General features: G+C 43.8%; 1 protein-coding gene across 8 annotated transcripts; it reads left to right on the top strand.

Moving 5' to 3' along the window:
- The first annotated feature begins 25,806 nt into the window (after positions 1–25,806).
- On the top strand, positions 25,807–143,829 carry PDE5A (phosphodiesterase 5A). Of its 8 annotated transcripts, XM_053256800.1 has the most exons (22): positions 25,807–25,947; positions 31,068–31,122; positions 62,231–62,819; positions 65,965–66,054; positions 90,877–90,948; positions 94,356–94,445; positions 97,786–97,923; positions 98,545–98,612; positions 103,104–103,206; positions 104,388–104,472; positions 110,992–111,167; positions 113,388–113,447; positions 119,791–119,937; positions 121,315–121,440; positions 123,286–123,380; positions 131,864–131,951; positions 134,645–134,745; positions 134,886–134,963; positions 136,576–136,639; positions 137,784–137,858; positions 138,878–138,961; positions 140,691–143,829. In XM_053256800.1, exons 3-22 carry the CDS (start codon positions 62,235–62,237, stop codon positions 140,826–140,828), a joined length of 2,463 nt encoding a protein of 820 aa, XP_053112775.1. In that variant the 5' UTR covers positions 25,807–25,947; positions 31,068–31,122; positions 62,231–62,234; the 3' UTR covers positions 140,829–143,829. The 8 variants fall into 8 exon arrangements, with proteins under 8 accessions (XP_053112775.1, XP_053112770.1, XP_053112769.1 ...); XM_053256794.1 differs by lacking the exons at positions 25,807–25,947; positions 31,068–31,122 and adding an exon at positions 39,279–39,529 and having other exon boundaries at positions 113,388–113,438; XM_053256793.1 differs by lacking the exons at positions 25,807–25,947; positions 31,068–31,122 and adding an exon at positions 39,279–39,529.
- The last annotated feature ends 350 nt before the right edge of the window (positions 143,830–144,179 follow it).

Genomic DNA, 144,179 nt, shown 5'->3' with positions numbered 1-144,179 from the left:
TATTATGACATAGACTTTAAAGAAGAAAGTTAACTTTACATGCTCCATGTCCATCCTGCCATTGTTTTGTTAACATCTGGGGAGTTGCGTAAGGTCATGGGTGCATCGTGCTGGATATACCTCCATCAGCTTTGCAAGGAGCACCCTGGCTGACTTCTAGACTAACACTGCACTAGTGCAACAAACAAAGATGCACATGGGAGAAGGTGACGTAGCGGTGTGGATGCTCAAAGTTGCTCAGCTACTTGCATTTTCGGTCTGCTTGTGCAACAAGGATAGTGGATAGCTTTGCGTCATTCCCTGCAACATATATGGACTGAGAAAAGGTTGTCGGAGCAGGAGGTGCACCACAGGTTCTGCAAGCACACCCCGTTGAACAGGGGCACCACTAATCTGGAATGCAAGCTGCCGAGTTAGCAGAACTAGCTAGCGCAATATTCTTGCACTAGTGCAGTGTTACTCAGGATGTCAGCCATTGAAATTAATGGCTCTTGAGTAAGTAATGACTACCCTGTTTTGTTTATGACTAACTAGTCGGAATGCTGCCCAGTATTCTTAAACCACAACCCTATGCATCTCCCACCACTGAAATCAGCGACCCTCGAGTGCATACAACTGAATGAAGAACTGCAGTCGTATTTGGAACTTCAAACACAGGAGTAATCCTTTGCTTTCTAAAATGCTTGTATCCATTAGGTCAGGCCTATATCATAATTATGCCCTTATTCCAGTATATCCTACCAGCATGCAGCACATGAAAGCCAACTATGCAAGGAAAGTATTTTGAGGGGAAATGACAAAACAGAGCACTTAATAAATCACTTCTTCCTGTGGTTTTGTCTGTGCATTCCACATACTAAATCTGTCTGAGACTCTAGCAGGGAAACATTTAAAATGAAAGAATAATCCTCCTCTTATCAGCTGCTAGTAGAAAGAAATGTATGCAATTCTTTACATGGTAGCCAGGGTTCTAGGTTTTAGTTACTGAAATGCATGAACAAAGCAATCACTTAATAACTTAAGTCATGACAGACTGAGTAAATAAGTGGGCAGTGTCCTTTTGCTGCATTTGCCAGATGGCCATGTTCCTGATCCTGGTAGATAGGTTGGAGTTTTTTTCTGTGGTTTTTAAAAAAGCAACTATTTATATAGCTCCCAACGAAAAGGACATTGATAATTCGATATGAATGTCAGGAGTGCTTTTTATCAGCTTTGGCTGATATGTCCACTACGCCCATTTCTGGGGGTAAATGACCCTTAAAACAATAATGCATATGCTGGTGGCTTCCAGGCTTGACTACTGTAATGCACTCTACATGGGGCTAAAGAGTACTGCCTAGAGATGGTGGTATATAAATATGATAAATATGATCAGGTGGTATATAAATATGAGCAAATAAATATGTACAGGAAGGGAATCAGGGTGCCATCCTGATTTCTTATCCACAGCTTTGGCTTTGCCCTCCCAAATGGATACTTAGCTCCCCTGAGGGTACTTCTTAAAAAGAAATAAATAAAAATACTTAGGTTAGTCAAGAAAGAGCAGTGTAGGTCAAAAGCAAGGAAAATGGAAAACAAAGGGAAAGACACAGGGGCGTAGCAAGGTTGGAGTGGGCCCAGAGACGAGATTTTAAAATGGGGCCCCCCCACTCAAAGTCCAGGGCCTCTGCACACCCAGGCCCCCAAGGATTTAAGTCTGATATTCCAAAATAAGTATGCTGCCTGGAAATACATTTCACTGAATACACACATGCACACTTCACAATATATAATGATATACATTGAGTACTATACATTTGTTTTACTTTTAATGCCTAGAACACACTAGAAAGATGAATGATTAAAATGGACCCCTTGCTGCAGATTAGCAAAGGAGACTTTCAACCATGCAGGGTGAGCCTATGTTTGTTTTCTCAGAATTCTGAACAAATTCAGTAAAGTTTGATTCCAGGAGGTTTTTCACAGGAGGCTTTTAAAACCCTTTAAGACACATCTCCTCTGGAATGGAGGTGCTGCATTCACATGTTGGCCAGATTTACCCTGAAGTCCCTGCGAGTTATTGGAGAGCAGTTCACACACAAGAAAAATAAAATAAAATAAAAGCACAACACATGCTTCACAGTTCTCACTCAGACCTTCTGGGTTGCAAAACAACTTGAACATAAGTGCATTTATAAATGAATGAATGAATGAATAAAATAAATATAATACTGTTTCTTCCAGAAGTTTTTGTAATTTTCTGCCATGAAACAAGCCACTTATAGGACTTTTTAGATAGTTTTTTTTAAGCCAGCAAATTTTCCAAGCTGTTTTAAAATAAACTAGCTGACCCGTGCGGCCGCTGCCACCCTGCGGGGGCCGAGTGCGCCCGCCGCCGCCTCGCCTCTGCGGCCGGGTCCGGCCAGTCCCGCCGCCTCGCTTCCGTGGCCGGGCCCGGCCAGGCCAGGCTACCTCTCTCTCTCCTCCCGCCCCCCGTCTCCGGCGGGGCAGAGTGCGGCGGCCGCCTCCAGCGGGCCTGGCCAGCCCCAGATTGCCGCCGCCGATGCCACGGCCGGCCCCAGAGTGCCGCCATCAGGCCCGCCGCCTTGCCTCCGTGGCCGGGCCCAGCCCGGCCAGTCCCACCGCCTTGCCTCCGCGGCCCGGCCAGTCCCGCCGCCTCGCTTCCGCAGCCGGGCCCGGCCCCGCCGCCTCGCTGGGCCCCGCCGCCTTGCCCCGCCTCGCTGGGCCCCGCCACCATGGCCTGGCCCACCGCCATCACTCTGGGCCCGCCGCCTCGCCCCGCCTCACGGCCGGGGCCGCCGCCGCCACCTTGCTGGGCTCCGCCGCCGCGGCCCTGGGCCCGCCGCCTTGCCTCCGCAGCCGCCCAGCAAGCGAATTCTCCTGGGTGTGCTGCCAACCAATCGGGCGCCCCCTGCAGCCCAGCCAATCAGCTGGGCTGCCGGGACGCATTTCTCCTGGGCACACCCAGGAGAATTATATAGATAGATATTCAGAGACTTCTCAGTCCCTCCCCCGCCATATCAAAGCCCTATGGCAAGCAGATGCCTATATATCTGGGGGGGGTGGTGGTGGTGGTGGAGATAACCACAAAAAGGAGTTCACACTCTACCTGGCAAATGCTGGGTTGGGCAGGGCAGCAAGGGGTCTGCTGCAGAGACCAGTGGTGGCCACTCTGGCTGCCTCCTCCTTCCTGGCTGGCTTGGGCCCTACTGGAGTTCAGGCTTCACAGAGGCCTACACGGAGGCCTCCGTGGAAGCCCCGCCCACCCGCCGATCAGCTGAGAGGCGGGAGAAAAGGAGCTCTTTGCAGCTTGTCTGCTGCCTGGATTGCCGGCCAGGAGAACAAGCTGGAGAGACGGCAAACAGGGCAAGTGGCTGAGGGGCCTTGGGGCTGGGCGGAGGGCAATGGGGAGTCACATGAGGTGCCTCTGGGGGGTCCCTCCAGGCAGTGGGGCCCCCAGACAACTGTCTCCCCTTGCCCGATCGTTGTTACGCGCCTGGAAAGACATGAAAGGAATGTTTTTATGAATATTTAAAGTAATCATATAAATTTTAAGCATAGAAGTCTGGACAGTTTATTATTGGTGCTCCCCAATAATGACCCCCCCAATATAGATAGATAGATAGATAGATAGAGAGCGCATTGAGACTATTGGATGACTGTCTTTTATGTAATTTACTGCTTGCCAATGCCAATAATCAGGGATGGTTGGTTGACTCCTGCAGGGGCATAGGAAGCTTGCCATTGGCTGGGCAACAAAGTCCAGCCAGCGGCCCCCACGCCATTGGAAACTGATACCCACGAGGCAGAGGAAGGAGCTCTCAGCCTGGCTGGAACAAAGAATCTGGAGCAGTGTTCCCTCTAACAGTGATTCCCAGATGTTGTGGACTACAACTCCCAGAATCCCCAGCTGCAATGGCTTTTGCTTGGGGATTCTGGGACTGTAGTCAACTGCATCTGGGAATCCCTGATCTAGAGTGAGACTGAGCGGCCCCGTTTTCGATACTGGCCACACTCCCTGCATCTGACATTGACACATGGGGCATAGCCACTGCCCAGGAGAGGGGCTGCTTGGCCCCTCTCTTGATGCTCCCCAGTCAGCACTTCGTTCTGGCACTGACTGACTGGAACAAGGCAGTGAAAGAAGCCCCCAGCCAGCACCAGAACAAAGCACTGGCTGGGTAGAAAAGGGGCACACCTCACACTCCCAGTGGTGAGCTCATTGCTCGCCAGCTGGGAGCAGGAGGAGGTGCCTTGGCAGCCCCCCTGAGCCTTGAGTCATAGGGACACTCATCCTTCCCCCTTACTCCATGGTTCCTACATCCCTGATCCCCTGAAGCATGGGAGATAATGATTGGAAATGTATCCCCTCTGGCTTTGGAAAGTTACACCCTTTGGTGCGTGGGGAGGGACAGAGAACGGATGGGTCGGTAAGGACAATACATTCACATGATTATAAAGGAGACACGTTTGCAATGTATTCTAAGGATATCCTGATGCCCTCCTAGCACATCCCATTATTGTGTGAGTGGGCCCTGTTCATCCAGATGGCCGCTATACACACGCTCCAATTTGGAATGCAGATCCCTGAAAAATACCTGCCTGGAGTAAAGTTCTTGGCTGGATCAAAATATGATATTATTCTGGCACATATTAAAATATCATATTATTCTGTGTGAAAGAGGTCTGTAACTATTGTGGCAGGTTCATCTCCAACTAGCCACAATAACAGTCTCTGCAGGGCCACAGTCACACACTCTCTTCAGAGTCTCACCCCGCAACCCCCAGTCAGACTGTGTGTGGTCCAACATCAAACAATTTTTACTAACAAGGGATGTAGTCAGAATCATACTGTACTTTGATCTAGAGAACTTTTGTGAATGCCAGTCCCATTCAGGAGCAGACATGCCTACATTTTCACCCACTTTCCATTAGTCCCTCTTTTCACTCTTCAGCTTGCATGGATCAATGGATGGTCAAGCTGCAGGATTAGGACCACTGGCCAGATACATATAATTCAGCTATGTTTCTAGAAATTCAACTTCTGAAACAGCTGCTCATCATGATGCTAAAACCAAAGTAGGGGCACAAGTTAACTTTATTCTCTTGCATGCCACTCCTAAAGTTCTTTCTCAATAAGAAATAAAGAGCCGGGTCTCACAATCAGTGAGACCCGGTTTTGGAGGGTGCGCGGGGAGAGCGGTCTAAGCCTTCTCTCCCCGCACACAAGCAGGGAGGGAGCCCTGGACAGCCGGATCAGCCGCCCACATGATTGCCGGCTCTGTGATAGAGCTGGTGGGGGCTGGGGAGCTCGGGGGCTGCGTGGCCCCCGGAAGCTCCAGTATGCCTTGCGCGAGTGCACAGGGCATACTGGGGAGACCCCCGGAGCCAGGAGGTGGCTTTTCACCTCCCCTCCGGGGGTCTACTCGTGAGTAGCCGCGGCACAGAGCCACGCCACGGCTACTCACGATCTGTAAAACCAGGTTTGCAGAGTACTTGCTCTGCAAACTTGGTTTTAGGGCTGGGATATTTAGGCAGGTTACCCACCAAGGATCCACCAGGCTCACAGCTGAGCCCGGTGGATCACACGATGGGGCAAAATTGGGCGAGCCTCCAATTAGCGTCCGCTAGCCCAATTTCACCCCATCATGTGAATACTCTCAATGGCTGCTACCTACAAATGCTGACACATGTATCTAGAACAGTGGTTCCCAACCAGGGTTCCTCCAGACGTTGCTGAACTAGAACGCCCAGCATCTCCAGCTACAATTTATTGTGGCTGGGGATGCTGGGAGCTGTAGTTCAGCAACATCTGGAGGAACCCTGGTTGGGAACCACTGATCTAGACAATCATCAAGTCATAAGGACTGGTGGAAAGACCTCCTGAATAACCTAGAACAGGAGTAGATAACCTTGGCTCTCAGAGTGTTTTTGAACTACAACTTCCATCATTCCAAGCCACAGTTTATGCAGATAAATGCTGTGCTGCAGATAAATACATTTTCTTCTAAGCACATAAACTCTTCTGAACATCAACTGGCAATGAGTGAAGGGAGAGTGTGTGGTCATTTTGTAGTGCAGGTGGAATGCTTGCAAACTACAAGCCTGGCTCACTACCCTGTGCATATCGTATGGCAAAGGTAAATGGCACATTGGTCACAACACCAGGATGGGGCCATGAAAACAACCCAAAATGAGTTTCCCATCAAATCACTTCATGAAATGCCTCAGATTCCAGCAAAGGAAGAGGGTGCTGACAACACACTTAGTCATGATTTAGGCCCATCTGCTACTCCTCCTGCCACAACTAACTATAGTACAGCAGGCTTACATGCTCCAGAGAGAAACCATCAACATTACTTTCAAACAACTAGCTGTCATGTTCCAAGTTATCTGAAGGACTGTATCAATTAAGCAGAAGCTGTCCATGTGGATTGTGAACTAATAACCCATTTCCCTCTATTTCATATGTACAAAATTTTTGTATGTTGTAGTATTATACTAAGCCACCTAATGATGCATCAGGGGAATGACTTGATTAGCAAGCCAGAGGTTGCCAGTTCAAATCCCTGCTGGTATGTTTCCCATGGGAAACTATGGGAAACACTGATATCAGGCAGCAGTGATATAGGAAGATGCTGAAAGGCATCATCTCATACTGCGCGGGAGATGGTAGTGGTAAACCTCTCCTACCAAAGACAACCACAGGGCTTTGTGGTCGCCCAGAGTTGACACCCACTCGATGGCACACTTTACTTTAGTATTATACTATACAGTGGTCCCTCGACTTACGTAATTAATCCATTCCGAACGCACGTTCGGAGGTCGAAATTTTCGTAAGTCGAAGAGCGCACCACGGAAGTCTGGAAACATTCGTAAGTCGAGGAAACCGCATCTAAAAATTCGTAGGTCGAGTAAGCTGAATCTAAACCGGCAACTACTTCTGGTCTTTTTTGTCGCTTGTAACTCGAAAACATCGGATGTCGAGTAGTTCGTAGGTCGAGGGATTACTGTATGTCGTATAGTAGCATATGTATGTGTATATATATATCAGAAGTTCCACTCAGTTCCCTGTGTGTCTTTTCTGAAATCCAGACTTCTACAGGCATGCTGATGCACCCACATGGAAATGCACTCATACATCTGCTTGAGAAGCCTTCTGCAGTTATATCTATGAACAGGACCAGGCCTTTTGTTGAAGCGAATGGAAAAACCATGTGCACTGGAATTCCTGTGCGCATCAGGGTCTTCCACAGCTGCTACTTACATCAATAAAAACAAACACATAGAGTCAAAGAACATGACCAACATCCCATCTAGTTTGTCTTTGAGAGAAATCAATCATCACTAAATTTCAGCTTCCGACTAATGCAACAAAAATTCTCTTATATATCAGTTGAATCCTCATGGCTCTGAGGAACATAGAAAATTGTCTTATACCAACTGAGACCACTGAGCCTCTCCCCTAGGGGAATATCATACAGTGCTCACATGTAGTCACCCATCCAAATGTCAACCAAAGTCGACCTTGCTTAGAAAAGGGGACAATTCATGTCCATAAGACCACCATAAGACCAAAAGGCCACATCACCTCTCCAAGACCAGATGTCATCTTGCTATGCCAAATTTTTCTGCTAGTGCAAATTATTGGAGATATGGTGGAAGTAAGGCTCCCCTTATTCACGTGTTTCAGTGACCTATAAGGTCCTGGGAAAGATATAAGATGTGCTAAGCAAATGAATTTTACCAGAATCTTCCTGTTCCTTGGAATTCACAAACTTAATAATTTGGCTCTGTTCCATTCAAAGTTGACTAGCATTTGGCAAGTCTGGTTGTGGTGTGATGCACTTATTGCCAAATGTCTAGTATGACAAGTTTGAAAAGCCAAGGAACTTCTGAAAATTCAAATCATAGTGGCATAATGGCGAATTTTGCTTCAAAGGAATGAACTACTTCCACAAAAAGGCAAGATCTACAAACGTTTGAAAAGAAATCTGCAACCCATTTTTTGGACACTCTGAAAAAACACTTGGCTGCTGGTATGCCTTCTAAGGATGTCTAATCGATTCACCCACAAATTGATTCAGGTCGAATCAGGGGTGATTTGATTATTCTACCCTAGATCAAATCACCCAGCGGGGGGTGGGCCGGGGGAGGCCAGATTCAGTCACCCCTGATTCAACTTGATTGATTTGGGCAATCCAGGTGCCATTTTGAGGCCTATTTTGCTGGGAAAATGGAACTTCTTTCTGGGGAGAGCTGGTCTACTAATTGGGATCAGTGAGTACACCAGATCTCCGAGGTGGGCTGATGCACTAAGTCCGGAGCAGAAGGTTGGTCTACCCACCAATCTCAATTAGTAGACCAGCTGTCTCCAGAAAACCAGAAGAACTGGTCTACCAATTGGGATTGGTGGGTAGACCAACCCTCCTTTCAAAGAGCTGGTCTACCCGCTGATCCCAATTGGTAGAGCAGCTCTCCCCCAGAAAGATGTGCCATTTTGAGGCCTGTTTTTCCAACAAAATGGGCCTCAGAATGGCGCCTGATTTGCCCAAATTGATTTGAATCGAATTGGTGTGATTCATTGAGGTGGCTGGCCAAGCCAGCTGCTTTTGACAAATCAATTAGGGGACTGCAATTTGATTAGACCTCAAATCAAATCACAGATATTAATTCATGCACACCCCTAATGCCTTCCATTTCTGATTCCCCTTTTCCTGTGTGTACGTGTGTTATGTTTGTATGCAGGCATCCTTTCTTCTCAAAATACGTACATGATTCCAACTGTGCTATTGTTAGAAGAAGAAAGAAGGATTTGGCTAAAGATGAATGATCTAGACCTATATGTTGGCACTGAAATGGACTGTATATTTGCTGGAAATTGGAAGGCTATGCTGATATTGAGACACTAGGTGGAGCTGTAATTGAAACATCATTTTTGTTTATTTGATGGGGTTTTTTTTCAAAAACAAAGACTCAAAATAATTTATAAGGCTAAAAGCTTTTGTAGAAACCTACTCTTTAGTCAATCAAGTCTGTATCCTTTTTAACATGTGAACAATTAGAAATAGTGTAGCATCATTCTACTATTTCTTGCTTCTGTTTCACTTAATAATTTGGTATTAATTGACACTGGCTGCACACACACACTCACAACGATTGTGTTTAAAGATTTAACCAGGAAAGCTGAGCCCTGCAGAGCAGATTGTGAGCACCCAGAATTTCCAGACAATCCTGGTCAAACGGCTGTGGTGAACCCACACTTAACAAGGCTAGATAACCAGGATCAGATCATGGTTATCTATCCTGGCTAAATGGGGTTTAACCACAGCCACTTGATCAAGATTTCCTGGAAATTCTGGGTTCTCACTATCAGCTCTGTAGGGCTCAGCTATCCTGGTTAACTCTTACCACAACAGCTGTAAGTGTGTGAACACAGTGAGGCTATTCACACGATGGAGGAAAACCGAGCCCAGCCCAGTTTTCCTCCATCGTGAGAACCACCGGGCTCATGGGCGAGCCCGGTGTTTCAACAGCAGCTAGCTCATCAAAGTAGGCCTCCCCTTAAATGAGGTTAGTAGAATGAGTGCCCCGCTAACCTCAGGTTTTTTATCATGAGTCGCCGTGGCGCAGCTCTGCGGTGTGGCAACTCGTGAGGCGACCCCCAACTGGGGGGGTTCCAACAAGCCTCCAGACCTCAGGGGGGTCCCCCCAGAATGCCCTACGCACTTGCACGGGGCATGCTTGGACTTCCAGGGGCCAAGCAGCCCCCGATCCCCGCCACCCAAACCAGTTCCATATCATGTGAGTGGCCGATCTGGCTGCCCAGGGCGGGCTAGCCACTTGTGAGCAGGCTTGATCCGCTCTCCTCACCAAACCCCTCCCAGCTCCACACACCAATCATGTGCAGAGCCTCCCTGTTTATAAAGTAACAGGCCTAAACCTGGAAGATATTTGAGTGCTGTTTTTTATTAAGTCACTAGCAGGCACTAAGTAATGTTCAGGAGCAAGGTGCCTCCTGAACAAAGTTTCTTTTGACTCTTTTTGGCCTTTTAGAGGACAAATTCTCCTTCATAATGTAACATAAACCACATCTTTTTAATGCAATATGTCTATGTAATCATAATGCTGGATACTCTGCCATGAAAAACACAGCATGCAAGACATTTTCATGGCTTTACACAGTTTGTATAGCTTTTGCACAGCCTGCTAACTAGCCAGTTCTCTGTTTTTGATTGCAAAATAGTCCATATATTCTTCTTTTGGCATGAATAACAATCTGTTTTATGTCATAATTTAACTTGTATAAACCACGCTGTTTTTTCCAGCATATTTGTGTTACTTTAAAATAAATCTAGCACACTGTGCATATTGCATTTCTTCAGACAAGGTATCTGGCTCCCTCACTGTTTACTTTAAATAATCTAATGTTTTCTATAAAAAAGAGAGCGGGATCTCTTCACTTTTCTTTAAAAACGTCATCATTCCCCCACAAAAGGAGGATTCTAGAAACCAGTGGATCTTAAAACGACTTACCAGTGTCAACATCTTTGTGTTCCATTGCACAAAAGAACTTTCTTTGATTTGAGATGGAGTGTTCCATGTTAGGAACGCTAGCACTTGATCATAGTTATTTATTTATTTAGTGCATTTTTATACCACCCTAACCCAAGGTCTCAATATGGCTTTGAAATACAAAGTGAGTACTGAGGCAATGTTCTAACACCACATTTTGGGACTCATGGGGTTATTCTTCCCCTGTTCTGAGCAGCAGGGCCCTGAGGAGAGCTTTGCCCATCCACAGCTTATGCCCTGAAGTAGCTCACTATTTAGGGCCACAAGGTTGTGACCTGAATTACCTGACAAACTAACAAAGATGGAGCTATTTGCAATGCAGGGAGGGGAAGAAGGTGTGGGGGGGGGGAAATACAGGCCTCTTGAGTTCAACGAGCTGTTTTTGAAAAGCCCTTTCTTCCAGAATTTCAGCCAGACAGTTCCAAATGACCTCACAATCCAGCTCCAACCCTGCAGCTTCTATATTTTATTTCCACAAAGCCCCTTTACAAGCTGTGTGGTTAGCTAGTCTGACAGGTCTGGGGAGCAAATGGCCCAAGGAAGTCAGTTGTTTAATTAACTTCAATTGCTCCCATTAATCAGTGGTGCTTACCCTGAGCAATCAAAAGCTTCATAAGTAAGATGGTGGTTTCCTGCAATGCATGGTAAAACTAGCTTAGCCAGAACTATTTACTCAGTCAGCGGCAGGCAGCAAAGCGATGCACGACTGGGAATCACACCTGCCATATCTGCAGGGCAGTTGCATGGTCACGGGGGCTTAGTTAGTTCCCGCCCTTGCCAAAATAGCCACTAGGAGGCAGCAGTGGAGGCATGGGGCACTTCAATCAGCACTGTACAAGCACAGTTGTTTGTAACTAATGAGGGTAGGTATTCTCTTCTGCCTTTGTCCATCCTGTACCAGGTGGTTTTGACTGCTGAACCCCTTCATTTGCTGACTGAGCAGAGGGGCCTTTTAAAAGTGGTGTTTCTCTTTATTTGGCAGGGGGAGAGCAACTGGCCCTATCCTTCCCCAGCACAGCATCCCTCCAGTGGCTGTTGCTGGTATCTATCTTATGTTGTTGTTTTTTTAATTGTGAGCTCTTTGGGGACAGGGAGCAATTTTATTTATTTCATTTACTTATATATCTGTAAACCACTTTGGGAACCTGTGTGGAAAAGTGGTATATAAATATTTGTTATCCTCTATAATAATTCCCTAGAGTGTGCGCCCGTGCTGCCCGTGTCTTTTCCGGCAGTTCTGAGCATGCGCGGAGTGCATGCTCAGAACTGCCGAAAAAGATACGGCTGCCCAGACACGGGCAGCCATGTTGGCTAAGATTAAGGGCCAAATCGGCCCATGTATCTGCCCCCGCGGCCCCGCCCACCCGCCCTCCCAGCTGTTTTTTGATCCAACCCCCCCCCAAATTAAGGGCCAAATCAGCCCAGGCACTTGCCCCCGCGGCTTCCGCCGCCAACCACCTGCCCTCCCAGCTGCCGAGACCTCCTTACCCATAGCCCCGGACCACGTCCTTCGCTTGATCGCATTATCTATTTAGAGAAGGAGAGAAGAGCTCGCATGCAGAGCTCCTCTCTCTTTAAAGCCTCTTCCCTAACTGGCACTATGGACCCAAAGGACGCAATAGGCGTCCTTTGCGCCCAAAGCGCCAGTTCGGGAAGAGACTTTAAAGAGAGAGGAGCTCTGCATGCGAGCTCCTCTCTCCTTCTGTAAATTGAAAATGCGATCAAACGAAGGACATGGACCAGGGCTGTGGAGGTCTCGGCAGCTGGGAGGGCGGGTGATCGGTCGGCGGCGGAAGCCGCAGGGGCAAGTGCCTGGGCTGATTTGGCCCTTAAACGTGGGGGGGGGGGGCTGGATCACAAAGCAGCTGGGAGGGCGGGCGGCCGGTCAGCGGAGGGAGGGGAAATGGCGGGGGGGCCAGGAGCGCCGTTACTAGCGCCCATTATTCAACGGGCCGAAATTCACTTGTATATAATATATCATCCACCACTAGATTTACCCCAATGTGACAACAGGCAGATCCATGGTAGAGTTTGGACTTTTTCGGAGCGGTGTTAGTGCCAGAATTTGTTACTTTGCATAGCTTTAAAAAAAGACACTCTAATAAATAAATAGAAATATTTCTACTTTATAGTGAAATTTATACGGCTCTGAGGCCAGGGTTTATATTTTTATGGTAACATGTTCTAGTTTTAACAGTAAATGTCAGAACTGAGCAGACTTTTGTCTCCAGCTATAAAACAAAAGAATTTTTGCTTTGTTTTTAATTTTGTAGGTACAGTGCAAACTGGCCTTAGGACCTACAATCATTCCACAAGATGGGATGAATGAACTCAGGGATGCATTTTCATTGAGGTCTTGCAGAGGACAATGGTCCAGGCTATTAACTTTGGACAATGGTCCATGCTATTAGCCATATAAGATAAGATCCTTCTCCTCCGACTTTAGTCCTATTCATATGTCATGTTCAGCACTTGTACAATGAGAGTGCAGTGTACACAAGTACAGATCTGTAGGCAGATAGTTACTCACATGTTATGTTGAATGCAGGTTCAGCAGTAGGCATCCTATCGGTACCAAGCATTTGAGGGGGCCTGTACACAGGTTCACTTTGAAAATAAACACAAGTACAGTCATTCATACAAAACATGTATGAGTGTGCTGATGTCTGTACTCTCGGACAACATAGGGCTTTTCAAACCAGTTATATAGAGAGATATATAATATATTATATGATATATTATTTCTTGTTTACACAGTCAGACAGGTGTTATTGACTGGTTTGTTTTATCCAGACATCGAGTCCTTCCCAAGGACCCGGGATGGCTGAATTTTATTATCAATATTGTTGTTGTTGTTATAGATATCGTCGCAGAATATAGGCTGTTCCCAGTAAAGTTGCTTTTTGTAATTGGCTGATGGTGATTTCTGTGGCCCCTATGGTGTTGAGGTGCTCTTCAAGGTGTTTTGGAATTGCACCTAGGGCGCCAATTACTACTGGGATTATTTTGGTCTTCTTTTGCCACAGCCTTTCAATTTCAATTTGTAGATCTTTGTATTTTGTGATTTTTTCTATTTCTTTTTCTTCTGTTCTGCTATACATTGCTATGTCGATTATTTTGACTTGATTTTCTTTCTTCTCGACTACAGTTATATCTGGTGTATTGTGTGGCCAGATGTTTGTCTGTTTGTAGTCGAAAGTCCCATAATATTTTTGCATCTTCATTTTCGACCACTTTTTCAATTTTATGGACCCACCAATTTTTGGCTACAGGTAGCTTGTATTTTTTGCAGATGTTCCAGTGTATCATCCCTGCTACCTTGTCATGCCTTTGTTTATCAGCAGTTTGTGTGATCTTTTTACAACAGCTGATTAGGTGGTCCACTGTTTCATCTGCTTCTTTATAAAGGCGGCACTTGCTGTTTGTTGTTGACTTTTCTACTTTTGCTCTTATTGCATTTGTTCTTAGTGCCTGTTCTTGTGCAGCCAATATTAAACCCTCTGTTTCTTTCTTCAAGTTGCCATTCTTAAGCCATTGTCAGGTCTTGGTGATGTCACATTTCCCACTTATATTGTGCAAATATTGTCCATGCAGTGGCTTATTTTTCCATTTTTCTGCTCGGTTCTTGACTTGTAGGCCTGCTTTGTTTCACTGGTGTTTAATAGTTTCTCGTTATTGACCATCTTAAGTGCATCTTCTTCACTGTCCTTGATATATTCTTCAAGGCCGCTTTTCTCCTCCTCTACTGTTTGATGAACTTGCAGCATTCCTCTTCCACCTGCACTGCGAGGGAGGTAGAGCCTATCTACATCACTGGGGGGGGGGGGGCAGAGCATGATTGATGGTCATTATTTTCCTGGTCTTACGATCTAACTTCTCTAGCTCTGCCTGGGTCCAGTCTATTATTCCTGCACTGTATCTGATAATAGGTATAGCTCAGGTGTTCATGGCTTGTATGGTGTTCCTGCCATTGAGTTTGGACTTTATGATTTTTCTAACTCTCCTGATGTATTCACTTCCAATTTTTCTTTTATCTTCACTGTGTGCGATGTTATCAGCCAAGTATTTGTAATGTTCTTTCTCTTCCAGGTTCTTGACGTTGCTTCCATTGGGCAGTTCCATTCCTTCTATTTTTCTTATTTTTCCTCTGTTCATTATTAATGCAGCACACTTGTCTAGTCCAAACTCCATTGCTATATCGCTACTGAATATACGGACAGTGTTCAGTAGTGATTCGATTTCTGATTGGGAATTTCCATGCACCTTCAGATCGTCCATGCAGAGCAGATGGTTTATTTTACTTGATGTTTTAGATGTTTGGTATCCGAGGCCTGTTTTGTTTAGTATTTGTGAAAGTGGAGTCATAGCGATTACAAACAACAGAGGGGATAGTGAGTCCCCTTGGAAAATACCTCTTCTAATGCCAACCTGTCCAAGTGTTTCGCCATTGATTGTTAACTATGTACTCTACATGCTTTTTAAATAAATATCTGAATGTTTTTGCTGACACCAGAAGTTTCTAAACATTTTAGTATCCATGTATGAGGCAATGCATCAAAGGCCTACTTGTAGTCAATCCATGCAACACTTAGATTTGTTTTTCTTCTCTTGCAATTTTCTAAAATCATTTTGTCAATCAGCAGCTGGTCTTTTGTGCCTCTGGTGTTCGGGCAATTTCCTTTCTGTTCAACTGGAAGCTGTTTATTAGCTAATAAGTGTTGCATGACTTCATCTGCTATTATTCCAGTTAATAATTTGAACATGGTTGGCAGGCAGGTTATTGTTCTATAATTACTTGGAGCTGCACCTTTTGCTGGGTCTTTCATGATGAGGTGAGATTTGCCAGTTGTTAGCCATTGTTCAATATCACCTCCTTGCAAAATGTGATTGAACTGTTTTAATAGTTGTTTATGAAGGCTTGTTAGGTGTTTAAGCTAAAAGCCATGAAGTTCATCGTCGCCTGGCGCAGTCCAACTTTAAATTTTCTTTGCTCTTTCACTTATTAATTCTGGTGTTATTATTAGATCTTGCATTTGTTGGTTACATTTTTGACCTCTTTAATCCAGCCTGCTTTTTTATTATAATCTATTGGATTGTCCCATAATTTCCCCCAGAATTGCACTGTTTCTTCTTTATTTGGTGTTTCTAGGTTACTTGCAGTTTCTCCTTCTATGCTTTGGTAGAAACGTCTCTGGTTCGACTGGAATTGTAGCATCTGCCTGTGTTGTGTAATTCTGGCTTCATACCTGCTAATCTTCTTTGACACTGCTGTTATTTGCTGCTTTATTATTACCAGGACTTCTCTAATTTTCCTTGAATCTAGGTGGTATTTTTGGATCAGATACTGTTTGGTGTTTTCACTCTTCAGCTTCTTGTCTTTCATTTCTTCCAGTTTACTAGCATCTGATCTAAGCCTGGTGATTTTATTTTCTAACCTAATTTTCCATTTAGGTGGAAGGTCCACTGATCTTATATCCAAGCTCTTTTACAGGTCCACTGATCTTATATCCGAGCTCTTGTGTTGTTATTGTTGCTGCACTGTACATTAGTTGGTTTGTTTCTTGCAAATTATTGGTTGTTATTTCTGCAAGTGCAGCATTGACATCTTTAATGCCTGAGCAAGTTGTTTTTTTGGCAACTGTTTTTAGAGCTGGAAGTCAAACCCTTGTGGTTGTTTGGTTCATGTGCTCAGTTATTTTTTGCTTTAGTTCTTGTTGCTCTTCTGTTAAACAGCATTTGGGTTTTTGAGGTGAAGGCAAAGGGGAGGTTGCCTGGTCTTGGTTTTGAAACAGTTCAGCAACAGTGGCATCCTCTATTTCCTCCACCTCCTCCACCTGCGCCTGAGCAACTTCTTCAGTTGGTGGTAATTCTTCTTCCATATCTTGAGCCTGTGTTGCTCTCTGCAGTTCTTCCAGCTCAACTTCTATGAATACTTTCTATGAATACTTTATTTCTTATTATGAATCTTCTCTGGTCTGCTAGCCTTTGTTCTGTTATTTCTGTATCTGGATGCTTGTCTTTCCAAATTTGTTACATTCTTTTAAAATAACCTCTTCTAGTTGGACTAGACTTGTAATAGCAGATCATTATTTCCTGGCTGGCGTTTTTCTTATATTTTTTCTGGTTAAGTGACGTTTCATTCAGTAACCCTGCAGTCTCCAGCCCTGGTTGCTCAACTGAAGATCCTGAGTCCTGTAGCCCACTTGCCACCAGATGTCCAGGGACTAGCACCTGGCGTGGTCCTTGTTGACCCGGGCGATGACCAATCCGATATAGATTTATTAAAGTTACGTCTCACCATATTGTTAGTGGGAGATTATACTATATTATATTATATTATATTATATTATTATTAACGCAGGCTTTTTATTAGATTTATAGTTTAAAATTTAAATAATGTTAATACTGGGTTTTAAATATTTTTAATCTTTTAAATGATTTTAATTGTTAATTGATTTAATGTTTTAAATGATTTCAATTGTAAACCGCCCAGAGACGCAAGTTTTGGGCAGTATAGAAATATTTTAAATAAATAAATAAAATACATATATAAGCCTTATTCTGACATTATGTTGTGCACTTAGGTAGTACAGACTTTGTACATTTCAGACTTCCTATCAGTAGTACCATGCATTTTGTGGGGGCTGCATGGTACATACCCCCCCAAATGCATGGTACAGATAGGAAGTTTAGCTGAATCTGTATTCAACATAACATGTGAACATAGCATCTGTACTGTGTACATTTGTTAGCAGAATTTCAAGCCTTGACCCAATGCCATTTTGAGAGACTATATATTTCTTTATAAACATCAGTATTATGCTTACAGCCACCTAATGGCACAGTGACTTGTCTAGCAAGCCAGATGTTGCCAGTTCGAATCCCTGCGGATATGTTTCCCAGACTATAGGAAACAACTATATCAGGTAGCAGCGATATAGGAAGGTGCTGAAAAGCATCATCTCATACTGTGCAGAAGATGGCAATGGTAAACCCCTCCTGTATTCTATCAAAGACAACCACAGGGCTCTGTGGTCGCCAGGAGTCGACTCCAACTCGATGCCACACTTTATTTTACCTTTATCATGCTTATAGAGAGAGATTTGATAAGCTTGAAAATGTGATGATAATATGCTGTCAGTGCTCAGACAGGGAATGGCAAGTTTTAGATTCATTACTCATCGAAGCGTATACTTTCAGAGCAACAACTGCAGTGGAAACATTCTAGTGGGGGGAAATGTATCACTGGATGTTCAAGAGATGGCCCATTGCTCAGTGTCAGAACTGCAGGACACATCATTTGCGTGCAAAAGGTCCTAGTTTCAATTCTTGGCATCTCCGGTAAAGGAATCTCAGGAAATAGGGTCTGGAGAAGAGCTCTGCTTATGACCTTGGAGAACTATCAACAGAGTAGGCTAGACAGATCAGTGGTCTTACTCAGTCCAAGAAAGCCTCATATGTTCTACACTGCCCCATCATATATCCTAAGACTAAGGCTGCAGTGTTTAGTAAATCAGTTAGATTAATGACTTTATACAGGGCAGTAATTCAGCAGTAGAACACACATGCTTTGTATGCAGAAGGTGCCAGGTTCAGCCCCTAATATCTGCACCCAAAAGGATATCAGGCTTAGAAAGACTCATGATGGATCCTATATAACCAGCTTGCACAAGATATAAAATAGTTTGTCCACAAGCATTGGTTATAGAGAACTGATTTGGAAGATTTAGGTTAACTTGATTTATATTTAGAAAAGTATAAAAGTGTATAGTTACTTGAGTGTGTGGCAACTACAAGAAGTGCTTGGCCAAAAGTGGCAAAAGGGAAAAAAAGTTGTAGCATGGAATCTTCTGCATTCAGCTAAGCAACAGATATACCTGTTCTGAAAGAGCTGGAAATGATATGATCCTTATGGACTCATAACTGGAGCATCTGCAGGTGCATGGGAGGTGCCAGCCAACTAAGAGGGATCTGCAGATACATCAGTGTTCAAAAAACCTAAGTAAGCAGTTTACTAAGTTTGTAAAGTAAACAAACCAAAGGAGGTTAAAAAACAACAACCCTCAAACTGCCCCATGTAAGTTCATGGGCTCAGAGTCCAGTTAACAGACAAGCAGATGAGTGAGCTAATGGAACTCTGGGCAAGGAGGGGGTTAGGAGAGCTTGAACAAAAAGAGCAGACAATTTCTCAGCTTGAAGAATATTCCCACAAGACGGTCACAATGCCTTCTGCTTCTGAGGGGGGAAAGGTGCCTAAAACTTCACCATGCTCAGGTACAGGCTCAGGTAACACATGCACTGCAACATTCTGTTGTAGTCCATACTTCTTTGTCATTAAAAGGATTTCTGTGACAGTTGCAGAACGTATGAACAACTTTGTGTGAACAACATTGTGTGGACAACTTTGTCAAGTTGTGTGAAGTCAAGTTGAAACAAGTTGTGTGATGTCAGGTTGTGTGACGTCAAGTTGAAACAAGTTGTGTGACATCAAGTTGAATCGGGGACATCAAGTTGTGTGAACAACTTTGAGCTGGGGGAACTTCAAGATACCAGGTGGTAGTTGTGGTAATAATGAGTAAAAAGTACTCATGTGAAAGAGCTATTTTTATTGCTGCTGTGATTCTGCAAGAACTTCATACACTGATCTTTAACTCTCGAGTGGTGATTGAAGTGTTGCTGGAACAAGTTATGAAGGGGAGTCTCTGCCACTTCTGATATTAATGGGCATCGAGGGCTTTGGAAATAATTCCCTTGCTGGAGCTGACTGGAAATGCATTACTCTGATCTGCGCATGTGGGCCAAGCATCTGTCATCCAGTGAGTCGCAAAGACCATATGCTTTTGTGCCATCCTACACCTACTCATAGCAAGTGAAACGAAAGCGTTCTCAAATGTTCCTTACCTAGAAAAGGCAATGTGCATTTCTATTTTTATTTTTATATATACCAAGCAGCTGTGGTTTGGGGATCTTAATCATCCTTTTAAACAAAAATGACTTTCCTCACAGGCACTGTCTTCTGATAACGGTAGAGAGTTTTCAGCTAACACACTCAAACTGTCTAGAAATATAAAGGATTACAGGCATACTCTTCAGTACAGGATTATTGTGCAGACTCATATAGCTTTTGATAAGAATCATAGTTTCCATTTCAAAGCATCATGTTCTAGCTGTCACAGTGGTAGGGAAAAATAAGTCCCCAGGATAAGTAGGCAATTTCTGCTTTGGCTCCAAAAAGGAAGGTGTGATCTGCATAGGTTTTCCAGAGATATGATGTATCCTGTTCACTTCTCGTTTTCCTGATGACTAGGCCTCTGCCTTAAAACCTATGATAATTCTCTACTCCAAATTAGTTATTTGCTTATCCCAAATCCTCTGCAAAAGAATACTATTCTAGACTGTTTTCAGTTTAGATCTTCTAATCTGGAATAGCAATGGGATGGCACAGAATTGGGGCTTTCTGGCTGTAGGCTTTGCCCATATTGGCTGAATGAGCTTTAGTTTCCAGCACCCTCCCTTTGGGAAACATCTGAAGCTACAATAAGAGGATCCTTTATAGCACTTCTTAAAAAGAGTAGGAGAGATCAAAGAAAGAGCAGAATTGGTAAGGTAAGCTGAAACATCTGACACCCAGGCACAACGGACATTAGTCAGAGGCAATGAAAGTAAGCAAGCAAGTGTATCTGAAAGACACACACCCAGCAGAGAAATCATTAGCTTTATTTTTTTTAAAGACCAACTGTGTTTTGATTAAAATTTCAAATGGATTGATTGCTTTCAAATCAATAAGCTAATAAATAAGAGATTTAGCCCTTAACACAGTGATCTTCACTGTTTTTGAGCTGGGAGCCACTTTGGCAAAAACTCTTCAATGTGAAAATCATTTCTCATTGTGCTAACCTCTGCATAGCACTGTGCTTTTCTCAGTGCTGGGTGGGTGGGGAGACAAAGCCCTCTCTTAAGAGAGACAAAGCCCTCTCTTAAGAGCTCTTAAGCACTGGGGAGAACTATACTTGCCAGCACTCTGTGGAGACCTTCCAAGATGAAGCAAGGGATCAAGAGGGCTCCGTTTCCCTTAAAGAAACCCTAGTAGTGCTAGGCAAAGCACAACACTGCACGGTGGCAATGTTCATCTCCATGTGGTGCCTGGGGAACTGTGCAGAGAGTATTCAGCTTTGGCCAAATCTTCAGAGGCTCAATAAATAAAAAGTGCAGGGAGCTGCACTTAGGATTGAGGTGGGGAAGTCGTGTAGTACTGGATGGGCAGGTCTTGTGGTTGCAAGCATGGCTTGTCCCCTTAGCTAAGCAGGGTCTGCCCTGGTTGCATCTGAATGGGAGACTTGATGTGTGAGCACTGCAAGATATTCCCCTCAGGGGATGGAGCCACTCTGGGAAGAGCAGAAGGTTCAAAGTTCCCTCCCTGGAAGCATCTCCAAGCGAGGGCTGAGAGAGATTCCTGCCTGCAACCTTGGAGAAGCCGCTGCCAGTCTGTGTAGACAACACTGAGCTAGATAGGCCTATGGTCTGACTCAGTATATGGCAGATTCCTATGCTCCTATGTACGTGGTCCTGGTACTTTTTCCTCTCCAGGGCAGAGTCTCAGTAGGGACGCAAAGCCCTTGGCTTTCTATGGTGAAATAATGTGCTGCTCTTGCTATTACAATTGTTTATTACAATTTTTCCTTTCTTAAGAACATAGGAAGCTGCCTTACGTGTGAACCCACCCAATGCATTACAGAAATCCCAAGATGCTTGTTGTGGAATCTGTTAAACTTCTACTACGCATTACCCACAAAACAATAGAGCCAGCATGGTGTAGTGGTTAGAGTGCTGGACTAGGACCGGGGAGACCTGAGTTCAAACCCGTTTCAGCCATGATACTAGCTGGGTGACTCTGGGCCAGTCACTTCTCTCACAGCCAAGCCTACTTCACAGGGTTGTTGTGAAAGAGAAACTTAAGTATGTAGTACATTGCTCGGGGCTCCTTGGAGGAAGAGCAGGATATAAATGTAATAATAATAATAATAATAATAATAATGATGTTCTTCACTGTAAGGCCCCAGAAAACAGTGGTGGCCACCCCATCAGTAATGTAGTCGCAAATTCGGAAGTGTGGGCGCTCTCCATGACAGTGTGGGCGCTCTCCAAATGGCCATGGGATGCATTGAATTTCCATGCATTCCTATGGCCATCTAGAAGAACAAGAGCATTTCAGTGGGCATTCCCTGTCATTCATTCTATTGCAACATTCCCTAGAGTCTACATCAGGGCTGCTCAGCTTTTGCCCCCCCGCCCCCGCAGATGTTAGCCTACAACTCCCATAATCCCTGGCTATTGGCCACTGTGGCTGGAGATTATGGGAGCTGTAGTCCAAAAACAGCTAGGGAGCCTAAGTTGAGCACACCTGGTTTGCATGATCTTTGACTTCTTGTAACAGAACCCCACCCCATTATTGCATCTAACTAAGTGGGCTGTGTGACCTTTGGGATGGGCATGGCTGTCAGGCTGTGTGTGGCTATGTGGGCTATGGAGAGGGCCTGCACTTCTGCATTTGTGACTACATCACTGTTGGGGTGGCCACCACTGTTTCCTGGGGCCTCACAGTGAAGAACATTGTCTTAGCAACAGCTTAAATAGTCTGGGCACAATGTCAGAATATGTATATGGCACCCTCTGTGTTCCAAGTTTGCTGAGAAAAATTCTGGGTAGAAATTGAAAATGGCAGAAATTGAGAAACGGATTGAAATAATAAACAAACAAAATAAGGATTATAAACCACAAGCCTTAGTAGATAAATGGAACATGTCTATTAATTACTGGAATATATACAATAAACAACTGCAGCTAGAATGACATATTTTCATAATTATCCGTTATCCCCCACTTCCTTGAATTTTGTTTTAAACACACACCCAGGCGGATATCCTTTTCCATATGGTTACCCCATGATGAGAGAACAACCTCCTTGCCTATGTGGAAAATAATGCTTGTTCTGTGTGCCTTTTACTTTTTTGCTTCTTAACAATCCAGCTGTTCTGCTGGCTTTACAAGTGTTTTGATTTTGCTTACCTGATCACAAGGGAGTTCAGAACAGCCTCTGCAGGCTCCTGTGGAGGAGATAGAGCCCCAGAGAGACCCAGGTATCTTGTAAAAAAAAAAAAAGCTTATTAAAAAATCTACAGGTTGAGACTGAACGGGAGGCCTGAAGCAACAAGCAAAGGCAGTGAGTGTAATTCCCAAGGCAAAATCAATGCCTAGAGTCCAATAAGCAGAGAGCACAGCAGTCGGTTTCTGCCAAACCTCTCCTTCTGGCATCACCACAGCCAGTTCAAAGCTATCCCCAGGCTTAAACCAGCAGCTTCTCTGTATGACTTCTATGAACATAGTTTTCATTCCATGTGGCTGGCTAGACCAATAGACTCAAAGGCCTTCCTGCTTCAGAGAAGTGATCATAAGAACAGCCCGGCTGGATCAGGTCCATGGCCTATCTAATCCAGCTTCCTGTTTCACACAGTGGCCCACCAGATGCCTCTGGGAAGCCCACATGCATGAGGTGTTGCTCCCCTGCAACTGGTATTCAGGGGCATCTTGCCTCTGAGGCTGGAGGTGGCCTATAGGTGGCATATCACCTCAATTGTTCCCATTCATTATCTCATCAATCAATGGGTTCTATTCAGAACAGTTAGAAATCCTGAGGGGGAAATGGAGCGCCCACAATATTCATTTGCCCTGGTCCAATGGTTCTTTGGAATGTAAGGAGCACAGCCATTAGTAAGGGCTTCCTATTTACATCACTTGAATGGAAGAAGAAGCTCTATGTGTGCCCAAAGTAATTGCCCACACAAGTGGATTTCACTAAGCCCACTTGGGCTGGACCTTTATTGTATTTATCCCTCAGAGTACACAAGGAACTCTGCATCAGGAGTGTGGTGTTTGTCCACATTTTCAGCAATTTTCTGTACAACTTTTAAAATTCAGTTGGCATTTTCTTTTCACTTCAATAAATTCATTTCCACCATTCTTTTTCCCTCCCTCCCTCCCTTCCAGGCATGACCTATGTCTTGCTTTCCCCCCACCCAGAAAACCCTTTAAAGCAGGCTTCCCCAACCTGCGGCCCTCCAGATGTTGCTGAACTACAATTCCCATCATCCCAGCCACAATAAGTTGTAACTGGGGGTGATGGGAATTATAGTTCGGCAACATCTGGAGGGCCACAGGTTGGGGAAGCCTGCTTTAAAGCCATCTCAACATTACCAAATGACAATTACCACTGGGCAGTTTACCACTAGTTTGTTGTTGTTGTTGTTAGGCACATAGGAAGCTGCCATATACTGAGTCAGACCACTGGTCCATCTAGCTCAGTACTGTCTACCTAGACTGGCAGTGGCTTCTCCAAGGTTGCAGGCAGGAATCTCAATCAACCCTATCTTAGAGATGCCAGGTGTGGGGGACTTGGAACCTTCTGCTCTTCCCAGAGCGGCTCCATCCCCTAAGGGGAAGTGCTTACAGTGCTTACACATCAAGTCTCCCTTTCATGTACAACCAGGGCAGATCCTGCTTAGTTAAGGAGACAAGTCGCGCTTGCTACCACAAGACCAGCTCTCCTCTCCAAGTATATGTTGTTCATACACTCTGTATTTCTAATACCTGCTGAGAACAAGGTACTGTGCAAATCTAGAGTCACAAATGTAATTTTCTACTAATTCAGAATTGTCTGTTTATTTAATTGCAAGCCAGAAGAGGAACAATTCATGCTGCTCCTTCTGTCACTTGATTAAACAGTTAGCAGAGCACATATTTCTGGAGTAGTAAATGGTTTTCTGGATATCTCTGGAAAATCCCTTCTGGATGCCCCTGAAACTGCCCAGACTACCATCTCAGCATATACAATATACTCTGCAGAAAGTGAAACAAAACAATTTGGATAATCCTATATAAATGTAGCACTCAGGAGACAGTTTAAGGGAAAACTTGCAGGAGAGTATAAATCTGAAAGCAAATTCCAAAGCTGATAAGGGAGGAAGGAGGAACAGTAGAAAATAAATATACACAATCCCCACTGAGATCTTGGACAAAACTAATATTTCTGGACAGATATGAGAGACTGTTTCCCCCCTAGAATTCTGGAATCCAAAGATGATTTGTGGCTAACATATAGCAAGGGATTTAATACTAATCTTGTTACAGTGTATTTAAAAGGCCTCCCTGACTTAGCTATTGCATCTGTCAGTCTATCTACCTGGCCTTTTGTCTTCCTCAAAATCTGTATGCACCCACCAACCCACTCCCAGCTGGAAAGCATGACAAATTAGTGCATAAATTCATGAAAGCATACATATATTCATGAAAGCATGCATACATTCAAGCAGCCAATCTCAGCACATGGACCTCCCACAGTGCTGTGATGTTCAGTTGCTGGACTAAACTACAGCAATAGTATTCAAAAAAGCGAAGCTGGCTAGTCCTACAAACTTGCTATCCTGTAAACATTCTCCCCCTGCCCGCATTCTTGCTCTTGTGGCTGGGGCCTGAATCCCAATTGCCATGCTTCCCAAGAATACTGGCCAGCATCCTGACAAAGCATACACCTACACACTGGAAAGAAATGTTGCTGCTGCAAATAATTTCCTGAACTCTGCAGCGCCTATCATGCAGGGTAGGGAGATCTCGCTGAGATCTCGCTGATCTCTCCTCCCTGGAAAAGTGTTGCACCACCAGAAAGTATGTCCCTGAGGGCTGCACAATTCGCTGGAGAAGTGTCTGCTGGCTCCGTTGCACAAATCATATGTGTAAGGGATGCAGGGGTGGTCCTGCTGCTTGCGCAAAGCTACTGTTTATGCACACACTTCAGAAGTCAGGATGTCAGCCAGTGGAAAGAGATGAAGGTCCATAGTCTTGGTTAAAGCCATGGCTATTCTGTCTATCTATCTAATTCTCTAAGGCATACCCGTGGCTAATCTCGTGCATGGCAGCTCTCGCAAGTGTTTGTGAGCAGAAGCACCGTGGTGATTGGGCAGTGGAGGTTCCATATGCAGATAGGAAGGAGAAGCCTGTGAGAGCAGAAGCACCATGGTAATTGGGCAGTGGGGATTCCATATGCAGATAGTGGGGAGGAGCCTGTGAGAGCAGAAGCACCGTGGTGATTGGGCAGTGGGGATTCCATATGCAGATAGGGAGGAGGAGCATGTGATGGTTAAGGTCAGTTGGAATGCAACTGTTACTGGTTGCCGCGGTCGAACGATGTTCTTGATTGTAGAGGAGAGGAATATATATATATACACACACACGGATAGCAGGCAGGGGTCTACAAAAAGACGGGTTGTGAGGGAGGAAAGAGCCCCTTCAGGAGAAGGAGACTGCCGTTGTGTGAAATAGGTGAGGAAACAAGATGAACAAGATCTGTTAATTCAGGAAGGGAGAGAGAGAGAAAGAAAAAAAGAAGGGAGGGGAAGAAAGACAGAGGTGAGAAGCAAGTGAAGGAGAGAGAGAAAAGAAGGGAAGGGGAGAGAGAAAGAAGGAAGGGTGAGGGGTGGGCCCAAGCCTGTCAGCAGCCTGAGGGGAATAAGTGGCCATGGTGGCACCTATTGGCAGCAAGGAAGGCCCAGTCAACTACTGCTGCTGTTTGGGGCTACTGAGGCCATTGGCAGAGGCTGAGGGAGGAAGCCGGCAAGGGATGGGCCTGCCAGTGGCCTGATGGGCCTGTCAGTGGCCACCACCATGGTGGTGGCGGCAGCGAGGAAGGGCCCAGTCAACCGCTGCTGCTGCTCCTGTGAGGAGGAGCAGGAGCAAAGCTTGGGCAAGGGTCGGGAGCTCTCTGGGGATAGGGGACTACAGCTTCGCCCATAGGTGCCAGCAACACTGCAGCCGCAACCAAGAGGGGTGAGGAGGATGGCATAAAAGGATGGAGGATTGACCAAGAGAGGTGAGGGGGATGGAAGCAACCGGATGGAGGAGGAGCAGGAGTGCAGCTCAGGTGAGAGTGGAGAGATCTCTGAGGTGAGGGGGGCTGTGGCAGGGGGTGAGGTGAGCTATCTAGTACTAGTGCGCAGATGCTTTGTGTGGGTTCAAGCTAGTTTCTTATACAATTCGAAGATGATTGATTCTAAACCTATGAAATTTAGTACAGAGGATTGCTGGCAGCTGGCCACTGGGTCAAGTGTCTAAATCAGTGTCATCACAGGACACTATCCTGTAAAAGGCTGGGGTCTACAGGAATGTACTGGCTAAGCTCAGCCAGAACCTAGGCCAAGTCACAGGACGTTAAGACCAGGTCAGTTCTGTGTGGGGGTGGTGACTACAAAGTGAGGCTTAAAGGTAAAGTATGCCATCAAGTCGATGTCAACTCCTGGTGACCACAGGTTGTCTTTTGGTAGAATACAGGAGGGGTTTACCATTGCCTCCTCCCACACAGTATGAGATGATGCCTTTCAGCATCTTCCTATATTGCAAAGGCAAATGAAGAACAGAGAGCATGTAAGGTTGCACCTAGCACCGTGACTTAGTCTAATAAGAATTATAGCATGGAGCCCACTTAGCTGGGACTACGTCCCGCTGAAGTTGGTGATATTTACTTCCACAAATGTTAAGAATGCCCCCCTAGGTTGTTTTGAGATTCTTAAGGCACCCTTTGTCATATAACAAGTTTTGTGCCTTTGTCACAAAGTGCACCCTTTTTTGGTTAAGCCGCTGCACTGAAATAACAAGCTTTACGCTTGTTGCTAAGGCACTTTTCACAGTAATCACAGCAGCAGTGATTACTGCTCCACACCCTGCAAGTGACTCTTGAGGCTGCCCCATACCCCACAAGTCACTCAGGGAAGGGAACACTGACTCCATAAAGATGATTTTTAAAAGAATAAGATATGAATAAAAGATCATTCAGAAGCCGGTAATATGAGTTCACATTCTCCTGGATTGTAGTGCAGGGGAATCCCCTAAAGGCAATTTGCTGTGTTTTAAGAAAAAGTCAAGCTTATTATATGTGACATTTGAGTCTTCAACAAAAGCCCTAGTCCTAGTAGGCAGCATCTTCAGAAACTTGTTTTTCTTACTCAGTTTACTAACTTACCAAAACTTATAGCAGTGCTGAAAACACTTAAAGAAATCCCCCCTCTGCTTTGATCTGAAAATTCCCCGCTCTGAATGAAAGAAGTGAAGCAACCTGTCTTAAAGTCTTGGGTCCCTTTCTGCTGAGAAACACCACAAGCTACCACTTATTCATAGGTACAGCAACAACAACAACAACAAAGGATATTTATATAATGCTTTTCAACAAAAGTTCCCAAAGTGTTTTACAAAGAGAAATAAAAATAAACCAGCTGGGATGGGCACAAAGCATCTGTGCCTCCGCAGGCCTGGCTGGCCCACTTCTCCCCAACCCCACTTCTCCCCCCCCCCACTTCTCCCCTGGCCTGCTTCTCCCCCCCCCGCCCACCCATGGTTTCTGGTGGATGCATTGGCAGGCCAGCCTGCTTCTTCTCCCCACCCCCACCCAGCGCTTTTTGGTTGGCAAGCCGGCCGGAAAGCTGGCCCACCACCTCCTCCCGCCCGCCCAATTCCCAGTGGCCGACCCACCCGCCACCGCCTGCTGCTCCCGTTGGCCAGCCTGGCCTGCCGCCTGCTCCTCCTGGCTGGCCCACCAGCGGCCAGCATTCCTATTGTCTCTGTCGCTAATCGGCAGCTGCTTGTGAACTCTCGTGAGAGCTTCCACACATGGGATTCACGCAGGGTACGCCTAGGAGAAATAAATATATAGATAGATAAAGATGGGTCCCTTTCCCCAAAGGGCTCACAATCTAAATCCACTGGAGGAATGCTGGGCTGGGCTGGATATAGGGCCAGTTGCTCTCCCCTGCTCAATAAAGAGAATCACCACTTTTAAAAGGTGCCTCTTTGCTCAGTTAGCAGGCAGCAAAGCATAGCAAACAGCACCATCCCAGCTTTGATTTCTATTGGCTTTTGGACAAGTTCTACTTCTTTGACCACCCTTCTTTGTCTTTCCAGACTAGACCCTAGAACGGGGTCAGGGCATCTCTCGGAAGTATGCTTCCACATTTCCTGTGTCGTGACACTGCAGTCCCTACAAGCAGGCTGCCGTTCTCATTTCCAGTGCCTTGTTGCGAATTTAATCGCTGCGATATAGAGCAAGGATGTCGTACATCCAGAATGAAAAAGTTGATGTTTTTTCAGGTTGTTAGTTGCTGCAAGACTGCTCCCCCTGCTGTTTACGTTCCGAATGCGACTTGCCAAATGGAGGCATTTTGCTGCTGTTCCAGCAGCTAGTCTGGAAAGTGCCCTGCAGGGGCTAAAAGTGATATGGAATAATGATGAAAAGGAATATATTTCAAGCATACTCAGACTTCCTTCATTGTTAAAAGAACCCTCTTTAGAGCTACCATCATGGTTCTTGAGGGTACAAAGCACACCACCCAGGACAGACTAGAGAGGATTTGGTGGCCCCCAGGGGGTGTGGAGGCCCTGGACTTCAGCCCCAAAGTCCAGGGGTAAAAGCACCTCTGGGTGCTGTACCCAGGTACAGTGCCCATGGAAACATGCCAGCCCTGCCCCCTTTGCCAATCTGCTTGTAAACCGTCCCCCACTCTCCACAACATAGCATTTGTCTGCAGAGTCATCTTGAGCCTCTCTTCAGTCTTAGGCTCCTAATATTCAGGAAACCCATGGGAGCTGTTTGTGATTGCAAGGTCTCTGCAGGGAGGGGGAATACTGCTCTCCAACCAGCGCCTGCCAGCATCCTCAGTAATCCAGAATAAAGATCAAATCCAGTTTACTGCCGCCAGTACTTGAATCCTTTTCACTCAGCATGTTGGAGAGGCTCAATACGATCAAGAAACCCTCAGCCAACTGAAGGCTGGAGTCCACAACCAGCCAGCCAGCTGTGCCCAAAGGCTCCGCAAAGAATGGATGGTTAATATATTTGAACTACAAACACGGCTGCTAAGCAACATCTCCTCGGCTTTGTTCTTCTATGGACTCTGCCCCTTTGAGCTTTGTTTCATTTGCAAGAGTTCTGCTGCCCGTCATAAATAATGTTATTCTTATTGATCACTTCCTGTTTTGTTAGGCCGACGCTGGTTTAGGGAATGCGTGTCGTGCACTGGAAATTTCTCCGGCACAAGTTGCATACCTGCCAACATGTCCCTATTTCCCCATTCAGGTGAATTGAAAAATAGGGATATGTTGGCAGGTATGAAGTCACGTTGAAATAAAGGAGTTCTGAATAACAGCGCTAATACCTTTTCATTCATTAGACTTGTTCTAATTAGTTGGGCCCCAATTTCATCGTATACTCTTAGACCTCAAACAGGAGTTCTCAAACCTGGAGTACCTACAACATGTTGGACTATAACTCTCACCATCTCCAGCCACTATGGCATTCGGCCAGTGTGAGAATTTGAGGACCCCTGCCTTAAGACAAGGCCAAGCCCCTTCTTCTTCTGATCATTTACATCTGCACTCACAGCAGCATGCAATACCTAATTTATCCGAATACAAGATGACTCTGGGTTTAAGTTGAGCCCTTTAAGACATAGAGGTTAAATACAGGTTATACCCTTATTTACCAAAAAGGAAGAGGACTCACGCTAGGGCTGCTCAACTTCAGCCCTCCTGCAGATGTTAGCCTACAACTCCCATAATCCCTGGCTATTGGCCACTGTGTCTGAGGATTATGGGAGCTGTAGTCCCAAAACAGCTGGTGAGCCAAAGTTGAGCAGACCTGTTATAGACCCACAGTGAGCTTACAGTGGTCTCCACATCTCACTTATAATGCACTTTGCAAAACTGAATTATTTCATTGGCCTGAATTTCTCTTCTAGTCAAATCTTTTCATTAACTATGTTTGTGTAAAATACAGCATAGTCCCAAGAAATACAGCATAGTCCAGATTCAACACTAATAGGTATTTGTTACTAATCTTTGTAAAACAAAGTTAAAAAAGAATTGTTTATCATTATCTGAACTTACTTCCAGCTTGGAAATTGTTAACATTTCTGGCTCAGAAGTGTCCTTTCAAAATCAGATGCATGTCTGACTAATATCTAGTGATTAATTTCTGAAAAGAGAGGTAAAAGAGAAATGCACTCTACATGTGATCAGAGACACACCTGTATCTACTATCACCCAAATGTTCCATTGCTGAGCTCTGGCTTTGAGAACAGGTTCTGGAGCTCAGCTGGGGCTTGAGTTAAACTGGCTCTTATTATTTGAGTAACTCTCATTCTCTCTGTGTAAAATGTATTAAACAATTTGTACCAAGATACCGTTCCTCTTCTGGTCCGGCTGAAACTGTGGCTATGCCAGCAGGTGGTGGAATCCTCCGGAATAATGTTTGTTTACACAGATATGAATTTATTTATTTTATATCTATGTGAAGTGCTTTAAGAATTTTTTTTGAAGAGAGGTATATAAATATTCTTTGTATTGTATTGTATATTGTTGAAATTGGGCTGATATTCATTTTTGTGCCCCTTCCCCAGAAAAACCATCCTACTGAACAAAACCAAATCTGAGACATAATGGCCGCCCAGAGATGTAAGTTTGGGTGGGGTATAAATTTGATAAATAAACAAACAAACTCAGGGGAAGTTTGGATAATACCACCCACTTAGCCCACACGCCACACAATTAGTAGCGCATTTTCTACTCCCCCTGACCCTGCACACTGTCCCATTTCACATATTCGCATGGGGAATAGAACGTCTGAACCACTCCTAATCATGTGGTCTGAATACTACTTTAAAGTATTTAAAGCACATAATTGGGGCAATTCAGACACTCCATCTCCCTCTGAGTGTGACACATATACCTTTGCTTTTAATAGCATGGTGGGCTAGCCAGTGGATGGTACAACTCAGATGAGCCCACAATCCTTTATAGTACATAAATAGAGCATCACCCGTCACCATTATTCCTAGATCATAGTCACATATTTAGCCAGGGTGCTTTTCAGATTACACTCTGTTCAGCAGTAAAATGTTTCAGCTTGGCAGGATCATTTTGAATACGTAAATAGTGTGCACAACTCTCCTACAATGGGAAAATACAGCTTTTTTAATTTTAATGTTGTAGGACTACAACGCAAGGATAAAATCCAAAAGAAGGCACCGGTAATGTTAACGGCACCTTGCCGACACTGCCAGGACTGTGATATTGAAACACAGGCAGTACGGAAGCACACTTAGTGGACCATAGTGACACTGTTGTAGTATGTAATCTGGAAAGCACCCAGTCAGTGTTCTCTCTGATTTTCCCCCCCATCTGTATACGGAATGAGTTTTGTTATAAATGGCAGTATCAAGGCAGTGTGTGCACACGTGCATTCAGAATGGGGCTTTCTTGATTCAACCTGTGCGGGATCCAAAATTAAATGAGTGGACATCAAAAAACTTATGTGTGCGTGCTAATGCACATGCCTTAGAGGGAACACTGCACCCAGGGCTGGCTCCAGGAGGTTTTTCACACAGGGCTTTTAGTTTGCATCTTCTCCGGAATAGAGGTCTATCAGCTACATTTACTCCCAAGTCCCTGTGAGCTATTGGGGAGCATTTAACCCACGATTCGAATTTTTCATTGTGTGTTAGACTGTAGCCCGATTTATATCTGTGGTTAAAAATCCACTATTTGAAGCATTTTTGAGCGGGGGAGGGGACAACTGCGAACCCGCACTAAAGCCTTGCAGGAAACTCACGGTAAAGCCTGCTGTGTGAAAAAGCTCCAGACCTTGAATGTTGCTCCAGAGGGCAGGACTAGGAAGCACATTTTGGCTAAATACAGATCTGCAGTCAGGTTAGGGGCCCAAGAGGGTCTCCCCCCCCACCCCATTTTCTCTATTCCCCCCTCCAGAGAATGCTTGTGCATATTTCAGAAGCAAATAAACATTTAAATAACTGGATGTTGCTTGTGCTTGGCACGGATGGGGACCAGATAAGTTGGCCGGGCCCCCTATATTTTGGCACATACACCCCACAAAAAACCTTTAGGCTGGTTATAGGCCTGGCTAGACATTAGGAAGAATTTCCTAGCTGTAAGAGCTGTTAGTAGAAGGTTCTGGCTTGTGCAATGCTGGAGGTTTCCAAATAGAGGCTAGACAGCCACCTGACAGTTGTAGGGATGTGCACGGAACCACGGAGGCGTGGTCCGGAACTGGGGGGCATGTAGCTTTAAGGGGGTGGTAGTACTTACACCCCCCCGCCGCTCTTCCCCCTCTGGCGGTGGTGCGTTTAAAAATCTTCTTGGGGCGGCAGAGTTTCTCCTTGCCGCCCCTGCCCCCGTCTTTGTCCTTTACAGCTTTCAACGAAGAAGAGCTAGCGGCGCGCATGCACCCTGCGCGGCGTGCGCACTCGTTTCCGCCACTGGCATGCATGTGCTGTTCAGCACACGCGCCAGCGGCGAAAACAAGCGCACGTGCCACGCAGGGCACATGCGCCGCTAGCTCTTCTTCGTTGAAAGCTGTGAAGGACAACGACGGGGGCAGGGGCGGCAGGGAGGAACTCTGCCGCCCCAAGAAGATTTTTAAACGCACCACCGCCAGAGGGGGAAGAGCAGTGGGGGGGGGAGTACTACCACCCCCCCTTAAAGCTACATGCCCATGCCCTTCCGAACCTCCGGACTTCCGAACCGGTCCGGAGGTCTTTAATACAGTGCCCAAACTGAACCATGCACACTCCTAGACAGTTGTGGCAGTTTCCCTGTATGGCACATGGGGCTGGAGAGAAGACCTCCAGGGGCCGTTCCAACATTCTGTGCCTCTGTAATGGTCCTTGAACAAGAAGCCCTTACTGAGCCCCTCTCTGAGTTAGCCTGCCTCCCGCTGCCACTGTCACTTCTGCCCATTCGATTACCCAATCTGCCCAGAGAGAAAGGGCAAGGTAAATGGAGGCTGCGGCTGCTGCTCCTCCTTCTCTAGCTTGTGACTGATTTGTACATGTGGAGAAGGTCGGTAAAGAGGCAGTGACAGCAAAGTGCAGCAGAAGCAGGAACATAGGAAACTGCCTTCTACTGAGTCAGACCATGGGTCCACCTAGCTCAGTATTGCCTTCACAGACTGGCAGCACCTTCTCCAAGGTTGCAGGCAGGAGTCTCTCTCAGTCCTATCTTGGAGATGCCAGGGAGGGAACTTGGAACCTTCTGCATGCAAGCGTGCAGATGCTCATCCCAGAGTGGCTCCATTCCTTAAAAGGGAATATCTTACAGTGCTCACACATGTAGTTTCCCATTCAAATGCAACCAGGGCATGCCTTGCTTAGCAAAGGAGACAATTCATGCTTGCTACCACAAAACCAGCTCTCCTCCCAGGACTGCTGACATTCCAGATGCTGGCATCAGGCCCTTGCTGGGGTTTAGGCCTTGGCAGGTGCCCAACAGTGCCAACTTTTTATGCCAGCCGTCTCGCCTTCAGCCTCTCCTTTATTCTGGAAATAACGACTCTGCATAATTGTATTTGCAACACGTAATTTTGGGCTGAGTTTAGCTCTGCAACATTTCTTCCTGCTCTTGCTCTCTCTGGCTGCAGCTTCTCAGCCTGGCCAGAAGCGAGAGGAGCAGAATGTGGAGCCACTGCAGTTCAGAGGAAACCACTCATCACTCTGTGGCTGCTGAATACAGCCATTCAGACTTCCTTGGCTAAGTCAACAAAGTAAGGTCTTTAGAAGTGTGGTGTGATGATACCTGAAGGGGAATATGAACGGATTCCCCCAAAACTGCTAAGTCACTCTGACACTGAACAAAGGAGATGACTTGCAACGATCGTGGTGGACAGCAACTTTCAATCCTTTCCCTTAAAATATCTGTGCAACCACTAACCACACAGTGAGTCCTCCCATGTTAGAAGCAGCAGCTCTCTGCTACATGTTGCCTGCATTTGTTCCAAATACCAGCTCTTTGATTTCAAAACTGCCCTCAATTAATGCTCTATCTAGATATTCATTTTCTCGGTCACAGAGACAACCTTCTTTTTCTCTTCTTCACATCCATTCAATGCACTAAGACTCACCTTAGTTCTCTAGCTAGCCTATCTACATAAATGTATGAAACTGACTTACTACTACTACAACAAATATGTATATACTACTCTTCAACCCAAGTTCACAGAGTGGTTTACAAAGAAAAATAAACAATACATAAATAAGATGGGCCCCTGTCCCCAAAGGGCTCACAATCTAAAAAGAAACATCAGGCAGATACCAGCAACAGCCACTGGAGGGATGCTGTGCGGGGAATGGATAGGGATCTGACTTATACAGAGTCAGATCCCTGGTTCATATACATCAGTGTTGTCTACAGCGGGGCTTCTCAAACTCAGAGGTTCCCGGACTACAAAGATCAAAAGCCACTGTGGCTAGGGATGATGGGTGTTGCAGTCCAACAACATTTGGTTGTTCAAGTTTGAGAACCTCTGGTCTATACTGACTAGCAGCTGTTCTCTGGAATTCCAGACAGGGGACTTTCCCAGGAACTGAACTTGGGACTTCCTGCATGCAAAGAATGTGCTCTACCACGGAATGATGCCCTCTCCTTAAAGACAGAACCTCTCATTTTTCTCCTGCAGGACAGAGGTTCTGGAGACTTGAATGCTTGGACCCCAAGAGCATAGTCAGAGTCCTTCAGCTGTAGACCTTTGTCCAAACTAGTCTTTGCAAGATTGTCTGCAGAGTATATGAACATAAAACATTTTTAAGCTTACAGACTAACATCCTGAGGTTTCCTCCTACCTTGCTTCCACACAATCACTTCTACCCAGGTTTTCCTCTTACCTTGCTTCCATGCAACCGAAAATTGGGAGCAGACACAGCTCCAAAACCTGGGTAGAACAAATTTGTGATTGTGTGAATGACCTCCCTGAATAACAAAGCGTTGATGCAGCGGGATTGTGCTCCAGACTAAGGCTACATTGGGGCTCACACAGTAGGGGGAAACCTATTACTGTCTGTGTCACCTGAAAATATGTCCCCAGAGCTTGTGTTTGCCAGCTCAGCCTTAGTTTGGAACACAACACTGCTTTGTAAGTCAAGAAGTCGGGTGCTACATTTTCAGAAACCTATCATGAGCACACAAAGACGTTTCCTATTAATTCAGAATAATAATCTTTGAAAAACACAAGTCCCTCCAAATCACACAGAAATGACATTGATCCCTCCAGGTACTGAATGCGAGTTGCTGAGGTGGGAGAGGGCTCTTGCCTTCTTGTTCTGCTAAAGGGTTTTCTGGAAGCATCTGGTTGGAGGATGCGGGACCTTTTTGTCTGATCCAGCAGAGCTCTCTCCCACCTGAGGTAGGGCTGTGCAGAACTGGTTTGAATCTAATCCGGTTCAACTTCGAACTGGACTACTATGACATTTTCAGAAAACTAAATGCCTGCACTTTGCCTAAGGCAGGATTGTAATGCTAATGTCTCAGTGCCAATTTGCACAATTTTTAGAGAACATTATTTCAAATCAGGTTGATTTTTTCTTTATCCATTTATTTATTTATTTAACGTATTTCTATACAATTCAAAACTTGTGTCTCTGGGTGGTTTGATCCATTGTTGAATCATCCCATGATAATCAACTGTGTGCACATGTGAACAGAAGCTGGGACAAAGAAGACCTGTGGGAATATAAAGCTGAAGATCACTAGCAGAGGCACTCTAACCCCTGGACTTCCGGGCAGATGTCCAGGGTCTTGAACACCCCCTGGGGACCCCCAGATCCTCTTTAGTCTGTCCCAAGTGGTGTGGTCACTGTGCCACACTGCCAGCCCATGCTGTGCCAGGCAGCTGAGTGTGACTATGACCTGTGCCAGGCGGCTGAGTGTGATCTCTGCTTTAGAGACAGAGGGAGGAGTAGGGGAAAATATAAGGGATAGGAATATGTTAAGTTGCCTGTTGAAATGTTTCTGCTAATGCATATTAGTATAAATATCTATATATATAATTCTCTAAGGCATACCCATGGCTAATCCCGTGCATGGCAGCTCTCACAAAAGTTCGTGAGCAGAAGCACCTGGTTGGGCAGTGAGGATTCCATATGCAGATGGGGGGAGGAGCCTGTGAGTGCAGAAGCAGCATGGTGATTGGGCAGTGGGGATTCCATATGCAGTTAGCGGGGAGGAGCCTGTGATGGTTAAGGTCAGTTGGGATGCAGCTGTTACTGGTCGGAAGATGTTCTTGATTGTAGAGGAAAGGAATCTATCTATCTATCTGTCTTTCTATCAAAGGATAGTGGGCAGGGGTCTGTGAAGAGAGGGGTCGTGAGGGAGGAAAGAGCCCCTTCAGGAGAAGGAGGCTGCCGTTGTGGGAATTAGATGAGGAAACAAGATGAACAAGATCTGTTAACACAGGAAGGGAGAGAGAGAGAGAAAGACAAAAAGAAGGGAGGGGAAGAAAGACAAAGGGGAGGAGTGAGTGGAGGAGAAAGAAAGAGAGAAAAAGAAGGGAGGGGAAGAGAAAAGGAATGAAGGGCGAGAGTCTGTCAGTGGCCTGAGGGGAACAAGTGGCTATGGTGAGGGCGGCGGCAGCAGCAAGGAAGGGCCCAGTCAACCACTGCTGCTGGTTTGGTCTACCAAGGCCTTTGGCAGAGGCAGGCAAGGGATGGGTCCGGGCCTGTAAGTGGCCTGAGGGGAATGAGCAGCCATGGCAATGGTGGCAGTGAGGAAGGACCCAGTCAACCGCTGCTGCCCCCACTCCTCCTGTAGGGAAGAGCAGGAGCTGGGCTCGGGTGAGGAGGTCTCTGGGGATATATGGGGCTGCAGCTTGGCCAATAGGCGCCAGCAGTGCTGCAGCCGTGGCCAAGAGGGGTGAGGGAGATGGAAGCAACAGGATGGAGGAGGGGAGCAGGAGTGCGGCTCAGGTGAGGGTAGAGAGATCTCTAAGGTGAGGGGGGCTGTGGCAGGGGGTGAGGCGAGCTATCAAGTACTAGCACGCAGATGCTCTGCCTGGGTTAAACTAGTACCTTTTTAATATTCTTACATTCTTGTGAGTTCTGTTTTGGCCATTGGCCGTAAATAAAGCGTCTATCATTCTTGTGAGTTCAGTTGCTGTTTTGCCCTCAAGAACCCATGTGTTAAAAATACTGCATGTATCACAGTGTGTGTAGGGGAATGATGCTTAACTTGTGGTGGGGGCGGGGGGGGGAGCTCCAGAGGCCTCTAGGTCCAGGCTCCAAAAATTACCTAGGTGCACCTCTGCGTACAATAATAGTAGTAACAACATAGTCTGACCTTTAATTCTAAACTGAGGGGACTGGTTGTGACTGCTCAGTGGTGAGGTGTGAGGGAACAACACTCTATCTTCAGAAATATTTTTCATTGTTATTACAATCAGAATCACACATGGCAAGATTCAGCCTTGTTAGCTTTTTCTATAATCCCAAACATTTGGTCCTCAACTTCACTGAATTTCAGTAGTTTGCTGAATTTTTACAGATGAAATTTAGACCAAAGTTTTGCATTTCCCACATATGCAGATGTAAAATATTCACCGACTAGACTACACATGAGACACCTAATGGCACAGTGGGGAAATAACTTACCTAGGGAGCAAGAGGTTGCTGTTTCAAATCCTCACTGGTATGTTTCCAGCACCTATATTGGGCAGCAGCAATACAGGAAGATGTTGAAAGGCATCATCTTATACCAAATAAAACCACATGGCTCTGTGGTCGCCAGGAGTCGACACACCGACTTGATGGCACAACTTTACTCTACACTATACATGTGATTCAGACTGGCTGCTTTCCCTCTTTCTCTCATTTATTAACAGCATCCACACATATGTACCAATAGCGTGATGGAGACCCACGTGTGTTTTGCGGGCATTTTTGCACAGACACCTGATATTAAAAGTGCTTTTAACGTTTTGTGTTTTTTTTTTAAAAATCCCAATTCTGTAATGTGAACGTAAAATTAAACAGTGGCTGCTTGAATGTCTGTTCTGCTGAATGGCTCTTCTGTTTCCTATCCCAGCCCCCTGCCAGGGATGTAGCAAAATTGAGCGGATGGGTTCAAATAACCCCGGGGCCGCCAGCTCCTTTGGCCCCCCCAGCTCCACTCCTCCCAATTTCCCCCCATTATCTTCCTCACTCCAGGGGCAGCCCCTCACTCCGAGTCCGAACACGGCTCCCTCTCCCCTAACTGTGCCTGGTTGCCCCGGCATTCACACATCCACGCAAGTTAGAGGGAAGTCTGGAAGCACTTTCCGCGGCCTGCGTGAAAAAGAAGATGATGCTCTTCGCCGCCTGCACGTGCAAGCAGGCGATGGCTGACCGGGAAATCCATGCCTGACCCTTCCTCCCCCCTAAAGCGACCTCCCTTGGAACGCCGGAGTTTGACACGCGGTCGCAGGGCGGCTCGTTGTTGCTTACCGTCGCAGTGCCGCGTGGACATCTGCGGGCAGCAGCAGACGCACCTCTCTCTCTCTCTCTCTCACTCTGGGGGAGCTACGGAGGGAGAGGTGTAGCTGTTCGGGTGGCACGTTAGGGGCTGGATCCCAGCAGGCTAGGCTCCCCGAAGGAGGAGCAGCAGGAGGCGTGGAGCTGGCTCTTCGCCGGCTACTGCGGGCAGGCACCACCTGGGAGCCCCTGGAGAAGGACACGGGCAGGGCGCCTGGGGGTGGGGCCGCGTGGAGGGCTGGGCTGGGCCGGCGCCAGGATCCCAGCCCTACATGCGCGCGGGGGGGGGGGGGTCTCGCCCGCCTGTGATTAGATGAGCGATCGGGAGGGCGTGGAGGGGTCAGGAGGTGAAATCAACAACAAACAACCAGGAGCGCCAACGGCAGCAGCCGTGGCCAGAAGGAGCTGCCGCCGCCACTGTCGCTGGGGAGAAGGCGAGAGCCCTCCGAGAGCGATCAGACCATGGCAGGCAGCTACCAGCTCCCACAGCTGCAGAAGGAAGAAGCGGTGGAAGCCTGGCTGGACGATCACTGGGACTTCACCCGCTCTTACTTCGTTAGGAAAGCAACCAGGTAAGAGCCGCTGCGAGGGGGAGAAGCGCGCTCAGCAGGAGGGGTTGAGCGGGGAGGGAAAGCGCATTTCCCTCCTCCTGCCCTGAAAAGAAAAAAAGCAGCAGCAAGTTTTGCTTTTCCCCTTGCCAAGCTGAAAGCAACAAACAAACAGCCGCTCTGTCTTGCCGCCCGCGCCTCCCAATGCAAATGATTCTCCTGGGCTCCTCTGCGGTGCCATTCATGCCCGGGGCGGTCGGGGGGGGGGGTTCTTCTGCCCAAACTCCAGTTAAGCTCTTCCCCTGTTTGGCTGCGAGGATGGAGCGTGACCTTTCCCTCCAGCGTCCCGTTGGCCAGTTCACTTTGCATGCATCTATTCACGCTGCACAGATTCCCTCTGTGCGGGGGATCGGAATAATGCCCACACACGCGCGCCAGATAACATTGGGCCTTTTGATTTCTAGCGCTTGCTCACCGTCCCATGGCAGAAGCTGCTTTTGTTGGACGCGCCACTATCTCTGCTGCCCTACATCCCTCCAAGCCTAGATGGAGTGAGGGGGACTTGTTTCTTCTGATGACTGCCTTGTGCGTAGGGCTGCACCACTATTTCAGAGCAAGCCCCATTGAACTCGGCTGGAGTGGCTTCCTAAGAAATGTGTCGGGCTAAATGTGGTTCGGGGTGTAGTCCAGTCTGCACGTTGACGTGGGAGTGGGCCCCATGAACTTCCAGTTAAACAGGCATAGGGCTCGGATTGTCTAATCCGCATGATCCACAGATCTCCTAAAGCATCGTGTTTGCCCTTCGTTCTCCAGGCCCCAGTGAGGATCAGTCCCAGCTGACCTTTATTTTCAGGGCTACCCCCGATTTCCTTTAATTGGTTCCTAATCGCTGCTCCGTATAATTTCAGGACATTCCCTTCATTTAGGACGGATCAATTTCCGTGGAATTCCACTGAGGTTCCCAGGATTGCCTTGTGGGGTGTCCTGAAAGTGACCGGGCAAGTTTGACTTCACTGTGACTTCAGTGATTTGCAAATTGCAGCTGCTAGCGGGAAAGGGTAAAGGCCTGCGTCCAGAGCGATGGAAGAGAGGGAAAAGAGGTTGGGGGCGGGGGGGGGGAGAGAAACTTTTTAGTGGAAGGGATTTTCGTTGGGGATAGAGAAGACAAGGATGGAGAAATGGTGCTGCTGCTGTAGGAAGCTTTCTAGGATTTGATGGAAAATACTTTAGCGCTGGGGAGGGTTGAAATAGATGACCTTAGGCTTACGGCATCCAGCCCCATAGTTCTATTCCTTGCGAGAGTGCTGCTGCTGCTGCTAATCAGCGGGTGTTTGCTGCGACAGCTAAATGAAGCCTCCATGTGCAGAGGCAGTATATCTCTGAGAAGATGGTGCTGGGGGGAAACAGAGGGGAAGGTCTATTGCCTTCCTGTGCGCCTTGTGGACTTCTCGGAAGCATTTGGGCCGCCTTTGCGGGGAACTGGATCTTGGACTAGGCAGACTTTCGGTGTGATTGGGCAGGGCTCGTCTTGGGTGCTTTGATTGCTTGATTGATTTCCATACCGCCCTTCCAAAAATGGCTCAGGGCAGTTTACACAGAGTAATAATAAATAAATAAGATGGCTCCCTGTCCCCAAAGGGCTCACAATCTAAAAAGAAAACGTTAAGATAGACAGCAGCAACAGTCACTGGAGGTACTGTGTTGGGAGTGGATCGGGCCAGTTACTCTCCCCCTGCTCAATAAAGAGAATGACCACATTAAAAGGTGCCTCTTTGCCAAGTTAGCAGGGGAGTGTGGGGTGGGAGTAAAGGTTTGAGGGCATAAATCGGGGTATTTGGGTTGGTTTAGCCAGGGGTGGTGGTGATCCCAGAGGTCTGCACCTAGGTAATTTTGGAGCCTGGAAACCCCCCCCCCCATTAAGCATCATCATGCTCCGCCGGCGCACTACCTGGGGCAGGCTAAAGAGGATTGGGGGGGGCAGGGGCTATGGAGGGCCTGGACTTTGGCCCCAAAGACCAGGGGTAAGAGCACCTCCGGATGATGCCCCCCCCCCAGCAGTTGGCCTGGCCAGATAGCACTGGCGGAGGTGGGGGTAGGAGGGGCGTCCGGCCCGTGGGCGATCGACGCGATTCAGCCTTTGATGAGGTTTGGAGAGCAACTCCGATGCTTCGGCTTAGATAGGGAGAGAGGCGCTCCGTGCTCTGCGCCCGCGGTTCCCCGCCAGGGGGCATTACCGCGCCGCGAACAGCTAGCGGCAGCCCTGCCAGGGCAAGAAGTTTTTCCTGGGAATTTGTTATCCGAGGGTGGGGTTTTTTTGGGGGGGGGGGGCTGCTGCTCTGCAGTGTGTTTAATGTGGAGATCAAAGGAGCTCGCCTGGATTGTCTCATCTCTTGTTTGACATGCTGCCTTTTGGAGACAAAACGAGGTATTCCTTCTCCTTTTCACGCGCGTTGGGTTCGCTCCCCTCAGCCTTCGGGGTTTCCACTATTTTTAGAAGTGGAGTCAGGTTTCCATTTTGAATAGTTTCCTTATAAACAAAGCGGAGACGATGCAACGAGCGAGCGGTCTCCAGAGCGCATGGTGGGGCTCGGTGGAGAGCAGAGGGCGAGGAAGTCTCCGGGCCGCTCCGAGTTCCTGCCGAGCGCGCCTCCGGGATCGCCTCTGCTTCTCTCTCCAGTGGCTTCACCATCTGCTGCCGCTCCTCTCCTCGCTTCCCAGATCACTTAACGGGGATGGATGATGGGCTTTGAATGAGCTCGCCGCTGCTGCTGCGCCTCTGCGCATGGGATGGTGCGGTAAGACGAGAGGTGCCCATTAATTATTGACTTGCAGGTTGCACGGGTCACTGCCTTCCCGGAGCCCATCTGGGACTGGCAAGGACTCTTTCTGCCTCCCTCCTGCTGTCGGCCTCTCAAAAGCCGGGGCAGGCAGGCGGGCTCGCTCGCTTTCGTTCTAGATTTGTTTGTTTTGTTTTGTTTTGTTTTTTTAAATGGAATTTTGCATAACACATTTAGTGTTCGTGGCATTAAGGTCCCTCGCACCCGATCTTCAACAGTAGGGGTTTGTTTAAAAGTAAGTCGGTTTGGTCGCTGCTGCGTTTTCAGGCCCATTGAAGTCCATGGCCATCTAAAGGCAGCTTAACTCAGCGTACAGCCACTGACTTCCGTGGAACAACTTTCTATATGTAATGTGTGTTCCGTTCAGAATTGGGCTGGTAGTACGCCCCTTGGATGGAAGTCGAGCAAACTCAGGTTCAAGGGTTTTATGGTAAGGACCTTCAGTAATACTTGTAAAAAACAAACAGAAAAGCTCCAAGCCAAGAATGTTGTGGCATCTTAAAAACTAATTTGACCGTCTGCAGGAGTTTTCAGGGTGCTTGTGTACATTTTATGCAGTCCTATGCATAATACTGGGTTGCGGCTACCAAGGTCTGCAATACTCTTGTGTGTTTCATGAGTACTCATACATCATCATCATCATGAAGATGATGTTGACAATTTGCCTTAACATCAATGACTATTTACCCCCTTTAAGTGAAATAGAGAATGCCCCCAGATACATTATGAATACATATGGCGTCATATTTTTACACAATGGGGCTCTTGTATGCTTATGTAGAGAATACTGCTTATATTCTAGGTAGTGTATGCCTGACTAATACTAATACAAATAGTTGTTGAGGCAGTAAGCTTTAATTGGTATAATAATCAAAGCTTGGTTAATTAGTTTACAGGGACATAGTTTAAATCAGCAGCAGTACATTTTAATCGAGCGAGGTTGCAGAGTAAGAGTGCATGTCTATTTTTAAAAACTGTTTTGGTTCTGATGCAGTACTGTAATAGGGAGTGGGAAAGAAAAGAAAGTGTTGAAGATAGATTTATTTCTAGCAATCAGTGGAAACTTTTTGTTAAATTGTAAATTATCCTTCCGTAACTCAAAAAGGTACTTCTGCTAAGGTTTTGGTAATACAGTACTACTAATTTATTTATATTTATTTAGCTAGTTGATTAATTGGTTGAAAGGCAGAATCAGCTAATATTATTTAATTGTTGATAGTCCCAATAATAATACTTTGGTATACTTTATATATTGTTGCACATATTGGTTACAGTACACTATTATGTATATGATATGTATATGTATATATGTGTATATAAGTGTATACAAGTGTATGTATATAATACCAATACAAGTATTTTGTACATGATATACACAATAATAGCTGAGCATGTTTATGCATGCAGTACTGCTGATGCATACTGCACAGCTGTATATTTTACAGGCTTGAACTTCTGCTCAGATATATATCCCACTGGCATATTCTTGGACACCCTGTCAAATAAAACATCTGAACTAGTTTTGAGAAATAGCAGTTTTTCAAGGGAGTGTACTTCTTACAGCTCAGTCCAATGCATATCTGTTTGGAAGTAAGGTTTACTGAATTAAATGGGATTTATTCCCATGTAACTGTGTGTAGGATCAGAATCTTGGAAGCTTAAAGTAGTGTTGAAGAAATCTAGAAACATATTAATGTTAATACGTGGAAGTGTGTTGGCTTTGTTTGACCAATTGAATGAAGAGTAGACAAAATGCAGTGCCATATTCCTGACATAACTGATGTCTGACATAACAGTGACAACTGATTCCTGACATAACAGTGACATATTCCTGTTTTCGACTTTAGAGTGCTTAGAAACAACCTATAATATTTTACAGTGGGTGTCGAATATAGATTGATAGATTGATATTGATTGTACATTCAACTTGACAAACACAGTTTTCAGCTCTTGTTTTATGGGCTTATATCTGTGAAAAGTGGGAAGGTTTTGTATATCTGTTTGTAAGCTAGGTGTGATTTCATCTTGGAAAATCTTCTAAAACTATATTAATCAGTCTATTTTAAAACTTTTCATACTGAAGTAATGGTATCCAGATACTACTCTCAGGTGGATGGTTTGAAGGTTCTGATCTAGCACAGGGTCAAAGCCCCCGTGGAGAGGTACTCTGAAATATTCAGAGGGTGCTCAGTAGTTTTTATAATCCTTCTTGATTTTTGCTCTTCTGAACCTCCATGTTGATTAGCTGGATCCAATGCATGGATGGAGTTCAGATCGGTACAAACTGAAAAGGAATATGTGTGTCCTTCCATTCCGACAACAACATGCCTGCTTATACAAGTCATATGTAGACATATATGCCACTGCTTTATACTGAGTCGGAGCTTTGGTTCATGTAGGTCAGTACTGCCTGTATTGACTGGCAGCAACTCTTCAGAGAGGGATCTTCCTCAGCCCTACATGGAGATGCCAGGAATTGAATTCGGGACCTCCTGTGTGCAAAACATGCATTTTACCAGTGAGCTACAGCCACTCAACTGACAACAGCTTGGGTTAATTTTTCTTCTTGGTTAACTTCACCTTAAGGGCTTTTGCTATGTGCTTGCAAAATAAGTTCTTTGTACTGCATACATAAAGCCACCTAATGGCACAGCAGGAAATGACTTGACTAGCAAGCCAGAGGTTGCTGGTTCGAATCCCCGCTGGTATGTTTCCCAGATTATAGGAAACACCTATATCAGGCAGCAGTGATATAGGAAGATGCTGAAAGGCATCCTCTCATACTGTGCGGGAGATGACAATAGTGAACCCCTCCTGTATTCTACCAAAGACAACCACAGGGCTCTGTGGTCACCAGGAGTCGACACCGACTCGACGACACACTTTTCCTTTTTACTGCATACATAAATAAGGATTTGCAGGTGTGGGACACAACATAAGCTGGTATTGTAGAAAGATGGAAAGTCAAGGGGGTGGTTTCTGCAGTGTTCTCCCTGGCATACATGATACATTTTATTTAAGATGCACAGTATCAGCATAACTGGCTCCCTCCTGTTCCACTTGCTACATTTACGTGGTGCTTGATTCTTCACTGGTCTCCTGCCTATTGACACAGGCTGTTCTGTCTGCATTGGTAAATTCTCAAAAAAGCTGTGATTGTTATTAACATTTCTGCAAATAACATTGACCTTGGTTAGAGACTTTATAGTAATGTTTTGTTGGCTGCCACATACACAACATGGCACCCTTTTGGATGAATGAACCTTACAGTTCTGAATTGGGACCATGCTTCCTTACCATAAAGAATGTGGATTAGAATCTCCACTTATACATAGCAGCTATTGAAAAGGTGAAAAAGATCCTGCCTCTTTATCACTCTTCTGCTACCTTTATTCAGTTCGTGTTGAATAACTGAGCAATTACTATTTATTGTTGAGATTGTGCCATCAGTGTGCATAATACTTTACAAAGTACGAGAGAACAGATCCTTGCCTCAAGGAGCTTACAATGAAAAATTTAGTACAAAAGAGATAATGGGGTAAACAGAGGAAGAGTATGTGTTTATTTCTGTGACATATACTTTAGATGCAATTGTGTTGAAGATTGTGGGTACTGAGAGGGGGTATGGTAAACACTCACAGTTTGTTCATCCAGTGTTTTCATGATAATGGTCATTTGTTATGGATCAATAAACAACTATGGATCAAGTAATGTTAAATGTTCTTGAGTATGCAGCCTTGGAAAGATAGAAAGCTGCTTTATATCAAGTTAGACCCTTGGTCCATCCAGCTCAGTATTATCTGCATTGACTGGTGGTGACTGACATATAGAGCAAGGGTGCCTTGGTGTAGCGAGAGAGCAGTCTAACAGAACTTCCTAACTAACTATACTGATGAAGCAGGTATACTGCAATACCAATTGCAGAGGAGTAACAGCAGGAGAGAGGGCATGCCCTCAGCTCTTGCCTGTGAGCTTCTCAGAGGTATCTGGTGGGCCACCATGTAAAACAGAATGCTGGACTAGATGGGCCTTGGGCCTGACCCAGTCCGGCTGTTCTAAGCAGGGAAGTGGCAATTTTTAATACTCTCTCCTTCCCTGGAAAAGCCCTCTGTGCCACCCGAAAATATGTCCTTGGGGGTTGTGCAGCCCTCAGATACATATTTTTCACTTGGCACAACAGACTTCCTAGGAAGAGGAGAACGTCAAAAATTGTTGCTTCCTTGCAGTTAACTGGGAAGTTCTGTTAGGCTGCAGTCTTGCTGCTTCAGTGCATCCTGCTCTGTGTGTCAGCCCTCGGCACTCCAGGGCTTCAGGAAGGTATTTCTTAGCCCTACCCAGAGATGCTAGTGATTGAGCTTGGAACCTTCTGAATGCACTTTGGTTCCTTCCCACAATGGTCTGGCAGGACTTGAACTGAACCCACAAGTTGCATCTGCATGACTTGGCTCCTTATCCTCATTTGTACTAATCTGTATGTTTACATATGGCTTGAAGTGATCTTACTGGGATAGACCTTGACAATGTTTCTTTGGATCTAAGAACCGGTCCAAAAATTTGTGAACCAGACAATGGACCCTTGCTAAAATTACCAGACTTAGTGACAGACATTGTGGAGGGAAGGGTAAGTGGGCTGCCTGGGGCAAATAAAGATTTTATTAAATAACTCTAATGTTTAATATCCTAGTTTAGATGCTACAGTTAAATTTCTAGATGCCATGGCTTCTTGATGCCTGGGATTTGTCGATCCCTATGTTGAGATCTCATATAGGCTGATCTTATGCATTTTTATTCATAAGTAAATTCATAATAATAAATAAACTTTGTTAGCTGTCCCATAACAAATACAAGTTGCATTGTATTTGTTGGAACATTCCCCCTAGTCAGTGGATAAGAGCTTTGGATTATAATATTAGCTTTGGTTTATAATATTAGGTATTTTCCCTGTGTGGTCTTCAAAATTCATCTTGAGTAATGGAGAATAAATATCTTCAACTCTAAGCCGCATACTGTGTTTTCGCTTGCTATGCTCCTGCTCACGGTTGTTAGTTTTATGTTGTAATACTTCTAACTTGCTTCTCCAAAAAGGGAAGTCTCTGCACTGTATAATTTATACTAGAGTTGTACAGACTGTTTATACATATATCGGGGACATGCTCCTTTCCAGACTCTATATGCACTCAGTAGTGATTACATATGCACAGCGTTATAAAAACAAGTTGATTAGCTGTTTGGGAGTTGGGGAGACCCTCTATTGTCCTTCCTTCCTTACCATCCAACCAATTGGCTCAAGTGGAATTTTTTTTTTTAACATTGCTGAGTATGAAATCACTTCTGTGCACATAGTCTGGAAGGATCACGCCCGATACTTAATATTTTGTGATCTTTTGGAGAGTTACTCTGTGTAATACAATCCTTAAAAGCACTTTGCATATTTTCTTCGAATACTGTATATTGAAAGTGAGCTTTCTCTGGATGCTGATTCTATTTCCTTGAATATTTGGCAGCTCCTCAATATAGCATATGAGATAGGGGCTATTTTGGCATTTATATTTCTTTGTCACACTCCACTGGCCAGTTCTTTTGCCCAAAGTCCATGGAAATATGCAGGGTACTCTTGAACACTTCCAGTTCGGTCAATTTAACCCGTATACGAAAACATCCTGTTGGTTTGTGATCCTTGTCAGCCAGTGTGATTCAGTGGATCGAACAGTGGATTGGAGGATGATTTTCAGGGCTATAACTGAGTGGTTGGTCAGTAACTTTGCTGACATCTATTTCTCATCCATATAGGGGAATGCTAGGGATCTTTTTTTGTAGGGCTGATGCTAAAAGCTTGTCCAGTCCAAATGTTGAACTGAAACCTTCTCTCTTAAAAGTTTATCCCATCATCAAGTATTTCTCTTCTTAGTTCTTAAAACAGATCAGCATTGTGTGGGAGTGGAGGAATGCCACAAATGTCCACTTCTGCAGCAGTGTCACAATCCATTTGAGCAGACACTTTCCCCCAAATATGCTGGTGAAATTAAGAGTATTTGTGCTGTTTCGATTCAGGAACTGCATTCACTTGCATGCAATTTGGAAAGCCCTTGATGGGTAGGTATATAGTGGCCTCCTTTTGCATACCCTTTTGTCCCAGCCTGCAGCAAAGGGCAAGTCTGTGTCTTCCCCAACAAGGGTTTCCAGATGTCTCCTCTTTGTGGTCCCAATATAAGTGAATGTGCTCTATTCACTTGTATAAGAAACACTGATTTGGATCTGAATGGCTATGTGAACCTTTGCTTGGATATACATGAATATTTTTGCCCACCCTGCAGGGGCAAATTGTTCATTGCATTTTCTGTGTAGAAAATGCATAAAATAATATATTAATTTGCATAAAACATGCATTAATAGAATTGACACTAGATCATGGCTACTTGGTATACATCGCTTCTCAGCCTTTTGGCTAAGATCAAACGTACTTGATATACAGGTTTTCTTTTAACATGTTCAGTTAATGATAAAGTGGTATGCTCTTGAGGAGTTTGGCTGATGATCATCCATTACCTGACAGTTTGGTTTACATTCATGTAAGATTCATTATTGGGGAAAGTGTAATAAAAAATTAATACATGTGTTAATGGATTATTGCTTTCATTTCTGATGAATGGAGTGGCAAGTACAAGTTGATTATTAAATAAGTGTGATTATTTCTTCTATTATTACTGAAGCTCCCAGCTGGTTTATAATAGCTCTGGTAGTGCTGGCTTACATACCACACAGTGCTCTGCTGATCCAGGAATGGGTTGCCCGTGCTAGTTCTGTCCAATTCTAAGCTCCGTCTGCACTGTTTCCAAGCTTGCAGAGCCTCTGTGACGACTAAGAATTGTGTCACTGCTGTAGCAACTCTGCTCCAATTATTCCTTATAGGAGCAGCATTGCATCAGTGTTGGATGTGGCTTAGAATTGGATGGAACCAGGGCAGGTGTCCTGCTTTTGGATCGGTGGGGTGCTTGTTGTATGTAAGCTACTAACTCCAATTATGTAGGATCAGGTTTAGCTTTCAGAAAATATTGGATTAGTACAAAATCCATGATATTTGGAAGTATATATTACAAATACACTGAGAACCCTCATGGTGTAGTGGTTAGAATGTTTGAAAGGGATTGGGAGACCTCGATTCAAATCCCTGCTCAGCCAGGAAACTCATCGGATGATCTTGGACTAATTACACTCTCTATGAGCTTAATCCACCTCATAGGGTTGCTGTGAGAATAAAATGGAGGGAAGGGCTATGTACCCTGTACTTCATATTGAAGAAATTTAAAGTAATAATGTAAATTTTTATTATTTTTATTTATTATTATTTATTATTTTTATTTATACACAATAAAATCCAACATTTTATGAGCACTAATGTCAACATAGGACTCTTGTGTGAGCAAGAGGTCAGTAAGTTGATCATGTTTTAAAATTTATTAGGCAAGCTTGGCTATTTCAAAGTTCCAATTAATGTTTTTCATTTGGTTATCTCTAGGAAGTGTGTGTGAGAGACTACATGAATGTTTTATTGATTTGTAAACAGTAGGACAATATAGTAGGTAAAATAGCATGCCGTATCAGATCACAATCTATTTAGGGCATTAAAAAAAACTTTCACAATAACATTTTCTGGGTGACAATTATGCAATTTTTATGCAAATAAAAAAAATCTGCATGGAAACTTCTTTCTTTCTTTCTTTCTTTCTTTCTTTCTTTCTTTCTTTCTTTCTTTCTTTCTTTCTTTCTTTCTTTCAGTTTCCAGGCAATTTTCCAATGTAGAACCTTCCAGAAAACTCACATCCCTGTTTGTGCTATCTCCCTCTTTCCCATCTCCCTGAGATCCCTGGATGCAGCTCCAAACAGCAACCTTGGAGGACGGAGCAATATCCCAAATCATGGATCTGTCTGTTCATATCTTATAGCAAATCACAGTTTGTCCAGTTCCAAGCCATAGTTCAAATCCTGGTTTGGCAGCCATTTGCAACCCCAGCTATAACACAACATCACAAAGTTGGATATAATATAACAACGTTGGATAGCATTCGACTGATTTTTGCAGACCATGGTTATTTATTACCAGTACATCACACCTGTGCCAGTGACTTGCCCAGTGCTGAGTAGGGATGTGCACGAACTTGTTTGGAGGCCCTTTTACGGGCCTCTGAAAAGGTTCGAAAGACCGGCAGTTTGACCAATTCGAAGGTGGGGGGGATACCTTTTCAAGGACTGGGGAGGGTGCACTCCCCCACACTGTGTTTGCCACGCTGGCGCTGCAGTTTAAAAGAGTCAGGCGGGCGGGGGGGAATGCGGGTGCCCTTAAGGGAGCACCCTGCTGCCTCCAAAACATGGAGGAGCAGTTCCAGGCACATCCCTAGTTGCCAGCAGCCTCCTCTTATCTCCTCCTGCTGCTTGCCAACCTTGAGGAGAGGCACTCCTTGCAAGGCTCACCACGGTTGGATCAGTCCCAAAGAGCTGCTCTGATTGTGGCTGCCGGGCTGGTGCCCCAGTAATCAGCCACCTGAAGCAACAGCCCCACCTTGCCACACGAAAGGGCTGCCTCTGCCCAGCAGCCCACCCTGGCCTTGACCTCCGTGCAGTTGCCTGAATCTGTGAACAAAACCTAGACAAGTAGCGTTTTGTATGATGCAAGCTTTATTCACAGATCTGGTGAATATGTAGAAGTATGGAGTACAATAAGTGAACAGGGCTGGAGGATCAGTTTTTAAACAAACTGGTAAGTAGCATTGGGAAGAGAATACTCCTTTTTAGCTGAAATATTTGAGTTGCCTTCTATAGGACAACGCTTGAGTTTTGTTTTGCTTTTTGATATTTTGAGCCTGGGATCAGGAGGCAATAAAAATAGCAGGGTAAACAAATCTGTATATTTTGTTTTGTAACCTTGGCCTTCATATCCCTGTGGTTTTACTGTGCCCTTCTCCATATTAACAATGAGAAATCCCTTATAGGGCTAGACTACTATTCTTGTACTCTTGATAGCTGGAAATTAAGCTGCAAAAGTTACGTGGTTGGGCAGCCAAGAATAACAACTTAGCATGAGGGTACTTTTTTGGTATTCTCACTTTAATGAACAGATTACACTGTTTGTCTTGTTTAAAAATAACACTAGCAACAGGCGAGAATTATGTTGTTCGACAATACTGTAGGAAGGGCGTTTTAGGTCCCAAGTAACATGGACTTCAGCTTGGATCTGATTAAATCAGTCTCCTTGCATGCATCCATACTCTTCTGGTTGTCTTGAATGAAACGGACGCTTTATTTGTTTCCTTTTTTTAGCGCATTCCTGCACATAAAACACAATCTACTATATTATGCAACCAGTGCCATGTGCACAGTTAGACTCAGTGTGTTTGTTGGGCTGGAGGCTGTTGTGGAGGGCAGGGGAAGTCCTCTTTGTGTGGAGTTAGGCATGTAGTTTCCCAAATTGTGATCATAAAGGGAAACACTTGATGCTAAATATTTGCACTGGTGTGCCTGTACAGTGTCCCTTGAACATGCATAAGTGTTACACAATAAGTTGTGGCTGGGGATGGCAAGAGTTGTAGTGCCAACAACAACAGCTGGAGTGCCAAGTTTGCCTAGCCTTGCACTAGTGTTTGATTAATGTCCTGCTGTGTTGTGGTGTTTTATCCTACTAATCAATTTGCATCAACCTAATCACTTAATATACTGGTGCAACTTCATGTTTTTGGATTTTGGTGTAAATATTAGTGTAAAAAAACCTGAACATATCTAAGGGGCAGGCCCAAGAAGTTACATGCTCTTGCACATAACTCGTGCCAGTTTTACTCCCATGTTCTGCTTAGCCAAGATGTCTTATTTGTAATTAACAGACATTGAAAAATGGCAAATGAGAAAGCTAGACGACTGTACTGGCAGGCAGTAGTAGAACACTGAGATAAAAGCATCCCTGGTGTTTCTTAACATCCATTAATTTAAAAGGTAGAGCTAGCTAGTAGCTTTAATGTAGAGGTCAAAACTCTCAGCAGGTGAGCATCTCAACACTGATAAGCAACATCTGCTTGAATAGTGAAATTTTGCCCGTACATGTTTGATCAACTTTCCCCTTGTAGTATTTTCTTCTATGAATAAGATGGTCTAAGGGTGATGAAATACGCATTTCCACACTGCAAAGCCTTTTACAATGACCTTGAATGTGCAATAAAAGTTAAAAGTTTAAAAACATTCTAAAGTTTACAACTTAAAAACTAATCCACAGACGTTTTGATGTAAGACATCATTCTCAGTGCTATGCAAGGTGGCTGAGTTTTGTTCTTAAATACAACTCCACACCATGATTCAGCTAAAGAACTGAAGGCAATCAACCAATCCTGTGCAGCTCCCAAAATCACATACAGGGGGTGGGGAGGTGGTGGTGGTGGTGGGGAAACAAAACAAAACCCCAAAACCAAAAATGTTGAGACAAGGTGGTATAGGAAACCTACTAAAAAGAAAATAATAATGAACAACAGATCAGCACACCCACAAGGCATGAAAGTACAGACAGTGAACAGTTTGATACAGAGATCTGTAGGAGTTTCATCTAAAGATTATGTTGAACTATCTAGGAAGAAAGCAGAGGAAATAGGGAAAATCAATGGTTATGTATTCTCTGTCGAAGCATACAGGAATACTAAATTTAGAGAAGGGTATGCAGTACTAAAAATCTCATATGTCAAGGAAAGCTTTACCTGGGAGCCACAGCAGATTCTTAAGACGCATGACTTGAAGGCGAATGTTATTTGTACAGCTCCAGTGACCTTGAGACAACACTTAGTAAAATCAAGACTGTATGAGGATAATAATTGTAAAGTTGAAGACTGCCTAATTTGTGAGAATAAAGAGGGGAGGTGTCAGACAAAAGGGGTGATATATAAAATAGCATGCTTGGAGTGCATGCAGTTTTATATTGGCAAAACTGGTCAACCTCTGATAAAAAGATAGAAGGAACATCTGGCAGACATACAGCATAGAGATAGAACAAAACCAGTGCATGTTAAAGTGTTGGAGATGGAGTTCCAGTGCATTGACCTTTTGCACCTACTGTCCTAATGACCACTAGGGGCACTGGGAGTAGAGGTAGTGAGTGAGGGTCTCCTTACCTGTCTCTGCACTATGACCCCAGGACTGACTCTGCAGCACTTTCTGTGCTGAGTCATAATCCTTCCTTTCCTCCTAGAGAGCAGATGGAAACATCTCTCGCTCTCTCCTTACCTATTCATTATGTAGTCCTTTAGATTAGTTTCAGGTCTTTCCTGTCCATGTGTACTTGACCAATAAATACTTAGTATTTAGTTCTACAAGGATCTCCATGTGTTTTCTCTAAATAGCTGCAACAACTAGACCATCCTCTGCTCCCCACTCTGTAACTGGAGTGTGTGCCCATTCCTTAGTGCTCTGCTGTTTTACCCACTGGGTAAAAATTAACAACCTCTGACATAAAGAATGACATCAAGGCAGAGGAATGAATACAAAGATACTCACCCTTGGCTGTGGAGACAGATGTGAGGAAACAAAAAATCAGAGAAGCCGTGTGTGTGTGTGTGTGTACACACACAGTTGCACCCAACTATAAATGTTAAAGAGGAAATGAGGGAAGCAATGAAATTCATTTGTTACTGAGTGTATGAACTTTATCATGCTTTTGTATTCTTTCCCTTCCTTCCACAGTTTTTTGTTTGTTTGTTTTCTCTCCCCCCGCCCCCTGTATGTGTTGTTGGGAGCTTCATAGGATTGGTTGATTGCCTTCAGTTCTTTAGCTGAATCATGGTGTGGAGTTGTATTTAAGAACAAAACTCAGCCTCTTTGTATAGCACTGAGCATGACGTCTTGCATCAAAACGTCTGCTTTCTTGTTACATCTGTGGTTTATATATTTTTTAAACAGCAGCCCCAGTGGCTTGAACTGGGTGCTGCTTGTAATTTATTTCCTTGTGTGATTTCTTTTTTCTGTCATTGCTTGTAGGCAGTCCCCTTCAATAACTGGGGTGTTGTGATCCCTCCCCATTTTATTTAAACCGTACTAGCTGCCCCCAGGCTTTAGGGGCTGGAATTTTATTCCTTGTTTACTGTATTTGTGTTTTCTCATTGCTTGTAGCCAGCCCCCAGTGGCTATAATAATGGGGGTGCTTCTTCTTCTTATCATCATCATCATCATCATCATCATCATCATCATTAAATTTTGCAGCCCTGCAGCCACCTTTGCTGCTGTTGTCTGTGTGCTGCCTAGTGGATTAATTCTTGTTTTTTGTAGGCTGGTGTGTGGTGCCCAGCCTGTCCAGGCTCTCTCACTATTCCACTTTTGTTGGGAGGGGGGCTTATTTTTTGTTTTGATTGGGTGGGTGGGTGCCTGGCTGGTGCCCACCTGCTCTCCAGCCAGCTGTTGAGTCCTGGTGTCTTCTCAGCCCAAGAGTGCCTCTGAGAGCAACACCTGGCAGATTCTAGCGGAAAACACTACAGAAAGCCCCCAGCTGAAGACGTCGGAAAGTGAGAGACCTCCTACCTTGGTCAAGTTATATAGAAGAGTCCTTTAAATAGGGCCAAATTTGGGGAAGGGGGGATTAGGTGGCAGGATTGTAGGACAGGAGGGGTGGGTTAGAGAGAGGCCACAGTAATCTCCATTTATTGCCTTGCCTTCACTTATACTTGCCCCATTGTTGCTCAGTCCCTTCCAAAAATAGCCCCCCCTCAAATAAAGCCTGCTTCTTACTTGTGGGGATTTAATATTTCTAGCTTCTGTGTGTGGCACACAGACCATAAAGAGACCACCCCCAACCCCACACCCTATTAAAGTCTCTTCTCCCTCCCACCCACCACCCCATGCATCAGAGTTAGGACAAGATTTTTTTTATTGAACCAACAAACTACCAAAGCATACAGTACGTTGCCAAAGCACAATTATATACAAAGTGGTTGTTTGTACATGATATAGCTACAAAGATTTACACACAAGGATTTGGAAACACACAAGTTATGAAGTATATGCAGGTAGTACTGTAACTCAGGGGTGGGGGATTACAACGCACATCAGGTAATCGGGGCGGTTACATCCGACATCCATTTCCACAATTTTTCCCATTGCTGTTTAGAAGAGATACTCTTGTCTTTTTGCACATAACCATACAAACTTTTCCAGAAGAGATTTACTGTCTCATCTGCGTGAACCTCTTGGTTGCGTCTTCCCTCCCTATTCCTATGCACGAGCATTGCATAAATGACATACAAGTTTACTAACCTGATTACGAGAAGGGGAACGTTCCAATTCCCTAGTATGGGGGCACCCGTTCCATCCCGTTTCCTTGAAGGTTTCTTTATGGGACCTCGAAAGGAGGTTCTATCGCTCAAACCCGAGGTTAGTTCTTCCCAAGTCTGTTTTTCCAAATCAGGCCACTCTAACAGCTTACTTACTCCCTGCCACACTCTTTTGGCTACCACACACTCTTTTAAGAAATGTGAGTGGGTTTCCCTGAATGTTTTGCCTAGTTCAGAGTTAGGGCTTAAATTTTTAAAAAACCCAAGATCTGGGAAGGTGTGAGGCAGAGTTCACTTCACTGTGAGTTGTGTTGAGCAGAATCCAAACCAACTCATGGGCTTTTCAGACTGTTTCCTGAGCTGGACTCTAAGCAAGGCTAGGCTGCTGGTTGTGTTGCGTGGTGAGAGGGACCTACTTCTTGAGTCGCCACTGCTGATGTGGTGTGTGCAGGCTCTTCTATCCAGAGGAGCCTGGCCCTGCAGTGCAGCTGCCTGTGGTAGCTGAGGTAGAAGTGTGTGTGTGTGTGTGTGTGTGTGTGTGTGTGTGTGTGTGTGATAGGAACATAGGAAGCTGTCGTATACTGAGTCAGACCATTGGTCTATCTAGCTCACTATTGTCTACACAGACTGGCAGCAGCTTCTCCAAGGTTGCAGGCAGGAATCTCTCTCAGCCCTATCTTGGAGAAGCCAGGGAGGGCACTTGGAACCTTCTGCTCTACCCAGAGTGGCTCCATCTCCTGAGGGGAATATCTTACAGTGCTCACACTTTGAGTGTCTCCCATTCATATGCAACCAGGGTGGATCCTGCTTAGCTAAGGGGACAAGTCATGCTTGCTACCACAAGACCAGCTCTTCTCCCCTTGGGGTCCCTGCTCCCACACCCGGGGATCCCTGCTGGCAGGCATAGGCCTGGTGCGTTCTTGACTAGCAGCAAGGCAGCTGCTTTGGCTCGTAAGCAAGGCAATTTGCATGTGTGGTGGGTGAAGTCAGTGGGAAAGAATTCTGGTCACCCAGAGCCTCATCTCATCACCCGGGCCATTGCGGAGATGATCGCTTTGAATGACCAGCCATTCCAGGTGGTGGAGAATGCCGGCTTCTGCCAGCTGCTCTCATTGCTTGCCCCCAACTATCAGATCCCTTCATGTACCACCTTCAGCAGATGGGTGATGCCCTCCCTGTACTGGGCATGCAGGGAGCTTGTGTTGGGGTTGGTGTGCACAGCAGCACCTGACACCAGTGTTCACTTCAGTGCAGATCTGTGGGAGAGACCCAGTGGGAGGCATGCTTCTTTCCTGTCCCTCATGGTGTGCGGGGGGATGGACAGACAGTGTTCCCTCTAATGTTTATCATCATCAGTGAGTGGAAAGAGTTTTGTTTTGGGTGGCAGAATCAAGGCAGTGTGTACACATAACTCTCTCTCTCTCTCTCTCTCATACACACACACACACACACACACACACACACACACACAGAGAAATAATTAAAACAGCACGCAAATTATTAAAATGAATTTTCTATGAATTTTCTATGAATATAATTTTTAAAATAATTTTTATAAACAGTTTTCAACTGTTTTTGTTGGAAATAAACCACCTTGAGATGTTACAATTTGGTGGTAAATAAATAAAGTGAGTAGGCAGTCCTTTAGATAAGTGTTTAGGGCCAAGTTAAAGACTTCAAATGTAAAAACCAGTGCCTGAGAGATTTTTTGCAACCTACATCCTTATTTTAGCATCCACAGAATGCAAACAGTTTTCTAGGCCTCAAAATTATATATGTACCTTTGAAAATGTGAAAGGCTCAGAACCAAAGTAGTTTAAGAAAGCCATAATTCCATGTGTTTAAGCTATTTCTACAGAACCCACCCACAAGAGTATGCTGACCAACTTTGATATCATCCAATACATTAACTGGCAGCAGGGGAGAGAGACAGCATTTTAACCCACAACAACACTTTTTCTTCCCTTCACAGCCCCATCCCTGAACAATTTTCCTCACCCCCGACTTGTCAGTGGCAGAGACGGGACTCCCCCCCCCCCCGCCCCCAGGCCCTTACCTCAACAGGCTTTAATTAATTTTTTTTAAAGCCTCCGTTGTGGCAGTAGCTGCAGGGAGGGGGGTGAGGGGAAAGTCCCCCCTTTTCCCCCTAAAAACCGCTGCTGGTGGTGGCAGGATGGTGCGCCCTGACAACTGGCTGTAGAGTGGGGGTGAGTAGGGGAGAGTGCCCCCCTTTTTAAAACTCTGAAAGCCCACCACTGTGCATAGAGGAGAGGAGGGGTGGTGGAAGCAGCTCACCGCCCGCCATCCCACCACACTGCACAGCGGCGGGCTTTCAGAGTTAAAAAAACAAATTGGGCAGAGCCCGCTGTGCCTGGCATCAGGGAGGGAGGGGGGAGGAGGCAGCGGCCGGAAGCAGTGGCTGGAGCGCCTACTGTTAGTGTACATTCCACTCTTAGCAGCAATAATATCACCGCCACTTTCTGGTCCAGCTGCGTAGTGTCCCTGGCAGGGCCAGATGAGCTGGCGGGTCCACCTCTGTGTTCCATCTGGTGTTTCACGGAGGTGCTCCTTGGCACCTTGCCCTGGGATTGGGAGGACCCCTCCGAACCCTGCAGCAGTGCTGAGCAGTGTGTGCTACAGTACCTGCAGGAGCCAGGTGGCAGGCCGGAAGATGGAGCCAATCCAGTTTTGGGCAACGCATCGCCAAGTTTGGCCGGACTTGGCACCAGTGGCCAGATGGCTCCTCTCATGCTAGCCACCCAGCGTCCAGAGTGAGAAGGTGTTCTCCATGGCCAGGCGTGTGGTGACCCAACATCCATCCCACTTGAGCACTGAGATGGTTGAGCCGCTGGTCTTCCTGAAGGCCAACCTCCCCTGCTGGGCTATCGCGAGCTGGCCATGGAGGGTGAGTGATTCATGGTCACCTCCACCAACAGCAACACAACTGGCAGCTTGGCCCACCCTGACCAACCCCAAACCCAGATGTGTCACAGTCTGCCCATTAGTGCTGCTGATGCACGCAGTCATGCATGCATGCCACCGCCAGGGCTGATGATAAGATATGGACTGGTGCCCTGACCTAAGTATCAGGCTGTCTTCTGAAAATCATCTAGATGCTTTGCATAGAAGGCAACCTTCTGCTGAGTGCAGACTTTCCCATAGAGACCTACCAGCTGAAAAACTGTCCTGCTTTGCATGAGAAGGTCCCAGTTCAATCCCTGACATTTCCAGGCAGGCCTGGTAAAGATTCCTGCCTGGAACCTTGGAGAAGCCGCTGCCAGTCAGTGTAGACAATACTGAGCTAGATGGACCAGTGGTCTGACTCGGTACAAGGCAGTTTCCTATGTAATTATTTCCTTCCCTCAGGGTCTGGAATCTCTTTGGAGCAGAGCACCTTGAGGGAAAAGGGAAGGGTAGAGCTAAAACTTACCATAGTGGGGGGTGAGAGGCAAATCCTGTACATGAGGCCCTTCAGTTGAGCACATGAAACAGAAAAAGTAGGCAGTAGAAGTGGTAGCAAACCTCACTTCTACTTCCTTTCAGCTCTGGAAGGGGCAGCTTTGCCTTTGGAAAGGATCTGCTGCTACCACAGTTAAAGATGGTGGTTGAGGCAATGGGCAATCAGGGCTTCCCGCTTCCTTTCTGCAGAGCTACAGCCAACAGATTAACCCAGTGGAATCTTTAAAAACTAGTAAAGTTTGGAAGGCACTTTACAAGTTTAAAAAAACCCAAGGTCACAATCTAGCCATTTTCAAAAGCTGTTTCAGTTGCAGACTGTAAAACTCTTCTATTGAAACCAGCGACATTTTTCAAGTATTTAACTTAAAATACTGTCTCTCTGAAATCCCTCTTTGGCAGTGGTTCTCAAACTGAGAGCCTCCAACTGGGAGCCTCCAGCCTCCACAATAAATTGTAGCTGGGGCTGATGGGAGTTGTGGTTCAGCAATATCTGGAGGCTCCCAGTTTTGGAACCACTGCTCTAGGGACTAAAACATGGGGAAGGGAACTTGTTGAGGTTTCTAAGCTCTTCGCTCTTCTGATGACATAACTGGGAATTCAGTGGAGCCTAGAGGCCTTACTGGTTCAGAACGAATCCTGTTTTAGAACTGCATTGACTTCAAATGTCCAGCAAACATTCTTTAAGTTAATCCATTCTGAATGGACTGTCCACTAGTTTTCACTCCTTTTATGTTGGAAGAAAGCTGGTGACAATAATACCTTTCAAAAGCTTATCTCTTTTATTTTATAGCATCCGCTAAGTGTTTCTGGGAGCCTGATTATCTAGCTATATTTAAGAATATCTAGAACTTCCATACAGTTTTCTCTTCCAGTGGCTAATTCTGCAGTTGCAACTAGTGACCAATCCATGAGAGTTGGAATTTTGGGAGACAGAAATCTTGATCAGTTCTAACTTGTAGTAATGGGAGCTGATGAAATATTTGGATGGGCTGTTGTGTCGTAGTTAGGGGAATAAACCAGCTCCACCATACCCCCACTCATGTTTATCAACAAAAGCTGGCACAAGTGAACAAATGTCCAGTCCCTGAAAGCATGAGTATAATTCAACAATATTTTTTCTTAGTATTTCAGTTTCCATGGAAGCTTATGTCTAGCTATAATCTGGAAAATTGGCAGTCATTGCTACACCAGCTGTAAAGGATAAAGTTCTTAGGACCTTGTAATGTTGTAGAATTACCAAGGACCATGCTTTCAGGAGCAGAAAAATTGAATAATACAACAGCAATTAGTTATACTTTGTTTTGAGGATATGGCAAATTAAAGAATTAGGTTAATAACTGCATACATGGTACACATAACCCAACTGAAATTCTGTGGACCCAACATAATTCGGTGCTCACAACATTTTCTCTTCTTGATTAATCGATTCAGATCCTCATGCTAATTTTTGATGCAACTCAGTCACTATGTGATGGCTTTCCCCCATAATTTTCATGTAATTAACCTTCTGAATTCAGCCTTGTGTCACTGAGATGTTTGTGTGAAATGCTGTGGGGTTTTGGAACTTAGTCAATGACAGGTTTTGCCAGTTTGAGAATGAGATTCAGAAGAAAGACTAAGGTAAAAGTGATGGAGAATGTCACCTCATGGTAGCATTATTCTAGGGATGTGCACAAAACCAGTTTGTCTGGTTTGGTTTGAATTTGAACTGGACTTGAATTGGACTGGGCATGTTTGGTTTTGCCCCCTGAAATGAGGGCCCCAGCTTGGCTTGAATTCAAAGCGGTTCAGATCTGGTTCTAGGGTGATGGGGGACATTCAAATAGCATAAAATAATGGATTTCTTACCACTGGCGGTAAGTGTAGCGGCCATTTTTGGGGTTGCGGCCATACCGTGCTGTGGCCATTTTGGGGAATGATCATGCAAATGGCCCATGTGCATGCATGCGCTTTAGCCCAAAAGGTGACTGCTATGTGTGTGCAGAGGGCCGAACTGGCCCTGGGAGACTTGTGGGGGAGGCTGGCTGGGGGAGGAGGAGCGATCGGAGACCCGCCCTGCAACTGCCGCACCCCCCATGGCAGCTGAATTTTTTGGCAGTGGTAATTATTTTATTACTTTTTGCTATTTTAACAGCCCATGCCACCCTCAAACTGGGCCTGAACCGGCCCGAGAAGTTCTATTCAACCTTGGATCAAACCGGGTCTGGTTCGGTTTGTGGTCGAACATCCAAACCAGCCTGGTTCAAGTGTGAACCAGTTTGCCTCCAAACCAGTCTGGTTCAATATCGAACCAGTTTGCACATCCCTACATTATTCGTGTAGACATTAAAATGAGCACTTGCAGGCTGATGATGTAATTCTCTAGCCTTTTCAAATGTTGGTGAGGAGGTTGCATGCAATGGAAAGGAACATTCTAAGGTGTTTTGGAGAGGTTAGGAAGAATCAGGGAACAGTTGGGTAAGAGAGGAAAGGACAGTAGCAGCCTGTATGGGCAAGGTGGGGGGCAGTAACAGGGATAACACGATGGTGGGGGAGCAAGGAAGTGGGATAGGGAGAGGGAAGAGAGAGGGAACAAGCTGCACCTGAAGCTTGTTTACTGCTCCCTGCTCTCTGCCTGTATGGGCCACTACTGGGCAAGGATGACTTAGAAATACAAATGTTTCTGCTGTTTGTAGTCTTGACATCTACTATTAGTTTCTAATAATCTATTATTGGTTAATAACATAAAATGTCTGTTTACTATTTGGTTCTTCCATCATTATTTACAAGTTCTTCAAGAATAATTATTTTACAAATTATTTGTCTGGCTCTGGCTCTTCCATGTGTCTGAAGTAGAATTACGACCTTAGTGTATGGTTATCTTAACAGTTTGAGATTAGCTTTGACAACCCTCACACAGAGGTTTTGTACAGTACACGAGGTATTTGCACTCAGGTCAGTGTATGTGCTGACTTGAAAGAAAAACCACCATGCTGTGGAGAATCTTGTGGCTGTACAAAGTGTGTTGGAAAAAAGTCATCCATGTGTGGAAGGCATGGAGGCTGTACTGCTCTTTGGGGAATGGCCTTCTTCAATATTTATTGCCTTTTACTGGGGATTGTTAACTTAAAAATATTTATTGGATTTCTTTTCTTTTGCAGAGAAATGGTCAATGCATGGTTTTCTGAGAGAGTTCATACCATTCCAGTGTGCAAGGAAGGGGCAAAACACCACAGCGAAACCTGTTCTTGCCCAAATCACCAGACAACACGGACCGAGAGCACAAATCCCACACCACCAACCAGGAAGATATCTGCCTCTGAATTTGACAGACCTCTTCGGCCCATTGTTGTCAAGGATTCTGTTGGAACAGTGAGTTTCCTGTCAGACTCTGAAAAAAAGGAGCAGATGCCTCTCCAGTCTCGGAGTCTTGGGACAGATGCAGGGGATCAGTGCTCAAGGCTCTTGGAACTGGTGAAGGATATTTCCAGCCACTTGGATGTCACAGCCCTTTGCCACAAAATTTTCTTACACATCCATGAACTTATTGCTGCCGATCGCTATTCCCTCTTCCTCGTCTGTGAGGACAGTTCCAATGAGAAATTTCTTGTTAGCAGGCTCTTTGACGTTGCTGAAGGCTCCACCTTAGAAGAAGCATCAAATAATTGTATCCGCTTGGAATGGAACAAAGGGATTGTGGGCCATGTGGCAGCTTTGGGCCAGCCTTTGAATATCAAGAATGCCTATGAGGTAAACGAAACAATGCTTTTTTGTTTGTGCATTTTAAAGAAATTCAGAAAGATTGATTCAAAACAAAATGGCAACAAAAATATGACCTAGAAGAGTGTCAGTCCACAAATTTCAGCCATGGCATATTTACCTGTCTACTCTGATGGATAGTGGTTCTCCAGAATATCGGGCAGGTCTCTCCCAGCTCTGCTACCTGAAATTCTTTAACTGGAGATTCCAAGGATTGAACTTATGGCCTTGGATATGCAGTGCCTTACCTCTGCCTTTGAACTGTGGCCATATAAAGTTTCCTAATTATTTAAATTTTCTAGACAAAACACTGGATAATATTCTGTGGTAGAGATGGGCAACCAATAGTCACATGTGCCTTGCTGAGCATCTGTTGATGGCTTTCTTTATGAAACCTGCACAAAGTGGCCATTGAGCATAACTTACTGAATGGTTTGGTGTGGCCCATTTTGCTTTCCTGACCTCTGAGTTCTTTCTGCAGGAAGCTCCACCTACTAGATAGCATAAGAACAACCCTGCAGGATCAGGTCCAATGCCTACCTAGTCCAGCATCCTGTGACACACAGTGGCCCAGCAGATGCCTCTGGGAAACCCACAGCCATCACTGTACTAAAAAGAAGCTAAAGCCTGTGGCCAGAAGAGGGTAGTCGCCTCAGACCAAATATCCTTTCAGATAATTTGGCCTTGTAGGTATAGTCAGGGAAAGAAAGTGACCTGATGGGCTCCTACTATAGGGCACAGTTGTTGTATTGAAGCTAATTCTTACATGCAGCAGGAACTGGGCTAAGGGAGTCCAGCCCAGTTCCTGCTGCTTGTGTGTAGTAATGGGAGCCACGTGGCTCCTGCTTATGGAGCCTGCCACTAAACCCGGGTTTTGTGCCTGCGTGTCACCGCAGCCTGACTCCGTGCCACAATGACTCACGAGTAGCCTTCCAACTGGGAAGCTACAACAAGCCTCCCAGCATCGGGAGGCTCCCCCAAAGGCACTGTGCACTCACGTGGTGTCTCATGGGATTTCCGGGGGCCAGGAGGCCCCCAAACCCCGTTGCCCCAACTGGCTCCGTAACGGAGCCGGTAATAATCTGGGCAGCCAGTCAGGCCACTCAGGGAGGGCTCATCTGTGGGGAGAGAGGGTCGAGCCTGCTCTCCCTGCATACCCACTTTCAGCTCTACACACGGATCTTTGTATACATTAAAAAATTATAAATATAGGTAGACTTTATGCATTTGACATTAATGAGAATTCATTTTGGTCAAGAAGCTCTGTGTAAGGGGAATATGTTGAAGAACATGACAGTTGGCCTCCTGCTTGCAAAGGGCTACTGAAAGCACACGGCATCAGTATTCCTAAATGTGCCTTCATATTGCCTTCTTAGCACAGTTCAAAATGTTGTGTGGCTTGTGCCAAACATAAAAGGTGGTGTTTTCCGGAGTGTCTCACTGCAATGTCTGTGATCATTTAGAGCAGGGATTCTCAAACTTGGGTCCTCAGGTGTTATTGGACTTCAACTCCCATAATCCCCAGCCTCAGTGGCCTTTGGTTGGGGATTATGGGAGTTGAAGTCCAATAACACCTGAGGACCCAAGTTTGGGAATCACTGATTTAGAGCAGGAATGGCCCACCTGAGGCTTTCCAGGTGTTGTTAGACTACTACTCCTAACATCCCCAATTGCAATTTATTTGGAGAGCCTCAGATTGGCCAACCCTGATTTAGAGCATCATCCTTGGTTTCCTCTCCATGGATGAAGACCAAAGAGTAGGAATTCTTAGTGACTGCCCTTACAACTGTGGAACTATTGGGAACTTACCAAATACTAGCCACAGTGGCCAGTCAACAAGCAGCTGGGATTAATTCAGAAGTGTCATATATACTAGCTCTTGGTATGTTGTGTATCTGAATTAATATATAGGTCATGGTTAGTCAGAACTGGTTTATACATAAGGCAGGACTGTCACTGACTATGGAGAGGGGATCTGTACATCTTGTGGATCTTTCCCTCTCATAGCTGACAAATAGTCAATATCGAATTGATAGCACTTAATCAATCAATCAGTAGACATGAGGCTTTGGATTGTGGCTATCTTTTTAGCTTGCCTGCTTGCTTGTTTTATTTAACACATTTATATACCACCCTATATAAAATCTCAGGGTGTGTGTGTTACAGTTTAAACAAAAAGCAACTAAAACCTAAGAATCATATAAAATAGATTAAAATTACCATAAATAAAACTTTAGGACACCATAAACTAAAAGACTGTTGAAACAGGTATGTTTTCAAAAGTTGTTTAAAAACAGCCATAGGGGAGATTCTGATTTCATTTAGGAGTGTGTTCCAGAGCCTCGGGGTACCACTGGAGATGGCCCAGTTTTGGGTTGCCACCAAGCAAGTTGATGGCAACTGTAACTGGACCTCCCCTGATGATCTTAATAGTTGGTGGGGTTCATGAAGAAGAAGGCGCTCTCTTAAATACCCTCTCTGTATAAATAACAGAGTTACTTATACTGGTCCCAAGCATTTGGGTTGGGGCCTAGACATTTAAATAAACTTTGCTATACCACTATTTGTAGCTTTTAACATGTGCAGTTCTAGTGACATAAGAGTTATGCATCTGTGTAGGTACTCTGATATTGATGTCCAAGTATGTGTATCATTGAGCCCGGTCAGTATAAGACTGGTGTGGAACTGAGTTTTTAAACATTTCCAGAAATGGAAGGACATGTTTCTTTTCATCAACATGGCTTATTTAGCCATGACTGTACTACATTTTGTCTGAGAGCAGGAAATGTTCTAAAAATGGTTATGCTTTGGGGAAGCGTATCATGGTGTGTTATCCACACTGGGGCGGTGTGTGTGGGGAGGGTGGGATGCCATAGATTTTTCAAAGCTTGCTGTGTTTGGGGTTCTTTAGCTGCAAAAGCTGATGTTCCACATAAATGGTTTTAACTGCTTCATGGAATGTAAATGTTGGGACGGCGGGGGAATTTGTATTCTCTCATCCATTGTTTCATAATAGATACACTATTACCAAGATGCACAGTTAAATAGAATGACCTACATTTTTCTAAACTGAGGAAATAATGCATCATTTTTGAGAAAAGTGTGTGCATGCTAATATATTTTCTTCCTTTGGCAGGATCCCCGATTCAATGCAGAAGTGGACCAAATCACAGGTTATAAGACACAGAGCATCCTTTGTATGCCAATAAAGAACCACAGGGAAGAGGTAAACTTTAGCATCTGGTTTTTCTTCTTTTATTGTCATATTTCCAGTTCCTCTAATTTCTTAAACTGTTTTTGGATTTCATGTTCTGCCCCAAAGCACAATATTGTTTGTTCTTTCTTTTGCCTTTTTTTTTTAAATGTCTGCTTGCATATGATTCCATAGAGTACAACTTTGACCTGTTCTGTAAACTATGCAGAATTGGTAGGCGGCCAGTTTTCTTTTCAGTTTTGTCATATTCTAAATACATTAGCCATTTTTGGCAGTGGCAGTGGGCCTGCATTTTCTTTATGGAAACATAAAACTCTTGTTTTGCTTAATTAATCTATAGTTTGTGGAACTGAGGAATTTGTGTTATAGGTAAGTTTTGTATAGGTAGTAAATGTTTCATTTTAAAAATCTAGAATAAAATGAACGTATCATGTATCATCGGGATTAAAAACTAATCATCACACAATAGAAGGGATGGGGTGAAAGAAAATTACAGAATTTGGACAGAAAGAATGAGGAAAATAAATTAGAACACTGAAATATCTATTGAAGAGAACCATTGTAGAATTAAACAAGTTCTAGTAAAAACTAATCTGCCTACTTTCTTTTCACTCTCACTACAACTGGACTAAATTTGATCCAAATTGGTTAGGCAGTTCACAAGTTAGCCCACTTGCACCTCAAATGTTCATGCATCTGCCATCTGAAATTAGGATGGATGACATAATCACAAACTATGCATTTGAGGTATCCCTATGTGTCCCTACAACTGTACCAGATTTGGTCCAAATTGGTTCCCACTTGCACCTCAGGTGTCCACATGTCCACCATCTTGAATCAGGGTGGATAACATCATTACAAACTGTGCCCTTGAGCTATCCCTTATGTGCCCATACTTCTGTAGCAAATTTGGTTCAAATCAGGCGGTTCACAAGTTAGCCCACTTGCGCCTCAAAAATGCATCTGTCCACCATCTTGAACTGGGATAGATGACATCATCACAAACTATGCAATTGAGGTATCCCTACAACTGTATGTGATTTAGTTCATATTGGTCCAGGCATTGAGAAGTTGATAGGAAGGGATACACACACAGGGGACACACACAAGGATGAACACACTGAATGCCAGGTGATCTCATAAGCCTACAGGAAAGTAGGCTAAAAATGAGGAAGAATCCATCTGAATCTCTGCTTTCTATGTATGTTGACTAAGAAATGAATATTAAGAACATCCCATTATTATGATTTGAAATCTTATTATTTCTAAGCACCGTTTTGAACATGTATGTCAAAACGTGTTGCGATACATACATGTCACTGACTACATAAACCCAACTCATGCGTTTAAGAAGCGAAAGCCCCAATTCTAAGCCTATTTACTTGACCACAAGGGCTGAAGAAACTTTGTGCAATTCATATACTGTTCAAGCTAAGCCAAGTTTTTAAACAATTGAGAGACATCACTTTTATTCTTTTGGTGGGGGCAGTGAATTAGAGAATTGGTTTCAGTACTCATGGGCTGCAGTAGATAGATAGATAGTTGCAAACAAGATAATTTGAAGTGCTGGGATATTCCGTTTATGTAATCAACTGAGGATGGTTTTGACATTGAAACTGGTTTTGTTTTAATTTGTAACATCTGGTAGATGGCATTTTTATCCTTGTGTAATAAATAGGTTTTGGTGGAAGAATTGTTTGGAGTTATATTATGTGTATAGTATTGCCAACTTATCAGCATATATAATTGGGATTTCCTATCTTTGGCACTCATGCCACTTTCCCTCTTATAGGAAGCAATTGCAGTCCCTGTCACCTGTAGGGCACAGACTTGTGAAGATGGTGATACATATTTTCTCACTTGAAACCCCGAGCATAATTGTTGCCTCACCTCTCTTTTAAAAATATGTTTTTTTTAAAGCCTATGCTGAGTTCCAGCACACACAGAGTATGTGTGTGTCATGTGACTTCCTCTAGCACACACTGAACTAAACACTGATGGGGTTTTAGCATGCCAGCTGTTACAGCTACCTGGTTGCTTCTAATTGGGATGGTTGCATGCTAAAAGCCTGTCTTTGCTGAGGTCAGGGTGCTAGCCGCAGTAACATGATGACTGTAAATGCATGTTTCTAGGCAGGAACATGGTGCATAGGAACATAGGAAGCTGCCTTATACCAAGTCAGACCATTGGTCATTCTAGCTCGGTATTGTCTACTTAGACTGGCAGTAGTTTCTCCAAGGCTACAGGCAAGAGTGTTACAAGGTTGCAGGCAAGGCTACACGCTCTATCTTGGAGATGCCAGGGAGGGAACTTGGAACCTTCTGCATGCAAGCATGCAGTTGCTCTTCCCAGAGCGTTCCCCTAAGGGGAATATTTTGTGGTTCTCACACATGTAGTCTCCCATTCAAAAGCAAACCAGGGCAGACTCTGCTTAGCAAAGGGGATAATTCATGCTTGACCAGCTCTCCTCCACTGCCCTATGCAGACAGGATATTTTCTGGCACCCATGTTTTAAGTGAATCTGTGAATTCACCTAAGTCCAGGTAAATCTGTGGATCGCCAAGTAGATTATTTCAAACCTTTGTGACCAATCCCATGGTCAGCTTGAGTTGTGAGAAATGAAGCTATATATGTACCTATATTTATAAATAAATCATGTGATTATAACTAAGGTGAATTGGATGTTTCATCATCACTTTCTTCTGCAATTATTATAACAACCTTGCCAAGAGAGGAGGGGTCAAAAGTAACTGCAAATAATTTCCATACTGACTGTGAGAAACTAGGTGAGATATAGCAGATTCACACAGATATATATAACACATGACTCACAGCTGAATGCATGCACCAGGTCCATAAAAAACCTATTGTGTCTGAAATGTTGCAAGATGATATGAAAACCCGTAATTAGGGATATGCATGAATCTATTTTTTAAATTCAATTTGTGCCCAAATTGAATCGCCCCAATTTGTTTTGTGTCCGAATCTGTTCCCCTGAATCACCCCAGATTTTATTTGGATTGGATTGAATTTGGATTAATTCAGACCACTTAGTCCTTAGTCCATTCAGTCCTAGGGGCACCAAATTTGGGTGGTGGGTAAGTCCCCATGGATGCCACTTACTGCCCAAATTTCAAGGCACTTGGTTGACTTTTAATTTTTAAAGTTTTTTTTTTTAACTGATTTTGTATATTTCCGCCATAGGAAATAATGGGGATTCAAAGTTGTCCTATCCTAACCCTAACATGGTCCCACAGCTTTAATTTTAAAAAATAAAGCTAAGCTCTAGCCCTTGTAGAAGTGGAGTTATGGAGCAAAATATGTCACTAGTTTTCAAGTGCCCTCCACTCTGCAGGTCCACACAAGTGGCAGTGCGGCTACGGCAGGAGCTGGTAGCAGGAGGACTCCCCCCCCCCCCCCGCATCCTAGGGTGCCCCACGCTACGAGCACCTCCACTCCTTCCCCCTGGCTCGCTGCCAGAAATGGTGGTGGGCCAGAAGGAAGCCATTTAACTTGGCAGTCGCCCAGGCAATCACCAGCCAAGGTTAAGCAAGCCATAGGTTTGCTTAAGCTCAGCTAAACATTGACTTAAAAACTTGGGTTTGGTGCAGGGGCAGCACCAGGATCAGGCTGATCTGATCTGCACCAGGATCAGGTCCTAGCCTGGGGTAGGTTGCACGTGTGAACAGCCTCGGTGAGTGCTTTCAACACCCTCAACATTTATTGTTTCTAAAGTACTTATAAACAACCAAGTACTTATAACCTCAGTACATCTCACCTAAGTACTTATAAAGAACCAAGTTCTGTAAGAAACTATTGAGGCCCTGCCCATGGACTCAAAATTCAATAGATTTCACTTGGCTGAAGTTAGCTCTAGGCTAGAGTGAAGGTTATCTCGTGCCCACCAGTAGAACCTTGCTGTATATTTACAGATTTTTGTGACGTAATTGCTTCATCTGCCCTTCACCTGATTGCCAGCTTGCTGTCTGCTTACAGAATACACATGACAGGAAACTGGCCTCATGCTGTCCTTCTGTTAGGCTGTCCCAAGGCTTGTTTTGACTGTGTAAGAGTTTCTATTGACACATGACTTTTTGGTCAAGGAGAGTCTTTGGATGTATTCCTCCAGTCCTCTTTACACCCACCAGCAACTCAACTGGGTTTCCTATACGTGTATGGTTTTTGGTACTTTTGTTAGTTTTTAAGCTTATAACGAGGCTTGCAAAGATTAATTGCAAGCCTCATGTTACTTTAAACCTGTTAGTCCTTGAGCTGTAACAAATTGTAATATTAAGTTAGCTGTTAGTTCTGCTCTAACATAATTGGTCTGAGTTTTATACTTAGCAAGTCTCCTTGCTGGGTCAGACATCCAGTCCATCATTCTAACAGTTGCCACCCTGATGGCTCTGGGAAGATGACAAGCAGGTCAACCGTTGTTTGTTCCCATGACTGGGTACTCGAAAATACACAGCCTCTGAGCATAAGGGTTGCATTATTATGCATAATATTATTAACTAGCCAACCTGCACAGAGCATCTGTGCAGTCTTTGGGGCTGGCTGTTCCCCCCTCCCTCCTGCCCCACTCTCTCTCCCTTCTGCCCCACACTCTTGCCCTCTCCCCTCCCCCATGGTCTCCTCCCCTCCCCTTCCTACCACTCTCCTCCCCCTGCATTTTATTTTACTTTACCAGATGCGGCGGGCGGCCAAAAGGGCCCCACCGCTGCCGATTCTCCTCCCGGTGGCAAACAGGGAAGTTCTGCTGCCCGGTTCCCTCCCACCCCAGACTCCCACGGCTGTCCGAAAACCACCTCCGCAGCCGGGCCCAGCGCCTCTGTGGCCTGGCCCGCCGCCACCTCGCCTCTGCGGCCGTGCCTGCCGCCGTGCCAAGTGCCGCCTCCGCGGTCTGCCGGGCCCGCTGCCGCCGCTTGCCAAAGAGGTGGCCAGCCCCCTCCCCCACCTTCTTTCCCCGTCTCCAGGCGGGTGCGGGCCCAGGCTGCCGGGCCGAGTGCCGCACCGGGCCCACTGCCACCTTGCCTCCACGGCCAGGTCTTGCTGCCACCCGGCCGTCCAATTCTCCTCCTGGCCTGGGTGCGCCAGCCAATCAGGTGCCTCCGCAGCGCAGCCAATCAGCTGGGCTGCCAGGACGCACATTCCATGGCACACCCAGGAGAAATATATATAGAGATATTATGGCTTCCAGCCACCAATAGGCATATAAGAGGCCTGAACAACTTTTGCCCTCCTGCAGATGTTGGCCTACAATTCCCATCATCCCCAGCCACAAGTCTAGTAGTCAGGGATGATGGGAGCTGTAGGCCAACATCTGCAGGAGGGCAAAAGTTGTGTAGCCTTGGCCTTTACGCTGCACTGTACATTTATTCTTTCAAAGCTGCCTAAGCCAGTGACCATCAGCCTATCTTGTAGCAGTGAGCTTCACAAGTTAATGCTGTGTGAAAGAATACTTCCATGTGAACCTATAATACCAATCAATGTCATTGTTGAAGTTTCTAGTATTAAGAGAAAAGGAGAAAAATGGATCTCTGTACTGTACTCTCCATATAGCTCGTGATTTTCTAAATCCCTATCGTATTCACCCACCTTTTTCCCCTAAAAGAATTTCAGCCCTTCATTTTCAGGAATGTGCTTCAAGCTCTTGATCAAATTGCCCTTGTGTTGGATTAGAATATTTTATCCTAATGTACTTCTCCTTGCACCTAGATTCAGCCTGGGTGCCTTTTTGTTGCTTCTTTCACCCAATTTGTGGAGATCTTTCCAGAGTTCACTTGGGATTTCACCATCCCGTTAACCTCCTTTAAGGGGAGGGGTTGTTAGGTGGGCTAGCCGCCAGGGAACCACCAGCCTCGCCCGCAAGCCCAGTGGTTCCCATGATTGGTCAAAACTGGACTGGCCTCCGGTAGTCCAGTTTTGATCAATCGTGTGAATAGCTTCATGGTGTTATACTATGGCTAACACCATATGTTGTGGATCCTTCCCCACATTGCAGGAAGCTGGATTGGGGTGTAAGCAGATTGCTTGAAATGTTAACTCAAAGATTTAAATCCATTGCACTATTTCCTGAATTGCGCATGCTGCCATTTGGTGTTGTTCTTTCTCTTTAATGTGACTTTTTTCACTGCCATCACAAGTGCCTTTATCCCACCCCTTCCTCCCACCTCTGGTTTTTGTTTTTGTTTTTTGCTTGGCACAGTCTAGACTTGGCTCTAAGTCAAGTGACAACTGAGCAGACCACCGCATGTGGCAATGGCTGGCGTCAGAAGTCTGGTGCACAAGTCCCTGTTTTGCTCATCGTGGCATGGTTTGTTTAGACCAGCAGGCTGAAGGCAAACAAGAATGTATCAGGCCTTGGGCTTGCACACTTACATTTATTGCAACCATATTATAGATGGTAGCTTTAGGGGACTACCATCTAGTTGGCCATCTTTGATCAAAGAAGAATTTAAATAGCCTGATCAAGAAACTCCAGAGCTGACAGACTTGTATGAATAACTATTTAGCCCACTGTTTGTAACTCCTACCCCAAAATATGATGTGCTACATAGATGTACCCTCAACACAGCCCAGCCCAGTGGAATCAAGGCAGGCCATTCTTTAGTATGAAAACATGAAACAAATTGATAGATGAACAAATTAGCACCCGCTGGAAAGAGGCTGGGAGGAGGGATGATGTGCTACACTCACTTCTGTTCTATGTTCAATAGAAGGGATTGAGCTGTGGAATTTTTTTTTTTTTAGGGAAAACTGGACCCCCTCCCCCTTCTGAACTCCCTTAGCAGAAGGTTTCTATCACTCTCACCATAATGCCTTACTGACACATTTCTGGAATGAGCTTGATCCACTGAATCAGCCCCTCTATTGCCATCTGCTTTTAGCTGCTTTTCCTATTTTTTAAAGCCCATTAAAAACATAAAAACACTGACTCTCTGTTGCAAAAACACCCAGAAAGCAGACACAACCGTTATCATGAAGATCTATCTAGCAGATAAAGGAAGCTGCTTTAGTTCTGAATGTCGGCAGTAACTATTCAGAGATTTACAGCAGCTTTTCCGATAGTCACTAAAAACATGCCACAAGCACAATTTAGGCGTTGTTTATCATTCGTACAAGTGATATTTCACTGAAGTAGCCATTTCAGGCAGGATCCATTTCATGCCTTATGCGTAGCTGCCTGTGAACCTTTGGGTCATAACAAGTGGTGAAGGTGAACTTTGCTGGTTGGGCACAGCCATGATGCTGTTGAATGAATCTGACCGTATTTGCACAGGAGGCAAACTGCAGGGACGGCACTGCTCTCCAACAAATGTTTAAAAATTAACCCCAAACAAGGGGACTTTAATGTAACACTGCTTACAAACACAGTCCACACCACAATCACAATAGCAGTGAATGCAGCAACTGGAAATACTGCATTTTGCAAGATACATAATATTGCGCTTTGACTGCTAAGGAAATGTGATACCCCCAACAGTAAGAGTACTGCTTTGAAGAACAGCAGGCAACAAATGGGAAGTAATGTGCTAGTATTTTATAAGAATTGATTGTTTGGAAAAGCTCTCAGTGTCAATGCGCCTTTTGTTTTTTTTTAAAAAGTTTTAGAACTGCCAGAAAATGAATACTTCAAAATAAAAGTATGTCCTTTCTTCAAAATAACTCCACATCCATGAAAGGGGAAGACAAGTGACAAGCTTTTTAAAAGTTAATATCTCTGTTATTGAAGGAGGAAAGTCAGAGAAGGAGTTGCCACAAAGATCTTCACTAGGCTGCTGAGCCTATGCGTCAAACAGGGGGACAGCATGTTGCTTGGGAGAAGCAGCTTGAAAAACTGCATCTGATCTGGGAAGTGTACTGAATCAACTCTAAAACACAAAGAAAACCTAGAGGAAATATTTAAGTTGCTTAGGGAGCAATTCAAAGACCAAATCCATGAAAAATTAGGGAGGTTTTTAATTTGTTTAGAGAGAAAGATTTGGAGGCAGTGGGGTGACCCATCAGGAAAGACACTGTGGTCCCTATTGAAGTTGTCAGTTCCATTAGCATTGGGCAGGGCAAAAGTATTGATAAAGCTACTTGGCAAACATGGTGCCAAGCAGTTTCTCAAATTTCCTTCCACTATATTCCACCAAAGTGGTTTGGATACTACTACTATGAATATTTATATACCGGTCTTCAACCAAAGTTCTCAAAGCGGTTTACATGTAAAAATAAATAATACAAAAACAAGATGGTCCCCTGTCCTCAAAGGGCTCATAATCTAAAAAGAAACATAAGGCAGATACCAGCAACAGCCACTGGAGGGATGCTGTGCTGGGGGTTGGATAGGGCCAGTTCCTCTCCCACTATTAAATATAAGAGAATCACTACTTTAAAAGGTGTCTGCTCATTTAACAGGGTTTTAAAAAAATCTTTTGGTTAAAAGCCTATCCTTTTTGGATAGGCTTTGGGTCAAAATGGGTCTTAACAATCCACCAAAGAACAGGATGCTTTGTTCCTATTTAAAGTGGCAGGATTCAGGAGTGGTTGCCACTCTTTAGTCCTTGATGTTCCTCATCACCTCTTGAGCAGGCATTGGCCTCTGTTGTTCCTCTCTCCTGCTAATATGCTGGGCTTGAGTTCTGCCCACATCCCTGCTTCCTGTGTTTTCTATTCCCTTGTGCTGCAGGGACTCGGTAATGGAACATGTTGTGTGCTTTTCCACTGATGGTGCTTAGTGCAGAAGTTCCTTCTCATACCCACCAGATTCTAGCTGGCATCCTGCTTCAGTCTTCTTTTTCTCTCTCCCTGCATCCAAGTGACACTTAACTGACAGCATCCTGCCTCATGTACTCGCCTGGTTCTGAGAGCATGCTTAGAACTCTCATGAGCTTGTTTGCACAAAGTGGAGCTGCATCAGTTTTTTTGCCACAGAGGAAAGAAGGTTGGGCTCAGCAAATGTTGCCACAGCTATTCCTAGTCTGGACAGCTACAAAGTGATTAGTTATGTTAAAGGCCTGGATCGAGTCTGTACATTTCCTGTAAGTGACCTAACTTCTATCCATGCATAACCTGGCAGTTTGATCTTAGTACATATCCATCCATCCATCATTACAGTCATCAGCCAGCAGAGCACAACAAACATTAAGCAAAACAAAACTATTGGATTACAAAGCCATTATTAAATTGAAACAATAACTAAGGGAAATTAACCAAGTGTTGACGGCTTTTACAAGCTATAAAACAAAATTTTGCAACGTTTAAAGCAGGCCTGCTCAACTTCAGCCCCCTAGCAGTTTTTAGATGACAACTCCCATAATTCCCAGCCACAGTGGCCAATAGCCAGAGATTATGGGAGTTGTAGGCCAACATGTGCAAGAGGGCTGAAGTTGAGCAGCCCTGATTTAAAGAAATTAAATCATTCTGGTTGGACAGAAAATGTTGAAGATAAAATAGAAATTTTACTATAAACGGGGTGATAAAACGAGTTTGGATATCCTATAAAAGAAGCAGTATAGAAGGACATGAATGGTTGATTCTGTAGCACCTCAACTGCAAGGGCATAACCATACTTAGTAGTACATAGATTTCTAGCTATCTCAGAGAGGAAAAAAATATTTGTGTTCATGTGCATACGCTAGTTAAGTTCAATATATGTATAAATACTTTTTAAAAGCTCTACCCCAGTGCTGTGAAATGGAAAGTTTAATGCTTTTTCATAGCATATGAGTGGAGTTTTCATAACATTTGAATGTTACAAAGTAATAACTAAAAACCTTATGTCCATCATCAAGAAAAATTTGGCAGAGCAAATGTAGTCCATTTTGTATCCAGCAGGACATAAACTAATTTTGAAAGATACTATTTTAAATGGTATTTTATCGTTCATGAAAACAAGGATTTTGCACTTAAACAAAGAGCTGTTTCTGTTTATTAATTCTGGGGCTCTCTCTGAAAAATGCTATTGTGCACACTGTTCAGGTCTGAGGACAAGTTTGCACAGTGTTAAATCTATTTTAGTGTTCCTTTCCTCCATAGTGAACTACAAAGGCAATCTATCTATGTCCTGAATTATGCTGAGGTCTAATATCACCAGGACATTATTTTCTAGTAACTAAATAGGGCTTTTCCTTCAACCACATAGTTCAGTTATGACTCATCATATTGTTGCAGAATTGTATGACCATGAAGAACACATCTTCCACCAGTCATTTGAAATAAAGACATTTATTTTAAATGGCTAAGAATCTGACTGATACTTGGTCACCAGTCAAGGACTAGCTTTTCCCTGCGGAACCATTTTCAAGGTATTGGCACCCGACAATGAAGAAAGAAGATGCTTCTGCTGGTTTGAAGCAACAGCAAGACCCACCGCAAAATAGTTTACTCTTACTCCTTACATAAGTTATCCACAGTATGGAAATCTTTGGATGGGGAGAGGAAGTAGATGAAAACTATAGGAGTCCACCAGGATAATAGAAAGGACAGTATAGGCAGACTAATGAAGGACAAGCATGTTAGAGAAGAGTCTATCTATATTGTGGCTGCAAGCTGTGGAAAAATTGGTAGGTAGATGTGCAGAAATGGGAGTAGAACAGTGCAAGGGAAAGAGGGAAATGTATAAATTTAATGGGAAGGAGGGAGATAAGAGAGATCCAGACTTCAAGCAGAAATTGAAGGAGTGAGAGGTTAGAGTATTTTTGATTTTGGCAAAGATTTAGCTTTGATTTAGCTATTAAAGATACCTTCACATGATCTTTTGATACTCTCTAGGCTCAAAAGGAAAAGAACCCTCTTAACTACTTTAGAATCTGTAGCTGTGTGTGCTAGGATGACCTGATGATGAAAGGAATGAAGAATGAAGGTATTCTTTGAAGACCTGCATTGTTAAATAGCTAACTGGTCTGGATTGTTTAGTTTTCTGGAGATGAAAGCAGTTTTACACTGGGGTAGAGCAGCAGAATAGGTCTAAGGAAAAAAGCAATTCAATGCACAAGTTAGCATGAAGAGGGCCCCTTCTTTCTAAATGAGATGAAGATATCTTTCCTGCTCCTTTGAGCATTCTTTGGACTGACCATTTTTCTTCAGTGTTGTCTTTACTGAATCTTAAAATCTTCTCAGGAAACAACAAAAAAAAAAGTGTTTAGCTCAGAAATAACAATGGGGAGGAGGGGGGAGGGCACACGCTCCCTTTGGGGTTTGAAGTAGCTTTCACAGAATTCAATCTGAGATCTGAATGTACAAGAATGTATCCAGATAAAATAAAACTCTGAAAGTTGCTAGCAATGCTAATGAAATGTCTGTGGCTTATAGAGAAATGCCGGCAGGGAACCAGGAAGGGCAAGGTCATTTTTAAGGCTTAAAGCCTGTCTATTTTAAGTAAAAAAATAATTAGCGATTATAAAACTCTGTGGCAGATGAGATGTCAAGTAAAGCCCATCTTTTTCAAGCAAATGAAGTCCCTAGAAGGGAGGAGTGAAAGAAAAGCAAAACAACACTCCAGTAGCAAAGTAGCTGTGAGTAGCAACAGCTGTTTGAATGTGGAGAGAGGGCAACAGGAAAAAATGGGGTAAAATACAGCCAAGGCTCCAAAACTGCAGCTTCGGCAGTAGTCATTCCACACAATCAAGTGATACAATGTGCAAACCAGCCAAGGTGAAGTTCTGCCTAAGGAGGGCAAAGCTAAGCTAACAAGCACCATGGCAAGCCTGTGCTTCTTAGCATTGCATCACATGGGCAAGATCGGGTTTTGTTAGCAAACTGGGGTGTGTGGGGCAGAGGAATTGGAGCCCATGCTGGTGTGAGGCACAGTGACCGTTTACAGCCTCAGTAGTGTGTGGGTGTGCACCATATGCATGCACAACGTAAAAGCTATGGCTACAACTTGGCTGTTGCAGCTACTGGATTCCCACCTTAACTCATTCCTTGCTAACTAGGCAAGGAGGAACCATTTAAGTCATAATTTTTATATAGCAGGGGGAGAGCAACCGTTCCTAATTAGCCCACCAGAATCCTCTTTCCATTGGCTGTTACTGCTGTCTCCTTTGTGTGTTTTTTAAGCTTGTGAGCCCTTTGGGATGAGGAACCATTTTTTTCATACTCTTTGCTATGTGAACTGCTTTTGGAATTTTTCTTGTTGAAAAATGCCATATATACAGTTGCTGAAATATTTGTTGGTTTTATAAACATTCCACTTCCCCTTTCCCTCCTGCCCCTTTGCCCATTTCACTCCCCACATGCAACTCTTCTGATATAAACGAATAAGCGTGTATACAATAATGAAGCAAATGAAGAACAACAAAAACCCCAAGCAAATACAGATGTAAAGAAAGCATACATCATAGTACACTGCTGATTTATAGCTAGAAATTCCAGAGTTTACTTCCTTCTCTGGCATGATCCAGGAGGCATCTAGATCATGTATAATTCTAGGAACTCACCCTACATATTGCCAGGTTTTTCCAGATTTCCTCACCTCATTTATGATGATCACTCTAAGGCCACTTGTGTTAGCTTTTCTCCCATTCATTTCTCTTGATTTGGTGGAGCCTTATGCTTCCAGTGCTGAAATGCTGTAATTAACCATACATATATATAACTTGAAGATACACTGAAAATGCTGAAAGATTGCAGTTCATTTCGGTGTCTAAGGTGGTATCTCACAACATAAATGTAAAATGGTAAATGAAAGAACCAAGGCCATGGATGTATATTATACATCATGGATGGATTAAGTTCAGTCTTGTGTGGTCTATTTTTTAAAAACAGAATTGCAGTGGTTCACTGATGTGTGTTAATCTACAAAGTAGGTTGCACACTGCTGACCATTTTGCTAGTAAGGCCTTATTAATCAATGTTAAGTGATCCTAAGAATAAGGAATAACATAATTTTGATAGCAAATGGGGTGATTTTCTGGAGTGCTTTAAAGATTTCTCTCCCTCTCCCTCTCTCTCCGCCCCCGCCATCCTATCTATCTATCTGTCTATCTATCTATCTATCTATCTATCTATGATTTCCTCATTATTGGTTTCTTGGCTTTTTGTATTTTCGGCATTATATATTTATATTTGCAAATTTACCTCTGCAACTGTGAGACCTTTTGAGTTAAGAAAAACAATCCATAATATTTCAAGAGCTGAACAAGTAGTGCAGTATATAATGGCTGTTAATCATGTCTTGCTATATAATGTCTCTCTGGAGGCAAGTACCATCTGTCTTGGAAATCATTCTTCTTAAACTTTGTCAAAGTAAAGGTTCATAGGTCTGCAGCATTAGACAAAAGTAAGCTGATTAGCATCAGGTGTAATATTTTATAGTCATGGGCTTGCTTTTTAAATAAAAGGATAATTCAAACTTGTGGAAACATTATATGGAATTGGGCATGTATGTAATTTGCCAGAGACAAATTTGTGAATTGAACCAGATAGAAATGTACAACAGAAATCTCTTTTCAGATCCATCAGGAAATGTTACAGAATGCTCCAATTTATAGGCTCTTTGTGAACCCCTTTAGAAATGTTACATCTGAATCTGTCCAGAAATGAGGATATGATGGAAATGGAGTGCCACCCACCTCTTTAGAAAAGTACAGTCCTCCCCCTGAGGACTGTACTGGGTATCATGCTGAAATTGCCTCAGTCTTTTCTTTTTTTTAAAAAGCCTGGGGCCATTTCAGCATGACACACAGTACAGTCCTCAAGGGTCTATACCACCTTAAAGATGCATGTGGAAATTCACATCTGAAAGCTGACTTTGCATATATGGGAAGCTTTTTGACACAAGGGAGACAAACTATCCCCCATGTCAATAGAGGCCATGGAGGCAGGACAATGGGTGGTAAACAAGCTTACAGGTGTGGCTTGTTTCCACTCTCTTCTCCCCACCCTGGCTGCCTTGCTCTGCCTCACCTCACCCACCCACCACGTTAACCCTAGGCACCTGGGCTAATTATTTGCCTTGTTCCCCAACTGGATGAATGACCACCCTGCGTGCCTATGGTTAATGCAGCAGCAGGCAAGACGAGGCAGAGCAAGGCAATCAGGGTGGGGAGGGAAGAGCAGGAATATGCTGCATCTTCTGTGACTTGTTTACCACCCCATCCGGTCCCACCCAAAGGGACTGTTCTTGCCCTACGTGAATGTTAGAAGTGGCACAGGCTGTCTGTCTGTCCAACAACTGGATTGTGGTTGTTGTAGTTTTGGACCCAAGGGAATTGGCACAAGGCTGTTCTCCTATCCACATTTTAGTCATTACATGGATCAATCTAATCATGCATGAGTTGGCTCCCACAGCCTCTCATTTCTACAGGGCTGCTCAACTTAGGCTCCTCCGCTGTTTTTGGACCACAACTCCCATAATCCCCAGCCACAGTAGCCAATAGCCAGAGATTATGAGAGTTGTAGGCCAACATCTGCAGGAGGGCCAAAGTTGAGCAGGCCTGCTCTAGAATGACAAGTGAGTATATAAGTCATCACAAGGTGATAGTATGGGGCTGTGCTGGAGGAACAGGAAGCTTGTAAGTCTGGATATAGGCTGGGAGCTTCATGTTGTCCATTTCTTAGAATCTATCATGAGTTTAAACGGCTTGCAGTTAAAAAGATTTAAAAGATTTCCAGCTTTAATATAAGGCTTTGACATGAGTTTATTCCAGGCATTTTAAAGCTTCCACAGCAGTTTCTTAATGGACTCTTGCACAGGTCCAGATGCTGGCATAGAATTTAGTAGATTCTCATGCTTCCTTATAGCATGTTTCCATGCTCTGGCCACATGCTGAGCCCAGCCCTTGCACTATTTTCACAGCACCACCTTCTGGCCAGTGAGTGTGAATCCATCCTTTTCATTACTACTTAAAAGCAGTAATGAAAAGGGTTGGATTTGCAAGCGCTGATCAGGAGGCAGTGCTGTTAAAATAGTGCAGGGGCTGTGCTCAGTGTGTGGCGGTTCTGAAACGTGCTAGGAAGGAACATGAGAATCTACAAAAGACCCATAAGTAATTACAGTGTGGCAGAACCTTTAAAATCCCTTCCATAAACTCACATCTGGAAAAGCCTATACAAAGGCTAGGACTTTAACGACCTGCTTGTTGTCATACAGGCTGCTTCTACTAATTATATAATTGCCTCCCCCTGCCACCCACCCCCAGCCCAGGCTAGAAGAAATCCTCCAGCGTTGTAAATGCCACTTTCTAACTATTTGGTTTTTGGAGGCTTTTCTGAGCTAGCCATCAGAAGACTCTCTCATGACTGCCACAAGATTGATAGCGTTTTCTTGGAATTGCACCAGTTCAAATGAGTTCAGAATCTGGATACGTTGGTTATGGAAATAAAGTCTTTTCCTCATCCGGCCAGTCAAAGATGCGAAAATTTCTTTAAACAAAAATAAAGCTGAGGCTTCTAACCCAAGAGAGTCCTCCATGTCTGTTTCATTCCATTTAGCACACTTCTTAGTCCTGCAAATAACAAGTCCAAGGGGGTCCGCACTTGAATCCAAAGAATAAATGAGTCTGCATATGGTTTCCATGCTTTCCATAGAAAAGGCGAAACCTGCAGGGCTAATAAGGAGCAGCTGAATGGTCTTTTTAGGCTGTATTAACACAGCCTTTTTTACTGTTTCCTCACAGCTCTTTAAGAACCACAAGCTTCCCTTTCATGGCAGGAAACTGTTTACATAGGGTGAAAGTGTTCTCCTTTTGGATGCTTTGGAGAGCCTGTGATCCCATTGAAATGGGTTCAGCTTTCTGTGGTTCAGAGCTAATAAAAATAAAAAGGCTAGTGTTGTGAGCCAACACCTGCATGTCAGCTGTGCACCTGTGGACTGGTGTGAGAGCACATGGGGAATTCAGAAAGTTTACTTGCTTTCTCAAGTTAGCTGTAGTATCTAACGTTGGGGTTTGCAGTCCCAGCTCTTAGCTCTGGAAATCTAAAATGAGGGACAGTGACTAGCAAGAGGCAAGACAGTATAGCATGTGGTTAAGCGATACAATATTGTTCAGGAATGATTCCATAAAAGGCATGCAGTAGGATTTATGGAGCCAACACAGAGACTCATTGTGGTCTAGAGGCTGGGCTGCTAAATTTGGACATGAAAACCCCACTCAGCTGTGAAGCTTGCTAGGTGGTCTTGGGCTAGTCATATCTCTCAGCCTAACCTACCTTATAGGATTGTTGTGAGGTGAAAGCATACCTCTGAGATGGTGTCGATGAGGGTGGGTGGGGGAGAGAGGGCCTTGAGTAGGATTCTCCAACTTTTTTTCTGATAAGGCTGGGTTTTTTTAAAATAGCTAACTGATGGGCAGAAATTCACAGGAGCCACTTTGGATTAGATGTCTGCCTCTTGTGAAGATGTTAAAGGCCTAGACCTACATTATTTCTTTCTTTATTGTTTTGTTTTATTTTATTTTATTTATTTTATTTCTATACTGCCCTTCCAAAAGTGGCTCGGTTTTTTACATTAAAAACACACACAACTAAAATAAATTAACAGTTAAAATCAGAAACTATAAAAACAGCATAAAACCATTAACAATTAAAACATTTAAAACAGTGTTTTTAAAACCCTGTAAAACCAGGCCAAACATTTACAGTTTAAAAACCCTGGAAGGCCAGGCCAAACAGATAGGTTTTAAGGTTTCTCCTGAAGGCCAATAAAGAACTCAGATTACGGATTTCTGCCGAGAGTGCATTCCACAGCCCAGGAGTGGCTACAGAGAAGACCCACCTCTGAGTTGCCACCAGACGTGCTGGTGGTAACTGAAGATGGACCTCCTCAAATGACTTTAGTGTGCGGTGGGGATCATGAAGAAGAAGGTGCTCTCTAAGATAACTCAGACCTAAGCCATTCAAGGCTTTAAAGGTAATAACCAGAACTTTGTATTTTGCCCAGAAACATATCAGCAGCCAGTGTAGCTGTTTCAAAACAGGCATAATATGGTCTCTCCAGGTTGCCCCAGAGACCAATCTCTAGCATTTTGAACTAACCAAAGTGTCTGAACTACGTACAAAGGCAGCCCCACGTAGAGCACATTGCAATAGTCAAGCCTGAAGGTTACCAGGTGATGCACCACTGTTTTGAGGTCATCTTCAAGGAATGGAAATAGCTGTCGAATAGGCCGAAGCTGATAGAAAGCACTCCTGGCCATGGCCTCCACCTGAGATACCAGGGTGAGGCCTGGGTCCAGGAGTACTCCAAAGCTGCGTACCTGCTCCTTCCAGGGGAGTTCAGCCCCATCCAGCATAGGAAGCTGTAACTCATCCCTCAAATTCTGAGCCCCTAGAATGAGCACCTCTATCTTGCTTGGATTCAGTTTCAATTTGTTATCCCTCATCCAGCCCATTACTGCCTATAGGCAGGCATTTAAACATTGGGGAAAGGACACTTTAATGTTGAATTAGTTTGACAAGAATTGGTCCCATAGAGATCCACGCAGATGTCCAGCACAAAGAAATTTATTTTTATTTTGTTTTGGTTTGTTTGTTTGTTTTCATTTGACATATTTATATACCTCCCAAAACCTGTGTCTCTGGGCAGTGTACAACAAAAACAATACAAATTAAACAAAATTTAAAATGATTAAAACATTAAAATCACTTAAAAGCCAACATTAAAAACGATTAAAACTATAAATCTAGTTAAAAGCTTGGGTGTACAAATGTGTCTCCAGTGCCTTTTTAAAAGTTGCCAAAGAAGGGGAGGCTCTTATTTCAACCGGGAGCTCATTCCAAAGCCAAGAGGCAGCAATGGAGAAGGCCCGTCCCCAAGTGTCTACCAGACAAGCCGGTGGCAACTGTAGACGAACCTCTCAATGGGTGATAGGGCTCATAGAGAAGAAGATGGACACAAAGGCCAGTTGTTCACCAGTTGGTCCTTGTGGGAAATGTTGAATTGTTTAGAAACTGACCTGCATATAAAAGCTGTTTGCTGCCGATACTGGTGAGAGTTGTGCCCCCGCTTTGGAGAAGATCTGGAGATAATGAGTGAAACTACATAAGAATAGGTCTGTGGGATCAGGCCCAAGGCCTATCTAGTCCAGCATCCTGTTTCACACAGTGGCCCACCAGATGCCTTTGAGAAGCCCATAGGCAAAAGGTAAACTGCAAGTGTTTGGGAGCTGTGTGAAGTATATACTTGTAACTTCTAATAACAGAAAATTTTGTGGGTAGCTGTGGGGTATCCTCTTCTATGAAACTGTTGTATTATCTGTTCTGTGTGGTGCCTGTTGTATGGAGATAAAAACAAGTACTTGACGTATGGAAATGAGAACAGCTTGTTCATTGGGGAATGATCGAAAATAAGGAAACTTCCTTTAAATTAAAAGGGTGTCAGCAAGCCCTATTCTAGGAATTTGGAAAGAGCTTTGTGATGTATGGGATGTCTGAAATGATGGGAGTTTTTACTCATTTTGCATTTTTTAACAATGTCAATGCCCAAATGGTTTAAAAACATAACACTTTTTAAAAATGGTGTTGCTTGTTTGAAGCCAGAAGAAGTTTACCATTAACTTTGAAAGAGCAAGAGTTGGACTTTTTGGAATGGCCCTGACAATAAAACCTTTATTTAAAATGAACGTTTTGAGACTATGCTTCCTAATGGCTAACTTTCCAGAACAATGATCTTATTTGTGTTGCCAGTAGCTTGGGGAGGCTGGTGTGAGAGTGAAGACTATAAATCATCCTCTAACCTACTGAGATACTGCAAGTGTTTTTCCACCCAGCTTTACAACTTGGCTATTAGAACCTTGGTGCTTAATGGGTGAGCACAGTTTTCCATATGTGTGCCTTGCAAAAGATCTTCTGTTGAGGTCTACATTAATAGCAGGAGACATCATTTCCTGTTTCATATCCCTTCCAAACTGCCCTGGTCACAAGTAATTCTGTTTCTAGGCAAAAGCCTTGCTATGAATATGCTAAAGCCGCTAAACAGAGTTACAGCCTTCTTTATCAAATTCATCTTCCTAGTTTCCTGGGGGTGCTAATGAGAAACAGCAAACAAGCAACCACACATTATTGCCTCCTCTCTTGGGGCCAGAAGATGTAGGTGTGTCTACTAGGGGGAGGGATGCTTATTCATTCCTCCAGGCTACTCTATTCTACATTTCATTCCTTAACCTTCAGCAAACAAATGGATCAAATCAATCCAAAACTTTCACTCGAGGCACGAATGACCAGGCTCAAACTATCGTACTTTGGACACATTATGCAACTCAGTATATGACAACTTCCTATGTTCCTATGACTTGATTACAACAGCAATGAATGCACAACTGACAGACCTTAAAGGCCTTTAAAAAAAAAAAGATCATTTCAAAAGCTGAGAGGAAATTAAGATATTGAAACGTTCAGTTGCTGAATGAACCCTCCACATTACACGGCAGAAAGTGGGACAGCCCCCCCCCAAGGGAAAATACAGCGCTTTTTTTAATGCACATGCAATGTTTTGTAACACTAAAAGGTCAAGATAAAACCTGGAAGAAGGATTCCAATGTGCAAATGGCACTTTGCTGTCTTTGCCTGCACGATGGTGTCAAAACACAGTTCGGATGCACGCTTAGCAGATACATAGCGAAACAATTATGACATGCAATCTGAAAGTGCCCTAGTGTTCAGTAGAGATTTTCCCACTAACAGGCTGCTGTCTAGCAACAAGGCCTCATTGTGGAGGATTCTTAAACTGAGACTGGAAATTCCTTGTCTTTCCATGGTACTGCATTTCCCCATTCACCCTAAACAGGGTATCTTCCTGTAGTTTATCTTGTTATATATTGTATATTTTGTTTGTAAAAATCTAACCTTTTAAAAAAGTCAGTAATAAGCAGTTTTAAAAGTTTTTCTCAAATGAAATAGTTATGATTATATACAATTGTTGCATTTCAAACAGAAGTGTTCTATATTATTCTGCATTAAATGCATCTTAGCCCATTCAAAATCAGTCCAGAGTGTCTGAATCAGTTACTGAACCATTTTCTAAAGTTAGTGGCTGACATATGGTTCTTGACTAATAAAGAACCAGTGCAATGAGAAAAGCACTGGTGTAGCATCAGTGCTTCTGAAGAGTTCCAGACGAACACTGAACTGGTGCTAGTGTGTGGGGGGTGGGGCGGGGGGCATCAATAACCTCCCCTTCCTTTGGAAGCCCTCTGTGTTTCCTGCAAATATGTTCCTGAGGGGTACATGACCCTTGGAGATATTTTCAGGTGGCAAAAGCACTTCTGGGGAAGCCATTGAAATTTGTAACCACCACTGAGTCAGCAGTGGAGCTGAGTTAGCTGAACCTTTCAGAAACACCAGTGCTTTGTTAGGATGTCAGCCAGTGTCTGAACCAGAACTAAACCAGAAGGTTAAGAAACACCGATGAACCAAAGTGACACTGAACCCAATTTTTTAATGGTTTGACTCCATGATTGTCACATGGCTGCACTACCCTCAAGGACATATTTCTGAAGTCAAAAAGTACTTTTGGAGGGGGAGAGAGCAGCAAAAATAACGCACCCCCCCTTCCCCTCCGCACATACTCTGGGCTGAGCTCTGTTGCTGGCCGGTTCCTTTTCCACATGCAGAGGCGTCAGTGAGGGTGGTACCAGGGTGGTCAGCGAGGGGTGGCAGGAAGTACCTTTAATAAATAATTACCTTCGGTACTGTTTGCACTTGGCAGCCCACGTGAGCAGGGGCACCCCGCCCAGCATCTCACACAGAGGCTGCCCTGCCTACGGCACTCAACTGGTCTCTGCGCATGCACAGCAGCCATTTTCATGGTCAGCTCCACCATGGCCAGATTAGCATTGTAGGAAGGGCAGCCTCTTTGCGAGATGCTGGGCAGAGTGCTGCTGTTCGTGGGGACTGCCAGGTGCAAGTGGTACTGAAGGTAATGATTTTTAAAGGTACCTCCCACCACTCACCCTGGTGCTGCCCTCACAGGCTGCCTACATGTGAGCCATTGTTTCAAGTGATGACAGCCTCGTGCTTTTGAGATACCCCCACTTTCTCTTCTGAAACTATATTCTGCTGTGCACAATTTCAAAGGGAGGTGGGGGACAGTGAGGCTGTTTAGTGCTGAGGTCGGTGGGGTGGGATTGGCCTAATTTTTGCAGTACAATATTTTGAACAAGACAAGTTGGACACACTTCAGACTGTATGTTCAGTTAAGCCCTTAGAAACAGTCCTATTGCTATTTTCATTTCCTGTGGACTACAACTAGTACATCAGAAAGTCACTCCTCTGGCTCAGTTACCTCTCTGCAGTAGTTCCCAGGAATATCAGATACAGGTATTAATGGAGCGCTCCTTTTGAGGCTTTCCATTAATGTTCAAGAGTAGAGACGGTTATGTCAGGAAACGTGAAATCCAGCTGGGCTATTATATTTACACACACAAAAAACCCCAGCTAAGCATTCCAAGAAGCTTGATTATTAAGCAGTCTTTAGAAACACCAAAAGGAAAGCCATGATTTTGTCTGGGTTAAAAGAACTTAAGACAGCCTTGAACATACTCTTACTTCTTCCACCCTTTCAATTGGGAAGGAGAGCTGGTTTAGACATTACTCATGCCACATGTAGGCTTCAGGAAAGCCCTTACTGGTGCTGAGAACAACATTTTAAAAATCTGTTCCATATGCTCAGCCCCCAGAGTATGAAGCTGCCAGCCACAATGTGGGCAGAGCTTTCTGTTGAAAGCAAGCAGAGCCATGTCGAAATGGTTGGGTTTTATATAGCTATTTCCTTTGTTGTCTGTGGTGACTTCAGAAAAGTAACTCCCAACTCTCCAGTGAACTAGTTCTTCTTTTATGTTTTTCATAGCTCAGGCTTAATTCCTCCAAGACCAAGTTGCTCTTTTTCAGTTTGCGATCTAGCCAATTGCTATGTGTGAGTTTCTCTCTTGACGGGGTTGCGCTTCCCTTGAGAGAGACGGTTCAGGATCTGGGGGTCCTTCTGGACTCACAGCTCCTGCTTGAACAGCAGGTGGAGGCTGTGGCCAGGGGTGCCTTGGCCAGCTTCGGCTGGTTCACCAGTTACGGCCTTTTCTCAACTGGCAGGCCCTGGCATCAGTAACTCATGCCTTTGTTACCTCTCGCTTGGATTACTGTAACGCGCTCTACCTAGGGTTGCCTTTGAAAATGATTTGGAAGTTAGTCCAGAATGCAGTGGCTCGCCTCCTCATCAGTGGCCATAGAGTTGATAGTGTTGCACCTCTTATGGTCACTGCATTGGTTGTCTGTTTGCTTCTGGGTCCAATTTAAAGTGCTGGTTCTCACTTACAAAACCCATATGGGCTTAGCACTGGTATATCTCCGGTATTGTCTCTCTTGGCCAGTTGTATCTCATCCTGTGAGATCTTCTCAGTTGACCCTCCTTAGTGTCCTGGGCCCTGGTGTAGTGTGTGGTGCCTGGGCCCATAGGAGGGCTTTCTCTGTGGTCACCCCTTTCTTTGGAACACCTCTCCCCCCCCCCCGAATTGTTCAGCCTCCTCTTGTGTGGCTTTTAAGGCCCTTCTCAAAACCTACCTTTTTTGCCAGGCTTTTGCCCTTTAATTTTTTAAAAAGAAAAATATTGCTATTGTTATTGTTCACCACCTAGAGTCTTTGGAGAAAGCAGTATACAATAATTTTTTAATAAATAAAATTATGTAGACGACTTTTATGTGTTACATGTATGAGATTACCAAAGTTAACTTGGACTACAGTAAATTGCAGCTGGGGTGATGGGAATTGTAGTCCAAGATGCCTCTAAATACCAGTTGCTGGGGAGCAACAGCAGGATTGAGGGCATGCCCTCACCTCTTGCTTCAAGAGGTATTTGGTGGGCCACTGTAGAAAACAGGATTCTGGACTAGATAGGCCTTGGGCTTGATCCAGCAGGGCTGTTCTAATAGCTGGAGAGCCTCTCTGTTTTAGAATATTGATGGTGTCTTTTTTGAGCACTAATGTACACAGTCTGTGATGGTCACGTGGCACAATGAGAACATTTAGAGACACATTCTGATACAGACATCACAAGTTACGTTGTGTTCAAAGCAGAATAAGTGTCTAATGGATCATCTGGGAGAAAGAAGTGTTTGAGTCAGTCTGTCACAAATTTTGTCAGTGTCTCTGAATACTGAGCAATCTTAGCCCAGAACTAGATGTGACAGAGGGTGCATGCAGTAATACTAAACACAAGATGTGATGTCATGCTCAGAGCTTTTCTGCACCTGCTAGCAGCCACCAGTGAAGTAAAGTGGGGGAAACTTGGAGCATGGTGATGTAAATGCCACGCATTTTGTATTACTAGACATCATGGAGGAAAGGAGTGGGGAGGAAGAGGAGGCTCTAGGTTTCTGTTTGCCACACATCCTCTGTAATATCTGGTTGCAGCCCTAACTTGGATTAGTTTGGGCAGTTGTCTGCCGGCATGCACTGTTAAGATGGGGATGCTCCAAGAGCATGCCTTCCTTACATAACTGCAGAACATCTCGATGCATCATCAGGAGTATCCTTTAATCATGTCAGGTGGTGTTGCCCCTCTCTGCAGGTTCCAAATCCTGTTTAAACAAAACCTGACAATATATTGGGATGTCCTGCAACGATATCAGGGTGGGCACACTCTCACTGTGTCACCATCCTGATTGTGTGTCAGTGGACACAGTTGTCAACATAGTCAACAGATCATATCCAATACATCACCACTGCTCTATGGAATTGCAGGGCCCACTCTAGGTTTCAGGGGGCCATCAGCAAACTTCTCCACGGTCGTCGTCCTACTTGGGTGGGACCCGAAAGAATTTTTCTACCATCACCACCACCATCACGCAAAGGCTATGGGCAAAGAGGTGGTCTCAATGCCTTTCTGAGGAACCCAGGCCTTTGGCAGCTGCCCAACAATGCTGTCCCCTGATTTCTTTGTGTATTGTCATCTCAAGCTCATGGACAAGCAGAGAGGCACGTTTAGGACATGGCATGATCAGAATAAAAAGGATGGGTAGATTGTGTTGTTCACAGCTGCCCTGAAAATAATCTGCATATTATAAGCCATTCAAGTGAATTGTGCAGACTAGCTGGAGCCTATCCGCTCCTCCCAAGTTTTACAGATAGGAGTACTGAGTTTGGGAGATAACAGCGGCTTACCCATGAGGCTGTGTACAATGAGCCCAGAGTTCAGTAAGGATTTAGATCCAAATTTGACAAGTTTTAAATCCAGTAGATTTATTGTTTTGGCTCTCATAAATACATGTCATCAGTGGAATTTTGGAGAAGAAATGGTGTTTGGAATGTGTATGTGTGGGAGGAAGATTTTGTATCTGATGCATAACAGCCTAGTGTACTATATATACCAGAGTACTCTGAGATTTTTTTTAAAAGATGTGTATAGATGTTCTAAAACAGGGGTTCCCAGCCATGGTCATCAGATGTTCTTGGACCATTATCCTCAGCCATAATGGACAAAGATTGTCTAAGGGTCTATGCTCTTGTGTGGCTTGGTTTCCTGTAGCACCCTCATGCAGTAGAAGGATAATATCCATATTCTATTTGAGTGGATTAATTGGGCTCCAGTCCACACACACAGCCATTTAAGAAAATGTCACTGCCTGGTTCTATGCTTATTTACTTGGAAGTCAATCCCACTGACTCAATGGGACTTACTGCCAAGTAAGTGTGGGAATGCCTAAATGGATTTAAGCTTTGACATTAATGGTCCTGTTGCATAGCACTTTTAAGCTTTCAAGTATAGTCGAATAGAGCTTCTTAAGCCTCTAAAACCAGATTTTAGCTAAAGTGAATACTAGTTGAGACCTGAAGTGGAGACCTCATGGAATTCACAGAATAGCCTGCAGTTGAGACCCCACGGAATCCATTAAAGTTTCTGTATTTTATTTTAATCAGGTGGTTGGCGTGGCCCAAGCAATCAATAAGAAGTCTGGTGGTGGAGCAACATTCACCGAGCAAGATGAGAAGGTATAAATTATTAGCTTAACCTTATGTTTATTGACAAAGCAAAGCAAAAAGGAACAGCAGCTGATTAATCTTTCCTGAGGTGGCTGTGTGAACAGTACAAATATGAAATATTTCAGCAATGAAGTCAAGGTGAGATTAAGCTCCTGCTGTTTAGCTATGTATAAAAAACATTCAAAGTACTGTGTTTCATCATATAGGTTATATGTCTAGGTACTAAAATATCTTAAGGAGCCATCCAACAACTTTACCCAAATATTGTAACATAAAGATCATGAGAATCAGTGGACAACATTGTTCCTCTTTGTGAAGTATTCACACTAGTTTTGCCTGGATAGTTTAGTTAGCTTGAACAGGACGTGCACTAATACTCATCCGCTGTTACGACCTTATGCTGGCCCTCCACCCACCCCCAGCTTTGCAATGCTTCTTCAGCAATCCCTCTCTTCAATCCCAATCAGTTGCCTGTTCTTTAATTCCAAAAGTGACATCACTTCCATCTGTCTCATAGCTAACATTGCCACCAGGAACATCAGTCTTAAGCTTCAGGGGTGTCTTTCCTCCTGTGAATGATGCAGTCAGGACATATGAAGCTGCTTTATCATGAGTCAGACCATTGCCCCATCTAGTTCAGTAATGTCTATGTGGATCCTTCCCTTGGCTCTGGGCATGAGACACTCCTCAAATTTATTCAGTGGGCTCAGCGTGGGGTAGGGCATTTGTCGAGAGCCAGGAGGCTCTCATGGACCCCTGTCTCTCCACTTCCTGACTTTTGCCCCCAGAATTTCTTGGCCTTCCCCTTGGCCTGAAGGACAGGCTTCTTCATCAGTGGGACAACCTGCCTTCTGCATCTTCCCCCTAGCTCATCATTGGCCTCTCTAAATAGGTCCTGACACCTAGTGCCAGTCTTTCAAGAAGACAGACTCCCATCTCATGCAATACCAGCCTCTTGCAAGACAAGCTAATGCCAGATGCCTCATTCTTTGATCCCTCCCTTCTCTGTCCCTTGGCCATCCTGGACTCCTGAGATAGGCCCCTGACTTGTCTGATTCCATCCCTACTGTGCTTCCTAGGAGGTGTGGCTGTGACTACTCCTGGTTGCTCTGTGGCAGTGCAGTGCCAGCTTGTCCACAATCTACTGTGACTGAACATGGCTCTGTGAAGTGTCAGGCAGAAGTCTTCCCAGCCTCCTAACCGTAGATGCCATTGAACCTTGGCCTTCTTTGTGTGTAATGCATGTGTTCTATCCTTGACCAAAAGCTCTGTTCTGCTTGCATTGTAAAAGTAGAAGAGATCCATCCTTTTGAACTTTTCTATAATCACACTATTTGTATCCATAAAAGAATGGTTAAAATAAAATAAGAGGCAGCTGAGCATATCAAGTACTCTTGGGAGTGAGTTCCACATTGAATTACTATTAAGCTAATGCCTGCAAAACAGAGTTTTGATAGTTATATAATTAGCACACCCATTGCATGCCCCAGCTCTGGGAAGCAGAAATAAAACTGGATAGAGCTCACAGTTTGAGAGCGCTGGATTAATTTAGAAGTGCCCAAGGCAGAGTGATTTAAAGTAGCCATGTTGTAGCAGCTTTTTGAAAGCTATATAACTTCATAAGCAATCTGTGGTGCACCAAACAGAGTTGAACTTGAGCACGGAGGAGCTGACAAACCTTGGCAATAACAAAGTCAGAATTCATTCATCCCATCCAAATGGAATGTGTGATGAACATCTGCAGGACATCAGAATTAATACATTTCCTGTACAAAAATTGTTCATGGCTTTGCTACCTAAGCAAGATTCAGTTCTCCCTTTAAAAGACAGAATCATTGTAGATGACTATACCATGTGTACAGTATTTAAAGGCTGACAGGGCTTTTGGTGTGTGTGGTTCTCCAGAACTACTTATTAGAGAATACTTTTGTTGTGACAAAACAGAGGTGGATATTACATAGGCTGTGCTCAAGAATGCACTTACTCATGAATAAATACCTTGATGTCAGTCATACTTCTCCTTAAGTAAGCTGTGGTTAGAAATGGGGCCCATGTTTCCAAAACAGATACAAGAATCCTGGAAACTGCTGACCAGTAAAACAGTTATTGTCAAAAATAATCTTAAACATTCTTTGATAACATCTGTAGATTCTTTTTTTTATTATTACTTGGGGAGGCAGATTCTTGATTTTTATTTTATTTGCTTTGGCCCATGTGAATGAAAATCTGTATTAAGCATTGTGCATTTTATAATGTGCATAGGATAGGCCATTTTCTGATTTTGTTTTTGTGTTTGGAAGAATGGACCACAAATCTATTCCCCTGGGGATTTGGTCACAGGTAGAACTGGATATTTTAAGATGGTATATAAACAACATTTTTTGCTTGGGAACAGAAAATAACAAACTTCTTCTAGCTCTTCAAGCTAGAAGACTCGGTAATTGGCGTGGTTTTAGAAAGGAGATAATCCAAGAACATTTAAGGGGAAGACCTATTTGTGGGAGTTGATCTCTAGACCTGAACACTTTGTCCCTTCCATATGGTTGGTGGCAGATCCTGAAGATCAACTGTAAAGATCAACTGTGCAGAAGTAATTGTACACTGGCTGAGATTCCCAGAAGTATTTTATATCATTTGTATGGTGTGATATCAATGTCATCCTTTGCATTTTTGTTCTTTTATTGGGTTTTTTTTCCACAAGTAGAAGTATAAAGTACATTTTTTGACATATACACATTTCAAAACAAAGATCTGGTGATCAAGAAGGGGAGATGAAGACAGATGGAGTGAATATGAAGAACTAACAAGTGGTAAGGATGACGTGTAGAAAGAGAAAAGAAATTAAGTATTGAAATGGGACATTGAGGATGTGTGTACAGGTAAATAAATGCAAGATCATGCTCAAAACCAGCCTAGTTCCAGTGGTTGCCTACTTGAACTTATACACCCAATACCTTGGTGTTATTTATATAATCTCTGTGTGCCTTCCATATGCCATGGTAAATGTCCTCCTGTGGAAACCTCTGATACATGATCAGTTCATGGGTCAACATAAAAGATAGATCTTCTATCCATATATTAATTGAAGAAAGTGTTTCTTGCCTTCCAGTGCTGGAGGATTAGACATTGAACTAAGGCAGCTGTAAAACCCAATTTTGATTGTCCTACTGTTAAAATCAATATAAATGTAACATTGCTGACGTGTTAATCAGTTCAGAGAATATGCAATCTTGTACAAGCAAGGCTGGTTTTTAAAATTTGGACCATCTTCTGTGTCATTCAGAAGGTCACCTTCTACATTAATAGGGGTTAGCTCAATACTTTCTATATTGCATTTCTGTGGAAGTTGCTGGCTAACTCCCATTGGGCTCAATTCATGCTTCCAGTTCAGTTAACTGTTAGTATTTGCTTTTCAGGATTTTGCTGGTTATCTAGCATTTTGTGGAATTGTTCTTCACAATGCTCAGTTGTATGAAACATCACTGCTCGAAAACAGACGCAATCAGGTAAGGCTAATCGACATGGAGACAGTGGGCGTCTGTAGGGACATGGAGAAAGTTGTATACTAAAAGCTTCACCCAAGTCTTCTTGGATTATATCCAATATGTGATGTGGTTGATGCAAATAATAGAGGTCACTCAAGGCCTCCCTTCTCTACATCAGCTCAGCTGTAAGTTAACTGATCTGTAAGCTCAGTTGGACTGGAAAGGGTAGGGATGCAGTGGTGGTGTATAAACAGCAGATTCTCTACTCGAGTATAGCCTTAGGAAAGGTTGGTGATGGGAAGGGAGAAGGTAGCAAACATAGGCAACAGCAGTAGGAAGCCCTGGAGATTGCTTGTTTCCGGGAACCAAACACAGGTCCAGTGCTATTGGCAGCCCCAGAGGAAACAGCGGCAAGGGGGAAGGTAGCCACAGATGCTGAGATAGCCAGAACTCTAAGCAGCCTTACAGCTTCTTTCCTGTCACACAAAGTCCCTGCAGTGCTAGCCAGGAGCCCTGAGCTGTCCCCTTTGAATCCCAAAGTCACTGCATTATAACAGAAAAGGGTGAGTTGAGACTGGGATGAAGGATATGGGAATCCAATCTGAGTGGCATAGGCAGTCATGCGGGAAGCACTCTGTTAATAGGTGTGTGCTTGGACACCTGGAGCCAAGAAACTTTCTCAGGCCTGCTACCTGAAATCATTTTAAGAGCTGATAGAGGGACTGAACTTCGGCCCTTCTGCATGCAGAGCATATGCTCTGCTGCTTTAGGTCCTTCAAAGGTAAGTGGACATGTATTTCTTATTTCCTGTGACTAGATGGAAAGTCCTTTCTCTTTAGGACTTTAAGTCTAAATGCTTGGAAGGAATGCTACCTATGATGCAAGGAATATAAATTCAGAGCACCTATTGCCCTCCCCCCTCCCCAGGCTCTGACATTGGGGTGAGCTTAACAGCCTATTCCTGCCTTTTCTGTAAATTTCCTCAGACTCTGAGACTCCTCTACATGTATTAATAGGTGTTTACTATATCTGGTGAAGCAAAGCTGGTCTCTCTTAGTATGCTTCTGAGGGTGTGTCATCTAGCCATGTGCTTTGTTGAAGGGTTATTTATATTCCACTCCTGTTTACGGAAGGAAGTATCTAGGTCCACCCCTGCCAATGTGAAAAAACATTGGTAGAAATAAATGGGCAGACAGTGCACCAAAGCTTTCCAGTGGGATGGGATTTCAAAGGGGCTTGCAGAAGCTTTCAAAGGGTATAAATGTTTCAGGCCCACATCCCAGCCCGGTTCCATAATACTGCACTCATGGGTATTTTTAAAAAAAAATTAAAAAAAACCCAGCATAATCGCTTGCCTAGTTGAGAATTCCACCAGTAGAAGTCTTTCATCCTTTCTGGCTATCATGGGGCATTGTGGAAGAAATCAAGGGTTATATTTGCATAATAGACCAAAACATCCATTGATGTATTTTACAAAATACCAGAACTCTTCCTGTTATAGCCAAACAGGTAAATGGCTACTAACACTTTCTACTTATTGTCTACTCAAGACAGAAGCATTCAACATTTAATGTTTAAATAGTTTGTGTTAGATAGCATTTTTATTGATTTATCCCCAAAGCTTCAAACAGACATGTGCACGCACGCACACAGAGAGATCAGTAAATAAGTAAGTAAACAACAACAACCTAGGGATGAATGGATTTCCTCAGTTCCATGTTGTTACACATCCACAGTTCAGTCATGCCTCTCGCTCTGGCTTTCTGCAGGAAAGATGAAATGTGGAATGTTGGCAGTACCATAGATTTTGTGCAACAAAGGAATGTTTAACACTTATATCTCTCTATCAGTCCAAAACCCCAGAAAAATTCATTACTTCCTGGGAAATCTCTCCTATTGGAAAGCATGGGGGATGAGAGATAGGAAAAGTCACAGCAACATAAGAAGTTAAGGTGCTTGCAAACTCCAAGCACTGACTGACTGACTTGACAGACATGAAACTCCCAGAACAAACCAGGAAAGATAGAAACATGCTGTTTTCGCAAGTAGGTTCTATACCTTGCCCAGGAGATGAAAAATACCCAGAAGCCAAACAAAACATATTAATGCCCCATAAAATGCAGGAATACTTTTGCATTGGACAGCATGGGTCATAGAACTAGGAAAAGAATAAAGTCACAGTAACATAAGACATTCATATGCTTGCAAACTGCATGCTGTTTTACGTGTATGTATAATAAATAAATTGTTGCCTTCTCATAGGCATGCGCCACTACTTCAGTATGCAAAAATGTTTTTAATTATATTTAAGTTTCCCTCCCACCTGATAGGAGCACACCAGTGCATCTGCACAACATAGAAACATCAAGGGAAAACTGTTTCAAAATCAATTTATTTACTAAAAATAAAAACAGTGTTCTTTGTTTTATTATTTAAAATTGTACACATTCCAGAAATATAACTGGAAGAACCCCAGATTCTGACATTGTGAGTTTCGCTTTGGTAAACATTTTCATAATAAAGAACCCCCAAATCCCAGGATAAGTTCAGCAGGTCTTAGTAAGCCTTCCTAAAATAACCGCTCCAGGATATAAACAAACTATAGGCAAAATATAAATGAAATACATGTAACACCAAGATCAGCAAACTGCCACACTACAAACTGTGCGATATAAAGGAAAATGCAGCTACAGGAAGAAGTGCTATTTTATATGTGACATACAAATCCTAACCTGATTTGTGTGAATTCAGGAGTGGAGTTAGGGAAGGGGACAATTTAAGAGGGGACCTCCTCAATCTTCTATTGAGGCTGTTGGACCCTTCCCTTCCCTTCGATTCCGTGAAGACTCAAAGGTGCTTGTAAGAGTACGGAAGAGTCCGCTACTATATTTTTTGCTACTGGAGGTAGCAAAGCTGCCAGATGGAGAGAGGACTCCTTTCCAGAATTAATGTCAAACAAACAAACAAACAAACAAACAAACAAATAAATGCTCTCTAGGTTCTGTGCTGGGCTGGAGGAAATAAATATTTTTAGTCTCAATCCAGGAGTAAGAAACCTTTGACAGTTCTGCAAGTATAAAATTTTGAGACACATGCATTTCAAACTGGAAGGCAGGTTTTTGTGGCATTGCTGCTTTATGGCAAGCTATTTGCCTTCTTGGATGTCATAAATCTTACTATAGCATGTGTGTAATCTGACACCAAGCTCCTGCCACTGGAGGAAAGGGACCTTTGAATCCAACCCTGTGTTCTAGATGTTCATCTCATTTTTAAAAACAAACCTAGCTGCATAATTAGTAAATCCATCGAGTACCTTATTAACTGCCAGACATTGGACTACATTAATCTGCTTTTTCTGCAGGTACTTCTTGATCTTGCCAGCTTAATATTTGAAGAGCAGCAGTCATTGGAAGTCATTCTGAAGAAAATAGCTGCCACCATAATCTCCTTCATGCAGGTGCAGAAGTGTACGATTTTTATAGTGGACGAAGACGCTTCTGTGAGTACAGATACTTTTCAACGAAATAAAGCTTGCATTCTTTCCTTTGACATATTAGAATCAGTTTTTTTGTTTTTTACCTCCCATCATTAGTTACCAGACAAACCAGGAAACCCACTTTTCATAATTATGTACAATGAATGGGAGAAGAAAGGGGGAAGACTGAAGTCTCTGGGTAGAAACTGCAGAAAAACAGAGCCCAACAGCATGTTAAATGCAAGTGGAGCATTGTATAGAGTGGCAGGGGTGGGGGGAAGAACTAAACTCCCTTTCTCATATCTTATTCTCAGTTCAGCACCATAATAGCAAGATCTTAAGGCTAGTGCATATCAACACTTTTTTAAATAGGTTGGCTCTTTGGCCTGTTTCTGTGGATCTGCCACTAAGTTGAAGTTCAGGCAAACATTAAGATAAGGAAACTTGTTACTAACATTATTCTGTGTTGACCTAGCTTCTCCTGAGCCCCAGAAGACTTTGGATTGATAGAAACAATTCACTGTTCTCAGAAGAGCCCTTGCTTCAGCTGACTGAGAAATTAAAAACATATGTAATTAAATGTGTTTCAAAATATAGATCATTCATGTATGCATATTATAGTAGGAACTCTTTTCTCATTCTTAGGATTCATTTTCCAGTGTCTTTCATATGGAATTTGAGGAATTAGAAGACTCCAGTGAGACCCACAAAAGGTAAAAACAACTGGATCTGGGATTTCCATTGCCTCAGCTGTATAAGGGAGATATAAAATGCCATGATTTCCATTTTAAAGAATTAGGACATGGTAAACCAGAAGCATTACCTGCATAAATCCAGTTAAAATTATTGGGTGGCACAGAAGAGTACAACTCTGGGCATTCCATTAATATCAAAGGAGAGTTCCCAGGGGATTGTGCTCGTGGACGGAGTCCTATCATACACTCTGGGATTAGTCTTGCTCAAGTATTCTGGAGTACCAGATGGCCGAACTGTCCATATTGCCTATGGTTTTCTTTTTTCAACATGTATCCATTGCTTTACAAAAGATGTGGCCAGCTGAAGACTCAGGCCAGAGATGCTGACTAGTTTCCTAGGGTAAGCGAGGTTGCCAAAATTTCCCCCCACTACTGAGCTAGCAGCAGAGCTGAGTTAGCTGAATGTTTCACAAGCACCGGTGCTTCTCCCATTACATGGGTGCCTCATTAGGATGCCAGCTGCTAAATCTAAAGGGCATCTTCCCACACTGCTGGTTGCAGAACATAGTGCCCAAATGGATTCAGAGATGTTGAATCCCCCCCCCCCAAAATACAAGGTTATGTGAGGTTTTTTGCAACAGTTTCTCCACAATGAGTTACTTGACAGTGTCATTCGGGCTGACTCTGTCAATGCCTTGTTCAGATTAAGGGGAATTGCTGCTATGTAACATCCAACAGACACACATGCCGAAGTTGAACACTTGACATCCAAGAAATCTCTATCTGGAATTGGTTCAAGTCAAGAAAGAACAAATATCTGTTATGACATAAGAAACATGTTGGAACCTTCCTTTATTTCTGTCTTTACTAGTTAACCTCTACAAGTTGTAGCAGCCAACATATTTAACCTTAAAACTGGTTTAATTATGTTGTTCTACACAGGACTAAGGTTGTCATCCTCAGTTATTCAGTTTGGTAAAGCTCATCGACTCAGTCTAACCACTAGTTAAGCATGTTTATGGCTGAGATGCATGCCCGCTAATTTTAAACATCAGTGTTAATAATATAGTGTTTTAACTTTTATATGTGTAGACTTGGAGATTGCAGCTTTCTACGAGAAGACCATCATTCAAGTCATCATTTTTGTTCAATGCAATATCATACAGAGGTCTTAACTCAGACACCTGACACAGCACCTTTGTAGATGCTGTACAAACAAAAGGATAGGATGGTCCAATAATGCAAAGCTTGTAAACAATTAGGCATAGCAGTGGGCAGCTTGTTCAGAGATGTTTTGGGAATGCCTGTTATCACATTTTCAGTGAAAAGTTTCTTAGAGCTTCACTTCTAGAACCTCATGGCACTCAACTGGCTACTCCAGTGTACAGCATTGCATATGAATCCTTCAGAGACACAAATTTAAAAACAAAGATTATCAAGCCAAAAGAAAAACATGACAAAGTCTTTTGGGTACTCGGGTGAAGATGGACTCTTCAACAAAATAAGTAGCAACTGTGGGAGGGAAAGGAACAGTAGTATCCATGTGCCCAAATTGCACAATATGTCCTAATTAGTCAGAAAAGGTTTATTTTAAGTCCTAATTTGAAGAAGCAGATGTTGAATCTCTGTACAGCAACTCCAGTGCAATAAGTGTGCATTCAGTTCTGAAAGCATCTTCTAACATGAACTTTAGTAAGTGTTGAGAACATTCATAAGTGTTCCATCTGTTCTACATTTATTTGTGAAGCAAATCTATTATTGATTTACAAACATGCCAAAATTCCAAATGCATGTGATTAGTTCTGCTTTTGGAAATATATTTTCTATTCTGTTCCATTTTGCATGCCTTTCATTCCGGAACAATACAATTTTGTTTCATGTTTGACGGTCCATAGTTCAGCGCAAATTCAGCTGAAATTCTTGCACATTTGACATACACATGCTGCTTCCCAAATGCTGCATCAGCAAATTATTTTATTGCTTCCATCCATACTGTTCCTTGTACAGTTTTTCCTGTTTGATTGTGCCCTGTCTTCTGTTGTCTAGGTTATTCTTTTGTGTGTGGATATAGTGCTGAATTTATAGAGACTTAATCTAGACAAGACACAAGTATTGTTGGTCGGTAGGAACGCTAACCCAGGGATTCGTATTCAGTCAGTTGTGTGATAGTTCTCACTCTCTGAAGGGCTAGGTGTATAGTTTGGGGATAATCCTGGATAATCCTCTTCACAACAATGCTCCTGGAAGGTCAGGAAGTGGCTGTGGGTAGGAGTGCACAACTTTGACTGCTGCACAAAATGCAGCCCTTCCTGGTGAAGGGCCACAGATGACCACAGATCTGTCCCACATGTATTGGTCACATCCAGGCTAATGTGCTGCATGCAGAGTTTTCCTTGAAAAGTGTTTGGAAACTTCAACTGGTGCACATTGCTGCTGCTAGGTTGTTGTTAAGGGTCCAGTTGACAAACCTCATCCGAGTTTTGATCTGCACTGGCTTCCATTTTGTTTCTGAACGAAGCATTTTGTTTTATTCAAAATGCTTGGTTCAGAGTACCTAAAGGAACCTCTTACTCCATAGAAGTCTCCCAGCTGCTGAAGTAACCTTGATATGCACTGCTCTGAGTTCCTTTAGTGACCAAGGTGAGGGGTGGTGGAGACAAGAGAATTTCTTAGTGGCCATGCCCAGACCCAGAGGCCAAGGGACTGAAACCCCACCTAGAATAGTCTGAACATCATTCACCAGGGCAGAGGAACCACAAACCAAAAGTACTTCTGTTTGTAACAGCCAAGCTGGTGGTCTGTTGCCCAGACTGTAAGTCTCAATTTTCAGGCATCTTGAATAGCTACCTTATTTTGCTGGGTCTGTGGCCCAAAATTCTTTTTCAGTCTGATGCATGACATAGAAAGCTGCCTTCTATCAAGTCAGACCATTGGTCCATCTAGCTCAATATAGCTTACACTGACTGGCAGAAACTCTCCAAGGTTTTTATGTCTTTGATTTGCTAAATATCATTTACTGTTGGTGGTGGTGCATTTATTTGAAGTATACTTCTTTTAATGCTGTTGTATACTGCCTTGAGTAAAAAAATTAAGAAAAAATAGCTTATAAATTTTATAATTAAAAATAGGCTGTGTTGATAGCACCTTCTCTCCTGCAGTAGCATAGAGGTATTAGATGATTTAAAGATGAATGAACGGATTGATATGAGCAGAATAGATTGAGGAGGCAGGCTTATGGATATCTCCACTTGGTATTTTCCAAAGGTAGATTTCCTGGGTTCAGTAGTATATTTTCTGCTCTGGGGGAAAATAGTTTCCTCCCATTTAAGTAATTTACAAACTGCCTAACCAGTGCACATGATGTCCCAGAGCATAACCTAAAGGCACATGATAGAGCCACCTTGCTGAAGCTAAACAGGTCAGTGTCTAGATGGGAGACCCCTGCATGCCACCTTTGGGGGATGGAGCTGTAGCTCAGTTGGAGATCATCTGATTGCAGGCAGAAGGTTCCAGTTTCGATCCCTGGCTTCTTCAGGTAGGCTCGGAAAGTCTCCTGCCTGAAACCTTGACAGTTGCTTGCTTCCTGTGTTCCTTGGGCACTTTCACATGTTGCTAAGAGGGTGTTAGTCTGAAACATTTTGTTTGTGAATCTGAACACAATAGTAAATGCTATACCTATTCTTAGTGTTTTTATTGTACTGTATTTACCTGAATCCAAGACTAGGTTTTTCCCCATGTTTTTTGATATTAGAAATTGGGGGGTCATTTTAAATTCAGAGTCCTGTCCCTTGTGGGTAAATACATGTAAAACCTGTATTTAACCTCTTCTTTTTATGGGGGTAGTCTTAAATTCAGAGTCATCTTCAATTTGGGTAAATATGGTACATCATTTTAGGAATTTATTTGAGTGGAGGGTTGATTAATAAATACAAGTAAGTAACTTTAAAATCAAATATACATTTTCAGCAAAGTAGGTTTTTCATTCAGTTACAAATAAAATGCAAAAACTAGCTTAAGCATCACTTCTGAATAGAGATGTCATCTTACCCCCTGCTTCAGTGGTTTATGATTACAAAAGACTTTAAAATCCAAGACTCAGAATCTTTATTGTCAATGGAAAGACAATCCTTAGATCCTTTGGCAGGGAGATTTGGAGATTCATGTTAACAAGAGCACTGAAAGTCAAAAAATAAAAGCAGAAAGAACCAGCTTTGGTTTGGGGTCTTGGTTTTCCTGATAAGCAGGGTTGCTTTTTGATGATGTTACTTGGAGCAAGTTCTTGGAGATGTGTCCTGGAGGCATGTGTCCATCATGCCTCCTGAAAACCACAGACTTTGTGCGGGGAAACTATGTGTCTGATGCTGCCTTTAGGAATTATTTTCTTTGGTGCATTTTTGGAGCATCAGCCCTTGACTGCCTCTGTCCCCTTTGATGTGTCTAGGTATGTTTTCAGTTTGTTTTGTTGAATATTAAGGGGCATCTCCCATCTGTTTTTGCTTTCTTCAACAGAGATACAAACCAAATTAATTATATGTATGCCCAGTATGTGAAGAATACTATGGAGCCTCTTAATATTCCAGATGTCCGCCAAGACAAAAGGTTTCCTTGGACAGTAAGTAAATGAGCCCAGATTTGGAAGTTGGTGATAAAATATATAGAGTGCAATGCATGCAGTTCAGTTGTGGAACATCTTGTGGGATAACTAGCCAGTTGGTCAGAGCCTCATGTTCTTTCTCCTTCTGCTCCTTCCCTACAAACTTCCTCCCTTATAAAGGCATAGAAAACAGTCCTTGACCAACTTTGGTTGCTCCTTTAGGAATCTCTTTTTTTAATGGGCTCTGAAAATCCTAATAAATTATATTTTATTACTTTTAAAATTTTATTTATTTGTTCATTTTTATCTGGTCTTCAAACACTAAGAGACTCTGCCCCTGCAAATTTGCCATCTGAATTTTTTTTTAAAGAATCTATTTGATTTTAAACAAAATTGGTGTTCTGTGCTTAAAACCTATTCACATGAATGACATTAAAAAAGACAATTAGTTATCCTGTGAAGAGAATAATTACAGATTTTAAAATATATTCTGCACAGCGGATCCACCAGGGCTACTGCACAGCTTGAAAGGCAGCCTCAACTATGTAGTGCAACGGGGCAGCTGCAGAACAACGTCAAGTCACCTCTGGGCAGTTGTGACGCGCTGCTTCCATAGGAAACAATGGAAGTTGTGCTGTGTGACTGCCCAAAAGTGTTACTAAGTTGTTTTGCAGCTGCCCCATTGTGCTACACAAGCTAATGCCAACTTCCTGCTGTGCAAAATGTCAGCCATTATCTGCAGAACTGGAAAGTACTAGACCCAGTTGTGCCAGTCTGCATTTCTGGCAGTTGTCGTGTTATGAATATCTGGACATGAAGATATTTCTTCCAAAACTGCAACATGTGACGAGGAAGCCAAATAAAAAAAGTGCAAATCTAATGTAAAATTTCGCATCTGTGAATACAATTGTCTGTTCTTCTTTCTACTTTCTTCCTCCTCCTCCTCCTTTTCTTCTCCTTCTTGTTATTATTAATTATTATTATCTTGTTATTATTAATTATTGTTATGATGACGACTACTACTACATACAACTGCATCCACCAAAAGCACATACACTACCTAAAACAAGGGAAAACAAGCCCCCAAAGAACAACTAAAAATGAAATGTGTACAGTTTTATGCCTTTCAGTTCTAATCTAAATTGCAGCATTTGTGTGAATTTATAAAAAAAAAACACATTTGTTTCTTTTCTTAACAGAATGAAAACGCAGACGGTTCAAGTCAGAATACAGAAAGCTTGCTGTGCACACCAATAAAAAATGGAAAGAAGAATAAAGTTATAGGTATGATGTTTGTGGGGCATTTTTTGTATTTCATTTTGTGCATTGTGCATGTTTTGTATGAATGCTGGTTCAGTTGAAGGTAAAATATACAGGTAAAGGTAAAGTGTGCCATCAAGTTGGTGTCGACTCCTGGCAACCACAGACACTGTATTCTCTGGTAGAATACAGGAGGGGTTCACCATTGCCATCTCCTGCACAGTATAAAATAATGCCTTTCAGCATCTTCCTATATCGCTGCTGCCCGATATAGGTGTTTCCCATAGTCTGGGAAACATATCAGCCAGGATTTGAACTGGCAACCTCTGGCTTGATAGTCAAGTCATTTCCCCACTGTGCCCTTACAGCAGGACCTCAATACTCACAGGAGTTACGTTCCAAGCTACAACTGCAGATACGGAAATATCAAATATTGAGTCATTGGACCAAAGGGGAATTGGGGGTTAGGTTCCCAGTAGCTGGAAAACTTTGCTAAAACATCAAATTTCAAGGGGGTGGGATGTGGAGGGAAGCTGTCTGCCCTCTTAGCTGTTCCCCCGTGTTGTGCTGTGCCCCCATATGCTGCCAAATCAATAAAAAAATTCTGGGTTTTTTCCTCCCCCCCCCCGTTTTTTTAAAAAGGAGACATTATGAGGCTATGAAACACAAAATGGCAGTCAGAAATGACAACTGTGGTAATTTCCAGTCACCTTCAACCCGCAGATGTAGAGTCTGCGGATATTGAGGTCCTCTTGTATGCACAATATGTTAAGCTTGTGTTAACTTTGTAAGATTTATGTTAGTCTTCTTTACCTCTAAACTGATTATATACAGTTAATTGTATAAATACTTAATAATATGTAGACATATCTGAAATGCATGTTCTTGAAAATGAGTTATATTGATCTAAGTGGATCTTGCTTCCTAATAAGTGTGCTTTGGACCATGGTGCTTGTGATAAGAGTTTCCTTGCATTGTGCAAAGCAAATAAAATAAAAACAAACCTATATCACTTACCTTTATTATAACCTGGCCGGATAGGTGGTTTCCTTAGCATGTGTCAGAAGCAATTTCTTGAACATCATTTTCATGTTTTCCTTCAATAATAGATTTCATTTTGTGTAAGTCCCCCACCCCCCAATGGTAGTGGCCATTTTGGAGGCCACCACGCATGCACCTTGGCCATTGCTTGGCCTGGTTCATGATTCAAGTGGACAGGGCACATGCGCAATGGCCTCCAAAATGGCCACCACCATGGGAGAAAGGGCCGTTCCAGCCCTTGGAAGAGTGTGGGGGAAGGGGAAATGGCAGAGATCCTGCCGCGGCAGCACCCCTGGGACCTGATGGTGATTGTTTTTTTAAAAAACAAACAAACTCTAGAACCCCCAAACCAGCTCCGAGCCAGCCAGGGGGAGTTTGGTTCAAAGTTGAGCTGAACTGGTCCCGGTCCAGCTCACTGGTGAACCAGCTCTACCTGGAGCCGATTCTCACATCACAAATGTCCAGGATAAAGAGAGAGTGCAGCTTGCTTCTTGGTACATGCTGCCTTATACTGAGATCAACCTTTTCTTTTTTAATCTTTATTTTCCCCCACTGCTAAGCAAAAATTTGGCTATTACATTTTCAAAAGGCACTTTCACCAACTATTTCTGTTAAGGAGAAGCTGAGTCCTAATCCTCAAAGTATCCACAATGAACTTCACGTGGAACCATGACTTAGTAAGGGTTCCTTAGATACTCACAAGCGTTGAGATCACACACTCCCTTCTTCACTTCACACACAAGGGTGAAAAGTTTTAAACTTCCAGTTCTGGTTTAGAACAAACTGGAATTAATTCCCAGTCTCATATCCTGGCTTGTTCATAATCTCTGGTTAGAACAAATCAAGATTTCTGAGTTTGGATGTTACAGCAAATCCTAGTTTGTTCTAATCCATAACTGGAAGTTTAAAATTACTTCCTCCAAACTGCAAAGGGAAGCCAGTGAACACTGTGAGGAACCATGGTTAAACCATAGCTCTGCATGATGTCTGAACCATTTCTCCTTAGTATTGTTTCCCTTGGATGCTTAAAATTGTGACTGGACCTTCTAGCAGTGTGTTTGTGATTGTTGGAGATCCAGCTCCAGATGGCATCACATTTTGCACCAGTAATCCTAATGACCATTAGGGGCATTGGGTGTAGAGATAGTCGTTTAGAGTCTCCTTCTCTTTCCTGTTTATCTCTGCCTCTATGACCCCTCAATTGATAAGAGTGTACTCAGGAACTTCCTAGGAGTGACCTACTTCTACTTCTACTTCTACTTCTAGCTCTCTCTTTCTGAGCACCATGCTTATATAGGTCTCTCTCTGACCACCATGTAGCCAGCAGATTAGTTTAACCTTACATGAATCCCCATGCTTATCATTTACAAGCTGTTGCCCCTGAGACCCTGTTAACTTCTGCTATAATGGGAGTGAGTTAGCTCCTGAAATACTCTTCTGTATAAGTAATTACCCCCAACAATGATTACTACAGTTGCCCACTGATAATCTGGGTAATTGCAATCACATTTTCCTCTTGTCACTTTCCAAAATACCCTACAAGGAGATGGATAAAGTTCGGTGGTGATAGGTGATAAAAAAGCATTGCCTTATGATTGATGCTAGCAGTTCAGGTTGAACTCTGAATGGTGAAGGTGAATTTGCATATTGAAGCATTATTCCTCATCTTTAATTATTGCCTCATACCAGGGATCCACAAGTTTAGAATTAGCTCACTAGCCAGACATTATTTGTAGTCACCACCAATCCCCCGCTCTTCCCTTGGGTCTTTTTTCTGGCACACAGACAGAGAGCTTAAGAGAGAAGCATGCCTTCTGTCATTTGCACTGGGATATAGAGATGTAAGAAACAGTGGGAGCCTTCTCCTAATGCTCGGAAAGGATTCCTGCTGTTTCTTACCTAGTCAAAAATGGCAGTGGAAATGGGACCTCTGGGGAAGAGATCTGAGTGATGCTAGGCATCCTGCTTGCCAGAGGGCTGGGGGCACTCACCACCTCGCTTGCTGGCAGGTGGATTTGTAGGTGCCTGTCTCATACAGTCTCCCACCTAGACTGCCCTATGGGTTACATCTGGAATTTAGGGGAAATCATACTCAGAGACCTATTGGGATGTAGTAGGTAGATCTGAGGGCACTTGAAAGAGCATTATTTTCTATCCAGTTTATTTACAAAACAATCTGGTCTATTTTCAAATACAGAAGAGAAAGCTCTGTGTACCAGTAACCTAGCATTCATAACTGTTCTCTTGGCATGCTTACAAAAATCTAATTAGCTGCAAAGGACAACTTGTCTTTAGGGATTACACCAAACTAAAGAACTATTAATAATAAAAGTCAAGAGGAAAACTGAAATGAAGATTTGGAGTGGCACAGAAAAGAATGAGTATAGTTTAATTTTTGGATTTAGCTAGTACACATATTCAAAATTAGTAAATAATACATGGCAATTCATGTATATTGTAGACTGAACTTCTGTATGCAGACACCCAGCCTTCATAGTGGAACCCTGCCTGAGTTCATGTTTGTGTCCCTTGATCTGTGCTATACTGAACTCTTCTAAATTAATCTCAGTTTAATGAATAACATATGGTAAAACACCTGTTTTCCATGTTTGAGCCTAAGGTTCTATCCAAAGCTTCTCTAGTAAGGGTTTACAGGTTCCAGAGCCTGAGATCCATCTCCACTAACTTTCGAGAATCTTACAGAGGGAGATCTAGGCTCCTCACCATGGTGATCCATCCCATCACTTGGTCCTCATTATTTCATCCATAAAGAAAGACAATAGAACTGTAGTGTATATATTAATATTTGTATTAATTCAGATTGTACTATTTCTAAGTGTGTGCTAAAAGCCAAAACATTTAAGGGTCTTCATGATGCTTTAAGTCTGATTAAAACATTCATTCTGTTCCATTTGTAAACTCTAATCTAGGCTTGGCTTGCTGCTAATTAAATTTTAAAAAATATATATAAATGCAAAACCAAGCAGCTAAGTAGCTGAAATCAAAGTTCTTGCAAGCAGACTCCAGATGTGAACTAAGTTCATAGGAACATTGATATCCAAGTTCTGTATACTGTTTGTGACACACTGCGATCTGGATTATTCAAGTAGAGACATACCAATATTACTTCAAATGGACCCATGATGTCTCAGTTTCACTGAGATAGCTGAGTGTATGAGTGCTATGTGTGGACACCGAGACCCTCCCCCTTATACCTTCCCTACTTTTCAAAGCCAAAATTAGATCCAGCTGTTATTCACTGGATTAAGAAAGAAAACAGTGCTTTATGAGATGCCCTGAGATCTAGAGCTAGACAGATCCTTCACAGGGCTCAGTGCATCTCATAAATAAACCACCATTTTGGAAACCAGGAGAGCAGGTCCTGTAGTCCCCTTCATCATAAGAGCAAACACAGAAGGGAAGCTGAGAGAAGTGATCAGTCTGCCTCTTCCTGGTTGGGCAGAGCTCACTGAAGAAGCGATTCCTCATAAATCTACTATATCCCATGGTTTAGTACATAATTCAGCTTTCAGAGTAATATTAATTGGTGAGATGAAGTCAGGGGTAAGCCCTGTTCAGTCTCTTTCTCCTACATGCTCCTATGTGGTCTCTGAGGCAACCTCTGACAGGGAGGAAAGGGAGTTGTTTGAGGAAGAAAAGCACCACAAAGCCAAGCCAGAACAGGCTGCTTGCTGCTATTTTCTGCCTTGTTAGCCAAGACTGAGAACCATTGAGCTTGAGCCTCCCAAATATTCTGAAACTGGGGAGAGGGAGTAGCTTGCTCATAGGGGCACAGGCTATATTTCCTCACTTGTCTGAGTCTCTATGATCAGCATCCTAACCAAAGCTGCATGCATGCAGCCAAAAAATATACAAGCATAGTTATAACGTCCTCATTTATGAAGCACGGGAGTTCCGACATGGGGGTTGTTCAACCCTGTTTATCATTCCCAAGAGACATGAAAATGTGAGAACAATACTGGACGGAATGTGCTTAAATACATTTGTCAAGAGAAGAAAATACTACATGGAAACTCTGTGATCCATTGTGGTAACTATCAGAAGAGGGACCTTCTAAAAGTCCATTGACCCACTGGAAGCTTACTTTCAAATTCCAGTTTGACCAAGCCATCATTGATTTCTTTACTTTATCTAAGTGGCACAGTGGGAAAATGCTTGACTAACTTCATTTATGCCTATGGCTACTGTTTCTTTGAAGGCATTAACATTTCCAATGATTTTCATTATAACTTCAGCATGAAAGGTGTTGGAATGGGGAACCTTGTCAAGTCAGTAAATATATCTTGAGAGTAAGGCTGTCCTGATGCAACATTTATTCCAAAGGTGAATTATTTATCCCATAGGGAACAAGAAATACTTCTTCCAACATTTGGTCCCAATCCTCCTCTCCCCAAAGAGAGAATTTGGCAGAAGCCAGATGTTAGAAGGGCCCTCATGTTTTGTTTTGAAATGACTAAAGCTTTCTGTCAGACTGGCTCCTTGCTTGTATAATTTAGGCAACCTTCTCTGGGGTGGAAAGTTTCCTGTACCACACTGCCCAGGTAGATCAGAGACTGTATGATTAAAATAACCTTCATAGGGGATCATGGCTCATTCTGTTAGGAGTACAGCAACATCAGTGGCATTAGATGCCAGATCATCAGTACAAGAGAGACAACTCTGAATTTAAGAAGGCCCCCTTGAAAATAAATACAGATTATACTTGTATTTACCAAAAAGGAGCAGGACTCTGAATTTAAGATGACAACTCGCCCTCCACCCCAGCCCTGATTCCTAACATCAAAGAACTTAGGGAAAGACCTAGTCTTAGATTCAGACAGATACTGTAAACAACTCTATGCACACAATTGCGGCACAAATTGACAAATTTGACAAATGCTTCTCTGCTGAGTGCTGTTTTGGTAGGATAATTTTTACAGAAAGTCCTTTAGGATAACAGTTTGAAGGATAAATAAATTAGTTTCCCACCATAAGTGGAGGACTGCTTGTGTACATGTCATAAGTTAAACTGCTATACTGTTAGATTAGGGAGAAAAGGGAAGAATTTTAAACTTACTGTAAAGTCCTTTTCTTCCTTGTAGCAGTAGGGCAATCTGGTCCAACCTAGGCCTATTTTGTATACAGTGCTAAGTAGGAACTTCTGGGGATGCCCCTCTTTCCTGAATATTATTTTTTCTGACACGCTTAAGGAACTAGGTATGATTCAGCTCTATTTTCAGTTATGTTTATGTTGGCTCCCTCTTGAAATCTGTTTTGTTTCAAGGTAGATAAGATATTTAAGCGGGGGGTGGGTAGGTTACACGCTGTTCTGGCATGGTCTGGGTTGCTTGGTAATCCCTCCTCCCAGATGACAAAAGAGTTTCAGTTCTGTCTGCTGTCAGAAGGAGGTGCAACCCTAGACATTAGATGTCCTATTGCTGCTAGGAAGAACTGAATATATGGTAAGTTTAAAATTATCTTGTCAATTTGTTAATAATCTAGGAGTGTGTCAACTTGTAAATAAGATGGAAGAAAATTCAGGCAAAGTAAAGGCTTTCAACAGAAATGACGAGCAGTTTCTGGAAGCTTTTGTCATCTTTTGCGGCTTGGGAATCCAGAACACACAGATGTACGAAGTTGTGGAAAGAGCCATGGCAAAGCAGATGGTGACATTAGAGGTGAGGCAAAATCAAGGCAGCCTTTATGTAACTCACAGCTGCTTCTTTACTGGAACTCTCTTGCTGAGTCTAAAGCCAGCCAAACTTGGCTCAGTGATCAGCTTGGGATCTGCTTGCTTCTGCATTTCCACGTGTTTGCTGCATGGCATCGGGTGTATTATTGCATATTAATTGATCTCTGGGGATTCAACAATGGACAGTCATGCTACTTTCCTTAAACACGCCGTGCAGTGGCAAGAGTGACTGATGTAGGTGGTTAGCCCTTTTTCACAGAAAAAGGACGTGGCTGTAGGCATCAGGATGTCATCTTTTTCTTGTCTGAGGTTTTCTGTGATGATTTTGGCTCAGCCCTTCAAACAAACCAGTACCTGGAGCAACAGCAAGATTACTGTAGGCTTCCTCTAACTTCCTCAAACCATATCAGGCATGAACGTCATCTGGTCCTAGCTTTTTGAATTGGTTACTGTTAGTGTTAATGACCGTGGTATGAAAGGAGACTCCAGCAGAAGATCCAGGTTTACAGTTATCATCTTCCAAAGTAACCTAGGAAATCAGATGTTGTAGACTTTGGATCCACTTGCATCCACTGAGCAAACAGAATGTCGCAGTATTTCTAAAATGCAGATTCTGCCGTCAGTTTGGTTTTCATGCAAATATGTATTTGGGTTGCATTTGCTTTTCATTTTCATACATATGTTTGTGGTAGTTCTCTCATTAATTAAAGTGTTTTGTTAAACGTTAGTGTGAGCAGCATGTTGCATATTATTGACTCAGGTACCTTAACCTCTTAAGGAAAAAATCCATGAGAGCAAAGTGATATAGACTGAGTTTATAATTCTAGTTACATGTGAGTTAAACATGACTCTAACCCAAACAGTAAGGCAATTCTCTCTTTTGCTCACTCCCCTGAATAATAAGTTTCAGTTTGTTCATTAAATGAAAAATATTTTCTCCTGGATGGACAAAACCTCTGCCAAGATTTTTCCAAGACAGAATTTCTTTTATGCCTGTGTTACAAAACATTGGAAAAAGCAGATTTATTATGACAACCTTGTCAAAGTTATAATCATAGCAATGTTGTAAGCTATTTGTCTTTCATATAGGGGCATGGAACCTTTTCAAATCTTCTGTGTGCATTTCTGCCCACCCACCCCCGATTAAATAAATAAATAAATAAATAAATAAATAAATAAATAAATAAATAAATAAATAAATAAATAAATAAAAGAGTTCTTTGCTCATTTAAGGTAACTATGTGATCCCCCCCCCCCCCGCCATTGCTTGCTGTCCTCAAGAGTCCTCCATGCTGGGAAGGGGAAGTGTGGGGACTGGCAAAAACTTCTCCTGCATGTCTCCATCCTGCACTGATGTGCCAAGAAACCAAGCACAAACCTATCCATGCTAAAGTTAATAGGGCAATGTGGACATTTTGGCTGATTTTATGCCAGAAATCTAGGATGATTTAATTTGATAGCTGCATTATTTTTGGAGATGGGATAGAAGAATAATTCAACTTGCAAATTTGTACTAATAATGCAGTATCCAAAGCATTAAGATGAATGTCACATTAAGCCAGTGTGCTTTATTGCAAGGCCCGGGAGCCAGTGGCAGCTCTCATCAGTGCCCTGGTCCCTGACTAGTTGTTTATTAGGTCTGTGTGAAGCTTTGGCCAGAGTCATAACTCTTCTGGCACTGCATACAGGCAACCATCTCTACTGTACAGAGCTACACTTTGCCCAGTGCCAGTAGGGCTCCTGAAAAGGAAGCTGAGCCCTCTTGGAAGGCACTGTCGCCTTTCCCAGGGCTTTCTCCGCAGAAGGCACCAGGAGAGGGTACACTTGCTAGTGCTCCATGCACACCTTCCAAGATGGTGCTGGGGCTCAGCAAGGTTTTGTTTCGCTTAAAGGGAAGGCCTAGCACTGTGCACTCTTCAGTGTGATGAGAAATAGCTCTTTAATTAAAAGTTTATTTTTAAACCAAAGTGGCCCCTGCTCAAAATAAAATAGTGAAGATCGCTGCACTAAGTAGTTAGTCCAGTGCAGTTTGGCTCCCTGAAAACTAGATTTAGCTATTGCTTGAAGAACCAGGAGAACCTTGTGGATCCCAGTGAAGGGAGTACTTTAATGAGTCAGAGAAATGACTGCTGTTCTCCTGAATCCAAAAAGTATTTTTCATCAAGAATTTTTATTTGTATAATGGTCTTACTTGCTTTCTCCATAGGTCCTTTCCTATCATGCTTCAGCTGCTGAAGAAGAAACAAGGGAACTTCAGGTAACAGCGGTAATACACTTTTTTCCTTCTATTTTTGTTATGATGTTCTGTGAGGAGTCAAGTCTGGTTGTCCTTCAGGATTCATGGCCACTTAGATTCAAACAGTAGTTGTGTCATCCGTTTGACATAATTTGTTTCTGCCACCTTGGTCTGCAGAGTGAAAAGCACAGATATTTTAAAAGCAATGTTTGTTGATTAGTTTGCACACTTCACAGATATTTCTGTGAAGAACTGGGCCAATTTGAGGTGATGAGAGAGGAGGTTCTAAATTGTCTTGAAAAACTAAAAAATTAACAAATCACCAGGGCCAGATGCCATCCACCCAAGAATTCTGAAGGAACTCAGATGTGAAATTGCTGATCTCCTAGCAAAAAATATGTAACTTGTACCTAGAATCAGGCTTTGTACCAAAGGATTGGAAAGTAACTAATATAACACTGATTTTCAAAAAGGGAACCAGGGGGGATCCAGGAAACTACAAGCTGGTTAGCTTAACTTCTGTGCTGGGTAAATTGATGGAAAGCACACTTAAGGACAAAATTGTTAAACATATAGAACAGGCCTTGTTGAAGGAGAACCAGCATGGCTTCTGCAAGGGCAAGTCTTGCTTCACTATCTTTTTTGAATTATTTGAGAGTGTCATTCAACAAGCATGTGGATGAAGGTGATCTGGTAGACATAATATACTTGGCCTTCCAAAAACCTTTTGACAAAGTTCCCCACCAAGGCTCTTGAGCAGGGGTGTAGCAAGGTTGGAGTAGGCCCAGAGACAAGATTTTAAAATGGCCCCCCCTCACTGAAGCTCAGCTCCTGGAGTAAAGAAATTTGTAAATTGTGGACGATTCAAGTCACTTAATGGTACTAGAGAAAGATATGCTGCTGGTAGCTCCAGGTCGTAACACTCACATCAATTTCAGAGGATGAATACAACTGAAGGAAGCCCGGGCGGGTGAGCGGCTGGAGGAGTCAGTCATGTGACTTGCCTCTGGGGGGGCGCAAGGCACTGTGCCCCCAGACAACTGTCTCCCCTTGCCCTATTATAGTTACGCCCCTGCTCTTGAGTAAACATAGCAGTCATGGGATAAGGAGACATTCTCTTGTGTGGATTGGTAACTGGTTGAAGGACAGAAAACAGGATAGGAATAAATAGACAGTTTTCACAATGGTGGGAAGTAAGAAGCAGAGTCCCTCAGGGATCTGTACTGAGACCAGAGCTCTTTAACTTGTTCACAAATGATCTAGAAGTTGGGATGAGCAGTGAAGTGGCCAGATTTGCAGATGACACTAAACTATTTAGGGTAGTGAAATCCACAACAGATTGTGAGGAGTTCCAAAAGGATATCTCTAAACTGGGGGAGTGGGTGACAAAATGGCAAATGCGGTTCCGTGTAAGCAAGTGTAAAGTGATGCATATTGGGTCACCCCACCCCTCACATATACTCTGATGGGGTCTGAGCTGTCAGTGACTGACCAGGAGGGTTGTAGTGGACAGCTTGTTGAAAGTGTTGAAAAAGGCAAATTACATGCTAGGGATAATTAGGAAGCGGGTTGAGAATAAAAATGCTGATATTATAATGCCCTTATACAAACCTATGGTGTTGCCACATTTGGCCACATTTGGAGTACAGTGGTTCTGATCACTGTATCTTAAGAAAGACATTGTAGAACGGGAAAACGTGCAGAAGAGGGCAACCAAGATGATCAGGGGCCTGGAGCACCTTCCTTGTGAGGCAAGGCTACAGCATCGGGGGCTCTTTAGTTTGGTGAAGAGGCAACTATTGGGAGACATAAAAGAGGTGTATTAAATTTTGCATGGAGTAGAGACAGTGGACAGAGAGACATTTTTCTCCCTCTCTCACAACACTAGAACCAGGGGTCATCCCATGAAACTGAGAGTAGGGATGTGCACGGACCGGTTTGGAGGCCATTCTAAAGGCCCCCAGACCGGTCCAGACACGGGGTGGTTTTGGTTCGGGTGGGGGGTTCCAAAAGAGTACGGGGGGCCTTACTTACCCCCTCAAGAATGGCACCGTATTTCATTGAGTAAGTGGGCGGCATACTTCCCTGCCCCCTGCTTCATTCCCCCTCCTCTCGGCGCGGCTAATCCTCCTCCTTTTGAATACTCAATCGGGCGGCAGGGTATCTCCCAGTCCCTGCCGCCCGGCTCTTCAATTCCCCCAGCTCGGCTGGCGGCCGCCCCCCGCAGCCCCAAGACCCCTGCCGCCCCTTCCCTTCCCATACTCAAGCGGTCGGCAGGAGAACTCCCTGCTGTCCGCTTGCTTCGCCGGCTGGGCTGCAAATGGCTTCTAGGAAGCCTTTTGCGCAGGCGCGCAAAAGGCTTCCTAGAAGCCATTTGCAGCCCAGCCGGCGAAGGGGACGGGGTCGGCAGGGGAGTTCTCCTGCCGACCGCTTGAGTATGGGAAGGGAAGGGGCGGCAGGGGTCTTGGGGCTGCGGGGGGCGGCCGCCAGCCGAGCCGGGGGAATTGAAGAGCCGGGCTGCAGGGACTGGGAGATACCCTGCTGCCCGATTGAGTATTCAAAAGGAGGAGGATTAGCCGCGCCGAGAGGAGGGGGAATGAAGCGGGCGGCAGGGAAGTATGCCGCCCGATTACTCAATGAAATACGGAGCCATTCTTGAGGGGGTAAGTAAAGCCCCCCCCGTACTCTTTTGGAACTCCCCACCCCAGTGCCGGACCGCAGCTCCGCGGTTCAGTGCACACCCCTAACTGAGAGCCAGGAAATTTAGGACCAACAAAGGAAGTACTTTTTCACACAGCACATCATTAATCTATGGAATTCTCTGCCATGGGATGTGGTGATGGCCACTAGCTTGGATGGCTTTAAAAGGATGGTTTAGACAAATTCATGGAGGACAGGTCTACAGTGGCTACTAGTCTGGTGACTATAGGCTACCTCCAGCCTCAGAGGCAAGATGCCTCTCAATACAAGTTGCAGGGGAGCAACAGCAAGAGAGAGGGCATGCCCTCACCTTTTGCCTGTGGGCCTCTCAGAGGCATCTGGTGGGCCACTGTGTGTACCAAGATGCTGGACTAGATAGGCCTGGGGCCTGATCCAGCAGAGCAATTCTTATGTTGTTATGTCTTGGAGGCAGAAGCTCAGAACATAGGAAGCTGCCATATAATGAGTCAGACCATTGGTCCATCTAGCTTAGTACTGTCTACACAGACTGTCTTTTTTTTTTTTTTGCATTAAATTTTTATTGATTTTAACAATATCTTAAACATCTCATTACATTCAATTAAACAAAAATTGACTTCCAGCTCACCAATCCGCGCAGATCGCTAACTATACAATTAACCCTTGCTATAATAATTCAAAACATATAACCTATATCTTACCAAACTCGATTTTAGTCTACTCAACCTGCTAATATTACTAAATTTCAAACCCTGTTGAAAAATCAATATTAGGAAAATAGTTCTTTAGGTACAGTAAGAATGATTTCCAATCTTCTTTAAAACCTTCCAAATTTTGATCTCTTATCAGTACTGTAAGTTTTGCCATCTCCGCATATTCCAAAATTTTTATCAGCCAATCTTCTTTTGTGGGCAGTTCATTGTCCTGCCATTTCTGTGCATATACTATTCTGGCCGCCGTGGTTGCATACATGAAGAATGTTAAATTGCTTGTGGAAAACTCTCCTTGTGTTATTCCCAACAGGAAGGATTCTGGGCTCTTAGGAAATGTCATTTTAATTTTTTTTTTTAGCTCATTATATATCATGTCCCAAAAGGCCTTTGCCTTCCTACAAGACCACCACATATGAAAAAAAGTTCCTTCACAATGTCCACATTTCCAACATTTGTTTGAAACATTTTTATACATTATCGCCAATTTTTTAGGCATCAAATACCACCTGTACATCATCTTATAATAATTTTCTTTTAAAGTGTAACATGCAGTAAACTTTAAATCAGTTTTCCATAATTTTTCCCAAGCTGCCATATCTATATTATGACCCACATCTTGAGCCCATTTTATCATAGTCGTTTTAACCACTTCATCTCTTGTCTCTTCCAAAAGCAACAGCCTTAGACACTAGTTTTTCATCATTTTCACATAGCTCCTTCTCAAATCTCGACATTTGATCTTCAAATCCAAGTTTGACATCCTTCTTAAAAACTTCATTTAACTGATGGTACTGAAACCAATTACCAACCAGATTTTGTACTTCAATTAGATTTTTTAACTTACAGCCCTTTTCTTGAAAACACAACAAATCCCTATAGGTACCCCATTGCGATTGCATATTTATCTCTTTACGTACTAAAGCTTCAATCGGGGATAACCATAACGGAGTTTTAGGTTCCAGCCATTTTTTATATTTTACCCACACTCTCATTAGACTCCTTCTTACATAGTGATTCAAAAAATCTTTATGTATTTTACTTTTGTCATACCACAAATATGAATGCCATCCGAACCTTCTATCAAATCCTTCCAAATCAAGTATTCTAGGATTTCTTAATGTTATCCATTCTTTTAACCACGTCAAACAGACAGCATCAAAATACAACCTTAAGTCTGGCAGGGTAAGACCACCTCTTTCTTTAGCATCTGTTAAATTTTTAAAGTTAATTCTTGGTCTTTTACCCTGCCAAACAAATTTAGTTATGTCCTTTTGCCATTGCTTAAAACAAGTTAAAGTATTAATTATAGGAATAGTCTGAAAAAGAAACAGCATTTTAGGTAAAACATTCATTTTCACAACTGTCTACACAGACTGTCAGTGGCTTCTCCAAGATGGCAGGCAGAAATCTCTTTCAGTCCTATCTTGGAGATGCCAGGGAGAGAACTTCCCAGAGCAGCCCCATCCCCTAAGGGGAATATCTTAACGTGTGTATATGTAGTCTCCCATTCAAATGCAACCAGGGTGGACCCTGCATAGCAAAGGTGACAATTCATGCTTGCTACCACAAGACCAGCTCTCCTCCCCGAATGGTCGAACCTGTTTGCACTTCCCTACTCCACACTGGGGTCCCAGTGCCTGCAGATCAGGACCACAGCAGGGGGGAGGCAGCTTTCGCATTTCCCAAGCCCAGTAGGAGGACTCTCATCTGCACTATCCCCCCCACCCCGCCCAAACTTTCCACCTCGCTGCAAACCCCCTACAGTGCTGATTTGCAGGGCCTGATCCGCTCCTAAGCTTCAATTCTGCTTGGAATATGGCAAAATCATAGTTCATCCTCCCCTTTCCTCCTCTGCCTTTTCTAGAGGCTTCTGTGCTCTCCTGTACCAGTGACTGAGCCTCCAACCCAGCAGGACTGATGCTCAGGCCCTGTTCTCCCTCCTTCATCACCAGCTGGTGGCTTGGAAACTGGCCTTAGAAACTCATATATTGTAAATACGATAAAAAGACCAAAAATTACTTGTCTATTAGAGGACCTTATCTATACATGCCATTTACTTTCCTATTAGAGAGCGTTATTCAGACATGCCAGTCTATTAGATCATGGTTAACCTTTGTAGAATAAATGTTTTCCAGCAGAAATGTGATATTTCCAGAGGAGCATAGTAAATCAGAAGCAGGTCCAGAAACACAAGCCAGATCTGTTTATTCCCACTTTACTGGATGGTTCATAACAGAATAATTGCCTGGGCACAGGGCCTGCCTCAAATTCCATTAGAAATAATTCTGTTAATTTGATATTAACTTGGATTCAAGCTCTAGATGGTCACTACATAGCAGCAGCATGTGGGAGATGCAGCTGTATAAAATAAAATTACTGTCGGACCACTGAATGTCTTCAATGTTTGTGGAAATATTTTAAACAATTGCTGGTTTTGTGTGCACTTGTACATTTTAAGTGTGAAGATTTCTGGAGTTGCACATCTGCTTTGTTTATTTATGTATTTATCTCGGTAAATGCTACATATGTGGACACAGTTTGAACTGTGATCCATTGTGATCCATTTGAGAGAAATGCAGCCCCAGCTTTTGGGGTAAATAGCTTTGAAAATGTATATAGGTATTTAATGCCATACTGTTTTCATCAATACAGGCCATTTCATAATCTTAATTGGATATATATATATATTAAAAAACAAAAAACAAAAACACAGTACTGCAAAAATGCAGTATTGTGATACTTTCCTACATAACAATCCTTGCAAAATGGCTGCATGGGACAGAGGGGAATGGGTTGCTTGGGTGTTGCACATACTTTGCCTTGTGCCCTGGAGTAACAACCTAACCTAAAATAACAGCTCTCCAGTAAATTGCATTTGGGGAATGAACACCTGATAAAATGCTGCTTTTTTTTAACCTTTCAACAGGAGAGGTCTTCATTCCATGTTCCTTTACTGTTTGCTCTCTCTTTTTCCTTTCAAGGCTGCTGTTGTACCATCTGCGCAATCTCTCAAACTCACTGACTTCTACTTTAGTGACTTTGAACTGTCAGATATGGAAACCTCTCTGTGCACTATCCGAATGTTCACTGATCTTAACCTTGTGCAGAATTTCCAAATAAAACATGAGGTGAGAATCTTGTGGTATGTTGAGCATGGTGGTTTCTAGATAACTCTGAAAATGTGTGACATCTTTTCCATATATTCTTCCGAGAGAGAGAGAGAGAAAGAGAGAGAATATGCCCCCAAAGTGGAGTATAAATCCAAATAATACGTTTCAAAGCACCCATGAACTACAGGAAGATGAAGCATCACCAGTAAGATAGCTTTAGTCCACTTTCCAGTTGCCTGGTCTGCCCCCACTTTCGGCATCCATCCATTCTGGAGACTTCATTAGTGACATCGAGCCTTAATGGAGATGCAATCTTTGTTCTTAAGGTGTAATTGATCCTGCCAGAAGAGTAAATGGAGCTCACTGGAAAGTTTAGAGATTCCAGCTATTCTTATCTTTGTGTTGCAGACTTCTTTCTGTTGAGGTGATGAAGGTTTGACCAAGATCTGCTACCTTTCAGGAGATTGCACAAGTAAATGTGGAGAGTGGTCAGCATAGCCTAATATGAACAAAGCTATGCTTAAAAAAATGGCTTCATAAATCTGGCAAAAATCTAAATATTTTTGAACTAGGTGCTGCGTATTTAGCAGATTGCAGTAAATAATCTCTTGATTCCAAGGCTTGATGTGATCAACCTTAAAAAATCGCTTCTGTAGGGTGTGAAAACAGATTGCAAGTTATTAAATGAGTGCTACTTAAGTACAGCCCTTATGGCAATTTGAACCACATAAGGAGCTGTATTCTTTGTCTGTACACTGCCCAATTTCCCCTCTCCCATCAGCACCACTTAGATAACAATGTATGTGAAGAAAGACCTTGGCTGACATCCTAACTAAGAAAGCATCCACTTGCTGGGAAGAGACACCCACACTGCGAAGAGCTTCGAGAATTCTGCAGCACAGAGGATGAATAGGGGCAATGTTCCCCACTCTCTGTTTCATCCAGAAATGCCCTCTGCCACCTGAAAACATGTCCCTGAGGGCTGTGAAGCTTTCAGGGATATATTTTTGGGTAGTACAGGCATTTCCAGAGGACATAGAGAGAAGAGAAAATCACCCCTACACACACATGAAGCAACTAAGAAAGGTTTCCACAGTACAGTGCATCTGCTTGGCTCATGGATGCTTCCATATTTAGGATGTCATCCCTTGATTTCACTTTTATAACTCTCTGTTCAAACTGTATATAAGGATTGGCGCAGCTCAAAATGAGAAATTTATAGCTGACAGTAGAAATAGCATAACTAGAATATACAGTATCTGTTTTCAAGTCTGCAAAACTTATAAAGAAGCCAGATCCATGATGAAGTACTCATAAGTGGAATGTAATTTTTGTGTCTGTGAAAACATTGTAGAGTTTATTGTCCTTTTGATGGAATAATGATTTTGTTTAAAGGTCCTTTGCAGATGGATTTTAAGCGTGAGAAAAAATTATCGGAAGAATGTTGCTTATCACAATTGGAGACATGCCTTTAACACCGCCCAGTGCATGTTTGCTTCTTTAAAGTCAGGGAAAATTCAGGTATGCATGCTTATTTCCATTAGAATATCTTTTTTTTAAAAAAAAATCAGCCACTGTGACACTGGCACAGACTAGAAATGTGCACACCGGCTCAAGATCGAGTCGGTTTGCCATAGAACCAGTTCGGCTCAACCCCAGGCTGGCTTGGAGCTGGTCCAGGGTTCAAAAAGTCAGTCAGTCAGTCTCTCTCACTCTCTCTCTCTCTCTCTCTCTCTCTCTCACTCACACACACACACACACACACACACACACACACACACACACAACTGCCTGCGGACTTGGGTAACTTTGCCACCTCTGGGGGTGCTGCCGAGGCCGCAGTGGGTGTCTCTGAAGCTTCCCCCTCTCCCTGCTGGCTTTCCCCTGGTCTTTACGGGGCCAGTTCAGCCTGTTTTCTGGCCTTCGTGGCCCTCTTTCATCTCACGGTGGCCATTTTGAAGGCCGCCTCTCCTTTGTATGGGCTATTTGCATGCCCAGGATGACCTGCTACCTCCGGAGGCAACAAAGTTACCCGGGCCCAGCGGTGAGTTTTTTAAAAGAGAAAATTTCTTTTTTAAACTTTGGTTTGGGGGTGAACAAAACTGAACATGCCCAGACCGGTTCGAGTCCAGTCTGGACTCAAACCGAACCGGGCAAACCAGTTTTGAGCACACTCCTAGCACAGACCACAGCACCTTAAGTCATCTTAACAGTAAATTCACATATTCCATATGGCTTATGCCTAGGAATGTGATATGAGAGATGTAATGTGCCACTCAGAGCATCCCTGAATTCATCTACAAGTTTGCAGCAAAAATAAGCACAACTGACTTGAGAAAGTACTGTTATGACAGCAAAAATGATAACTAGGATACTGTAGCTGCAGGAACATGCCAGGTCTCATTGCTTCCTTCATGCAATGGCCAGTACACTCACAACTGATGCCAGTGTGTACAACTGCATCATGTGGAGCTGCTATTGGCTGTGTCAACCAATCCTTGGATATGGGTTGCCCCCTTTTTTTATGTCAGCTCTCGGTTTTGAATATGGGGGATCCAATACGCATAGGCACACCTAGCTAAATGAAACCTCTAGATTTAGAGATAGTGTGCCAATATGGAAATTGACCACACCCTGCTTGTAAGGTTCCCAGAAGTGTCTGACTGGCCCGCTGTTGAAGCAAGGGGTTGGGCTATGTGGGCCTTTGGACTGAGCAGTAGGGAAGTTCATGGCCAAAGGAGAGACAGCACCACCGTATGAGTAAGGCTCATGACAAGAAACTGGAGCCCCGTGGAAAAGGTAATACGCGAAAGGGCAACAACCCACATGCTGCCTACATGTTGTTCAACCTTTTCAGCCTTAAGAGGTAAAATACAAGCTTTCTTTTAAACTGAATGCTCTGTGTTTCATGAATCCAAATTATTTACCAGGTAGCAGAGGACTGGAAAGTAGAAAATGAACAGGTCTGCCTGTATTTGAAATAAGCTTTTGTTTTACTTTATAGTCTGTGGTAACTGGTAATCGGTGGGGTAAGAAACCTGATACAAAATCTCATAAGACACAACATTGTGTTCTGACAGCTTTTTGGCAACAGTCTGAATCCAGACTGGGATCTACAGAGTTGTGACATGATACACGCTTCAGGATATAGTGTATTTTTTTTACTAAACCAACATATATCATGTTAATAAATCCAATTACAGTTCAAGGATTGACACACTCATTTACACTGAAAGAAACTAGATTTCAGTTTGAAATCTGTATTCATAATGTCCACATTTAAGAAAAGAACCAATATGTAGTGCACATAGTGTTAAATCCAGATTTTCATAGTATCTCTTTTCCCGCATTTCATATCTCATTCAGAACAGCCTCACTGATGTGGAGGTACTTGCTTTGCTGATCGCAGCCCTGAGCCATGATTTAGATCACAGAGGAGTGAATAATTCTTACATTCAAAGGTAAGTAAATGGGAATTAAAAAGGGAGCTGATTTGGGTCTGAAGAAACTTTTGAGCTCCAGTTTGGATTGCTCTTAGGAGACATGAGATAAGTGTCAAATACGAATACAAGAAGTATGTATATACTGCTTTTCAATCAAAGTTCCCAAAGCAGTTTTCGTGTCAGAAGACAAGTGTCAGATCCAGCTCCAGTTGAGTTTAGGGCCAGGTGAGGCAAGAAAGGGAAGAAATTAGGGCAGGGCTGCACAACTTCAGCCCTCTAGCTATTTTTGAACTGCTGAAGGTGAAGAGGATCTGTAGCCAGGAAGGAACAGTGAGAACAAAATCTCCTAGTTCCTAAAGCCAGTAAGCAAGCCCAAAGGTCTTCATAGGAGACAGGAAGTACTGACCTCTGGTCTTTTGGTGTCGTCAAGAGGCTTCCAAGGTGGCGCAAGCTCCCTTCCTACAGTTCTCTCTCTTTGATCAGAGCTTGGTGGTTATGCACAGCCGGATGTCCTTTATGGCCCACTGTGGACTCAGGTCCTGACAGTATGGTAAGCTTGGTGTGAAAGCCATCTCGGCATTCTGTGGAGACAGACAGCCCTTAGAGCAGGGGTGTCAAACTGTGGCCCTTACTGGCCTACAACTCCCATCATTCCTGGCTACTGACCACTGTGTCTGGGGGTGATGGGAGGTGTAGGAGGGTCGCAATTTGAGACCTCTGCCTTAGAGTGTCAGATTAGGACTGGGAATTTAGGTAGCTTAATTTAGGACTTAAGAAGCTCATTGGGTAATCCTGTGTCAGTCCCTCTCGCTCATCCTCACAGGGCTGTTATTAGGATAAAATGGCGGGGGTGGGGGAGTAAGGAAAGAATCACATGTGCTGCTCCAAACTGATTGGAGGAAGGGTGGGATTACATGAGCACAGCAGTAGATACACGTCCTTCTGTGCAGCTCTCTGGCTGACGTGATGCGCAGTGGAATGGAGCCGCTGTGTACCACATCAGGGCTGCTGTGGACCCATAAAGCAGCTGTAGAAAACAGGTGGTTGTGCAAGAGGCGCTTCCATTGTTAGAGATAATGGAAGAAACTGACAGCATTGCTTGCACATTCTCTACTGCAGAGGTAGGCAATCTTGTCTCTCCAGCTGCTGTTGAACAACTCCCATTATCATCAGCCACGTTTGATACTATAGAGACTCCTCTACAGTATCAGGGCTGCCTCACTAGTCCACAGCAGCCCCAACCAGTGCACAGCAACTCTGTATCAATGCATATCATGTCGGCCACTATTCTTTGGATTGGGGCCAATGGGTTTACGTTAGAGGGGAAAATATTTAGTGTGGCTCTTAACAAATTAACGACATCTTAGTTGACAAACCATGAATTGTGGTGATTGATCCAGTGTATAATTTAAATTTGTGTGTGAATACAGCTGTCCTAGGTGTACTTCACTTGTTTTTAGATGATGCTCATGCACGTGTCACAGCTGGCACCGCCTTAGAAGAAACTTTGCCTTGCGTATGTGAGATCACAAGAGATGCCTTTTCAAAGATGGTGCCTGGCACTCCACCATTTTTATAAGTTCTTGCAGTTAAAATAATTAACAATGTTTAAAAAAACCTGCTGCCCAGTTAATTTGGGACAAAGGTTTTTAACCAGTGAATTGAACTAGTTAATTGACTTATCGTTCCAGCCCCAATACTGTAAGTAAGACAAATGTTTGGGAAAGCTTCCTAAGAAAAGTAGGAACTCTCCGCACACTTGCTAAGGGGGTCCATCAAGAATCTTCTGCGGAGATGGTGGAATCTTCTTCTTTGGGGTTTTAGGGAACATCTGAACAAGTATTTGTCAAGGGTGCTTTAAAAAAAGGATTATTCTGTTTTGTGCCAAGGCCTGAATTAGGTGGCCTGATGGAATCTCTTCAGGGATTCCATAATTCATATAGGAAAAACACGGCACTTTCATGGTTGGTCATCCACCCGTGTCCTTGCCACCGCTCCTGCTGTTAGAGTTGTTGCTAAGGTCTTATTCCTACGGTGCTTTCTAAGTTGGAAAGAGGTGACATTTCCCAAAATATTTAGCGTGGTGAAGCTAAAATTGACTAATTTCTCCCCGTGTTAAGATCACAACTTGTAATGTTTGGAATTTTCCACCAAAGAACAAGTATGATAGCAGGAGGGGGAAACATTTGATATCAAGATAATTCATAGTATGAGGAGGAAAGAATTGAACATTTTCACTCAGCCCTTCACACTATCCCCATCCCTACATTTCTGTCCTTTCACAGGCAACCAGCAACCTGCAGATTTGCAGTGGCTGGAACTAGTTGGCTATTTTTTACTTTATTTGTTTAAGAATAAATTATTTCCTGAAAAACATCTGGAGATGCATCACTGCCCTTCCAGAAACGTCCTGGGAAAATGTCGTCGGCAGCGAAGCCTAGCATTCATGCACACCACAAAGTAGAGACTATTACGTTTTCATAACATTTTCTTTTTAGACTAAAATGGTTCTAGGGATTTTTTTTTAACCCCTCAGGCTAGTAAAGACCAGATTAAAATGAGGATCAGTGTTGTCCTTTGTGGGTTGTGGGAGCAGGGACACTTGGCTCAACAATCTTTTCTTGGAGAAGATATTTTTTTAAAAATCAGAATGGTATGCAAACATTACATAAAATAGGTTTTGTTTTTAAGGCATAAAGCTTCCTTCCTTTCCTTCTTCCCCCAACCCCATCCTCCAGAAGTATGCACAGAAAGGCACAAAAACCTAAGTATTGTGTTGCATTATCAGAGCAAAAACTCATCCAATCCATTACTCTGTTTACAACAGGGACCAGCCAGATGCCCCTGAGAAGCTCACAAGCAGGGCATGATGGAGGTAGTCATCCCCTATTGCTTACCTCTAGAATCCAATAATCAGGGGCAAATAACCTCTGGATGGAGGTCCCATGGTTAGCTACCATGGCTAATAGTTGGTAGATTTGGATAGATAGATGGTAGACTTGGACAAATCATGGAGGACAGGTCTATCAATGGCTATTGGTTTGGTGGCTATAAGCCACCTCCAGCCTCAGATGCAAAATGCCTCTGAATACCAGTTGCAGGGGAGCAACAGCAGGAGAGAGGGCATGCCCTCACCACTTGCCTAGGAACATAGGCAGCTGCCATATACCGAGTCAGACCATTGTCTGCCCAGACTGGCAGCGGCTTCTCCAAGGTTGTAGGCAAGAGTCTCTCTCAGCCCTATCTTGGAGATGGTGGAGATGCTAGGGAGGGAACTTGGGACATGCTCTTCCCAGAGCAGCCCCATCCCCTAAGGGGAATTTCTTACAGTGCTCACATGTAGTCTCCCATTCAAATGCAACCAGGGCAGACCCTGCTTAGCAAAGGGGACAATTCATGCTTGCCACCACAAGACGAGCTCTCAGACCATGCTTCACAGAGGCATCTGGTGGTGGGCCACTGTGTGAAACAGGATGCTGGACTAGATAGGCCTTGTGCCTGATCCAGAAGGGCTGTTCTTATGTTAGATTTTTTTTTTAATTTTACATTTTATATCCTGCTCTTCCTCCAAGGAGCCCAGAGCGGTGTACTACATATTTAAGTTTCTCCTCACAATAACCCTGTGAAGTAGGTTAGGCTGAGAGAGAAGTGACTGGCCCAGAGTCACCCAGCAAGTGTCATGGCTGAATCGGGATTTGAACTCTGGTCTCCCCAGTCCTAGTCCAGCACTCTAACCTCTATACCACGCTGCCTCTGGGCATTTAAAAATTATTTTTGAAGAAGACACCTAAGCTAATGTTCGCCGCCACCACTGCATTGTGGCAATGAATTCCATATAATCATGTTATATGGATTAATAATTATGTATGTATGTATTTGTTTATTTCGGCCCAAGGCCAGCATAAATTAATAATTATATAGATGTAGCCTGTATAAGCATGTGACATTCATAAAAATGGGGCCTTCTCTCTGCTTCGCTGGATGATGTTGGGGCAGGAATAACAAATGTTTCCCACCCGTGCCAGGACAACTTACATCCCAGTTTGTCTGCTGCCTGCTTCTCCTTCTTACCCTTGAATCCTACTCCAATTATTGTAATTTTCTTTGCTGTGCTGTCTTAGCACAGGATACTCTTACTCTCTCTCTCTCTCTCTCTCTCTCTCTCTCTCTCTCTCTATATATATATATATATATATATCCCTTTAATGAAGGTTAGACTGACATACAGTGACTTGCCCCAAATTACTCACTTGATTCGTAACTGATTGGATAATTAAGTTTGGCATCGTCTATATTTAAACTCTATCTGCTATTCTTCTATGTGACCTCACTGCAATTTCACAGTTGTGTTCTGCGCCTGCACACAATAACAGGGAGCTAACTCTCTTTATGTGGTGTCATACTGTGTGTAAACTAGACTGGTTGTTACACGATAGTTCCAGGCTACTCCTGTGAATGAAACGTCAAATGAAACTGATTTTAAAATTAAGGAATATGAAAGATGGTTTTGCTCCATTGTTCATAAAGTGGGCCTTTCACAGAAGGTGAGACATGTTGCTGATAGAGATTGGGCCCAGTTAGGGATACTGCAAGGAATAGGTGGCACTCTATATCGTTTTGAGCTGATGGAGAGTTTTGGGGCCACTCAGACATAGGTTGTCTGGCTTCAACATATGAAGGCTTTCTAGTACAGAAATGTACCATAGGCCTGAACCCTGATTCACATTAAAAGGGATGCGTGTACAGTGATTCACTCAGAAAGATGTATGTGTGTACAGAAACATATATGAATGTACCAGGGCTGGCATCAGTGTTCCCTCTAACAGGGATTCCCAGATGCTGTTGACTACAACTCCCAGGATCCCCAGCTGCAATAGCTTTTGCTGGGGGATTGTGGGAGTTGTAGTCAACAACAACTGGGAATCCCTGTTAGAGGGAACACTGGCTGGCATCCAGCGTAGCATTACATGCCTATACTGCTGCTCCCTTCAAAGGCAGTGTCGGAGCTGCGTGAAACAGGCGATTGCACAAGCAGCTCTTCCATAGATTTCCCCATTGTCCCAAATGGGGAAATCTACAGAAGCTGTGCTTGTGCAAGTGCCCATTTGAGCAACCTCAATGCTGCCTTAGAAGGGCACACTGTTATGGACATGTTAGGCTGTGCTGGCTGTTTGATGTGCATACAGGTGTCTGTATACATGTGTTTGTTTTTCTGTATGTGCATCTTTGAACCCAGGTATATGTCCCCTCAAATGGGGGTACAGATAGGAAGAATGCTACTATGCATGTATTGAACATAATAGAGCTCTTCTCATGATCAATGAGAACTGCTCGCGGGCTGTCTGCAGGGAAGAAGGGTTAAGCTTACTTTCCCAGCATACAATCGTGTTTCCTTGTCTGGGCAGGTGGATTCCCCTGCGGCTCGCCCGGCAGCTCTGGGGTCGGGGTGCCGGGACATGCCACAGCATGTGGCCCCACCCCCAGGAGTCCAAATAATGCACTACGTGAGTGTGCAGTGCATTACTGGGACCCTACCCACCGAATGTGCCAGCCGCGGCTGACACACTATTAAAAAAATGAATTTATGGAGTACTTGCTGCCTTAACTTCATTTTAGAAGGAAGCTAGCTACTTTGGCGGGTTTGCCACCATGTAGCCACCAGGATCGGACGTGAACCTGGTGGTTCACACAAGCATGAAAAACTGGGCTTGGCTCTTTAGCCCAGTTTTGCACACTCGTGAGAATAGCCTCAATGTGTTAAAGGGTCTCAATTCTCCCTCTTTACTTGTAGCTGCTCACTGCATGTTGGATAGCTTTAATACTGAAAGTATATTTCAGGTTGTGAGTGTCACTGCTTGATGAGTTTGTACTAAGTTTAATTGTCATTTGGGTAATTTTATGATTTTACCTTTCTTTTCCTTGTTTTAGTATTTTAGTATTTTCTTTATACTACACTTTTATAAGCCAACCCAAGCACTGGAAGGGTAGGATATAAATGATTGAATAATAATTTGCTGCATGGCATATTGGGGTAATTATCCTCATTTCTAGGGATGTGCAAAATGTTTGAAATGTCAAAACATTTCAACTCGAAACAGGCTGTTTTTAGTGTTTCAGGCTCGAAACAAAACACGCTTTAAATAAGGGGCCTGCTTTGAGCTCGGTTGAGCTCGGAACAAAGCAACCCCATTTTGTCAACATATCGGAACAAAACAACCCTGACATGTTGAGCACCATTTTAGAGGCCTGTTTTTCACTTGCTGATTGGTTTTCTGGCAGTGGCTTCCAATTGGCTTGTGATTTCTTTGCTTATTTGTTGGTTTGTTATCATGCAAATCAAGTGTTATGGGCAAATGTGTCTCCATTGGCTGGGGGGAGTGCGGGGGGAGCCCGAAAGGAGGGAATTGTAAAATGTATTCAAAGGGACTGAGAGGCAGAGTCTTATAGTGTGCCCCTCTCTTGAAGAGAATACATCAGGAGAGGAGGAAGGAAGGTTTGATTTTGTGGTTTTCTTCTCTCAGCACTGAGAGAAAAATATGACATGCTGTGCTATTGCTGCTATATTATCTGGTTTTGCTGAATATCAGATTGACAAAGGCAGACCTTGGGTGCCTGCCTTCCTTGAGTTGTAGTTTGTTTTGTTTGTGAGATAGTGTTGTGGCAAGAAATGGACAGTGGCAGTGCTCTGTGTGTGAGACAAAGTGTGTGTGTTATTTCTTGGTGATTGCTGTGATGAGCTGCATGTCTGACCTTGAGACTAACTTACTTGTGCTTCACTTGACAGTTTTTGGACTGTGTTTGAAATGTGTGTTCTGTGTTGGGAGGGACAGATTCTCTTTTACTGTGTGCTTCTAATCTGCAGATTTTTTCAAGGCAGGGTTGCAAAATGCATTGCAAATTGCAATGCAAAACTTTTGTGCTCTCTGAAGTGCAGCTTGTTCTGGCCATAGGGAACAATGGGGAAACTCAAAACACTCCATTGTTCCCTATAGGTAGTTCTTAGGGACACTAAGGTGGGTTGTGTGGTAGGGCATGATGGGTGCTACCTACCACCCAACCCACAAAAGAAATGGACAAATAAGTGATTTTAAACAATTTTTAACCTTTTCCCCAAATGCCCATAGGATCCTGTTTTGCTTGAAACAAAGCACAAAATTCATTTTCTTCACATCCCTACTCATTTCTTATGTGCTGGTGGCCTCTACAGGCATCAGTTTGAATTGCATCACAACACCAGAGCTGTGAGTGTTTTAACAAAGCAATTGAACTTTTTTACACGTGTATTTGACCAGTTGAACAGAAAGAGGAAAAAAGAGCAGGAGGAGTAGGTGAGGGGAAAGAAAGAAAAAACCTAGGGCAAAGAATGGTAAATTAAAGATAAGGCTATGGGAGAATGTTCTTTGATGCAATGTAGAAGTGAATAGTGTCACCCTTTGACTGAAAATAGATGACACTGAGGACAAACTGAGTAAAATACTCAAAGAGTATTGTCCAGTGTTAAGCATTTGAATCAAATCAGTATTACCAGTGTTAAGCATTTGAATCAAATCAATGATAGATTCGATAGGTCTGATTAAAATCCTGGATGAATAAATGTGTCTTAACTTTTAAAAGCTGGTAGAGATGGAGAGACTCATTTCTACAGGGAGCACATCGCAAAGCATCCGGGCAGCAGTGGAGAAGGCCTGCCCCTGAGTAGCCACTAGACGAGCTGGAGCTTTCCCAGACAGCAGGCTTTGCCACGGGTTTTCTGCAAGGCTTTACTGCATGTTCGAAGTTGCCCCCAAAAGCTGACCTAAAAAGTGGATTTTTTTTTTTACACCAGATATAAATCAGGCTACACTCTAACATGCAATGAAAAACCTGAATTGTGTGAGAAGTGCTCCCTGATAGCTCGCAGGGACTTCAGGATACATTTGTCTGATAATGTGAAAGCACAGCTCCATTCCAGAGGAGAGGCAGTGTGAAAAACTTCCAGTTGGCAGCTGCTGATGGACCTCCACAGATGATCTCAATAGGTGGCGGGGCTCTTAACGGAGAAAGCATTTTCCTGATGAATTGCTCCTTCACTGCCACTTCCTTCTCTTGAGGAAGAAGCATCCTGTAGCCATTTCCCTGAGATGGGAGGAGGCTGCAGCTGCAGGTGCTCTTTCCCAACAGCAGAAAGATGCAGCATCAGCAGCCCTGGTGGTAGCAGAACGCAGGTGAGCAAACCATCTTCTCATGCAGTCCTTCCTCCCCTCACACCCAGGGGTCTTTCTTATGCCTCCTCCTCCGCCGCCTCCAGTGATGGTATAGGCAGCCAAGTGACTAGCACGACAGTTCTTCATACAGGGCTATGCTGTAGTCACATGTGCATTAAAGAAATGATCTCGCAGTGCTTTGAGCCTCTTTTTTAAAAATAGCCCCTGTCTTGGCCTTTTGAAGACCTTTGTCAATCTCTAGTCACCTTGCTATGTGACCTTTGCATTTGATGTGTGCTCTCTGATTTCACCTTTCAGAAGTGAGCACCCTCTTGCCCAGCTGTATTGCCACTCAATCATGGAACATCACCATTTTGACCAATGCCTGATGATCCTGAACACTCCGGTAAATAACTCTTTGTTGTGTGCGCACTGAAGGAAAACCTCGCCTAGTTTGCTTTTATTTTTAGTGTTGAGTGGATTCCCAGCATTATGCTCCCTTCTTAACTGTTTTTTATGCCTTTTTGGGGCAAGAAGGCAGAAATAGGCATTCTCAGAGCCGCCAGACTTTTCCGAATGCTGCCTGCTAAGCTCAGGGGACTCTGTTAATGCCATGTCGAGTGCTTACTGCCAAAGGAAAAGAGAATCATATGCTTCAGTTCTTTAGTTAAACTTTCTATGGAGCCAGCAGTACAATAATAACGTATTTTCCTGAATCCAAGACCAGTTTCCCCCCCACATTATTCTTTGATGTTACAAACAGGGTCGGGGGGTAGGGTGGGGTCTTCTTTAATTCAGTATCCTCTTCCTTTTAGTTAGATGCAGATTTAAGATGGATTTAATCTGAGTTTTTAAAGGCAGCCATCTTAAAGTCAGAGTTTTCTATTCGGCTAAATATGGTATTATAGGATCAAATCCTCTTGGCAGAGCTGGTATTGCGCAGTGGTTCGAGGCTGAATTGTAAATCCGGACTTCCCTGGTTTGAGTCTTGCCTTTGCCATGGTCTTAGACCAGTCACTCTCTCTCAGCCTGAACTTCCCAGCTGTAATATGGGGATAATAATGCTTGCTTACTTACCTTACAGTGGTTGACATCCTCACTAACAGTGTGGAGACACTGTGTACAAATCACCTCCACAGGTGGTGCGCACACAGGAGGAGGGCAATTTTTGCAAGTCTCACCTTCCTCCGGAAGTATTATCACCTAGACAAATGTCCCAGAGTATTGTGCAGCCCTCAGGGACATATTTATGGGTACTAAAGAGCACTTCTGGGGGTAGGAGAGAGCCACACAAATATGCTGCCCCCCCTTATGCAGCAGGAGTCTGGATTACTAATTGCTGCAGAAGTGCTTTGCACACAGCACCTCTGCATGGTTAAAAAGGATGTCAGCCAGTGCTGTAGGGATGAGATAAAGATAATACATGTGAGGTACCTTGTATACTCAGTACTGTTATTAAAACGAAAGACCTCTTTATATTAGAACAGGGGTTCCCAGCCTGTGGTCCTCCAGATATTGCTGAACTACAGCTCCCATCAACCCGCAGCCATAATAAATTGTGCCTGGGGGTGATGGGAGTTGTAGTTCAGCAACAATTTGAGGACCACAGGTTGGGAACCCCTGTACTAGAAATGTGTGTTTGCATTATCCAAACAAATAATAAAACCTCTTCACAAACAGAGCTCCTATGCTTTCAGCTGTGGCTGCATATTGTGCTAGGTATGTTCACAGTAAATTGGAAATGAAAAAATAGTAATGGTCTGAATCCGGTGCTCATGTGGTATTGTGATTTGCAACATTGCACTGCTGTAACAAAGTACCAAGTGTGTTTCACCAGTGCAACAGTCTGAGACAGTTCAGCAGTCCTCCCTATTCTGGGGAGTTAGATATAGACATGCATTAGGGGTGTGCATGGAACTAGCTGGTTCTGTTCGAGTCCGAACTGGACCCAAACAGGACTGAACCAATTCGGTCTGGCACTCTCTTGACCCCCGACCCCTCACAACCCAGTTCAGTGGGTGGGGGGGGAGCGTTTGTGAACTTTAAAAACAATTTTTTTAAAAAAACTTACCCCTCTGGGGGTGTTCTCCAAGGCGGTGGGGGGGTTGTCCATGTAAGTTCCCCCTCCCCTGCCAGCCTTCCTTAGGTCCAAACCAGGTCATTCAGCTGTTCTTTGGCCTGGTTGGGCCTTCCACCCCGCCGGCACCGCAGCCTCCTAAATGGCCGCCACGCTGGGGGGAAAGGCCCGAATGGGCCGAAGGATGGCCGAACGGGCCAGTTTTGGACCTAAGGGAGGCCAGTGGGGGGAGGGGGAACCACTTCAGAACCCCCACCAGCGAACCACCACCACCCCCGCCTCGGAGAACACCCCTGGAGGAGGAACTTTTTTTAAAAAATTAGAAATTTTTTAAAAAAATCTTGTGATGGTTTGAATGGGCCAGGGAAGTTCGGTCCGGGGTCAGACCGAACAGGGGATGGTTCAGTTTGACTGAACCAAACCAAACTGGTTTGATATCGAACACATCTGATGTTTTAGATTGTGAGCCCTTTGGGGACAGGGATCCATCTTATTTATTTATTATTTCTCTTTGTAAACCGCCCTGAGCCATTTTTGGAAGGGCGGTATAGAAATCGAATAACCTCAACACCATAGGGGCCACAGAAATCACCATCAGCCAATTACAAAAAGCAACTTTACTGGGAACAGCCTATATTTTGCGACGATATCTATAATAACCAACAGTATTGATGATAAAATTCAGCCATCCCAGGTCCTTGGGAAGGACTCGATGTCTGGATAAAAATAAACCAGTCAATAACACCTGTCTGACTGTGTAAACAAGAAATAATGATGATGATGATGATGTCGAACCTGTTTGCACATCCCTAACATGCATGAGTTAGATATGGGTGCATGAGTGTAAAGAGGGGCAGAATAGGGAGGACCAGCATCAGGCACAGTACTGCCCATGCCAGTAGAACAGCAGATTCTTCCCACTCTCTCCCTTATAGCAGTGACATCCAAATGAGTGAAATGTTCTGATTTCAAGTACTGCTTTTGTTGTTCCTTGCTTTTTGTGTCTGTCTGTCTGTGTGAAGGGCAACCAGATTCTCAGTGGCCTTTCTGTTGAAGAATACAAGGCAACCCTGAAAACGATCAAGCACGCTATTCTTGCCACAGATCTTGCACTATACATTAAGTAAGTTCCATATCCATTATTATAAACAGCTGCTGTTCTTGAAAGTGTCACAATTCACCTGTGGAAACCCCCCCCCCCTAATCATTCTTTAAAAGCTTTTGAGGCACTATAAATAATCATGTATGGTTGGTCTTTTAAAGGAGAAGAGGAGAGTTTTTTGACCTTTTGAGAAAAAAACAGTTTAACCTGGAAGATCCTTATCAAAAAGAGCTATTTTTGTAAGTAAAAAGACAATCCTTATACAATATCCCATCTGGCATGTTTCTTTACAGTTCAGTTTGGGTTTTGTAGAGTTGGCCTAGACCAGTAATTCCAGGATTTGAGTTCAGCTGAGTGCTTGGGTTGGGCTGTTAGAGAACAGAATGAACTTGTGTGATCAATGCTAGTGAACAGCCAGCCATGTGGTTATGTAAACCTTCCTCTTATTTCCAAACAGGGTATAGAAGGCTTAACAGAATACCACATTGTTCCCTTCCTGTGGGTGCATTGTCCTGAGGCACTGAACTGTTGAAGTCAGTACTCCTCAGATTTTCAAGAAGGTTATTTATTATGTGTGAGGAAAGTTAAGCTAAAGTTTAGAAATGTGGCTGACAGCCAGACTAATGAAGCGCTGGTGAAGCAAACATGGAGTACATGCTTTGGGAGGGGGCGGTTTTTGCTGATTTCCTCTCTTCCTCCTGAAGCCAGAGGACTATTAGGGACATATTTTTGGGAGTCACAGTCAGCTTCAGAGGGAAGGGGAGAACGACGAAAGTCACCTCTTTTCCAAAGTTTGTGCACAGCATTGCTGCATGCATGCTTTCTTAGTCTGAGTGCTGTTCAGTAGTTCTGTTTGCAGAGAGTCCAGAAGTGAGAGGATTCATCCTCTGAGTAGTGCAGCTCTGCTTTGATGAAACTGCATGTAAAAATCTTATGGCCATGTGCATGTGGACAGAAGTGAGTTTAGACCTTTCTTCAGCTGGTTTTGACTTGAACATGTGATAGTCAAATGAGCTCACCCGATCAACATGCAGTGAGCTTTGCAAACTGTTCAGGTCATCTCATTGCATGCCAGTGATCAAGTTAATTGAACTACAGAGCCATCACATGGCTCTTTTGGCATGTGTCCATTGCATAGACACATTAAAACATTAAAATAAGATGGTTCCTTAGGGCTTTGACGGAAATTTAAAACAGCCCACCATTGTTAACAATGAGGCTTATTTTTGTATTGAAAATGGATGGTATATCAGTTCTCATGATAAACACATCAAAAAACATTGGATTCTGTTGGAGGACAAAGCATTTGAAGAGGAGAGCTGGTCTTGTGGTAGCAAGCATGACTTGTCCCCCTAGCTAAGCAGGGTCCACCCTGGTTGCATTTGAATGGGAGACCACATGTGAGCACTGTAAAATATTCCCTTCAGTGGGTGGAGCTGCTCTGGGAAGAGCAGAAGGTTTCAAGTTCCCTCCCTGGCAGCATCTCCAAGATAGGGCTGAGAGAGATTCCTGCCTGCAACCTTGGAGAAGTTGCTGCCAGTCTGTGTAGACAATACTGAGCTAGATAGACCAATGGTCTGACCTAGGTAGACCAATGGCAGTTTCCTATGTTGTTCTGGCAGTCCTAACACCAGAATTGACTAGATCAGTGGGAAGCAGAGTACAGTTTCTAATGTCCCTAGCAACTTAATCACTGGAGAAATTAATATTATGATTCCTTTGCCATTTCCCCCCTATTTATCTTGGCTTTGTGTTGTGCATAATCTGAAATCCCATGGCCCTTTTTATTGTGCCCCCCAATTGGAATGCTTTGTAATGATGCATACAGTCATACTTTCATGGTTTCTACAGGGCAATGCTGATGACTGCATGTGACTTGTCAGCAATAACGAAGCCATGGCCAGTTCAGCAGCGGGTAAGTCTCTGCCAGAGGCTGGATAGAGCCATTCTTGGAACTCCTCCAAAAAAGGTGACCCTGCAGTTTCCTCGCTCATCTTCTTCCCTCTAAGCTCCACTTCCTCCCATTTAGTACATGTTCCTGCAGGGTGCATATTCCATAAGATGCCAAAAGAAGCCCTTGTATTGCAAAGCTCAGACACCTTGGGACTACTTTGCAGGAGATATTTGGCAGCTTGAAAAATTAAGCCTTAGAACCTATAAAGAACGAAAAGAGAAGAAAAATGCACCACTTGACTTGGTTATGACAAAACATTTTGGTTTGGCTTCTTAGGATTCTGTCTTGATTGTAGATACACCGAGCACTAAATGGAAGGGTGGATATGGTACTGGAATGAACATTGTTCTGCATCCAGTCATCATGAGGAGTCATCATGTGGTAAACTGCAGGGAATCCAGTACAGGCAAACCCACCATATGCGGCTCTGACATCCGTGGTTTCGCTTATCCACGGTTGGACGGTGGACACCCAACCTTGGTATATGCTGAAAAGGGTTTTGAAGGGGTTAATTTTTGTGTATTTGCAGTTCTGGGGTGGCTGGAAATTGTCATTTCTGGCCACCATTTTGACAAACGGAGCCATTTTGTGGTTTTTTCGGAGGAAACTTTTTTTAACCATGATTTTTCACAGGAAAATTGAGGAATTGCAGCTTCTTGGGGGGCATTGCTGGACAGCAGAAGACCTGCGGAGCACAGTACAGCACTTTATTGCAATTATTTTAGCCATTTTCAGCCTTTTTTGACCGGCTTTTGTCCCTGTAGGAACCTAACCCCCCAATCACCATAGAGTTAATACCCCATTATCTGTGGTTTCATTACCCATGCAAATCGGCGGGATTGGAACTCCAGTGGATAACGGGGTCCACCTGTATTCCATTGGTACATTGAGATTCCCTCTTGCTTCTCACCTGAATGATGCTCTTGGTGGAGCTATTTGTTTATCTAAAAAATACACCAGCTCTTAGTTGGTAGAATCAATGCTGATAACCTTAAACATTGTCATAGACAAAATGTAGTATCCTTATCCAGGACTAGATAACATATTTTGTACAAAATCTTTATAAACTAGCAAAGTGGCTGAGATGTTCCTTTTTTTTAAATAGATAGCTGAGCTTGTAGCCACAGAATTCTTTGACCAAGGAGATAAGGAAAGAAAAGAACTCAACATAGAACCAACAGTAAGTAGGAGACCTTTCTTCAAATAGCATTTTTGCCTGCAAAAGTTATTTTAGATTATGCTTTTGATGATGGCCAACCATGTGGAGAAACCAGTGTAGACTCCAGTTTAATCCTCTATCACTTCAGCACAGGATAATCAGTATTTCTTCTTTTCCAAATGCAACAATATTTATTTTCTACTCCGATGTTGTGAATACATTGAGGCAAGTCTCCGAATCAGTGAGACTTGCCTCTAGGGGGTTTGCAGGGAGAGCGGGCTTAGCCCACTTGCCCCACAGGCGAGCAGACAGGAAACCCTGGGCGGCCGGATTGGCCGTCCACACGACTGCTGGCTCCGTTGCGGAGCCAGAAGGGGCTGCGGGAATCGGGGGCCGCACGGCCCCTGGAAGTTCCAGGATGCCCCGTGCGAGTGCACGGGGCATCCTGGAGAGACCCCCGAGCCCGGGAGGCTGCTTGCAGCCTTCCGGCCGCGGGTCTCCTCATGTGTTGCCGCAGCGCAGCAACACACAACCAAAAAACCTGAGTTAGTGGAGTGCCTACTACTAACCACTAGTGCCTACTACTACCACTAACCTGGGCTAAGTGGAGGGAGAATTAGCAGGGTTTGCTGCCGGGAGCTGTGCGGTTCTTATCTCTCTAGCCTCCCTGCTGCTTCCATCTTTGCAACAGCAGTCTCACAAGTCACTCTGTGTCCCTAAGGACTGTGCATCATGTCAGCCACCCACTTCCGAGGCTACTACTCAAGCTTCCATTTACAATGGTGTCCTGAAATGAATGGTTGCATCCTCTCTACAAACCTGTGAGATAGGTTATCCGAATTCCCAAGTAACAGACGAGAACAGAGGCTGAGAGGAAGTGGGCTTCCCAAAGCTACCCAGAATTACAAACGCTGAGCTAGGATTTCAGTCCAGGTTCTACATCCATTGGGCTGCACACTGTAATATATGCTGCAAAATTGGGTCACATTTTGGCAAGTGCATTAGTTGTACTTCAAACGTGGGCTTTGTGTGGTTTTCAGGATTTAATGAACCGAGAGAAGAAAAACAAAATCCCCAGCATGCAAGTTGGATTCATTGATGCCATCTGCTTACAGCTGTATGAGGTACCATATTGTGAAATGGCTTGAATGAGTGCTTTTCATCTGTATTATCTACAAATGCTGACATGTGCTTTTCAGAAGCATTAGGATGTAAGGAGGGGATGCAGAAGTATCTATGTTAATTCAGATGGGCTAATGCTGGGATCATTCCCGATCCCAGGCCTCTGCAACAGGGGAGCCTGGGTTTTTCACCCGGGTTAATAGTGGACTAGAAGGGCACGAGCACACTCTTCTACCCCACTCCCCATCATGTGAATGCTCAGGCTTCCTGCAGCCAGAGTATTCACAAAGCCAGGTGGCAAGAGCGCCCAGCAGCAGGGAATCCCCCAATGCACCATGCTCCTGGCACAGTGCATTGTGGGATGCCGGAGTACTTCCTCCTCCAACTCCCGGCTCTGCCGCAGCTCAAGTGCCATGCGAGCAGCAGAGCTGCCTGTAGAACATTGATTGTGTGTGTGTGGAGGCAGGTAGGAGCCTGCCTCCCTGCCAGCCCTCTCCAGCCCCGACATTTTCAGTGGTGAGAATGAGCTTCGTTTCTAGCTAGAGTCTGCTGAAGTGGGGTCTGTGTTCATCCCAGGAGCTATTCAAGCTCCACTCGATGGAGGAAGGTCTTCTTCCTTATAGATGTGCCCATTATACTTCTGCTCTGCTTCAGGGCTTCACAGCTTCTGCCTCCAGCTGTTATTGGACTACAGTGGTCAGGGATGATGGGATTTGTGGTTCAACCACAGCTGGATGGCCAAAGTTGTGCAGTCCTGTTCTACCTGTATAGTTGCAAACACAGCAAATATTACAAAGATGCCATGACTCTCCCTCTCTCTCTCATCCAAAGGAAACCTAACCCAGATAGTGCTGCTCCAGAAATTTCTGCCCACTCAAGGATGTAGGGAGTGTGTAACAATATCTGTGAATGTGCAATCTTGTTTCTTCATAGCAATATTAGGATGGATATTGGCTTGTTTAACACAGTGCGAGTTATTCAGTGAGTCTGTTTCTTTTTCTTAGGGAATATTCAGGCCAGCCTTGTCAATAGATGCAAAAAGTGTGTGTTGCCCACTTGCGCACACGTACCAGTGTTAAGCATTTGAATCAAATCAACTGCCTAAAGAAAGAACCAAATACCTTTTAATTTAAAAAGAGAAACTTCCCTTCCTGGTCATCAGTTTTTACTCACCACAGGTAAGCGGTGAGTGGCTATGTATAAACCTGATCCAATTGGCTGTAGCTTCAGCTGTCAGGTAAGTCAGGAGTTCTCAAATTTGGGTCCTCAGATGTGGTTGGATGTCAACTCCCATCAGCCTCAGCTACAATGTAGGTGGGGGTGATGGGAACTGTAGTCCGAAACACCTAGGGATCCATGTCCGGGAACTCCTGAGGTCAGTAGTTCCAGCACTTCTGATCCATAGTACGATCTGCAAGCCCATTCATGCCCCTGCCTGTCAGCATGGCTGATTGGATGGCATGGCACCAGTCTATAACGCACATGGCTGGCTTCCTTCCATCAGTGTGGGGCTATCCTGAAGAAGCAGAGGAAGTACCTGTCATTTTCCAGGTCCGCTTTTGAACTGCAGCCCTTGGCAAGGAGCATGGGAGGCTGCTTTCTAGGCATGGTTTTAGGATCAACAACACTTCAGTTCCCAGCATGTTTCTTTCGGTCAGTGAGTGCTAAAGAAGAGAGCTTTTCTTTCTCCCTCTTGCTCTCTGTTGGTCTGATTGGCTTTTTCGTTTCCAGGCGCTGACACACATCTCCGAGGCCTGCTACCCTTTGCTGGATGGCTGCAGAAAGAACAAGCAGAAATGGCAAGCGTTAGCTGAGCAGCAAGAAAATAATGTGATCAATGGAGAAAGCAATCAGCCCAAGCGGAACTGAGCTAGCACTCCATTAGGAAGTGTCCGTTTACAAGGGAGATATTTATATATAGTAATTTGGAAATCAGTTTTGCTAGACACTGTATGAAATAGGTGTATAATTTGCCACTGCTGTATTTTAAATAACAAGAGATATATATTTTTGCACAGCATTCCAAAGCGCAACTTGACTGTTTTTATGTGTATGATGTACCATACTTGTATATTTCCAATATTTCATGTATGTGAGGGGGAACAGATCTGCGGTTAGCAGATCCACCATGCTCTGCTCAGCCTTATCTGATAGTCTGAAAAAGGAGAGTTCCTAGGACTGCTTTAGAAGCCTTGGTTTTGAGTTGTACATAGTTATTTAGTGTCAGTGAATGGCCAGTACTTTAAAGATTTCCATATTTGGCACCTTTTTCATTATTTTGTGTTGTCTGTTTTCATAAGTGTAAATAATGAGAGAGCAACGTTGCCTTTGGAAGCCTAAGAACATGAAGAAGCTTTCTAACCGATATTCACTACATAGGCCACAGAATTTAATATTTTGTTGTCCCAAAGAAAGGCAGTGATTTCAAGGGAAAACATTTTGTTTTGAGGGAAAGTGCTATATCTATGTCTTTTCCTGATATGAAAATGCTTCAGTAAATTACTCTGCAGTCCAAGGCCAAGTGCAGGAGATCCACAGATGAAGTTGCCAAAAGATCCAGAGAACTCTAAATTCCAGTTGCGGGGAGCAACAACAGAAGAGAGGTCATGACCTCACCTCTTGCCTGTGGACTTCTCAGAGGCATCTGGTGGGCCACTGTGACTAGATAGGCCTTGGGCCTGGTCCAGCAGGGCTGTTATGTTCCAGAAGGTAATGAAATAGTGTCGTGGTGCAAAACTGCAGGTGACTGAGGAAGAAAGAACATGTCGATACATGGTTGAAAGAATCAGAGAGCAGAGACAGAGAGAAAAGAGTGACTGCAAGAACTGGGTCTGCTTTCATTGTGGTGGGACTGTCCTTCAGCAGACAAGCTTAAAGTGATCCTGCCGAACAGAACACAGGTGCAGAGAAGCGCAGGAGTCCGGTAGTGATCGGAGCAAGTGACAAAAAACAGGCTTATTCTAGAATATGAAAATTGCTCTGGATATTGTAGAACTGAATCCAATTAAAGAGATCAGAGCCAGGAAATAGCCAAGACTACTTTAGAAACAACTGTTGACAATTGCAAAGAGGTTTTATGAGTGAAGTTTGGAAAGAAGAATGCTTTTTGGTTTTCAAAAGACCATTCAGCTTGGAACAATCAGAACCACAAAGTCTTAAAGTTGTATGCACAAATGAAGACAGCTGAAAACACTTAGGAAGTTATAAAGATAGTGTTAAGCCAGCCAAAAAGCCTGCTCTTGCAAGCTGCCTAGGGCAGCCCAGCCTGGACTCGGCTGCTTGTGTGGAGCACGGGGATCAGCACGTATCCCGGCACTCGCGCACCACCAAACCCAACTTCTAAGCCTGGCCTATAACAGGATGCTGCTGGGATCATGTGCAGTCTTGGGCCGCTTGCAGCCTGAATGCACACAGAGACAGGCACCTAGAGTACCCATCTCATGGGGGATTGTGCGGTGCATTGTGGGATCCCTGGAGGCTGGAACACATTGTCCCGGCCTCCGGTGATTGTGTGGGTGCACGGGAATGCACCTGAAGAGCAGGCACACCATCATTGAGGGGAGGGAGGTGAGTTGGATCCTCCCTCCCGCTCATGCCTGCCGGTCATGTGGATACCCTTAAAGCATAGCTGTTCAAGTAAGAACACAAACAAAACAAGTCTTAGAATGCCATCTCACCTTACTGCCTACAGCCAGTAACATTACCAATTCAAAAACAAGGCTTTGAGTAGTAGTAAGATTTATTATTTGTAATATGGCTGCTACTTTGGCTGTACTCAGATATTTAGAAAGTAAATTTTCCTAGGTGTAATTTGGGGGAGTGGGGGGAGGCAAACTAGCAGCAATGATGAGAGTCTCCATCAAATATTCTGCTTTGATTTTTTACTCCGTGTCTAAAAGTTTGCACATGGCTGGGTGCGGGGGCTGCTAGCATGGTTATTGAAGGGGGTGAAAGGCTTTCCTCCGCAGGCAACAGATGTTTCCTAAGGAGCACAACTTCTGGCTGGCTGGATCCTCCCAGCATAATTTTTGTGCTTATGGTTATTTTTGGTTATTTCAGCAGAACAATGCAGAGGGGATTCCATTCTGTTTAAAGGACCAGACATCTTGGATAGGAACATAGGAAGCTGCCATATACTGAGACAGACCATTGGTCCATCTAGCTCAGTATTGTCTTCACAGACTGGCAGCAGCTTCTCCAAGGCTCCGACAGGAATTTCTCTCAGCCCTATCTTGGAGATGCCAGGGAGGGAACTTGGAACCTTCTGCATGCAAGCCTGAAGGTGCTCTTCCCAGAGTGGCCCCATCCCCTAAGAGGAATATCTTACAGTGCTCACACATGTAGTCTCCCATTCACATGCAAACCAGGATGGACCCTGCTTAGCAAAAGGGACAATTCAGGGCTGGGTAGTAGATATTCACTTATAATCTTTGTGATGCTAAGAGGGAGAGTAAATAGGGATGTTCTCTTTGATCCAGAACATCCTCACACATTCCAAATGATCAGCAACTGACTTTACCTCCATTTTAATAGTAGCATAGAGAGTCACTAACCTGTGTAATATCTGGCTGCTCTTTGAGGAAAGCATCCAAAACCACTCCCCTCCATCCCACTGAAGGCAAAGGAATGGTTGGCCTCCACATTTAAGTCTCCAAATGCAGAAAGAGGTCAAGATGGTTGACAATGGAAATATATTTCCCTTTCTGAGATTTTTACCACTTAGGTTTTTATAATCTGTGAAGTGCACTTTAGTAATGTGGTATTCCTAGTAGTATTTTGATATGGTGTATGTGTGTAAGCTTACACATGTACAGGAATGTGCACATACCAAAGCCCAAATGTTTATTTAATAAAAGTACTATCTAAGCAACTTAATCTCTCTTCCATATCAAAGAACTAAAGACCACTCTCCATGATCAAGAAACTTGTTTGGTCCAGTCCTTCAAAAACTGTGCCACTTCACAATCAGATGTATGTAAGATCGCATGTTTGAATGCTTCCCTGCATTAATAAAAATCTCCATGCATGTAGAAAGCTGGCATATCCTGAAGAATAGATTAATTTTTCTCTTCCCCCATCCCTGTAGCTGTCCTATGTGCTGTATGTTTTGTATGGGGATGTATTCATACCTGCAATCCACCATCTGCAGTCTGTGGCACACTCTAGGATGAACTGGACTATGTACTATTTCTGTACATATGAATCGATTCAGGTATTCCA

This window comes from Hemicordylus capensis, chromosome 5 (genome assembly GCF_027244095.1).
Source record: "Hemicordylus capensis ecotype Gifberg chromosome 5, rHemCap1.1.pri, whole genome shotgun sequence".
Lineage (NCBI taxonomy): Eukaryota > Metazoa > Chordata > Lepidosauria > Squamata > Cordylidae > Hemicordylus > Hemicordylus capensis.
The sequence above is the reverse complement of the archived record's forward strand: the minus strand, read 5'-3'. Positions and strand labels throughout refer to the sequence as shown.

Bases quoted from the DNA above. Each gene is read 5' to 3' on its own strand.
- PDE5A (XM_053256793.1), top strand. From the start codon at position 39,420: ATGGCAGGCAGCTACCAGCTCCCACAGCTGCAGAAGGAAGAAGCGGTG. The intron at 121,441-123,285 runs GTATGCATGCTT...TATCTCATTCAG, and splicing joins TAAAGTCAGGGAAAATTCAG to AACAGCCTCACTGATGTGGA. The intron at 136,640-137,783 runs GTAAGTCTCTGC...TTTTTTAAATAG, and splicing joins CATGGCCAGTTCAGCAGCGG to ATAGCTGAGCTTGTAGCCAC.